The 106,193-nt window shown below is 38.7% G+C and overlaps 4 protein-coding genes across 14 annotated transcripts; 1 reads left to right on the forward strand and 3 right to left on the reverse strand.

The window, feature by feature from the left end:
• Positions 1-467: 467 nt before the first annotated feature.
• On the reverse strand, positions 468-9,199 carry LOC114146420 (specifically androgen-regulated gene protein). 5 transcript variants are annotated; one of them, XM_028020455.1, is made up of 5 exons: positions 8,996-9,199; positions 3,957-4,163; positions 2,702-2,864; positions 2,144-2,580; positions 468-2,089 (listed from the first exon to the last, which is right to left on the reverse strand). In XM_028020455.1, exons 2-5 carry the CDS (start codon positions 4,071-4,073, stop codon positions 728-730), a joined length of 2,079 nt encoding a protein of 692 aa, XP_027876256.1. In that variant the 5' UTR covers positions 4,074-4,163; positions 8,996-9,199; the 3' UTR covers positions 468-727. The 5 variants fall into 5 exon arrangements, with proteins under 5 accessions (XP_027876256.1, XP_027876264.1, XP_027876248.1 ...); XM_028020463.1 differs by having other exon boundaries at positions 468-1,981; positions 2,105-2,580; XM_028020447.1 differs by having other exon boundaries at positions 468-1,993; positions 2,036-2,580.
• A 2,958-nt stretch (positions 9,200-12,157) lies between these two features.
• anks1aa (ankyrin repeat and sterile alpha motif domain containing 1Aa) lies at positions 12,158-80,433 on the reverse strand. Of its 6 annotated transcripts, XM_028006513.1 has the most exons (28): positions 79,848-80,432; positions 64,524-64,604; positions 62,846-63,002; positions 61,951-62,013; positions 49,411-49,707; positions 48,734-48,809; positions 47,522-47,623; positions 47,354-47,440; positions 47,096-47,265; positions 46,791-46,853; positions 45,732-45,864; positions 45,012-45,055; positions 43,807-43,903; positions 39,685-40,178; positions 32,346-32,411; positions 30,268-30,337; positions 27,420-27,535; positions 21,599-21,697; positions 20,770-20,916; positions 20,283-20,390; positions 19,317-19,487; positions 19,095-19,229; positions 18,935-19,006; positions 18,736-18,822; positions 18,500-18,637; positions 17,490-17,672; positions 16,089-16,183; positions 12,158-14,479 (listed from the first exon to the last, which is right to left on the reverse strand). In XM_028006513.1, the coding sequence occupies exons 1-28, from the start codon at positions 80,021-80,023 to the stop codon at positions 14,476-14,478; spliced, it is 3,531 nt and encodes a 1,176-aa protein (XP_027862314.1). In that variant the 5' UTR covers positions 80,024-80,432; the 3' UTR covers positions 12,158-14,475. The 6 variants fall into 6 exon arrangements, with proteins under 6 accessions (XP_027862314.1, XP_027862162.1, XP_027862236.1 ...); XM_028006361.1 differs by having other exon boundaries at positions 12,162-16,183; positions 79,848-80,433; XM_028006435.1 differs by having other exon boundaries at positions 12,162-16,183; positions 27,420-27,532.
• A 1,510-nt stretch (positions 80,434-81,943) lies between these two features.
• On the forward strand, positions 81,944-85,612 carry taf11 (TAF11 RNA polymerase II, TATA box binding protein (TBP)-associated factor). Its single transcript, XM_028017253.1, has 5 exons — positions 81,944-82,502; positions 84,484-84,623; positions 84,718-84,805; positions 84,892-84,988; positions 85,085-85,612. The coding sequence occupies exons 1-5, from the start codon at positions 82,332-82,334 to the stop codon at positions 85,213-85,215; spliced, it is 627 nt and encodes a 208-aa protein (XP_027873054.1). The 5' UTR covers positions 81,944-82,331; the 3' UTR covers positions 85,216-85,612.
• A 326-nt stretch (positions 85,613-85,938) lies between these two features.
• bltp3a (bridge-like lipid transfer protein family member 3A) lies at positions 85,939-105,376 on the reverse strand. Of its 2 annotated transcripts, none has more exons than XM_028017243.1 (21): positions 105,146-105,376; positions 102,243-102,405; positions 100,808-100,846; positions 100,513-100,604; positions 100,249-100,438; positions 99,210-99,350; positions 98,947-99,117; positions 98,438-98,618; positions 98,187-98,273; positions 96,773-96,937; positions 96,355-96,500; positions 95,339-95,480; positions 94,293-94,486; positions 92,486-93,687; positions 91,460-91,632; positions 91,237-91,376; positions 90,637-90,787; positions 89,834-90,099; positions 89,615-89,723; positions 89,399-89,490; positions 85,939-88,742 (listed from the first exon to the last, which is right to left on the reverse strand). In XM_028017243.1, the coding sequence occupies exons 1-21, from the start codon at positions 105,187-105,189 to the stop codon at positions 88,626-88,628; spliced, it is 4,005 nt and encodes a 1,334-aa protein (XP_027873044.1). In that variant the 5' UTR covers positions 105,190-105,376; the 3' UTR covers positions 85,939-88,625. The 2 variants fall into 2 exon arrangements, with proteins under 2 accessions (XP_027873044.1, XP_027873034.1); XM_028017233.1 differs by having other exon boundaries at positions 89,597-89,723.
• Between the last annotated feature and the right edge of the window lie 817 nt (positions 105,377-106,193).

The raw sequence follows: 106,193 nt of genomic DNA on the forward strand, positions 1-106,193 counted from the left end.
AACATCCCTTAGGTGAGAACAAATTCACAAATGGTCTGTGAGAAAAAACTGGTGGGAGATGACTCCTATTAGCACCCAAAAACGTTAGGCACAAAATGACCAAAACTGCAAAAGTATGAAATGGTGAAGGGTCGAAACAGTCAGCAGCACCCAGTGGAATTAAGTCAAACAATTCAGCAGACAAAAAACAAAAAAACATATGTTGTTACAGACTCTAAAAGGTAAATAATATCAAAGACATTATAGCTACCATGAGTCTGATGTAAGAGAAGTGAAACACAAGCTTCGTTTCCATTATAAATGTGTGTAAAACTTTATTGACATTCAGAATGTCAAAAAAACAATTACACAATTACGGTGTTTCCGTTAAATAAGATAAGCAATTAAAATCACATGTGAATAATCTTTTTCCACGCAATAAATCATTTTTAAAAAATGCAGTGCCATTATCCTCCTACAACTTCCTGTTTTAATCTTTTCTACAAGTAGTAACATTCAGTTGTTGATCACATGACTTGTGTGATGCAAAAAAAAATTTCATTGCAGTTTTGTGAAATACACTAATTTTGACATTTCGATGGTCAAAGGAAACACGGATACCGTCAACCACATGGTATTCACTGGAAAACAGACGCATAAGAATGTGGTTAAGGCACTCCTTCAGCATTTTAAACCCAGATATAGTCTGCATCAGTCCTTTTACAATATATAAAGGTACATTTGGAAGTTAGTCTCTGAGCAGTCCCAGCTTCTTCAAGGCCTGGCGCCGGTCCTCTTCATTCTCTGCGCGAGGGCAGATCATCACGCTGATGCCTTGAGATCGAGGCAGCTTAGAAGACTCTCTGCGGTGGAATGCCTGTGTAGGTTGGGACTTCTGGGATTCTGACGTTCCGCTTGCCACCAAACCCTCACCTTTAGTGTGAGAAAAGTCTTTCCTAGTCCCCAGAGAGGCAGGTCTTGGTCGAGTGTTGCGCAGGTGCTTTGGATCTTGCTCGTCATCGGTTATCTCCAATAAGCTCCGATTGAACATCTGGCTGCTCAGACCCAAACCAGATCTCTCCAAGGTTGCCGATTTCATACTGATCCCCTTCGGTGGCGATGTGTTAGGCAGGGTACTGAAAGGGGCCTCTGTGACAGCAGGAAGTTCATCACCTGAAGGCCCAAATCCATCGCTGAAAGCTGCAGGTGCTGGGAGGATATCAGCATCCTCAATGGGAGGAGATGCTGAAGAAGCTGATGGTGGCACAATAGGAGCCTGCACAGACTGTTGGGGTACAATGGCTTGTAGGGGACTAATGACTGGGGTAAGAGATGGTGTTACAGGGGGTGTGAGAAGAGCAGCAGGACTGACTGGAGGAGAGGGGCTCGCTGGTGACCATTTGTATGAAGCAGATTTCAGAGAAATCTTAGGGCTTACAGCACGACTTGCTTCCTCCTTGTTCTCTTTAAGCAGTCCAAGCTTTTTGAGGGCCTCCATGTGAACCTTCTGAGGGTCCAACAACATCCGGTCACTGTGGGAGGGTACCGAATGCCCTGGGTTTCCATGAGAGACAAGTGTTGGTGTCTTCGGTGACTTTAAAATAATGCTTGAAGGTAGCTTCTTAGGTTTTGGGGCCACAGCAGGTGGGTTTCTGGGCTCTAAAGGCTCAGTAGGGGGATTCATTTGAGGTAAAAGTGAAGCAACTTCTGAGGCTTTGCTAGAAGAATCCTCAGCAGCAGAAGAGTCTACAACAGATCTCTTCACAGAGGCTCTCATGCGCATCTGCTCCACATCAACAGTTTGTTTTTGCTTTGTGAAGCCATTTGATGGTGGGGGTGAGGCTGTGGCCTCCGGTGGCAGGACCACGGACGTGGCCTCCACGGTCATGGCTGCTGGTGGCGGGACCACGGTCATGGTCTCCGGTGGTGGGACCACGGTCATGGCCTCCACAGTTATGGTCTCTGGTGGCAGGACCACGGTCATGGCCTCCGGTGGTGGGACCACGGTCATGGACTCCACGGTTATGGCCTCCGGTGGCGGGACCACGGTCATGGCCTCCGGTGGCGGGACCACGGTCATGGTCTCCGGTGGCGGGACCACGGTCATGGTCTCCGGTGGCGGGACCACGGTCATGGTCTCCGGTGGTGGGACCATGGTCATGGCCTCCACGGTCATGGCTGCTGGTGGCGGGACCACCGTCATGGCTTCCGGTAACAAGTCCGGTTCTGGTTCATCTCTGAAGTCTGTTGGTGGAGGGATTATATCCAGATCATTCTCTGAGGCATCTCCAGAATTTGTGACATTCTCAAGCACAAGATCTCCATCCAACTTTGAAACGTCAACTGTTTTATCTGATGATGAGGTTGTGTAGCCAGAGTTAGACACCAAAGGATCAGTTTCAACTCCCAGGTCCTCTGTTTTAACATCTTTCATGCTGACTGCAGACGTGGAAGCAGATTGTGGGTTGGAGTTTTGATTTGCAGCGTGATGCTCAGTTCCATACTCTGTGGTTAATCCAGCAGATGGAGAAACTGCTGTTGTGTGGGGACTTAGGGTGGATATCCTGAGACTTCCTGATTTGAGCATTTCAGTGGGAACATCTAAGAAAAAACAAAACAAAAGTATTGTTAACAGTTTATTCACTGTCATTCATACAGACAATGCATGTCACATTCAACTATTGTAGAAATCATCACCCAAGAAGTATTTGGCAAAGCATACCATTACTTCTTATCTGATCTTGTGGTTCGGTCTTTGACCACATGTCTGGCTCGTCATTTGATAAGCCACTGTCTTCCTGCACTTCCAGTGCTTCGATTGTTTCCTCCAGAAACATCAGACATGCCTTCTCTTCAGCAGATAGGTACTCCATACTATCCTCGCTCTGCAAAACAATAAAAAAGCCTAAGTATCGTGAAGTCATTTCAAAGTTCAAAGTCAAAAAAAAAATAAAATGCCATTGTTCTTTCACCTGATCTTACACATTTCTAACACTTGGCTTTTTGAGTAAGATCTAAAACAGTAAGACCAGACAATGATAATGACGTGTCCTCCATCTTGAAGCCTGTCATGCTCTGTGGCAATACACACAAAACAGAACAGGAATGTATTGTTTTAATGGATGTGTGGCTACAGCAGTTTTTGCTGGAAAAACTATCTATGCAGGAAATGAGGGTGAGCTCCATAGAAAGTAGAGAGGGCAGATTTCTCCTCATCCTCCAACAATAGGCCTTCCATTGCAAATAACTTAAGAAACAACTAGAATTTTGGATCTAAGGGAACCAATAAGCCAAAGCTGAGGGACGAGCACAATGTATGGTATGACTGGAATGCAGAATGTAGATGGCGTCAACAGCCAGATCACTGAGGTTAGTGCTCGTGTTGAGCAAAACATTGTTCAGGTAAAAATATGTTCCTTTACTGGTAACTTGCTTCAGTGGCATTTTTTCCTGGGTCTTAGCCAAAGAGGAAAATTTAAATACAAATGTCAGTTTTCCTACTTCTGTTAAATCCACAACATGTGTAACGTAAACTTGAAGTGACATTTTTGGGTCGAAGGGCATGTTGCTGCGAGAATACTGCAGACAGACTAATGGCATTTGAATAGTGTGACAGATGAAATGTGATCATGCTTTGGTACCTTTTGGTTGTGTTCTTGGCTGTCTTGTGCTTGTTTTTTTCCTTTCAATGTTTTTTAATAAGAACAACTATTATAAGCTAAATGTCTAAACTCAATTAAATTGGAAAACCTGTAAAACTAATGACTCATGCCCTTTAGTGTTTCCTCCTGGTTCATTTTAAAGGACACACTTTATACAACTACTTATACTGAGACTTTTTCATTAGGTCTGGAAATTTGCTGAAATATGTCATTACAACCAATCACAAATCTTTGTTCTTCTCTTTATTTTGCCAATCGACCTTAAAGAATGGGATAATCTCACAAAAATCTGATGAAAGACATAAGGAGACTTACAACGCCACTCACCCAGGCAGAGTTTGTGCTGATTACACTGTCATAGCTCCCTGCACTGTCCATGTTACTCAATGACTCCATGGCAACGTTGCCTGGCCATGTGCCACTCTTCGACATTGCATGAAGACGTGCGTTAGTGCTGGACCTATGCGTCACTATCCAGTCTTGCTTGTGTAAATCTCACTTGAAGCCTCTCTGGGAGAGAATCTGTAAAGTGAAAAAGAGAACGTATGAAGAAGACAAACAAATAAGTGTTTAAGAAACATCCAGGTCACCACAAGTTTCTCTGATTGCTGAACATTTAGTTCTGCTTCTTTGTGTTACATCAAGAGAAAACTGAAGAATATTGTGCACGCCGTTAAGTCTACTTCGTCTTTGATTAAAATATTCAACTATAAACACACAACAAACTGATTAACTTTAGTGTAAAATGTCCGTTTCAACCCAATAACAAAAGCACAAGACCCTATGAACACACTTGCTGGCAAGAGATTGTTACTGATTGCTGAGTCCTACACTGGCTTGGGGTAACATGCCATTCAGACAGGATAAAGCCATTGAAGCTTGCCATCCCAACTGTGAAATGAGGCAATAGTAGCAGCATCTTCTATTGGTATTTTGCTACAAGAGAGACTGGGTGAAGAAAATAAATGGAAGCATGTGGAATAAAACTTAAGTGAACATGCTAAAGAAAGATCTCAAGACATCAATATTGTGAATATCGGTTTAAACTGCATCTCTTAAATAATAATAAACATGGGGTGGGAGGCTAAATATAGCCAGCAAATTAGTACATTTAAAGGCACGTTTTCATCAAAGTGATAAATGCCACAACAATACTACTGACAGCTCAACAATCTTCATAATGTAACAACTGTCTTGAACTGCATCTTCTTATGCTAATGAGATCATTAAATAAAAATAATAGCTGAAGTAGAAAACATTTGCATGGAAAGCAGTGTTTGCATTTAAATAAAAGATTAACAAGATAGTTAGTTACCATGAAATGCAAACACTTCGAGTAATGAGTAAATAATTCTCTTCAATTGATTTTATCATAAAGTGAAAAGCAATTTTTGGTCAAACTTTAAACTTCTACGGTCTGTTAGACATGAAACATCTAATTTACAAGTCAAAATAACTAAATGTTTTCTGTGAAAAATGGAGAACCTTGCAAAAGTGTTCATAGAAGAACCTCAATGCAACTTACTGACATTTGATTTAATAAAGGAAACAACATTCTAAATATTTTCTAGGCAGATCAAATTGTAATTATGACATCAGAAGGCAAGAAGTGGATTTTATTTACAGGTATTAGAGTAAATGGGGCTGAATACAAAAGTGCATCAAACTTCTTTAACTTTGAATTTCTAAAATATATATATATATATATTTAAATCCTACAGGTGAATACATATGAAACCCATGAATAAAGTGGGTTTCTACCATAAAATGTTCACATTCATAAGTGACAATTTAACCCTTTCATGCATAGTGGTCACTACAGTGGACAGCTTTCTAAAAGCCATTTTCTTGTGCTTCCTGTGGATTTTTATGTTATAAATGCACACAGACCACTGACGTGAACACTAATGCATCATAAAATATACCATCAACTACTGGCCATCAGCTGCAAATGCAAGAAATTATTTTTGTTAAATACAATATGGCCGACAGACAAAAAAGCATGAGAACCGACCCGGTCCCTCCTTCTACTGTAGAGGACTCTTGCAAGTAAAAAAAATATTGTGACATCAGATAACCCCTAAGGAACAATACTACTGATGTATTTTTCAAATAACAACTTTGTATTTGGACAAAATTACAATTGATCACATAAAAATAAAAAAAAAAATAAAAAAATATTTTTACAAAAAAATTTTCCTACCTTTTTTTTATGCCTTAAGAAAAAATTTTTTTAAAAATGGAAAAAAAATTCTGACACAAAGGATCATAATTCATGCATGAAAGGGTTAAGTGAACCACATTTACATTTTTCATGTGGTATATACTTCTTACATGCGATTTTCACATGTGAAATTTATTTTTTTGTAAAGTACATGAATATAATTGTGCATTTAGATCACAAACTTGGCCTCGAGTGAAATTCTTAAACCCTACTCTTGAACTTTTTTCCCCCTCTTTTCAAGAAAACTTGAAATTCTGTCTTAAAATTGGACATGCAGAAGAGGACATAATTGAACACAATCATAATTCTAATATTGTTTGACTTAGTACTATAACAGAAGAGATTAAGAATAATGAAAAGCTCTATGGTGAGACGTGGAATAGTGGACTGTGCACCATGTATAATTTATGCAAAGACAACTGATGTGCTGTGTAGTGCTACGGAATGTTTCTCTGCTTCCTTGATGTCATTTCAAGTAACTACTTGGTGTTGACAGACCAGTCATGAGGAAGGCATGCATGACAAAAACAATACACCCAGTCGTGATTTACTAAAAGGCTACCAGGATGTAAAAAAACCTTTGACCTGAAAAAGAAGCTAAAAGATATGCACTTACAGATTTACTTGAGTTTTCACTTTGACTGCATCAGTAAAAACAACAGTATAGTCATCAAATAAATAGAATATAATGTACTGTAAATGACAATGTTGCACCTGCACACAGGTTTCAGGTGGCGCTTGCCAAAGTACAGCAAGAATGCCTTTTATTGTTGTCTTATCTCAGAATATTTGAGTAACTACTTCGAAACAGCAAAAATAAAGATTGCACACATGCTTTGTTTTCCACAAGTTCGCCTGGCATGGATGCAAGAAAATATCATTTATTCGTCTCTCATAGGAGAAATTTGTCTTGGAAGCAGGGACAAGAGTACAGTACAACAATAGACAATAACCATAAATACATAAAAGTAAAAATACATTAAATCACAATTGTCAGATCCCCAGTATATCCCCATAACTATCTCAATTCCATTCACATGCAGTGTATCCTTTTCATGCTTTTCTTGATCACCGCCTGGGCCTATTATAACTTCAAAATGTCATAGTACAGCCCAGATGTAAAGTGATTTACAACAAAACACATCAATCTATCAAATGGCTCAAAATGTTGTTTTGAGTAAAATAAAATCTTTATAAAAAAAAACCCAAAACTGTTCAGCTGAAAAAATGCAGTCAATGGGCTTCAGATACAAGTATGTTCGCACAACTCAAGTCTGTAGAAACAATCATGCACTAAAAGCAATTTTATTTACTTATTTAGGACCAACTTTTATTTCAGTCTATTTCTTCACTTTTATGAGATTGTATTCATTCCTTTGAAATATAAAATTTAAAAGTCCTGCTTTCTGAAACAAAAATGTAGGAAACATGCATCTTTGAGTGCTGAAGTCATTCCTATCAATAGGAAGTTGGGCGGAGAAGATGCACCAAGTACAGGGATAACAGCAGTCTTGTGAGAATTCTAGTGAAAATCTGCTAACATTTTTTAGAAGAGATTCACAAGGTGGATCAAGTCCTTCCAGACCCACCAAGGACATATACAGCACATGGGATACACCTGTCAATGAGATAAGGTATTTCTGAACCAAAGACAACAACAGAGGCATCTGAAGGCTGCTTTCAAAGCAACCTGGGCTTCCTCTACACCTCAGCAGGCCCACAGGCTAATTCCTTCCATGCCATACTGCATTGCTGAAGTAATTCATGCAAAAGGAGGTCCACCCAAATACTGAGTGCATAGCAATGGAGATACTTTTTAGAAGTCTGACATTTTTGTTTAAAATAGTACTTTCTAAATTTTTTGAGACCCTGGATTGAGTTTTTATAATCTGTAATCCATAATCATCAAAATTTACAAGGAATACAAGCTAGAAAACCAAAGTTCACTCTATGTGGACAAATTCTAACAAAGATCATATTGTTTACTGAAAGGATAGGAAGTGCTTGATCCACAGGGAAATACCTTATTTTATGAGATACTAGAAACTAATTTGCAAATCATGCCATTTTACTTGCAAATTCAACTAAAACATTGCAGGACACCAGAATGGCTTCTCATATTCTGGAAGTGCTGGCATAAACAGCCAGCTAATAGGCAGCTGGGGAAAAACCTGATCTTCAAAAAAAAAACACCCACATTAAGAAATGTTTTCTGAAAACATGAGGGGGTTGACTAAACACATATTGGTCTCCGTGTGAAAGCTTCAATAGCTGCTAATTACTGTCCCTCCCATTAGGACATTCAGATCAGAAAATGCAGGACAGAGCCAACTGGGACAACACCTTCCAGTGCAGAACAGGACAAGAAACCTGCAGTGCAACAGTGGCACCCACAGCTGAGTCAGACCTAATGGTGTCAGGAATGTCACTTTACTTGCTTCCTTGGCTCCGAGACTAATCTGATTCAGCCAAGGGACTGGTTATCACAGTTCACCTGCAGTAAAAACACCTACAACTATTTGACTAAAATGGGATAATCAGCAGTTTCCATCAGTACATTCTGTGAGCCAGGCTTGTTAAAACCCCCAGTACCATAAATTACAGGCTCCAAAAATCAAAACTGCGAGCGTGGTAGTACACGAAAGGTCCAAAAAATGTTAAGTATGTTTTCAATGGCAGAAGGTCTGCTTGAACTGGTTAATGGTTTACTGTAGCCCATACAAAAGGTCAGGGGCAGCGCCACAGTGAGGAGCTTAAGCCTGCAGGAGTGAATAGAAATAGTTCATTAATGTTTAGCTTGGCAGCCATCCGTGCTGAAGAGCTTTTATTTACTTTAAAAGGCAAATATTAGCACTTGTTCCTCAATCAATATTCACTAAAGCACAAAAAACTATAATAAAACGAAGTGATATCGACGCAACATAACGACAGATACACGAAAAGCAGAGAAAATGAGATACAAGCCTCATCTGTAACGAGAGAAAATTCGATTAAAACAGCTCCCACACAGAAGTCTATTTTTATTAACTCATGCGTAAGTACTAGTGGGTTTTAACAGCGTTCTTTTCCTTCATGCACATTCGGAAATAAAAGAAACGCGTCACATCAGGAAAATTTCCCAATAACTTACCTGAGGGCGCACAGAAAGTTTTGTATTCCGCAGCAACGTCGGTACTCTTTGTCCTCACAAACACACACAAGGCGGTTGTCCACTCTCAGTCCATAGCAGACATAAAACCTCGCACAGCTGGGGGCTGTTCCTGGAAACAAAACTGCGCAAGGTGCTGACCGTACAGGTGTCAACCCACCTTCAGGAGTACAGGCAGGTAAGGCATCAACTTCCGGATATGGCGGGGAGGGACCAATCAGGACACGGCGCCAATGAGCCGTTTCCAAGGCGACAGCAGCGGCAGTCAAACGAGCACAACCCAAAATTGGCCAAATGTATTTACGTGGAATCAGATGTATGTATATTTTCATTTATGTTAATAAACACAGAAGGTAAATTTTACGAACATAACTTACATTACATATATATAATGCAATAAAAATGTGACACACTGAATGTTATTAACTTTTTGTTGTTGTTGATCACAGCTAGGACGGTTTACAGAGATCATTTATAGAATTATTATTTTGATATTTATCTTTGTACCAAATTGGTAAATTCACTGGTGCCAACTATACCAGCTGTAAAAAATAAAAATAAAAATAAAATAAATCTGTGTTCATCAATGGAGTAAAGGCAAAAACCAAAAACAAATTCCAAATGAAACACATGTTTCTAGATGTGGCTAACATGCTTTGTAGAAATGTTGCACTTTATTTGGTAGAAAATTTGTCACTGATGCACCATCAAAACATAAACTCACTGGCCACTTTGTGGACGAGTGTTGGACCCCCTTGTGCTATCAGATCTGCCTTAATTCCTCTTGACAGAGATTTAACAAGGTATCAGAGACATTTTTTAGATGTTTAGGATTTTTGGTCCTTTCTGACATTGTAGTATCGAACAGTTACTATTGTGTTGTCAGATGAACATCCATGATGCAAATCTCCATTTCCATCTTATTCCAGAGATGCTTTATTGAACATGGATCTGTTAACTGTGGAACCCATATAGGAATACAGTGAACTCGATGTCATGTTCAAGAAACCAGTTTGACATGATTTAAGCTTTGTGCCATTGTGCATAATCCTGATGGAGGTAGTAATAAGAGACTGGGTACACTCTGGTCATAAAGGGACAGATATGGTCAGTGAAAACTCTCAGAATGTCTCTGGCATTTAACCCTCGTGCGATCCTAACATTTTGTTTATTCCCAGTGTCCTACTGGTCAAAAATGACCCGCCCTAACAAAAGCCCCAAAATAAAGCAAATTAATTGAATTTTAAATCCAAAATCTTATTCTGCATGATGAAACAATCTGATATTTATCAATTCAACTCAATTTAATTAATTTTTTTTATCATGTATTTTTGTTGCACAATACAAAAAGACAATCAACAGTATTCCACTTTTTTTTTTACTTTTTACCACAAACCAAGTTTGTAGCAGCTTTCTTTTACACAGTAAAGGTTTATTATTGTAATTATATAAATGTGAAGTTATTACTTCTGAATTAATTATACTGAAACGGAACAAAAAGTCAACAGTTTGGAACTTTTTAGTCAACGGTTCATTCCTTTATATTTTTTTAAGCAGTGAATTACAAAAATACCTCTCGTAACACAACAAAACAAAGTGTAGCTTGATTTTGTGAACAATTTAACATCAGCTCTTATCTCATAATTATATGAGATGTTTAACACAAAGAACATCTTCTGCTCAACATAAGGTGTTGAACATAAGATGAAGAAAATCTTCACGAGACGATGTTCATCTCATGAAGATGTTTTCATGCTGAACATCCTCAACACAAGATGAACATCTTCTGTTCAACATAAGATGTTGAACTTATAAGATGTTCTTATGTTGAACATCTTCAGCATAAGCCGAAGAACCTCCTATCCTTCCTAACCTACATTGAACATAAGATGAATAACATCTTATCTTACAGGTGGAGATGCTCTTTATCTTATAAAGATGCTCTTATGATAAACTTATGATAAACATCTTCAACATAAGACAAAAACATCCTATGCTTAACTCCCCACGTTGAACATAAGATGAAGAACATCCCATGTTGAACACAAATGTTCAACACAAGAGTTTCAAGAAAATCTTGAAGATCTTGAAGGTGTTCTTCACCATATGAAGACGCTCCTAAGTTGAACATCTTCAGCACAAGAAATTGTTCAACATAAGATGGTCAACGGCTTATGCTGAAGATCCCATGTAGGACAGTATATCCAAAAATACAACGTAGCACCTGTTGGGCAGTGAAACGTCTACTCATGGCGTCAGCAAGAAACCAACTAGCAGTACTCAGTTTCAGCATACCTTCATATCCTCTGTACCTAATTTGTTTTTATTATGTATGAGATTGTTTTCTGTTGTGTTGGGAACTTGTGTGATGTGGGGAGTTAGCTGCAGAATGAGAGTGCAGGTGCAGGTAAAATGCAAGTTCAATTCATACATCAATCCAGTTTCTATGATATGTATGTATGGGTGGGCGTGTGCGTGTGTGAGTGGGGGGGCAGGTGTGCAGGTGTGTGTGTGGGGTGGTGTGTATGTGTACTAAAGAGAGTTTGTGTGTGGCCTTTGAACTCTTTTTCTGGTGTTTAAATGCTTTTATAATGCACGGGTCCAAAATGACCCACAAGACAATCCTTGTACCCCAGCGGTGTTCAGCCCACATGGAAATATAAACAAAAACAAAGTATCACTTTTTCTAATGACAGGGTCAATTTAGGAAAAGTCATAAAATTTCAAGTTGGGAAAAAGGTAGTTTAGGATATTTTTTCTACAGCTAAAAATAGCTGTAGAAAAATACAACACAAGGGTTAAAAAAGCTCAATTGATAAAGTGTTCCACATTACACAGTCATTAACATGAAGCACTGAAACATGACATGATATCTATATTTTCATCAAAGCTACATTTTGACCCTGTTAGCTAAATGTTGCAGCCAAAACAGTCTCACCAGGCCAGGTATCATTTTTGCTAGGCTTAGCTTACACTACACTTCAAATGTCATCATGTTATTACCAGTCAGTTTTAGCTGGTTGAGTGTCACAGGGTATGTGTAAGACCTTATTCCAAAAGCAGAAGTACCTGTCAGTGAGTTTATTTTTCCAGGAATAGCACCACATGTTTGTGACTATGTAAATTGAAATCACCACCGTCCTCTGACTTTTTCCCCTCAAGTTTTTTATTGCAGGCCAATGGCACTACATTTTACTTTTCAGAATAAAGAAGCATTGTTAACATCATTTGACAGAATTATCAGGTCCTTTACCTGCCAAGTTCACAGCTACATAACTTCACAAGCAGAATTAAACTAGTAGGCCATATTAGATGAGATGGATATAAACTGGTCACTGTTAAGCAAAACGTGACAGAAACTTTAGCAATCAATGATGCTTCTGCTCTCAAGCAGTTACACTTCATTTAAACAAAAATAATTGTAGGAAGGCTTCATAGCTCTCAGCTGAAGTAAATTCTTTGCTGCAGTAATTTTCTCCTGTTGACTCATTACTTTAACAAAGATTGGAATGACAGCTTGAATATTTGAAATTATTTACAGCTGACAAAAATAAACATGTAGGGTAAGTAAACAGAAATGCTTTCAGCTTGAGCATATTCATAACACATTAAAGTAATTAGAACCAAAATGGAAAATAATGTATAATAAACCTTGTAATAGTGCTTTGGTTGTTTGTTGTTAAATCACAGCAGGCTTTGTTTGCTTCAGGAATGACAGAAAAGGCTGTAATGTAAGTTGTTTGGAGGCAGACTTACCCAATTCAACCTGAACACATTCATTTGGCCAAACTATGTATACACAGAAAAACTAGTTGGGTTATGTGTTTAAATAATATGCTGGATATATGCTGATGAGAAAGAAGGTAGGTAGTTTTAACCAAACAGTGGGTCAAAACATGATCAGTCTAAGCTGATATCTGTACTCAGGATGAAAAAAAGCTATTGTAAAAATTTCTATAATAAAGTAAAATTACAAAAAATACAGGCTTATAATATATCATTATGTATAATGAGATTACAGAAAGCTGGCATTTTGTGTAGACTTTTTAAATTCCACTGTATTTATGAATCTCTACAGCATTAGTGTGCACAGATGATAGCAGTATGAGAGCTTACAAAAACATAAAATAAAATAAAAAAGATTCAACAAAGTGATTCTAATCCCAACATTTATTAGTTTTACAATTATGAAAAATAACTATAAAAAAGACTGGAAGCCCAAGATTATTTACAATCTTTTTTTATGAATTGAGGTCCCTCTGAGTCAATTCCTCAGCCTTTTTTTCTTTTTAAATCACAGGATATTTATTCACGATATGTTTTAGTTTATAAGACATAGTCCTTTGCTTTGACAAAAACACCAAAAATTATATACGTACATACATACATATACACATACATACACATTTATATAGATAACTATAAAAGCCAAAATTATTCAAGTATCAAAATACAGACTGCTCTAGAATCATGTACATTTCCATTCTCAACATATCAGATTAGTTCCAAAAAATGTCTCCTGATCCTTGGCAATGTGCAAAAGCAGCACTGGATCAGGCTGATGGATAAAGGTGCCCACACCGGGATGCTAAAGAGGGCGCGCACCAGTGTGTCGTCACACATACAACAGTTAAACCGTTAAGTACCCAGACTCACACTGACTCACAACCAATAGTACCATTAACAGTCAACGTACAGGGAGTTACCTGGACAAACATGTTGTACCCTATTGTTCTGTTCTGCAGCTTAAAAAATAAAGTCGTAATAGCCTGCATGGCAGGTTTTGGTGAATAATCTTGGTAGGATTAAATTAAACAATGGGGGAAGGAAAAAGGAGAGGGCACCAGTCATGATCCAGTTCCAGCATTAGGACACCAGCAGTTCCATAAAATGAATAAAACCAACAAAATAAAAATCAAATCAAACAAAAGTGGGATTTCATTGAGAGATAGTCTTTGTAGTGTTGGTTAAAAATGTTTCTCCCATGCAGGAATATGGTTGATGGTTATGGGGAGAAGCTCCAATATCTGAACACAAAGGGTAGTCTGTGTTTACAGTGTGAGGTCTCACTCTCTCTCTCTCAAAAAAAAAAAAATCAATAATCTCACTCCTGCCACTTCTTTTGCTACAGATTTCTGCATTGGAGCGCGCAGGTATGCTTTCTCAAACAGTGAACACCAAGTCTCTGCGAGGGAGGCTACCGCTTGTGAATGCATGGAGAGTAGAGACGCTGCCACACTCTGATGGGCAGGAAGATGTGTGGAGAGGTCAGATGAAAAGGAGTGGAGCCTCATCTTTGTCTCCGGGTCCGCATGTGTGCTGCGAGCATGATCGGACTGATGATATCATGAGCTGCTGCTCATCACTTTTTGATCAAAAACACAAAAAACTGCCAGCTCATCCCCATCATGCGACAGGGTCCATTCCCGTCCCGGCTCGCTTAATGGGAGGAGCAGCAACATTCAGCTAAGAGAGGAGGGAGGGACACGCAGACACATGCACACAATGTAAGATGATTAAAATGGAGTGAAAACAGAAAACACATGTTCACACAAACAGTTCCTCCCTTTATGTAATGCTCAACTCTTTTTTTCCAGCAGCAATTATGTATTTAACAAGTATCATTGGCAATATTACAGAAAGGCAATGCAGACAGGATGAATACTGAAGGCATTTGTTGTGAAAAGAAGGGAGAAGAGAGCTACAGAGGAAATGCTGTTATTCTTATACAAAAACATGGTAAAAGTGCTTAATTACTATCAGTTCATTGGAGAAAAATCATCTGGCTGCACCCTTTTGCTCTGATTGGACAAATTAGAGCATAACAGTCCAAATATACAGTACCTTGCAAAAGTATTCACACAAGTTTAAAATGTTATTTTAAAACCTCAACGTCCAACGCCTTTTTATAGACTTTTACTCGACTATCATCATGTCATGGAGAAGCTTTTATTTAGGAAGTACAGGAAAGCTTGTTAAAGCTGACCTGAAGTGACAGGAAGCCAGTTGTAACTCTGGAGGAGTTGGAGAGGTACACAGCTCAAGTTGGAAGATAATGTTAAAAAGACAACTTTTACACATAAAGTCCTACTTAAAAGCAATATAGGGGACACGGCAAATGGCATATCAAAGAAAAGTTCATAGATGGAGTTCATCTAATCTGAGCTTGAGCTACAATATAAAATACAAACACATGCAACTCTTTTCAGATTTTATTTAGGAAAAAAGTAAGAACATGCTACCTCTTTGATCAGTTATGCACAGCTCTATATTTGTTTTTAACAAATAAATGCACAATAAAAAAAACATTGAATTTTGTTTTTGCAACTTAAACTGTGAAAAAAAAATTGCATGGAGATCAACACTTCTGCAAGGCACGTTAATTTGGACTTTTTGCTGTGTCATGTCCTCTTTCTAAGAACAAATCCCCCCTAAGCAAGTTCCTCACAGTGCTAGAAGACCTCAGCGTGGCTTTAAGCAAGAGGCTAATAGTAATAAACCTCCCAACCACTTGCACTCCCACTAAAGAGAAGCAGCCTGCTAAAGCCTGATGGATGCATAGAGTTAGGAGAGCAGATCCACAGTTTTCTTCTGGAAACATCCATCCAGGAATGGGATGAGCGCAGCGGGTGAGTTCTCAGAATTTTCTCAGCACTCAGTGAAGTCAAGAGATGAAAGATCAGAGTGAAAAAGCTTCAGAGCGGCCGTCGCCTGATGTAGCGGAAAAGAAAGAGCTCATCACCGAGAGGAAAACAGTACATTTGCAGTCGATGGGAAAAGAAAGGGAAGAGGTGAGTTACAGGAAAATATGTTAGTGGCAGACTTGTTGAGTGATTGCGTTAACAATCAATGCAGAGTGTAGAAGTGGTGAAGGTTCAACTTGGAGAAGGAGCAACAGAGGTTGGTTAGCTGTCACAGGCTGTGTTGTCAGGAGGTGAGGGGAAGTGGACGTCCAGCGCAAAGGAAAGGGTTGAGTCACAGTGAAAGGCACACAGGAGGAGGGAAGTAGGAACAACCAGGCCCAGGAGGAGGAGGAGGAGAACAGGGATCCGTTTAGAAAATGGTGGTCTCATACTTAGTGCTGATTGAACGTTTAGATTCCTTTGGATCCACGAGCCATGTGGAACCAGTGTGAGGCTGTGACTCCCCTTCTTGGTCCAGTATGTCTCCCTGTGAGCACAGAGGAGAGAAAACATTACAATCTTCACTTTACAACTGAATCTATATGTATTAAAGTGTGTTAACATGTTGAAGTGAGTGATCACATAATCTGCTGTGGATTTCTATTGAAGGAATATAAATTTTTCCTCCTATTGAAAATGGTGCTGTATGTTTAGAATAAATGTCCTGTTGGTAGAGAAACAAACACCTCTTAACTTTCCAACATGTTTTCTTTCATCGTGAAGCTTTTCTGTCTTGGCTAAAGAAAAGCATTCCCTCTGCATGATGCTGCCACCACCATGTTTCAATGTGGGGATGGTGAATTCAGGGTTATGGGCAGTGTTAACATTTTTCACCACAGATGACACTATAACTCATCTCTTATTTTATTTAATTTTCATTTGGGAACAAAGCCTTTTTGAATAGAATCTGGCGAAAGTATCACACATGGAAAACTGAAAACCGCAAATTATTCTCTGTTCACTTCACAATCAAGTAGTACTTTGTGTTGGTCAGTCAAATGCAATCTCATTGAAATAAGTTTCTTAGTCATCACCTAAATCGACTTATTTAACTTGTTTTGACTAATTCAGATCCGCCTTTATTTTCAATTGGCAACAGTTGCTCATCTTAAACCCTGGATGAGTATGCTGAAACTTCAGATCAACTACAATCAAACAGTCAGTAATGCGTCGTTATGCAACATGGCTTCTCTCTGAGAGACTCCACCCTATGAATGATTATGACTGGCTCTTTTGAATTATTTAGTTCTCAATCGTGGCTGTTGTTATGCTGCCGTTCCCAAATCTGCAGGAACCTTTGAGCTCAATTTAAAATGTTGTAATATTAAGTCTTCTGCACATATAAAAGCATCTAATAACAAAAGTATACATGTGACTTTGTTGGGTAATGTGTTTAGTATAATCCAGATAGATTGTCTTACTGTTAGATGTTCACTAGGGGGCAGTAAAGATAAATAGAAAGAAATACTGAGAGATGGAACAAGATGGACAGGCTGGATGCAGCGACAGGAGAGACCTGTAGGTGGTGCCTGTGTAACAGTTATAGAAACTTGAGAGAGGGAGATTTTTCTGAGTTAAACAGAAAGTAGAGTGTGAGAGAGAGTTAAAGGACGGATTTGAACAGCATAAGACAGGCAAAGTCTGAAGAGCTGAAACACTACACTGAGGGGAAACTCTGTAAACTGATCAGAGTGTTTGATGCACAAAATATTTATGATTGCATATGTATCTGAAAAGGATGGAACACCTCTTCAGTGTATGTGCAATTGGAATCATTTTTTTGTCCCAGTCACCCCTGACTTCCGAACACTCCCTCGCGGTCTGGGCACAGGTCGACTGGACTTGGATTCATTGACGTCTGAGCTGCTTCCCGCAGGGAGACCCTGATGCTGTTTGGTCCTCTGGGCCTGCAGAGCCAGCTGATAGGCCACCTCAAACGCCTGGCCCAGCGTCAGGATAATCTCATAAGTCAGGCTCTAAGCAGAGACAAAAGCAAAGAAATTGATTGTAAAATTTCTATTTTACAAACTGAATCCTTTTTGTTTTTGTACAGTAGTGTACTGTAGCTCAAAAAGTAACAATAAAACCCAATAAATTAGGAGTAACATTTCAAGCTAAAAGTATACAACTGGTTTCATATTCATTACCATTTTGAGCTTATTAGTGCGCAACATCTACTACTAAACTGTAACTAAATACAAAGACGTTTTATTGTTTTCAACATCAAACAAAATTAATAATATCCACTGAGTTTGATATTATTACTGTTACTCCCCAACAAATACAAATTAGATAATTTTTTCCACAATGGTGAAATAAAATGTTGTAGCCTATAACAGGATCAACAATTATTTAAATCTGACCTAGAGTGTATAAAACATACAAAAAGAATTACATAATTTCAGTATTTATCTAATAAAGATGAAGAACTTTTTCTATAGGACTGGGGAGGGAAAGCAGCTGTCAAATGGAACCAATCAATACACCTACTTACTCGATCACGTGTATAAAAGCTGGGGGTATTGGCAGCTATTAGATGTGTTAACACAAATGCCAAAGAAGAAAGACATCAACAATTACCTTAGAGAAACAACTATTGCTGACATTCGCTTCCCTGAAATTGGGTTTTGCAGTCAATGCAGTAATTACTCCACAAACATGAGAGAAGCTGATTAGGTCGCATCCAGAAAATGACCTAATTATTCAGGTTCTATTTTCCTTCAGTCGTGTTTAATTAAAAGAACAGTCTATATGCATTAACCTTCAGAAATGGATCAGGATGCAAATCGGTGTGTTAACGTACCACATCTATTGTGCTGAAGACATGGCAGTAATGGTGGCTGGTCTGCAGGTCTTTAGTGATGTAGGCAAACGTACACAGGTCCTCTGGATCCTGGGCTGCACATGATATGTTACGGATCTCGTGCTCTGCGATGATGTTCTACAGCAAAAGGAATATATATTCATGATATTCATGAAAAAAATACAAGCAGTACGAGATCTAAAATGCTTCAAATGGTGAGTGTGAATCTTAGCTACCTTGTTCGCTGCATCTATAAACTTCACGCCCTTGTAAGTGATCGACAGAACAATAGTTGGGATTTTTCTCATTTGTTCTGTGGATCTCTGGAGAAAAGGCAAGCACAGGCATATAAACATACAAAGCTGATTTACTATTGGCTGATAGTGCATATACATTTCTTTATTGCCTCCCGATGTTGGAAAGACTATTACACACCCGCATTTTGGCACAAGCATCCTGCGTGGATTCAATACCCCTCAGATCTTTAATCAGCATAGAACCAAGATACTACAAATGAGCAGGAGATACAATGTTACTGATCATTTATAACAAAAGCAGCAATTGAGAAGTCAGAATGAGAAAGTTATTAGCGTACACTAGCTTCATAGGCGCAAAATTCAAATATGAGTTTCTCAGGCTGGTGGTGCCAGTTCTGGACGGGGGCATATGCTGCTAGACTCGGAGGTCGTAAGGTCAGTCGAGGCTCCTGATGAATTTCTTCGTATCGCTCCTGAGATGACAAAAAATAAAAATATCAACTCAGAAGCCTGAAAGATAGCAACCATACCCACCACATCCCAGAGACGTCAGCTCATACCTGAGGCTTTTGCCTTCCACTTTGATGTCTTTGGGCGACGTCATAATCTGTTTCTGGTGCTTTTTTCCTGCCCGGTTCTGCTGCAGGCAGCAGCGGGTCCATGGAGCGGCCGCTGTACGGCTCCACGTGACTGAGAGGAGACGAGGTCTGGGATCCTGGCAGGTCCTGACACTGCAGAGAAAAGGTCACACAAAGTTTATCACTTAGCACTTCGTTAAATAAGATAAAGACTTTCATTTCTTTGCAACATGCATACTGATGCAGATAACTTTGTTTTCACAACTTGTAAAGTTGCTTAAAAAGCCCAAAAATACTTCTGTTTTTTTTTTTTTTTATCTCAGTAGCATAATATCACTTTGAAAAACTTTAATTTGGGTGCATAAAGTCAGTGGGGGAAAAAAAATTAAGCTTGCAAAGGCTACAAAATATTAGCATCCCAGCTGTTGGTACTGTACAATTTCTTTAAATCCAGCGTCATCTAAAGAAATCCAGGGATCTGTCTTATTGTCTCATTTCTTAGCTCTCCCTACAGTTTTTCTACAGGATTTAGTTTGCGAGAGTGAGGAAGAATGTTGATTTTGGCTCTTGTGAACCATTTTTGTGTTGATGTGGCCATGTGTTTTGGAACATTATCACGCTGAAAGAACCAAAGCCAATTGATTAAAAAAAAAAATTCTGTTACATTTGACGAGACTTTAATTGAAAATCTCCCAATATCTCAACATGTTCATGTTATACACTAGTGAAACAAAAAGTAACAGATTACTAATTAAAAGTACATAGACACTGTAATCAAAAGTAATACTTGGAAAAATTCCAACAATGATTAAGTTGCATGATTATGCTGGTACAACAGAGTGATTTAATAAGTTACGTATTGTATTGGAGTTGTCAAGGTATTTTCCATATCTGTACATTAAAACATTCACATCAGACCACAGAGTGTGTAAGTTTGCATGTTCTCACCCTGATTTGAGACAACCGAGGAGGTTTGACAGGAGGCTCCTCATAAGGCCTTTCAGCTAAGGAGGCTATGATGCGTTTCCTGTGACCAAGCAAAGTAATCTTAAGCACCTGTGGAGAAAAAAAAGTGGGACATTATCTACTGAAGACACAAAAGAATATAGGAAAACATCACTCGTTTAACTGTGGAGTCATCCAAGTACTAACTATGAAACAGTTTGTTGGAAGTCTACAGGAATAATCCACATATATTGCTGCAAAAACAAAGACATGACTGCTTCTCTCAGAAGTTGTACCTACAAGTGTCCCCCCTCTCCTCCAAAAGAAAATCTCGTCACCTCCTAGAAATGAAACGCTAAAAACATCCTCTCTACAGCCGAGTGTTCACCTTCAGAGTTTAAACTGACAACCCGACTTCTGTGTGACACTCTTGGAAACTAATTTCACCGTCTGATACTCCGCACATTCTACATGCGTCAATGTGACTCACATTGACGATCTCCAGCTCCCAAAGGTTTTTCACACAGTCCAGACTGCGGTAGCCGCTGGCTAGGAAGTTGGGCAGGTACTCGTGCAGACCCAGATTCTCCAGCCAGGCGGAGAGGGAGCTGCTACCGTCACATCCCAGGGCTTTCACCTGTGGAAGGAGGATTCAGGAGCATGATGATGCCAGTGAACTGAAGAAATAATTAGTTATTGTCTCCAATTACTACCAACTGATGTCACTACTTTAATGTGGAATACCTAATAATTTTGCACAAGTGTAAATGGCACTCTGTAATAGAATAACAAACATTTAGGAAAAAAACTAATAAAATGCTACAGCAGTATGAAAATTAGTTCATTCAGAGTCAACAGTGATGGAACATCAGTGGCAACTGGAAACTAACAATTGAAAGCTAAACATTCTCTTTTTTAAAAAGGTGTTGGCATCTAAATTCATGTCAGCAGGTGCTCTGCATAATAAACTCATTAAGAAATTAAATGGAAAACATTTGAGATAAAAAGCTGATGTAAAATACCCTTTGGCTTCCAAAGACTTCAATGTTATATGCAGAAATTTTAGATTCAAATAAAAAAGGTACCTGTATTTGTATTTTGATTGATTGAGACAGTGCTATTGCACATGTATAGGAGTTACAGAAAATATAAATATTACTAAAAATGCACATGTGAGTCTAATTAAAGTGCATAGCTATAATAAATATTTCTCAAATCTGCTAGGTGCTTTAGTGTCAAGGAAAAATGTGCATCTTCCATTAGCATGGAGTCTCATTATGCTAAAATAACAAATGAAGTCGGGATGAGGATTTCGTCACCTTTGGTAAGGAGCGTGCTGCATGCAGGATCTTCTTCCTGTGGCTCGGATCTGTGATTCCAATCTCCCTCAAGTCTTGGTCCTCCATCACGTTGCTCCCCTGTAGAACAGAACACAAGTATAGCTGTTACTGCCAATAAAGGGAATAGTGACCATCAAAAAGCTCTTAGGAGGACTTTGAGGAAAACCATGCGACCTCTCAAAGAATAATCCAGTTTAGAAATATATAACCTAATCATCTGTTTTTAATCCCAAACAGACTGCTTTTATCGAAGGTTAAATGTAGCCAAGACTAATATTCCCTGAGAAACGACTTTGCTGGTGAGTTAGTATCGATTCCAGATACGCAGCATTGCAAGAAAAGGTTGGCCATCACCGAGTGATATTCTCCTTAGAGTGTTGAAAGGGGAGCACTTAAATGAGACCCAACCATACTTGAGGACTGGACTGATTAGGATGTAATGAGTTATGGTCAAGCTGGTCTTTGGTTACATGAAATATCACCTTGGAGACAGTGTGGTAGATAATGCAGAAAAGATCCATGAATCAATGTCTGTGATGCAGTGAGGTCAGCAATATGAGACGGAGGAGCAAAGCAGCCAACTCCTGGTAGCCAGAGCTAACACTCAGATCAAAACGCACGCCAACAAGGACCGGACCTCATTTGTTTTCCTGCCCTGTTTGCTAATTTCACGGACCTGCAGTCCAACAAATAAGTCTTTATGGAGTAATCTCACGCAAACTGGCCAGTAAGTAGTCAGCAAGAACTGCAAGTACACCTTGCAGGCTGCACATCGACAAGGTCAGCAACTAAATCTCATCTGTTAAAAGAATCAAAACGTTCGCTTTAGCTGCTGTATCAGAGACAAATTGCGACGCCTCAGTATCCACGAGGCTGACTCTTCAATATGTGCCTCAGGTTAATCCTTTCGTGCTCAGACTTGCTCAGCACTAAAAGGACGGAGGAGAGGTCAAACCTGAGGACTTGTTTTCCATGCAGAGGCTGTAGATGTAAACAAGGCATGTGACTGTCCAATCCGTCAGTGTAAAAACTGTAGACACAGGTGTCAAACTCCAGTCCTCACAGCCGATGTCCCTGCAACAAGCTGTGTCTCTGTCAGCACACCTTATTGACATAATTAGGTCATTTCAGTCCTTGATTCAGGTGTGTTGGTCTTGGGACACATCAAAAAGTGGCAAAAACACTGACCCTGGAGGACTGGAGTTGGACAACCCTGCTGTAGAGCATTAGTGTCAGGATACATGTGGAATCACAACTTTAAGCAGCAATATGTCCTGTTTAATTTATATTATAACGATTAATGAAATTTTAGATGGAAAAAAGGAGGAGTGTTAAATAAATAAAACGGAACTATTTGAAAATAGCTATAGCACTCCAGCTCACATCAGGATGCGATATCTTTGTTCTATTAATACCCGACACTCCGCTGACGTCATAACGATCATCTCCTAGCAGCCTCTGAGCGCAGCCTTTCCTGCTCAGCATTGTGGGAAGCTCAGTGGATAGTAGCACTTTTACAGAGTACGGATGACTGCATTACAGCCTCTGGAGATGAACTGCTAAACAGCTCCATGGAGAGAGAGATACTTTACATATTTCCTGGGGAGCATTCAGATTTTTATTTTCTACTGGGCAGTTGCTGCATTTAGATAGATATATCTTTTTAATTTTGGGTACTGTGGAGAGAGCTTACACAAACAATTTTTCTTGTGTTGTGGATTTTAAAAAGAAGATATATGGTTTATGACACTGGGGCTTAAAGAAACACCTCAATGCATGCATGAATGTCTTTCCATCAGATGTGCTAATTTCCATAAAGGATGGTCTCCATGTTTCTATTTAAAATACAATTTTCTTCAAGGTGCTGCTGGACAGAAATAAGATTTAGCAGTGCTACCAGTGATGGAGAACCAGAGAAAAAGAGTTTTTGGACTGATATTAACATAAAAATGTTTCTTTTTTCCGTAAGATAAAGAGATTTGATAAAGTGGGTGATGCAGTGGGGATAACTCTGTGGTATCAACTGGGTAGAATAACCAAACAAAAATTGAAAATCAGAACATAATTTAAGATATTCACTCCATACTTGTGTAAACTAGGTTGTTTTGTGCAAATTGCACAGTTAATTGTGGCTCTAGGTCTAGTCACCTCTTTGCCAACTCATATTGTGTATGGCTGGTACAAAATGTGCATGAAGATGTTTGGTTTGAAAAGACCCCCAAAAAATTCCCCCCCCAAAAAATGCGAAAAATCACTAGAAACCTGACCATTCTTCTATCACTACACTACTTTCTCTCAAATGCTTCTCTTTCCCTCCTTCGCTTATCCAGAGAAAAGCCACAGACTCCCCCACTGGACAAAAAGTGCTCTAAATTCAATCAGGACTACAGATTATTCAGACTGTCTAAAGGACATCCAGCCAGTAATAATGATGATCTCAGTGTGTCCTGCTAACCTGGCTGTGAACAAACTATTCAGACCTGAAGAAAGAAGCTGAGGAAGACGTGACTGGTCGTACAAAACAGCAATTGTTTTCTCCAAAAGAAGATTTGCTTAAATATATATTAAAATATCATAACTAACAGACAACAGAAGGATCAATCAATAGACATTCATCTTCTAGTGTTAAATGCTAATATAAGGAACCATTACTCTAATTTTTCTGCAGGGTTTCTTGGCATTGATAAAATTCTATGAAAACAATTGGGATGTTGTTCATGCCAGTACAAATACTGAAAGATGGCAAAGATAGAAAAACTGTTGAATTGGAGATTAGAGAAAAGCACCATGAAAAAATTAACCAATGTCGTGGGATTTGATGCTTGTGGTAGCCTCTGAGCAACGGTCAGATGAAAACAGGCTTCCCTTAAGGAAGATTCTGCTACTAAATTTCATGTTCAAAGATTTCCTCTCTTCTATTTGACCGCAAAAAAAAAAAAAAAATCTTTGGACACAAAAGAAACTTGGCTCAAGTACATAATCCACCAGAAATTAAGATTTCCTACATATTTTGTTAAATATTCCACAGTTTCACAGACTCAACTTTACAGAATTCACAGTTATTTATGTTCATTTATATTGATATTATAATACAAAAGTTCACTATGAACTTCTGACAAATTTTTGTACAACCAGAAAATTTTAAATGAAGGGAGGAAGGAGGGGAGCGAAGAAAGCAAGCATGGATGCCAGAAGGAAAGATCATTTGGAAAGAACAAGATCTTTCTGTTTCGCAGAGCACTGCTTGCACCCAGGCTGTTAGGGGAGCCGTTTTTGGGCAGGACATTGCTCCAGGAGTCGATAAAAAACATCTAATATGTTTCAGGAGCAGAACACAACACAATCAGTGCTCCTATTGATCCAAATCTTGAGCCTGGAGAGTAGGCCTGACATCACAGTGGACCAAGGGGAGGAGTAAAGACTATTTAATTAGACACCAGATACAGCAGACATGAATTAACCAAGAAACATTTATTTTCCACTTGATTTGAACAGCACATTAAGGTTGGAGTTTTCCTTTAAACATGGAAGAAATTTTAGGAAAACTGGTGGTCTCCAAAGCTCATCATAAACAGAATTATCTTTTTTTTTTAGCTCTCTGCTCTGAAAAGGAGGGGATTCAAGGCTGAGGAAGATGAGTGTGAGCTACTTAAACCAGCAGTATGATTAAACCCAGGCAGAAACGTCAGAGGCTTCAACACAGACTTAAACATGAACATTAAAAAGGATAAAAAAAAATACTTAAAGCTGCACTCTCGTGTTACGTAAAACACAAAGATGGCTGAGGCATATATCAGTGAGCACTGCACACCTCTGTGTATAAATAACAGCAGAAAATTCTCAATTAGCAAATATTTATTTGTTAGATGTATAGTGTTTCCAGCTCTCCAGTGCGTATTGAATTAAAGATTTATAGTACATGTTTGCCAAACTCGATTAAGCTGTCTCTATATGATGATTTCTTGCTGAGCAGGATGAAACAGATCCCTGCTGGTGCTAAAGCGAATGTGTTTTTACTGCATTTATTTCAGAGTTCACCATGTTTGTTTTGTTTCTAACTCTTCGTCACCAGCTGGGTCTCTCGTCCTCTCCTCCGTCAGTCCTTGTTACTCCCAACAGCACCTGACCTAACTCACAATGGCATCGCACCCCACAGGCTGGAGAAGTGTGTCGGCAAAGCAACAGCAACCCGTTGATCACTCAGGTGTTTCTCCAATCTGTGACTGACTACAAACTGCTTTTTTCTTTTTTACAGCCAACTCTGAGTCAGAGCACATGACATCAGCCTCTTGAGCTCCGGACAGACTGACTGAATGTGCTGGATATACCCAAGTCAAGGCCAAACAAAGGCAAAAAATCTGACAGAAGCAAAGTTTCTAACTGCTTACTGTGAAATTGGCTCACAACCTTCAAAAGTTTGCCATGTCCCTAAACGACTTGTGGTAAATCCATATTTCTTTCAACAATGGCTTTCTTCTTGCCCACCTTGCATAAATGCCAGACTTGACAAATAGTTGTTCTGTTAACAAATTCTTCAATCTGTTTTATTGATCTCTGAAGCTCATTTTGCAGGTGCACCATGCTCTGTTCTCAGGTGATGAAAATTGTCCCTTGAGGTGTTAAGATAACGCTGTCTTAAACTTGACCACTTGAACCATGAACTGTTTTCAGTGCTTATTGGTCTTCAAGTCTAACAAACCTCTGAGGCCTTTTGAGAGCAGCTGTATTTACACTAAGCTACACAGGTTGACAAATTACTACATAAACTACATTTTCTTATGGGTGAAAGACAAACAAAAGCTGCACCTTTTAAACTTCTTACCTAAAGCAAAAACATGTATATTTTTATTTCTGTTTCACAATGATGCACTGTTTTGTTTCTCTGTTGCACAAAATCCTGGTAAAATTAATACAACTTGGTGGAAATGTGTAAAGTTCAACACAGTTGTGGCCACACTTTCAATAATCTGCTAATAGCAGAGCTAGTTTTTCATCTCGTGCTTTAGCATTTTTACTAAATTTGAAAACATTTAGCACACTTAGATAAATTTACTTTTCCATATTATCTATATAGCGTTAATTTACGTGGCTGTTTTGTAAACTTTCAGTGAAATAAAGATTACAATACAATACTCAAATGTTACTACACTGAATCACTGAAGAACAACAGTACAGATGGGTGTACCGTAACAAATTTTAACCTTGTTGAGGGCAATATGTTGTAACACATGTTATATCATTGACACAAGATTAGCATCTACATGGATAAAGTTAACACTTTAACATCTACTTCCACAATATACCAATTTAGGACTTTAGGGTTAGTGCAACTAATGTTTATCATTAGTGTTTTACGGTTAGCGCAACTAACCTTTTAGTTAGGAGTATGTACCACTGGTTCAAGGTACATTACATTTTTTGTAAGCACTGCTCACTTAAGACACTTGTGGATAATCAGCTAATAGCACAAAAAAGGGGATAATCTGACATTTAAGTCAAACTGCAGCCATAAGATAAATTTCATAATAGATCGCGTAATTGCAAAAATGAATTATGGACAAAACCCATCATTAAAAACAAATAACCCGCTGTTGCTCCAACAAACACACACAAAAAGAAGTAATCACATTTCTGATCAAGTTAATTGGACCTTGTTCCATCTAATGCAAGCTTCAGTAAGATTAATGCACAATTTGGAGTTTTACTGAAAAACTAAAAGGTAGTAGAAATGTTAAAAATAAATAAATTTTAAAAAAAAAACACAAAATGTACCAGTGTCACTTAGAAAATAAAGACTCACCATGTAGTGGAGGTCATCAAAGCCGTTCAGCAGCAGTTTGCTCTCGTACTGCGGCAGCCCCACGTGCTCCAGCCAGTCCCCCACGGGCTGGTCCAGCAGCCGGCTTGCAGCACCTGCTGACAGTGGAAAGCGCTTCAGCAGAGAGAAACCTTTCAGCCGGTAGCAGCGGCACTCTGAGGAAGAGACGTGGCATTGCCACATAATTCTTGGCCAGCAGAGCCGAGCGCACAAGCAGCAAGAGGCCGGCGGAGACAGCGTCCTACGAGGAGAGGGTGTCATCCCCCGCCGGACAGCGGGGGCCGAACCACAGTTAGCCAAGATGGATTAAAATGCCCCCTACAAGGGGTGAAGGAGAAAATAAAAATAGTACGGAGTCCTAGCAGACCGACACAAGGTTCCCGGCTGTGGTTTTGTTGAGAACAGCTTAAAATATTTCTAAAGCGAAATCCTGAAGCACCAGACTTGCTTTGAGTTCATAAGTTGAGTGAATGCAAATCCAGTGAAGGTGTTTTGTTTCAGGAAAGTGGAAAGTTGCTTATTAGGTAGTTTAATTAAAGGTCCATTCTTTGTTCACATCTTTAGCCTACCAAAGAGATAATCCGTGAATTTCCATGGGTGAATGCATAAAACAAAAGAGAATAGAAGTAGTAACAAGAGAAACCTGCGACATGCCTGCAATGAGCTGAGATTGATCACAAAGTAGCGCCACAATGACAGCTGTCAGCAGCCTGAACTGGGAGCAGCCACCCAGTGCAAAGGCAGAGGACTGTCTCTTATCCTGCCAATATAATAATGTGCTCTACTTCATCACAATAAATATCCCAATCAAAGGAGATCTGGTTTCCCAACACTTAAAATGCATATAAGACATAAGTCTCACCTTTCACAGGACAAAAAACGGACAACATAACAAATAAGTAACATAGGCTATAACAACAATTCTGCATATGATGCACAGTCAAATGTCTATTTTCCACTCCTCAGATCTGCAACAAATCCAACGCTCCACCAGATGGGATTCCCACATCAAAACATTTGATCCTCATTTGGTTCCTCCAGAAGTTTGTCGAAGAACAGAAAACAGGTTGCTCGCAATAAAATAACTCTTTTACGGACAATAGGGCTAAAGAAGAAAGTCCAAGAGGGAAACAGACGTATTTTAAACTCCTCTGTACTGCAGAGCACACTGTTCAATCCTTGATGCCGAAGTGTAGTCTGTCCGTTGTCCTGCCCGTGATTCCCCCTCTTCTCCCTTTCTCTCTCTCTCCCTTCTTCCATGCACTCTCATCCTCCTCTCTCTCTTTGAAATACTGCAGGTGGATTATTTTTGTCATTTAACGCTACTGTTTCAGAACCCCTTTTAACTGCATTTGGTTTTATGTTCCTGGAGCATCTTTATCTCTGTCTTTTCCTTTCTTGCACATGTTAGGTTTTCCTCTTCTGCTATATCTTTCACTCATGAGTTAATCAGTAAAAAGCTGGAGATACGAGACCGCCGGCACGGAGCCAATCGAGTCCAAGCACCGTTGTCAAACAGAGGAGTAATGGGGGGGAGTGACGCGGTTTCCCCCGTGTGTATTAGCCAGGGAGACATTTCTCCAGCAAGTCTCCCCAGTGGTTTTCCTGACAGCAGCAGCAACTGAGGCTCATAAGCACACAACTCTGGATCCAGACTCCACATCAGATCATCACACAGATGCAGTCTGTGATGGAGCACTAACCACATTACCACTGAAGTGTCAGCTTTCCCTCAGAACTACAGAGTAAAATGCACTCACTCCACTGACATACGTAGTGGTTAATATTTTAAGAGTCCTCTCCAGTGCGAAAAACAAGCAGAGGGTTAGAATAAGAAGTCTGCACAGAGGCACAGAGGAGGTGCTGCATTGATGAAATATATTGAAAAGTAGCTAATGCAGAGTCAAGGTGAATGTTGAGCGATGTGAGAGGGGAATGCTAAAGGGAAGAAGTCGATTGCTCGGGTTACCGCTACAGTTCCCATGGGCCATTCATCACCCCTGATGACAGGCTTCAGAAAAGCCAGAACAGTAATAGAAGAGCAGCGTCAGGGTACTTAAAACCCAACACCAAATGTAATTAGGTCCCTGATCTTCCAATTAGGGATCAAAGTAACTTTAACTTTAGAAATGGCCTTAAGATGATGAATATAGCTCAAAACAACATCAAGCAACTTATGGAGTACAGTCATGGGAAAAGTCCAATTAGAAGCCTGGATTTATAACCATCTTTAGCACCAATAACTTCAAGTGTTTTTGTTCCCTTACTTCAGCAGTTTATTGTGGAAATGTTCTGGCTTCCTCTTCTTTACAACACTGTTTTGGTTCTTTGAAAGTTGCACATTTCCATCTCTGAAAGGTTCTCTTAACTTTTATCATCAAGAGCTGGTTTCCCTCATGTTTTGCAGTCATATTCAGTAAATAAAATTAAAATATGCATTCCCATGAAGATCATTGGCTATTGGCCTAATGTAATATGTCATACTTGCACTAACCGTAAACATAAAATCATGATGATCAGCAGAAATAAAGGCTTTTAAACATCCATCTGTGTGTAATGAATCTATATAATGTGTTTAACTTAGTGATAATATTCCTAAAATAAATGGACTATTCAATAATAATCTAATTTATAGATATTAAGATGATCCAACACACCAGAACCATGGCTGAGTATCACACCTTACCCATTGTTGATGTGGCACTTTAATGTATTTGATTATCAGCACCTAGCAGGGACTTTTGTTTTAATTCAATAAAAGAAGCAACATTGTTAACATTACAGGAGAAATGACAGTGAGCACATGAAAACAACTGTAGTCATACTCTACCTGGACTATCATAATGCTGATCTCTGGAGAAATCAATGCCCGCTCCAATAAGAGTCATGATCTTCTCAATCTAGAGACAGAAGCACATAGGCAAGAGTTAGGAATATTTAAGAGTCAATCAGTTCAACATCCACTTTCAGCTTTAATAGATCAGAAAATATCTTCCTGCTGTAAACAGTAGGGTCACTGCACCCCAAAAGACACAAACCATTTTAGTTCAAAACCTTCACTGGGCTTTATTTCCAATTAGTTTAAGGTTCCTTCAAAGGTTTATAGTTAGTCTACAATGTCCCTGTATGTAAGATTTAAGATTTGTTGGGAGCCTTACCAACTATTTGTTTTTAATAACGGCATTTGTTGGAATTTTATTTCCATAATTTGGGAAAGTTTTGGCAGCATGCATGCAACAATTGTAACAAGAAATGTTCTGGAGAGACGTTTACTCCGTCTCAACTGAGTAGTAACCCAGTATGATTTAAATCAGCACAACAGCAAGACATTAAATCAGAACAGAAAGAGAAGCATTTGATTTATTCACTGGTAAATTAACTTTTGGCAAACATTGACAAAATGGAGCTCTAGTAAAACATTCTGAATGGCTGGAAGAACTGTTGAAGCTGTTATGTGCAAGTTCAAATTTTTTATGCAAAATGTGAATTGCATAAAAAAAGTTCACTGCAGAAAATGATATCTAAACTAAGAAGAAGAGCTTGAGCACTTCTTCACGTAGCTTTTCAGGTAGCTTCAAGCTTTCAAGGTTTTTTTTTTTTTTTTTTACACAGAAATAAGAAAAAAGTAGGTTAGGTGCATGGAGTGACCCAAAATTGAACAAAGAAAAGAAAAAAAAAAATCCTGCTACAAAATATAATACAATTGTTTTCCCAGTGAGGAGGGTGAGGCAGTTGTGGTTCCATCCATCTGACCATGCAGTACAACAGCCTCATCCTGCAGAAAATCCTGAGGGAGCCGGAGCCTATTGCAGCTGAAATTGGACCAGCAGAGGGATCCACCCTTGGGAGGTCGCCACTCCATCACACATTTAATACAAAGGGACAGAAACCCACAAACACTCGCTCCAAAATGGCCCAACATGCAAGGACTGTACTGGGAGGAAACAGTGAGCAGATGGAAAACCCCACATAAACATCTGAGATCATGCAAATAAACACTGCGAAGGGCAGCCTAAGGACGCATAAAATGGCAGACCGCTCGTCTTCATCTGTTTGTTTAAATCTTCTGTGAAATTGGAGGTAGGTAGGTTTCTGCAGCCCAAACCAGCTTTAACACTTCCTTTGATTTATTATTATTATTATTGTGGTGATAATAATCACCACATAATGCATATCAACATCACTAATGTTCCATCTCCAAACATTAGCATAGATTTTTAAACACATGCATACAATTTAGAGAGGAAACTTGCTTCACTGAGCAATGGTTGACCAAGCAGCTTAATTATTACCCCCGTCACAGCACAGAAACATGGGATCCATTCTAACCAGCCCAGAGCTGATTATGCATGGACATCAGGATTGAGTCAAATAAAAGGGAAGATACAGAAAGGGCTGTTGTCACCGCTGTCAGATACTGTCAATCTGGATCCTACAGAGTAAAGTCGCACAGAAGCTTTTTTCATCCGTGTCTTGCTGAGGATATTTCAATCAGAATCTGTGATGCTCTTAGAGCCCAAGAACTGAGATTTGCTTAAAAAGCTCCCAGACAGCCTCCAGTTAGTGTAATTAAATATGCAACGAGTTGCCGCAAGTGTACAGTTGCAAGTCATCACTCATTGTGTGGAAGTTTAATGATCGAATGGCGCACAAATAAAATATCTCTCACTGCGTCAGAGGAAGAAGTGTAACTTTAAAACTTGCACAGCTATACAAGCATGCTGCTGTCAGGCTAGGTCAAAGCATCTGGGCTTGAAGAGAGAAATAAATTGACAGCAACCAAGACTTTTTTCCACTTTAAAAAAAGTCATGAAGCCTGAAAGGATCCCCTCTACGTTGATGAAGAAAGCGCACAGAGCCAAACCCCCAACAGACCAGCAGGTGTTCACATGAAAACAGGCATCTTACGCTCTCAGTGGAGTCAGATCCTCCTTGTTTTGGGGAAGAAGAAGAAGAAGAAGAAGACATCTGAGTCTGCCAACAGAGAATTCAGTTTTTTGTTTTTTAGTTTGACTTTTATGCACATGCCTTGCAAAAATATTCACCACAGCCCTATTAATTTAAACTCATGAACATAATGTAAAGTTACAATAACATACTTAAAGGTATTTCAATGATACTAAATGGGATAAACCCCTACAACCAAGAGCACAAATTTGAGAAGAAAGTTACCTGTAAAGCTGTGAACAAGGAAATCCTTGAAATATTCTTCAGAAATTAAAATAACCAAAAATTATAATGTCAAAGCATGTTTACACCATAAATATTACCAAAAACTAAAAGAATAACTTAAAACTAAATATACATTATATTGGTTGTTTGTGTTATTACACAGCTGTTTAAGTGCAGAAATGCTTAAATACTTAACTGATAGTGGGGACATGACAATAATCATCCTCTGTTATTTTGTGTTTTGTGGGTTGTAAACTAAGAGGTTTGGGAACCATTGTGTTAGAGAATATTATAGGCTGCGATGTTGAAACAAGAACAAACAATAAAAGTAACGCACCCAACCAGAACATGCTTGAAAAGAGACTGGCAAAGAACTAAGAGCCAAAAAATGAAATACTAGCTAAAAAATATAAGACTGTACTCATCCTTCTAGTGTTATCTCATGGAGTTTAATTTTACATCAAGTCTTAGAGCCTTTTGGACCATGAAGTACTCTCATTAGAAGGAGGTTACTAATGGAACCTACTGTCGTAGTGTTTATAAAACATGAAAAAATTTTACCATATTTTGAACAGTCTAATCTTCAGACATGTAATTTAAACAGCTAAAAGCCAAACTTGAGGATACAATTTCCTCCTAAAACTACAGAAAACAGGGAAGCAACAATCTAAACCTGAGGCAAGAGGACTATTATTTATACCACAGCTAGCCTGAGCAGGGAATTTATAAAACATAAAGTTTGTCAGGTAAGAAAAATGTGTATTTTTATGTCCTCTCGGTTAGTACCAGACATCTGAAGGCCATTTGCAAAATAATAAATAGTGCAACTGAAAGAGAAAAGCTGCAAAATGATGGTACTGGCTCTTTAAAATGTGAAAATACCTGTCTCCAGCTAGAGAAAAGTAAGATTTTGAGACCGACAGTTTTAAATAACAAGACCTCAAGTGATTTGAAAAGCTAAAGATAAAAAGTAGCATTAATTAGCGCTCCTGGTCTGTAGAACCTCGCTGCTGCAGAGCAGTTGTAGCTCCTGCTTTACTAGTGACAAGCCAGGGCTCTGGTCTCGTAAAGTGGCAGAGGTTTGCACATGAGGGAGGCCAAGATTCCTGTTGGAGGCATCACTCTGCAGCAACAATCAAAAAGGGACACTGCATAACACTCTGAATAATAATAAAGTGTTTTAATTTCACCCGTGAGAAAATCACATCACTGAAGTAGATGTTGTAATTCTGCTGCATGTACAACAGTCTCAGGATGAGTTTTAAATCACAAACAGTGACACAAATCTACATGTAGATGCAAAAACAAAAAACACACACACACACACACACACCCAAGTGTTTCTGTCTCGCTGAATCACTTTTACTTGCATTTTATAATGGGAAAAGGAGTACCAGCCGGTCCGGTGAGAATCAGAGGCAGCTAGCGTGAAAGACAGGTGTGATATAGTGTTGGAACTGGGCAAATATATCCTTATCAGGGGATATGAGGCAGTAATGTCTTCAAGGTAAATTATATCTCCAGCAAGAGAAAAAAAATATGGTTCAGGACTAAAAAAGAGCTGAGAGGCATGAGAAATAACACAGGAGAATGTATTTTTTTACACATGAGGCCCAAATCAATACACCGGGAAGAAATGGAGGGGCTCATTGTTGGAGAAACTCCCAATGAACAGAGAAACACAAAGAGAAAGGTCAGACGTCACCGGCAAGGTGGAGGTCAACAGCTGAAGAGCCGGCGATGATGAGAGACGGTCCTGGTGTGAGTCAACCTATTTATCATTCTGCTCACAGTGGGCCTGCTGCTTGGGGATGACTGAGCACAATGAATTCACTGAACTGAGACTTCAAAATATCTTTTCATCCGCAGCCTTCTTAAAAAAAAACAGGCGAATAAAGTTAGATGAGGTGATTATGGGAGACAATAAAGGACACCTGGCACAGAGAAAGGCAACGACAGTTCACCCACACAAGGGGGACTAAAATTGACAAACTGGCAACAAAGTGAGAGTTGGCTGCAAACTACAGAAGCATCACAGGGAACACCAACACCCCACTTTCAATAGAAGGTGCCAACACCCCAATGCCACAGCAGGACAAAGCACAGTCAGCAGTTGCACCAGCCTCCTCCTGAAATAGCCCAATGTCATGGTTGCATTTTTAGAAAAAGCAGTGTAACGGCCAGAAAAACTGTTTTATTTTTCATCCAACAACTTTTTCTCTCCTTTGCATAAAGTGTAGGCAGTAAATGGTCTCCATCTGTCTCATTCTCGGCACTGTGTGGGACACTCCCAGCAAGCTGGAGAGCAACAGAAAATACATGTACACCTAGAAGTGAGTCGATTACAAAAGAATCAGTCAGATTGAAATTGGCAAATTATTCCCTTCATCGCATGTCAAACATTAGAAAATCTGACATTCTTCTCTCAAGAAATTTGTTGTCAAAGAAGCTGATGGACAATTTATTTTTCTCTTTTATATATCATGGTCTGAATCAGAACACGAGATCAGAAAATCATAAGTTGGTACTGGACTGAAAAACTCTAGTCAGAGCATCATTAAACATCATCAGTAAACTTTTATCAAAAAATTTCAAAAGCAAACCATTGATTTGCCCCATTACACGGATTAACTAATGAAGAATCAAACTTTAATCTGCAGATGTAATGCAAACATGTTAACAGAGCTGTTGTCTCTAAGGGAATCAATACTCACAAAAGCTGGTTTCATAGTGGCTAGTGGGTCTGAGGCGTGCAAATCAAAAGTGAAGTTAAAAAGTGCAGTGTGGTAGCAGATAGTGACCCTCTCCTTCCGTCTCTGTCTGCAGCGCTACGTCTTCTTTTCTCTAAGCGCCGGCCCACACAATGTGCCCCCTTTGGATTGTCATCACTCCAACCTGCATTAGCATGCGCTTTACGCACCCACCGTGCAAAACACACACGGCACAGTCACACTCTGAGCTTCTTAAATGGAGAAATGCATAGGCCAGGACCTCATGCAAGTCTAATCTCCTTGTCTTGAAACCAGAGGCAGAGCATCCACAGATGTGTGTGTGTGTGCGGGAAGGGTGTGTGTGTGTGTGTGTGTGTGTGTGTGTGTGTGTGTGTGTGTGTGTGTGTGTGTGACATAAAAAAAAGGAAAAGAGGGAGGTGGACAGATACAGAAAAGAAAAGAGCTGGAATATTTAGCAAAGCAGATTAAAAGGAGAGAAAGATGTTTTATAAAGGGCTATGTAAATGCACCAGGGGGTGGGTTTGGCAGCGTCCTGTGAGACCCCCAGACCTAAAGCTGCCAAATAGCTCTATAGAGAGTTGGGGAGCAGCCAGTCGTGACCAGAGACGGCTGTCACAGCAGCTCGAGCGCTCGCTGGTAGATGCGGTGATAAGGGCTGAAGAGAAGGCAAACAGAGCAAATAGAGAAGGGACTTCTCAACTTTTCGACGACTTGGCCAGCGTCATTAAAGAGAGTGCAGGCATGGCTATATACAATCAAACTTTTACAACTTCCCTCACAAATTCCTCAGCACTAAATATAAATAATAAAAGGATTCCATCTTGAGCACATGAGGGCTTTTACTCTTTGATTTAAAAAAAAAAAAAAACAGAAAACGTTAGAGGATTTTGAGCACAGACCTCAAATGTACCTGAATCAATGTTCATGTGAGAAGAAACTTTCTTCTTACCAAAGTCGTACCCAATCCATAATTCACTCATCTCATTTAAAATTGTATTAAAAACAGAGGGTGAGAGAGAGAAAAACATCATGGTATCTTTTTCCAGCAGAAAAGACAGAGTTGAACGCTGTGGCTTGCTTCTTCAAAGCCTCCTTTCACAGGCAGCAGGCTTAAATTTTGTACGTTGCAGCTTAGAGCTTGTACATTTCAAAGTCACTCTTGCTGCCATATGCATGCAGTTGTAAAGCTGTTGGCATGGCTGACAGGCTGTTTCACGCAAACACAATCTGTAGATTGCAACAGAGAAGCGTAGCAAGGAGCCTTGACATGCATGACATCAATGGGGGCATTTTTTTCCCCCTACAGGAACAAACTAACATTTTACGTTTACATTCTACTTCACTGCTACTATAATGGTAAAACAATTCAGTTGTGCTGCCAATTTCTTGGAGTACAAAAAACACTCATGTGGGATGAATAAATAATTAGGGCAGAAATGTTCAAAGACTTCTGTTCTATGCAACTTTTACAAGTCCACTAGTTCCTGTGCTTGGTGGGCTGGCTTCATGTTTGCACAACCATCACTATAAAAGCAACAAGATGGCTTCAGGAATGTTATTAGCTGCAGAGGATATCTGGGAGGAGCAGCGGCATCCAATAACCGAGTAATGACACGGATGCCTTAATTATGTCACGCTCTCCGAAAGAGTACATCCCCTCTGGCAATAGGAGAAGTGTTTGTGAAACTATATAGTTGTGCTTTACAGTGAACTATCAGAAAGCAAGCCATAAAAGGTGGATGAAATAATAATACAAAAAAATGATCCCGAAAAGCCCAAAATCTTGAGTTTGTTACTCTCCTGAAATGCAATAATTAGCTATATTTTTGAAAAAGTGTCAATTTTATAAGTTATTTTACAAAATTTCCAGCTAAGAACTAAATATACTGAAATATATTTAAACAGAAAAGCTTGTGAGTTGACCAGAGACACAGCTGTGTTTTATGATTCCACAGAGGCCTGTCACACAAGAATAAAATAACAAAAGTCACTTTTCTATTTTAAATCTTTAACATAGCCAGTACTCAGATCAAGAGAAAATGTCCTTTGAAATACATACCAATATAAAATGCAATGCACAAGGTTACCTTGACAGTGCAACAAGTCGGAATGAGCCACCCTGCCAAGATTTTACAATTCACCTCCAGAACATTGAAGTGTTTCCTGTAAAAAGCCTTCTACTGGCCAGAGTTCATCCCAGAGTAACTAAAGTTGGAAGTGTTGACATGAGTATTTCCAGACAGCGCAAACACAGGGTCGAATTGCTGTCGTGCATAAATGCCCCTCAAAGACCACCTTCTCCTCTTCAGCGACAGCCTGCTGCACTGCGGCTGGCGTGCAGCTCTGAAATCCCTCAGCCCGCAGGGAACTGCAGCTACAGTAAGGTAGCTTCTGGAAATCTATCACTGACAAATAATAAACTCACACTCACATCCAAGTGAGAAGTAAATAAGATATTTATATGTAATGTCTAAAGTGGGGGGACATTAACAATTTATGTCAGTGCAAACAAAAATGATGCTGCAGCAACAGTGACTCCAACAGCTGGACTGTCTCAACATACCACCATTAGAAAGCTCTATTGGTGATTACAGTTTGCACTGTAGTCCAGCAACCTGGATACAAACTTGTCCGCAGCAGCAAAAACATTGCAACATAAAGTATTTTTTCAGCTGTGTGTATGAGTGTGTGTGTTACTGTTCCTGATCTAGCTCCACGTACACAATGAACTTTTTTTTTTTAGTAAAAAAACAACGCAGCTATGCAAAATCCTTAAAACCAAATGCCATCAGAAGTCACTTATTTAGAAAACATTGCTATTTTATTGTTGAATATGTTGCCATGACGTAACTGATTATGTAAAATAGTTTAAAAAAAGAATTGCTCCAAAACAATTAAAGGTAACCAAATGTTACATGCAAACAGCCCTTTTTGTGTGTGATACTGTGCACATTGGTGTTACTAATGACTATTGTGATTTGATACACTATGCAGCTTTGCCACAGATGCTTGTTAGATAATCTCTGAACAAACAGCATCGCAAAGACCAGGAAACACAACAAGTCAGGGATAATGTTTAACACAGTTAGGTTACAAAATATCATCCCAAATTTTGAAAATCTCACAAAACTATTCCACAATCTCCCGAAAATGAAGAACACGGCTTATTTGCAAACATAGTAAAACGTCACAATCTGTTTATACTTAGAAATGTGATAGGAAAATGGAGGTGAGTAAATATAGGGCAATCCTGTAGAAAAGACTTGTTAAGAAGTCACATAAATCACCACTGGAACATACAGTATATTAGGTCAAGATGCATGACTATTTCTGCTAGTCATGTTCTCCAAAGCCTGGCCATGTAGAGAATTCAGGAGTGACTACTGGGAAACAACTCGCAGATTATGCAGATTATGTGAAATTGTTCTAGCACAATAACTAAAAGAAGCCAAAGAGAAAAATGGTCAAATCTTAAGATAACGACCGTGCATTAGCGCCCAGAAACTTGACATTTTTAAATCCCAATTTATTGCTTAACCATCTGTAATAGCATAGCTATTAACTCTAAATCTTTGATAAACCATAAATAAAACTCTTGACGAAAAATCTTTCCTCAAAGAATGTTTAGTTTGTATGGTTAATGTTTTTCTTGTGAACTTTCTACTTTACGGTTTCCATGTCTCTACAAGGACTAGACTCTTTTTTCTTTACACGGAAAGAACTGAAGCGCTGATGTGAGTCTTTGATATTCTTAGTCTCATGTTCCAAATCTCTGTCTTATGTCTTTGCCTTTCAGCTTCTTGTTCATTTCATCCCCATCTTCTTGCCTTGCCTTCTCTAATCTTCTTTCACAGAAGCTCTCTTTAGCTCTTTAACCACATCCAGACAAAAGGCATTAAAGTGCAGAATGGATAGAAGGGGGGATATATTTAGTTAGGAAAATCCACACAAGTCAGGACTGAGAAAGTACAATCAAATTGTAGCTCGAGAAAATGTTTCGCTTCAGAACTTGGAAAATATTAAATGTTTTATCATTTACATGAGCAAACAGATTTTGCATTAGCTGCTGTGTTTGCAGAAGGTTTGAGCTCAAGATGTTTGAGCTCCCCTCGCAGCACGACAGGTGGCTAATCAAGCTGCTGTTTAAATACATCTGTACAGCAGAATAAAAAAAGCTAAACTCTGTATAACTTTACAAAGCAGAGACAGACAAGGAAATACAGACACAAGTAGAATAATTATTCATTTAAATCAAGTTCCAAATTAAGAAGATTCTTCATGTCAACAAACAACGCGTAGCCATAATATACATTAAAAAGTCTTTCCTGAGAGCAGATGCTTACCTCGTCCCATTCTGAGGTGAAGGAGGGAGACTTCTCCAGCCTCTTTTTGCCGGTGCTACAGTTAGAAACAGACTCGCTCCGGTATCCCAGCCCCCCTTCCTCCTCAACGGGAGGCGACAAGAGCAAGTCAGAGTCGGATTTGGAGAGGCTGCGGGCCAGCTTCAGGTCGCCCGGAGGGCGCATCCTGACGCCAGATCCTGCTCCCGCCATGGCGTCCCTGGGCTCCTTGTTCACAGTGGCATAAATCGCTTTCGGATCGCAGTCCGTCAGGATAGCGGCCATGCTGGGTCGGCAAGGGGAACGCGAAGCAGCCGGTGGCTCCTCTTTACCTTTGGCGGGTTTCCTCGTTTCCGACTGGCCTTGGTTGGGCGGCAGAACACCTGGAAGACTGAAGGCGTCCTCACGGCTGTCGACGACGGGAGAGGATCCGTGCAAGAGGCCAGTGAACTGCTCTGGGACACCTGCTGCCTGATCCTGGCTTGGCTGGGAGTTATCTGAACACAGAGAGGAGAAAAAAAAAGGAAGAAAGGCAGCTTGAGAGACCTAGAAAGTGGACTTCACTCTGAAGAACAGATCCAGAGAGGAAGGCTAATAAGAAACCACCCACACAAACCCTGAAACAGATCTGCAATTGTTTCCTATCACAAGTGACGGAGGGAAGAAGAGGGAGAGAGAAGAGACGGAGCAAGGAAAGGGCGTTTGTTGGCAGGAGAAACGAGTGAATTCCAGAGCCAGCTTGCAGCCGTCTGACGGCAATCACAGGCTGCCTGCGTTTTGTAACAGAGAGTTGAAGCAAGTCATCACAGTGAGCTGCTTCAAGTCAACCAGGATGTTAGGTCAGTTTCCTCTGCTAGGAATCCCTCCAAGCCACTAAATCATCTCCTTGTGCAAACCTACACACATTTAATGCTGCAATAAAATGAAGAGAAAAACTTACAGTGGCAGTCCTTAGCAGAAAAACAAACTCTCAAAGAGATTGAAAGCGAAGACAATAAGATTTTCCCCCCTCCCTCTCCTGAAGGAATTACTGCTTCCTAAGCTTCTTTTCCCACAATCAAATCTACCACAACTCAACTGTGCCTTCTTGAGAAACAAACAAACCCCAAGAGGACAAATCCCACTGTTCTGGACCTGGTTCTACAGTCGTCCTCTTCTCTAACGTAGCGATGCGTGCCGCCGTCTGCTGGCTTCACCAGCCGTCCTCTGCGTCTTCTGGCTTCTAATTCTAAACCCTCAGGGTGGCTCAGGAATGGAAATTTGAATCACCCTATCCTCTAGCAGCCAGACTCCTGATAATTAGTGCTGTGACACATGCTGTGGGAGTGCGTATGTGCGTGGGTGTGTGTGTGTGTGTGTGTGGGCTCTGCTGGGGTGGCAGGGTTGGGGTGTTTGGTGACAGCGAATCTGGGGCAGCAGAACCGCAGGAAAGAAACAACCCAGTACAGTCGGCGTGCTTCGGACCAACACAAAACTTGCAAGCTCAATAAAACTAAACAGAATCCAACTGAGCTCACCAATGTTCGTCTGTACGGTTTCAGGGACTATTTGCAGTGAGGGAGGGAACTAAATAATGCCCTGACACACAGAAAAAGAGTGTGTGGGGGAGTTTTTGCGTGTGCCCGTTGTAAGGGGTGAGCGAATGTTCCGTACACATGTCGAGATCACAACCAAACACCCACGCTCTCCTTGGCAGCTGGAGGAGTGTGAACGCCCAATGAGCACATCAGTGTGAACCCAGCGGGCCCACTTGGTGTTAGCCCTGGCAGGGAGTTAAACACACACACACAATCAGATGATAAAGCAGTGTTTAGCACAGGGGTGAGGTCACCGCAGAGGTGGGACGTGTGTTTTACTTGGCAACATTGACCCCGCTAATATCTGACTAATGATGTCATGTTTGGAGGCAGCGCTGACCGTCATTCCTCCGTCTGTATCGTTCCAAAGTGGAAAAACGTGCTCTGTTTTTAGTTTAAATTCAAAGACATTCATTCATTTGAGTTAGTCACTGTGACACTTCAGACATGTGGACATTATTAAAGCTACTAAAGACTATTCACAATTCCTGCAAGAAATAAAAACAACAATTAGCCCTTTCCTTAAAGTCTAATGAAATAAGACTTATTTCTTCAAAGAGTGCCTTTTATCCTGCAGTTAAATCTGGTGGTGTTACACCCAGACCAATCCTGAACTTATGACTGGGGAAAAGATTCACCTTCCACTTACAGAAAAACCCTAAACATGCAACTAGAGCTGTAAAAGCACAGTTCACATCTTAGGAAAATGTGTTAGAATGGCCCAGTCAAAGTACAGGTCTAAATCCATTTAAGATTTTAAAAATCATGTTCTCAGCGCCTCTCCATCAAATGTGACAGATCTTAGGCTGTTTGGCACAAATAACCACACTTGTGTTTCTTTTTTTATATGTAAACAACCCCCCCCCAAAAACATGACTGATTTTATTTTTTGTGTTGTTCTATCACATAAAATCTCACGGTGAAAAGCTGTAAAAATGTCCAACTGGTATAAATACTTCTACCAGGAACTGTAGGTTGGAGTGATATGGCAACAAGTGACCAAAAGCTGCAAATCAACAAAAAAAATCCATATAGACCAAACTGTTTGTTTCTGTGTACAACAGTACAGTACAAGTCCAGGTTAATGAATCACTATCTGTGCAGCACATCCTCTGGGAGCACCAAAAACAAAACGTGTATCACTGGAAATCTATTCGGAACCACAACATTCCTGCTGAGAACAGCAATCTGTTTTTGACAGAAGATAAACTTGGTCACATTGCTGACCCTGCAAATGTCTGTACCTGCCACACCAAGAGCTGAGATTTGTTCCTTGAAGTCATACACATGAACCTTACCAGCAGCTACACATCCAGGTGAGAAGAGGAACTAAGGCTCATCTTATAAAATATATAAAAAAAGAAGCAAACACTTGCATAAAAGGCAACAAAGGAAGAAAAATCACATACAGGACCGTTGTAATAGTAAGTTAATTTGTGTTTTTTGTGGTTTTAATACCAGAAACAGAAGGAGGAAAGATACATCTATACCTCGTTATAACCTGGATTCCCTTTGCTTCCTCTTCTAGTATAAAAAAAAGGTTCAAGAATTCTAACAGAACATGATAAGACATCTGGGAAGTTAGGAGTGTTTGCAAATGTGTTTTAACTGAAAGCAATTATGTAGAAGATTAAATTAACAAATGTATCCCCCACAAATTACATTGAATTTTAAATGGTTATGTCTAAATGCAGAACGAACATTCAATGATGAGTCTGAAGCACAAAAACTATTTAAAGATGAAAATAACGATGCCAGCTGCCAATCTGGATTATTAATCTTGGAAATTATGGAAGAATTAACTTCTTTTACTAACTGATAACAAACACCATCTACATTCAATTTCAGAAAAATCTAATGTTCATAAAAACCAAGAATTCAATCATCAACTTTACATTTCCAAATATTATTTCTATTATACATTCTTTCATTCTTTCAACACTAAATCCATGTTAACCTTGTAATAACTGAGAAAACCATGTGTCCATTATACTTTCTAAAACCTACACTCTGCTACTTTGTGTTTCTATAAAATCCAAAAGGAATACATTAAAGTTTGATGAGGTAATATGTCAAAAAGTAAAGCAAAACGTTTGAAGGATATGAAGATTTTTGCAAGGCTGCGTATGTATCCAACATTCATCATCCTCATCCCTGCTCCACGCTCGCCCAGATAAAGCGGTACATCCAGTTTTAAGGCGAGACGTGGATCTAAGATCGGAATGCCACGATCTGATCAAGAATTCAGTTTCATATTGGCAGTGAAAGGACCCTTGCCCATTTGCCAGAGCATATCAGTCAGCTCACTCCCAATGGGGAAAATCCGCTCTGCTACCCGAGAATGCCAATTGTGCATTCCGTCGGTGAGCCTAATGCAAGCCAGCCCATTTCGGATGCATCAAACTCAAATGCATCTCTCCGGTTTCATCGACGTGCTTGGCTGGTGGCTTTCGGGTCCAGCGGGTCGGGAGGATCTTTTCTTACCCTTGCAGCAGTAAACAGCCAGCGCTGTTGCGCCTTATTTGGTAATTACAATCAGAGGACTCACCTCCTGGTGCTCGTGGAGCGATCCGGGCAGGAGGGTGTAGGCTGTCTGCCGTCTTAGTTGGGGGTCTGAGGTCATTGGGGGGCACAGAGGATTTGCGCTAAAAGAAGATACAATCCAAAGTTTAGTCACGGCTGCTAACTTTCAAAGAATTCCTGTGCAGAGGGCAATCAATCATATAAGCTGTAACAGACTAATCCTCGCCCTGTCCTAACATTAAATACATCATCGTAATATAATGATGAGCTTACAGGACCGATTTAAGAACCGATGACACTAGACAGCTGAAGACACATCTATATAATGAGGAGCAGGTGGGGCTGTAGCTGGGTGGCAACAACAAGCAGAACATGTTACCTGAATGATTAAAACTGCGATTAATACTATCAATGTAATAAATCAAAGGGTCTCACATACTGAGTTCAATTCTTCTCCATTTGAGGACATGACTTGGTCTTTTAACAAGAGGTTAGCAATTATCTTGACATAAAAATGTTACATTTAAATTGTATGGCCCTTTTAGTGGAAAAAGGTCTGGTCTCAGCTCTGCTGATAAAAGTTTAATTTTTAATTTTAAGACAGATTAAAGCTTACTCCTGTTCTGTAACGTTTTAGAGTGGCAAAAAGGTATAACGTTTTTGCACCAAGAGATATTTTCAAAACTTCTTATGGCTTTAACGCTCACTGAAACAATGCATCGTTGTTGGACTGCAATAAGCTTTAGCTAATTATGTAAGTAGAATGCATTCAGGTTTTCGTGCCATAATAAGATTTTTTAAAAAGTTGTTCTGTGCAGCACAAAAGTTGTACAAGATAAAGCAGTATGGTGGTAAAGTTCCTTAAAAACTAAAACCAAGTGGTCATACATCCTTTACAAGAAGAAAATAATTTGCCAAAGAAGTGTAATCTTGGAAAAATAACATTTATTTTATCATTTGCCATGCCTATCTAACAAATTAGGAAACATTGCACCAGTGTAGCTGCTGTAGCAAGGAAACTTTTGTATTTTTCCAGTACAGCCTGCTGCTATATAGTTGTAATCTAGAAGCTGTTAATATCCAAGTCTTAATATATTTGTTTTTCAAGACTTTTTCCAGACATGACATTAAGTAAGACAGGCCCCATTTCATTAAAGCAAAATTGAGCACATTTTGTATGCAGAGGGAAAACATTAAACACGGAAAAATTATGGTAGGCAAAATCATTACCTGAGGTAGGATACTGTTGGAAGACTGTGGAGAGGCATTCTCATCTGAGAAGACAGAAAACAGAGTAAGGAAGGAGGATTTATTCTAAAATAGAAAGTACCTGTAACTGGTTCTGACTGTCAGCAGAAACTTTATGCAGAGCATAATGGAAGTGAAATATGTTTTATGCATAGTGACATTATCTGCATGTCAGTCTGTGTTTACATTGATTGACCTGCCAGCTGAGCAGCGTGCATAGATGATGAAATGGTTCTAAAGCAGATAGAAAAACTACTTACTCAACTGTTCAGCTCAAAAATTGTGTTCCTTTTCTTTTTAAACACCATTATAGCAGAAACACGATTCCACTCAAATCAGGGACATTGTACAAATAGTTAGGTGCAGGTGAAGCCCGCTAAGTCAGAAGGTTCTCAAGGGAGCTGTTTTAAAACATTTACATCAACAGCTACGGATCACATGGCTCTTTATTTAATTCTGTTTCACACTTTGTGCAGATTCAAAAGGTTACATATATTGTCGCTGCTTATCTGAATAAAGATCCATCCTGGCTCACACAATTGCAAGAGATCTTGAATTAAACAGAGTAAACAAACTTCTGAAATGTTCCCCAAAAAAACTGAGCACAAACATGCCACTTAAAACATCAACAAACTAATGGGGAAAGTACATTTAATCTTCCAATCTTCCTCCCTCTGGATTAGACTAAAAGCTCACAATTACCTTTATTGGACTGGGACTCCAGATTGGGCGGTGGGACTTTGGTTTCTGCAGTCACCAGCAACTCGTACGTGTGATCCTCCTGTACCTCTGCCGGCTCTCTCCTCTGATCCGTGCTGCTACCTAAATAAAGAACCTACAGAAAAAAGAAAACAGAACTCTTGAGAAGGTGTGATGTGTTGTATCTAAATGATGCAAATATTGGGGAAAATTACCAGCTGATCGTGAAGCGAACAGAAAAATAAATTGTCCTGAAGTTTATTCCATTTGCCAAACATATTAATATATTTCTCTTCATATTGTTCTTGGAGTCACCCAGTGGTCAGTATTGGATCCAAGTATATTTACTATGTATCAGTAAATAGCAGTGGTATATTAGTTATTCAACAGCATGCAGAATAAAGGTTTGTTCTGCATCCTGATGATACTGATTATTTATCTTAAGGGACAATATTAATTAGCTACTTAATTAAAAAAAAAACAGAAAACCTGGTTTAACAAAAATAAATTATTATTTGGAAATAAATAAAACCAAAAAACAAACATTCAAAAACAGCTATGAAGAGATGGGATAAATTTTGAGAAAGCAGCTGAAAACAAATCCTTTGGGGTTTCATTAGACAAAAAACTCAACTGAAAGCCTGACACAAACATGTGGAAAAGCATATCAGTTTTCACTAAAGAATAAAACCAGAATAAAATTCACATTTTCTCCAAATGTTATTTTCAAAATAGTGCATTGCGGAAGTTTAAATTATGGTAGAAAAACATGATGCTCATGAAGTGAAGGATTTAGGGATTTGTGACAGCCTCTGATTTTTGTTGAAAATGTTTATTCATTTTATGCAGACAAGACAATAGCTAGGAGGTGGGATTTCAGACATGTACACTTGATAACACTTTGAAATATGTAAAAGAATCAAAGATTTCCTCTTAATCATTGTCTTTAATTCTGATTATGTTTACTATAACTTGTTAAAACATATTTTTATGATTATTATGCACATATGCAAACATGGATCATATAAAAAAGTTAAGGTGTTAAACTACAATTCACCATACCTCTGAGCTCATCTCTTCTTCATGACCTGGGGCAACATGTGATGAGTGGGCAACACGATCTTTCTGTAAAAAAATAAATGGTCTTGTAATATTTGGAAGCTATCATTTTTATTCAAGATAATTGCTAAGGAGTATACAATTAAAATAGTGATGTTAACAGGACCATTGACAGGATTTTCATAAGCTCAGTTAGACACAAAGTGAAGAACCATCTCCCTCTAGTGGAGGTTTTGGATTTATAAACTTGTGTGTGCCGTTTTATTTTGTGTTTGTGTGACGGTGGGATCAGCAGCAATAATGCCAACCTTGCCAACTTCACTGTCTGGCCGTCCTGAGTCCCTGTCGGAGGACTTGCCACTAGTGAGGCTGTCTAAAGAGTGGCATGATGTGGCTTCAAACAGAGCTTCATAGGGGCTCTCCTCCTCGGGCCCCAGGGCCAGCCCTGATATTAGCTCCGTCACTTTGTCCAGGTTACCTGGAGAACAGGTTGGAATGATTTTAAACTGCTATGCTACTAAAACAGAAGCACCATGTTTTCTGAGAGCATTTTGGTAAAATCTCACCTTTCTTCCTTGGGCTGGGGCTCTCCTGAGGTGGAGGAATGGGAGGAGGAGGAAGTTCAATGTCTGGGGGTTTTCCAGTCTTGTGCCCTGTAGCAAACAGAAGATTATATCACAGAGAACTCAAACGGTACTTTCCCTGCATCTCTCTGTTGCACATTTGGACTTTACCCAGGATGAGTGCAGCTATTTCTCTGCTTTTCTGGGATGGCATGTCTTTGACAGTGTCCAGCGCTGTCAGTCCCTTTTGGTCAAAAATATGTACATCGATACCTGTAAAAACAATAAATTCACTCCTTTAGCTTGTTCACATTTTGTTATCTTAGTATGCTGCAAACTTTCATGTGGTTTGGATTTTGTTTGACGGAGAAACTCCAAGTAATCCATAATTGCAAGTGGAAATCAATTTTCAGATTTTAATTGGACTTTAGGTTGGAACTTTAACTTGACATATTTATATCTTGACTGAAACAATCAGCTGATTGTTTAGGGTTGTGGTTTTGGTTTTCTTCCTGAAGTGCCTTGTGTTTAGTTCCATTCATCTTCTCTTCACTTCCAACCAGATTTTCTGTCCATGCTAAAGGACAGGATCCCCACAGCATGGTCCTGCCACCACCAGGGTAATGTGAACTGTTAGTTTTGAATGTAGGTCAGCAAGTCAAATATTCTTCCAAACGTTGGTATTTCCCATACATGCCTTGCGGAAAACTGCATGGCTTGAGTTTTCCGCAAGGCAAGAGTTTCTTCTGCAAATGGCTTTCTTCTTGCTACTCTTCAGTAAAGGCAAGATTAGTGAAATGAATAAATGAGAGTTGGTTTGTCAACAGAATCCTCCACAGAGATTGTATATTTCTACTAGAGTTACTGTAAGCCCTTTAGCTTCTTTGATTGATGCTCTACTTGTCTGTCAGTTTATGTGGATGGGCATTTTTCTGAAGGTTTAAAAAAACTTTAAAGTTTAGATTAAAGCTTGGATACAGTTTTATAACTAAACCCAGCTTTACATCTCTTCAAAACTTTATGACTGATCCATCTGCTGTGTTCTTTGGTCTTGAGGATTTTCTCTCTTCTCTAAAAAAACATTTCAGTCCTTTACAGAACATCTGGTTTTATACTGAACTTGAATAAAACATATGTGAACACTGTTTTATTGTTTTATTGCTAATTAATTTGTTTTGAGTGATGTGTACTGGATACAAATGCACAACAAAGCTCAGTATTTATTTGTAAATGGTCTGAAAAATTATCACCATTTTCCTTCCACTTCTTTGAATTGTCGTTTCACATAAAATAAACTGAATTTTGTTAGAACAAGACAATAAATGAAAAGGTAATTAGGGTAATAATGCATTTTTATGAACTGTATTGATTATGAACACCAACCTGCACTGAGTAGTTTCTGTACCACATCTCTCTTCCCAAACAAGGCGGCTTCGTGGAGGGCACTGCCTTTCTCCGTCTGTATGGTGGGGAAAAAAAGCTCATAAGAGGAAGAAAAAAAGGACGAAATTCAACCATCAAATCTGACATTCAAATGTAATATGAAAAATAAAGAGTTTGTTCATTCCCCAGTTGAGTCAACCAGCCTCGTTACAGCAACAAGAGTTGAATAATACAAACCATGTTTGGCAACAACAAGATTTTACTGTCAACCAACCAGTTTGAAGTTTAAAGACAATTATGTGGTTGAGAAGTAAAAGTGGATCATTTTCCAGCTCACAGGGCTTTGCTAATTGAAACCTGCAGGGTGCTAGAGCCCGGAGGATTCTGAACAGATCCAAAATCCTTGACTTTAAAAGGAAAGGAGGGGGAAGTCAATCCAGGCAGATGGGAGTCACAGTGTGATCCTGAGACGCAGCCTGAGGCTCCACCACCAGCAGAAAGACTGGCTCTGAATTCATATTATGGTTCATATGCAAACTGAGAGATCAGGAGTTTTATTTTTAATCTAAGAGCTTTAGAGGGAGAAGTTACACAACATGATTTGATTTATTAAGAAACATTTGAAAAGAGAAGCTGCCACACATGTAGTGGTAAAAAAAGAAAAATGCAGAACGCACCTCATAGTTGATGTCCATGCCAGCATCCAGCAGCACCTCCACCACAGACAGGTGTCCGTTCCGAGAGGCCAGGTGCAGAGGTGTGTGTTTCTTTGTGTTGCAGCTGAGCAAGTTGGGGTGGGCGCTGAGCAGCAGCTTGACCACCTCCAGACGACCGTACAGCGCGGCCAGATCCAATGGGGTCTCGAACTTGTAGTTCCTCATGGTGGGGTCCGTCAGTTCGTCTAGCAGCAGGTGCACCACCTGGGTGTGGCCGTACTGAGCGGCACAGTGCAGCGGCGTCTCGTTGTCGTTGTTCTGTTGGGACGTCAAGCAGAACGGTGAGACTTTGAGGGAAAAGTAACACACACAATGGAAGATGAAAAGCCCTCCACAGTAGCAGAATAAAAAGGTTGTTAAAAAGGTGATAACCCTAAGGAAACCCACAGAAAAGCCGGAGGTGCGTCTCCTGGTAGAGTCGGGAGAAGCTTCACTCAGACTACATGCATGGACTAATGAAGGAAGGTACTGGGGACGACTGCCTGGGCAGCAGGGTGCGAACAGATAGGTTGGAATAAAAAGAGACAGGCCGCTGTGACGAGAGATCAGAACACACTAAGGAATGAGGCACTTAGATGGTCTTGCTGTTCAGGTTAATGAATTTCGGTGTCTTTTAAGCAGTACAGTGGCTGGACCATTTATCGGCACATTCCCTGGATCATCCTGGGTCCTCCCTTCTTTACTATCCTATTCTGCTCAGCCTTCAGAGGTTTGTTTAAGCAGTGGTGTCCAGAGTTTGGTAGTAACTAGTTATACAGATTTACTTGAGTAAGTTTTGATGGAAAAATGCTTACTTTGCCTGAATTCGTTCATTTGTAATTATGTCATTAATATAAATTGTTTTTATTTTGACTCTTTAAAATTTCAACATTTACACATAACATTATGTTTTGGTCCATCTGATGAGGCAACTTTTAAATATTAAATAAGTACCTGAATAGACTTTTTACAAAATACTTTTTACTATTACTGGAGTAATTTCTTGGATGGCTACATATTTAAAAAATGTTTAAGTATTTCTACCCTTTTTTGAGTACAATTTTTGGGTACTTTATACACCTACGGTGGTGTCTAGACTTTGTCACAAAGGTTTTTGGGGGGTTTTCTCGCTTTCTCACACCTTTGACAGGAGAGAAAAATAAAATAAACCTTTAAACTGTCTTCTTAAGGAACCTCAACAATTCTACATATTACATAATGCAGCTGATTCATTGGCTGAGAGAGTAAACAGCCAGAGGATTCCTCCTTAAGACCAACAAAAGAAATCTGTCCACATAGTCATAGTTCATTTTGTCTAAAAGCAAAAGATTATTTATGACTTTAAATTATCTGTGAAGTAAACAGGCGAGCGGACTGAGTAGCAATTAAAAGCACTGATTACAACATTAGCTCACTAAATGGTGTAGATTGGATCTAATGACTTGCATGTAGCGGTAAGATCGATGCCCATTAGACATGAGAACCTCCAGGCCTGCTGGTGATCCTTAACATGAGCAGCCAGCAGGGGGCAACACAATTCAATCAACAATCCCAGCAGTGAGAGAATAGATAGACAGAGAGGTTTGAATTAAAGAGGTTGTCTTTGTTTGTTTATTTGATTTTTGGCAAAACAAAGAAAAAAACTAAAGTGAAGCATTGCAATCCCTCTGCCCAGTTGCTAGAGGTGTGAAAATGTTTCATGATTATCTGGAAAATGATCTCTACGGCCCTACTGTTCTTATTGCAATCTCTTGTCAACATGTTGGGCGTGGCAAAAAATTCCTGCCGTTGTGGAGCCACATGCTTTGAGTGGCAGTCATTCCAGACATACAGAGCTACCTTCAAAGGCCAGACAGCTGGTGTGAGAAATCCCCACATGGACATGTACGATGCCAGTTTGGGTGACTCTCAGAGGAGCGGGCCAGCTGTGCCACTGTAAGCAGGCCACGAAGGGGAGCAGAGGGGAACTAACAGGACGCGTTTTATAGGACAGGTGTTACCAACTCATTGAATGATACTTTGACAAAACCGTGGCATAAAATGGACCCAGTAGGGGTGTTCTTATGCAGGTAAAGAGAAAGGAAGAGTACTGGTCAAGGCAGGTCAGATGGATCTAAAGAAAAAGAGGCATGTCTTTGAGAAACTTATCAACACCTGCCTATCAAAGGAGAACACCACAAAAACACACACACAAATAATACTAGTTCACTTACAATAGGAAAAATGTCTTGTTACAAGTGAAATAATCTGCCAGTAGAACAAGAACTTTTTAATTAGTATTATGGAATTATTAACTTAAGACAAGTTCCTATATCTTGCTGAAAAGTTTTGTCTTATTTAAAATACTTGCTTTAGAAACTGGACCAAAAAATACCTGGTTAGACTTTGTGTTTTTGCAGTGGAGACAGAGGAAAATGAGACAGACTGTGATTTTCTCAGCCTGAGTGGGTCCCCCCAGCTGGAGTTACAATTTATATGATTTTATACTCAAATCAAATGGTGAAGAGTACACTGGGTTTCATCTGTGACACACCACTGAGCATTTGTCACAGCTTTTTGAAGAGATTTACTCTGAGCTTTTAGATGACTTGGATGCTTTGATTACATCAGCATGAATCACTTCCTCCTATACGAACATCCTCTGCCTGAGTAGTAATCTAAGTCAATCTAGCATGGAAGGCTTTTTTTAAAGGTTTTTTTTTTTCAGGCTTTTTATGGCTTCAATGAAGATAAATACAAAATGTTGAGGGAATTGGAGTTTAATCCAATGTGGACACGTTTAGCCTCTAGTGATTTCTACAGAACATCCCAAGACCTGAATTACATTTCCTTACTAAGTCATACAGCGACACGAAACTCCAAAAACGACATGAACTGAACTTGCGCCCTGATCTCAGAGCTTTGGATCATGTCTCCCTGCCAATGTGATAGTCAAGGCAGAGCGGCGATGTGTCGGCCAGCAGCTGATCACATTAAACATGGCTGACTGGTCGTGTGACTCACTGATGGGAAACATGGAATACTGAGCCAGGCCTTCTTTGATGTAAGAGATGCGCAACATGTTATTCACACAACTGCCTTTTTCCCCCCATTCAGAGCTGAGTTAGTCCCAAATACCTGCGACGCTCAGGTATGAACATTGCATCACTGACAGTAAATGCGATCCTGTGACTTACAGGGTGCAAAATAGTAGGCTGCAAAACAAGTTTTGGTAATGACTCAATTTACTGAGTCATTAACTTAAGTGAAACACATCCATATTGAGAATCTCCCGTGAAACATATTCATTTGCAGTTATTTATATAGTACTGTTGAATTTGCATTTGTAAAATTTTCAGTTCGTAATATTTACGTTTATAAACCTCTATTACTGTTAAAATATGATCACGATTTCAGAATGAATAGAAAATTACATGAATAAATGAAGCCTAAGATACTACACTTGGTTCCTTATTTAGAAAGCAGAAAAGATCCTCAAGTATGTGAAGGAAAATGAAGGCTGTCGCAATCTGATATTTGACAATAGAAGCTCCCTCCAACAGATCACTTATATTTCTTTTACAACTTTTTGACTAATGAGGGTTAAGGCTAAGGCTGCACAATATATGGAAAATGTATCATCATTCAAATGTCAGATTGTAAAGTGCATGGAAAGAAATTTAGATTAATTATTTAGAATCCATACATGTACTCTGTGTATGCCGTTGTTATATTTAGTGATGTTTGTTGCAGATGAAGCAGCAAAAAAAATCTCAAGATTGTTGAAATGAAAAAAAATAATGTATTAATCACTGCAGAGGGGTCATATTAATATATATAAGTAACATAAACAGAACACAAAACACTACTATCAAAAGCACAACAAACAATAGTATAGGAGAGAAACCTCCTGTGTCCCTTAGTGGGGAAAATCAGCTGCACCAGCAGCAGGGTGACAGATAAATAGAAGCATGCGGATTCACACAAAGGTATAAATATGAAAAATCAAAACAAAAAAAAAAGTATTCCATTTAAAATTCAGTAAGCTGCAACTACACTGATTTGAATTCTGCAGCATGAACCCATAACATTGAATATTTTTGTACAACACATACATTGTTATTCATTGTTGGATTCAGAGGCTTCCAGCATAATACCATAGGGTATAGTTCCAAGATTGCTCAATAAGACCAGGATGAGCCTCATTTACTCCATGCTGTCATAAACCATGTGAGACATCAAACTATCATGCTCTAACAAGACTGAGCTCCGAAGGCCATTAAAGTGGCACCTCTGACTAACAGCCTTGCTGGGAAAGAGATTGGAGTTATATGGTGTCGCTAAAGCTTCCTGGACAGTAGCAGATCCTTATGAAAATTATCTCTCTGCTGTCATGCAGCAGCAAGTAGAAAATCTGATTTAGACCTCAGTGCATATCAGACAAGTGGAGATTACCATCTCCACTGATAATGATTGATGAACCCACCCCTCACCTACTATGGAGCATTTGGAGATTAAACTCCATTGTGTTAACTCTGCAGAGTGTTGTACAGAGGGAGGGGAGGCAGGCGGAGAGGCAGAGAGGGAGGAGGCTGATACACACATCCCCAGGCTGCAAGATGGCAACATGGTTTGACTGGCGACCCCAGTCACGTGACGCGCAGGCTGGCAGCGGTTACATCAGCCTGGCCCCTGGTGGTTGTAGTAGTAGTGCTGGGTGGAGGGTGGGGTGAGCAGCTGTTACAGCTAGTATGCCAAAGGGCTGATAAAACTCAACGCATGTCCTTTTCCTGCTTTCTCTAACCCTGCTAGCTTCGCTTACATCTTACAAATCTGGTAAACATGATGGTTTCCTCAAACCTTTAGAAAGGGTGTCTTTTTTTTTTTAAATTTATTTCCATCTTTTAATTATGTACTCATGTCTTAAAACATTTATGGCAAACTCTCAATGACCACTCCTCTTTAGCCTTTAAAAGCACAGAATAAAAAATTTCTCATGTTTATAACCTGAAGTGTTTGATATAATGGCGAGGAATATTTGTTCTATTTCAACACTGGTTATGAACCACTCTCTTAAGAAAAACAAGTGTCATCAAATCACCTTGCACTTTGGATAATTACATTGGAAATTTCTGGACTCTTCTAATGGATCTTTATTTAAACGCAGTCACGCATTCCTGAGTAAACAGGCCTGTAATGAGATGTATGATTATCTATGGCTCCTTGCCATAGATTGTAATTCTGTTAGTAGGTGACATTTTTCTTCCAATTTTTACCATACAGCTAATTGATTCTTTCATAGTCATTCGCTGTTGATTTAATTAAGAGACGCCGCATAGTTCAGAAGCTTTTAGGTTGTTACAGTAGATTGAATTCGTGGCTGAATCTTTTTTCCTTGGGTTGCAAATTAAACAAACTGACATTGAAGAGAGCCCCTAAAATCTGCGGTGGGAAAATGATGATTGTAGCAAAATAAGAGGTTTCCCTCTTCGACCCCTCTTCGCTGCAACATAAATGAGGGCAGACTCTGGAGATGGGGCAGGCAGCAGACGTCAAAGGAGAAGCATGATGTGTTCATGAGGGCAGAGATGGACACTGAAGTGACAGCATAAAAGAAAGCGCCGTCAGGCTGCAAACACACTTCAGCCGGAGGAAAGAAGGGAAACGCTGCTGTTCTTGATAATGGGGTGAACAAGAATTAACAACTGACTTCAGCAACTAACTTCCCTCTGTCAGTTAAAAAAAAAAACATTGTGAGAGCATTTCTGACATGGTCAGAGATATTTCACCCCTTACTTTCACTCCGAAGGCTAGAATTCTGGTCACGTGAACCACTAGCAGGATGGAAATCACCAACATAAACTGTGTTAAATGCATGACCTACATAGCAGATAGGAGTTCAGCCAACGCAAACAGTAGATTTAAGTATGATAGGAAATATAGAAAATTATAATTTTTTTAAAAGACAAAGAAGATAAAATGAAAAAAATAATAAAATGCATTTTATTTTTAATTTCGGTTTTTTTTTTTTTTTTTACAGAATTACTGTTTTATGTTGCCTTAATTATTATTAATCATCATTTATAACAAAACAATGTAATGTTTTCATGTATCAAGATTTTTGTGGTGGTTTTATTTAATCTTACATATTTCCTCACTGTTTGAGTGGTATCCCTTTTTTAACCATCAAGCCCTCCTCAAAAATTTAAATGTACTACCATATGTGTTATTACCATATGGCATAATGGGTCAGTTACAATTTTTAAGTGTCCATATATCTTAAATATGTCTTTCAGTCTTCTACTTTTGAGCATATGTTTTGATGTTTGTGGTAAATGGAGAGGATCTCAGAGTGAAAAGGTGCTTTTTTTTAAACAGCTGATCTTTCTTTATCTAATACTAATGCTAGGCTAATGCAATAAAATAGAAAATTGTGCTTTTGTGAGGAATAAGTAAGTTGGGATGTCAACATTGCACAGTTGAAGTTTAAATCTTGAAATCTATACAACCCTGCAGATTTTCTTCGAAAATATAGTCAGATTGGAATAAAAAAAAAAAATACATAGTTATATCAAAAAACGTTCCAAAATTTTCTAACGTTCTGAACTGTAAATAAATTTTATTTTTTCCAGATGCAAGTAGTTTAGGAACAAAAACAAAGAAAATATAAAATTAAAAATAATAACCAAGATATGGTTTCTTTAAGTTGAGGCTTAAAAATAGCTAAGGAATACATTTTATCTCTAAAGTTTCTACAAATACACAAGTATTTGCTCATATTAGATTCAGGTTAGTGTTTTCCTGCCGGGACATTTTCAACCTTTAACAGAGCGCCCAACCCACAAAATGAACAATAAACAGGAAACAGCAGCTCAGATTAATGAATAAACATCAGACTAACAGGTTCCAGGACCAGAGCAACAGCTAAATTGACCCACTGCAAGCAGATTTCTCAAGGACCAGTGACCCGTCACGTACCCGTCTTCATTTTCAGCAGAAACACACCATAATGCCACCAGGTCACTCACCACTACTGTAGAACCAATATACCATACCACGGTTACTATGACAACATTCTATCTCTCCTTCTCCTCAGCAGATGCAGCTCAAAACACTGAGTGGTGGGAGGAGAAAGGAGGCATATACCCCCTATACATACAAACACACACACGCACACACCGACACCTCATACACTTACAGACAGGCACTGCATGGCAATTTCTCCTTGATGCTGATGTAAAGAGACTGCTACCCTGGAAATCTCCCATCCTCTTCCTCCACATGAGATGTTGCTCTGATCCTGCAGCGTGATGCTCCATCCAATTGGTCACATGATGCCATCAACCACAACAGGCCAGAGAATTTATTTAAAATTCAACCTCTAATACCCTAACCATCCTAATGACACTAAAAACTGAAACAGAATTTTAGTTTCAATTACTGGTGAATCCAATAGTTTGACTACGTGCAGAAAAATAAAACAAGCAGGAGTATTCCCACCCTGTCAAACAGTGCAGCAGCATTAAATTGAGCCAGCATTCCCAGTCAAAAGCTAAGAAGATTAGTTGGGGGGATGTGGATGTGACAACATATAAAAATAGCTTTCTCTACATGCCTGACCGAGTCCCTAGCTAGCTCTACCTGCAGGAAAAAAAAAGAAGAAAAAAAAACATGGACCAAACACACACACATACACACCCCCACGCACCGTTAGCTGTCCTGACTGTGAGGGCGAGTGTCAGACAGAAGCAGTTTACCTGGGGCTTCCCTCAGCATCAACATGTAATCTGAGATTATTATATTAAGAACCAGAACTCTGTCCCAACAAAACAACTCATTCACATGCCTACATGTTCAAAAATGGCAAGGCCAATGACGGACATACTTAACATGCTAAATAGAAAAGTGTCTAAAAATGAACCACAGGTGAAGTGAGGAATAATAAGAAATTTCAGTCTGTGAGAGAGTCCATCTTAATAAAAGGTTAGAAGATGGGTCTCCAATGTTGGCGTTTAGGCCATTCAGTTGAATTTAACACTAAAGTTAAACTTAACTGAAAAATAAGGAATTACAATATTATCCTCAATTACATCTTTATTGCCCCCCAAAGATTTGTCAGATTTCTTTTTGTAAATCGAAGGTAGTTAGCTGGTTGAGAGAAAATGGTGTAATTTCTACAATTTTATACATCTAATGTCTGCAGGGAGAACAAAATAATTCTGATTTTTCATTATTTGACCTACCAATTGTCATTAAGAACTGATCTCTGGACAATTCAGTGCATCTCTAATGCAAAGGTTTTTTTGTGTGACAGAAAGCCTGTCAAAGTTAAATGTACAAAGAATCATTTGACCAGTCATCTCTCTTTGAAACCATGTTACAATCTTTGTGCTTTCCCCCCTTAATTTTCAACATGCATAAAATTTTCTATTTGATAAAATGTATTAATTTTTTTTCTTGAAAAGGTTGGTGTTTTTTTTTTTCTCTCTATGAACTAAAACACATGCAAAACTGATTGTTTTAATCACAAAACAAGCAGGTTGTATAAGACAGATATTTGTCCTTTAGGATTGCAAAGGTTGCAGACTCCTAGATTTGGAGAAATTCAGACCATGAAAAGAAGATTTGTTGACAAAAATAGAATCACCCAGCGTCAATGGTAGAAAATTCCCCCAGTGATGACAATATTTTTGAAAATGAACATATTAGAAGCAGTTTTAACTTCCTCATTTGTTGTAATGATGCTTTCTTTTAGATGTTACTGTATGCAGAACCATGGAATGGGAAGAATCTAAATTTCAACTCCGCTATCTGGCACGAAATGGCCAATAAAGCTGCTTTTAACATTTTTTTCAGTTTTCATCTAGTCTGCATGTAAAAGTTGGCAATTCTATTCCTACTCCTTCCAACGCAAACAATGAATGGCTCCTTTACTCTCTGACATGCTAATCTAACATTTCAGCCATTTCCTCTGTTACTCATTAGAACTTTTAACAGAGAAACATTTTTCAAATAGCTGGACTCTGGATGATTAGGCACGCATAAAGCACACCAGTGTAAAACTGAATAAATCTATGTCTACTACAATAGTTTTTATGACCAGAAAAGCAAGATCGCTTTATGAGAATTTAAGGTCAGGAAAAATAACTGAAATAAAAGTGCTACAGCACAATCCAGTCTTGAAAAATAACAACAGGGGGAAAAAAGTCACAAAAGTATATTCCACCCTTCCAAACAGGCAATTTTTGAAACAGAGGTAAAAACAAAAATGCCTCAAACAAGTGCATAAGCTTTTGAGTCGTAATGGAGTTTTTATTTATTTATTTTTTCATTATTACTGTTTTCAGTAAACTTAGTTGTCATCAAAAGAACCACTGATCATTGCTAAGCATGATTGGAAAGAACTTTTTTCAAAATCACTTGAAATATTGCAAGGAATTTATACATCTTTTTTGTGTGCTTATTTCACACAAAAAAGATGTAAATGAAAGAATGCAAACATATACTAATAAGTAATAAGAAATTGATGACACAAACTACAGGAAGCCATGAAATATTAATATTTTAGTCAGTCAACAAAGGATTTCTAATCATTTATTTTCCCAAACTTATAAATAACAGCTACATCTGTTTTCCTTCAAACCACCAAGAGTGTGTATGTATACGTGTGTGTGTGTGTGCGAGTGTGTTTATCTATGCATGGAACCACACTGTGTATGTCAGGTTTGTTCAGCGCCAGTCATGCATTGGTTTGGTCAAAACAATATTTGTAACACAAGCATGCTAGATAAAGAGTCTACTTTACATAAACGACCAACGTTTTTCAGCGTGGTCTAACATACTGAAGCATTTGAAAATAGGCACCAATAAAGTGGAGGTTTGGACGCTGTGAAAGGTTCGGTTGGGAACCACAGCAGGACAGGCGTTACGCATGATGAGAAGCTGCAGATAAGAGGCAGTGGCTGCTGATGAGCTGACAAAAAAGACAAAACCATGATGATTGTTGTGAAGATGCTAAATACTGTGTGTTTAGTTAAATATGTTGTCTGTACGCGTTTATGGAAATGATTGATGAAAGCTGTGCCTGCAGGTGTTGAAGTCCAGACTCTTTATCTAGCTGACCAAGTTAGTTTAACGTTTTCCTCTTTGAATCACATTTAGCTGCGTAATTTTATATATAAATTAATCCAATTTAGACCAAATTCATAAATACAGCAAATAGACAGTAGGTAAAATTCATTAGTAAGTTCCTTCCTTTCTTATTAGATTATAAACAGAGGGTACAATAGAAACATGGTCTTTTTTATTAAGAGGTACTCTCAAGACTTGAGTTTATTTCCAGTTTATTCACATATTATTTTGCACTTGGGGATTAAAAAAATAAATACATTTTGTCATACTAGAAATGGGATGTCTATCATATTTTAAAAGACCACTCTTTGTTGACATGTCATTTTGTTGTATGCATTTAATGCTGCATATTGTAATGCATAAATAAAAAGACAAAACAGAAACTAATCCTAATGATTGGTTTCATAGAGGAAAATAAGTCAATTAGATTATTCAAGTCAAATAAGTCAATTAAATTATTCAAAAAATTGGCTGCCAGATTGATAATGTTACAAAATATTGTCAATTTGCTTAGTTGATTAGTATCACTCCGACTAAAAAAAAAAAAGACAAATTGCGCAGTTTGTAAAATTTCTGGTTATGAAATATTTAAGAATAATGTGTCAACTGAAGGAGCTCCAACCATCATTCATATTGGGGAAAGGCTGCGTTCACAAACTACACCTCTATAACGCAGCTGATTGCAGGTTCTCCTGGAGCAGATAGCCCAACTCGTCAGACAGTTCATACCAAATTGTTAGACTCCCATTCTTAAGGAGCAAAATGCAAGAAGGTATAATATTTTGCACAATAAGCACATGAAAATCACAACTACCACATTTCACATGTTTATTCTATAGTTTTCTAAGGTATATGAATGAAAATGTAGAGACATTATTGCTACTGAGAACATTTTACTGCAATGACCCATTTATCATTTTCAGAGTAGCAGCAACAACGGTTCCTTTTTTCTTTTGAATGAAAAGCAGTTAGATCATGTTACCCATTTTAGTTTTAAAGTTGTGTGAATACCAAGATACTGTGAAATCATGGTAATTTTACCAAGTAGTCGCATATTGTGAGAATCTCATACAAAGTGTCATATTTAACAGAATATATCCTAATGAATGTTTTTGTTGTAAACAGAGGTGTGATTAACTTTTTATTTCCCCCCAAACAACACATTGTTTACTGACAATAAGAGCTGAGTCAGGAACTCCAGGTTTTAAATCAGGTTTGCAACAGTTTTAGTGCCAAGCAGAGAAGGAAAATCAGCAATGATCAGAAATGGCTGTACAAAAGCAATACCCTTCTCTGCTATTTTGTTGTAAGCACTTACAGTAAAACAGGACACAATAAAATATATTGCTATCCATCTGAAAAATATCACAGATAGTGTCCTGGAAGAGTTTTCATGCCAAAGACTCATTTTATGTGATAAACCAACAGAAACATATTGCATGTTGTTTTTAAGTACAAGAAAAAAATATATAGTTTCTTTCTTTGTCTTTTACAAATAACCTGAAAAGCAAATGATGCCTTCTTCAGTCCGCCTGACTGAAAACATTGTAGAACCACCTTCTGTACTGTAGATCTGACAGGCTTTCTTACTGGATTGCCATTCATTTGGCTATCTCCTCTGGCCAAGAATGCCCACAGCATGATACTGCAACCAACATGCACTGCAGTGAAGATGGTGTGTTGTGTATATTTTATTTATTTATGACTGAATTTTGGTCTTCCACCTGTTTGTATATGGGGAAAAAAGTACATATGGAGGTGGGGTTCCTTACATTTTTGAAGGATATATGTATCAGCACTGATCAACTCCCAAAAATCCAAAATGAAAATAAAACTGAAAACAAAGACACTTAAACTTGCTGGACTGTTAAGAAAGTTGATCTCTAAACACCAACTGTTGCTGGCGTCCTAACGTAACACCGCAAATATTGAAAACCATTTAAAAGATTTTCTTACACTTAACAAGTATGAGTCTATCAGACAAAATCTCTATAAAATACACATTGAACCAGCAGCCAACTGACCAGTAATAAAGAAATACGTACTTGTTCACTTTGGTCTATTAGCGTGACCTACAGCTCTAAAGACATTCAGTTTTCTTTTTTTAAATATGACGCAATAGTTTGAATGCGATTGCGAAACAATTTCGCAATAAATGTAAATGTAAAATAAAACATGCCAACTTTGAACATAACATTCCAAAAAGGGAAATTGATTTAAGACATGGGGAGAAAAGCCAGAGATAGCAGAAATCAACATGTACTGACTGAGCATAAAAGCACCTGATAGCTGAGGAGCAGAGGACCCCTGACCCCATACAGCAGCAGCAACAAGCACAGCAGGTCAGCACAGCAGTAAAGCAAGGAAACACTTCAGGAGGAAATGTTGTTTTCGACAGCACTGTGTACACACCTTGGCATTAATATAGGGGTCAAAGGGCCCACAGCGTTTGAACTCTTTATGGTCTACAGAGCTCTGCAAGGGAGGAAGAGAAGATAGGTCGATGGTTTCGGTTCAAACAAGCAATGAATGAATGAGGAATCATCACATAGATGAGTCAAACTAAACAAAAAGGAGAAAAAAAATTGGGTTAAGTTAATGAATAATTGGATGTCATGAACAGGCAGGAAGAAATGGCACAAAATGAGTCCATGAGAGTTTCTCATCAGGCCATAGTGACAGCGAATCAAATTTGATTAAAATGACAAATTTCCTTTTTTCAAAATGTTCATGATGTGCCATTTTTTTCTTATGTTTCAAAACAGGACAGCCCAAAAGGATGATCTCTGTGCATAAAGCAACCACAAAATATCAAAGGCAAGTGTTAAAACAGTTAAAGGAAATGAGCACTTCTCACTCTTGGCACAGCATTGAAGCACTTCAAGTATCACATTATCAAAGGAGAAGTCAGTATCATAATGCACTGAGGTTAATGCACTGTGGTCACATTCTTTTTTAACATTAATCTCGTTTGGGTTCAGGCCATGCCATGCTCAACTGTTCCAAGTCTGAACGAGGTGACTTTTTCACAGCTTTCTGTGACTGCTTAATGAAACTTTACATCTCCCATTCTGGTACCATCGCAGTTTCATCTTTTCAAAAACAAACTGCTCAGAAGCTGACTCATTTCAAAATGTCCTCAGAATATCCTGAAAGGATGAAAATTCAAAGTAAAGAGAAACTTTGTTGATCACCGAAAGAATTTCATTTCTATTTCCAACCAGACAAGTCGAAGATATCTGTAGTCAAAAAACAGAACCGCAAATGTGGTCGTAACTAAAAGAACAAGCACACAGTAATGGCAGACCTGCTCGTTGATTTGGGGGTTTGAACGTCCTTGGTGGATGAGAAGTTTTACGATGCGCTCGTCTCCCTTCCACGCAGCCAGATGGAGCGGGTAGCAGCCCTTGTTGTCGGCGATGTTGGTCAAGGCCTCATTCCGTAGCAGCGCCTCCACCACAGCACTACGAAGAAAAGACACAGGACAGGTCAGAACTTTTATGGAAGGCACTAATGAATGAGCAAAGACAATCAATACCTTAATCCCCCTTGTGGGACTACTATCTGCAAATCCAGACCTCAGTGTACAAACACTGAAGCAAAAGTACGGTGTTCCCCTACACCCTGGAGGTGTTTAGTTTTGTTTTCTTTGTACATCAACACTGCTACAATATAAACTGTTTAAATAAAACTATGAAAATGGATGTGCTATGAAAATTTTGGAATATGTGTGATTATCTGTTGGGTTTTTTTCTAACATAATCATTCTCAGAAGTTAAGACAAAAACAACTACATTTTCTGGCATTTTTAGACATTCTTAGCCATTATCAGCATCTAAGGATTTTCAAAAGGTTGCCAACACTTTCCAATCCAATGTGTTTCACAACAGAGAATTTGAAAACTGAAAAGGATAAAACAAAGCAACTTCTTCAAGTATTAATCTTAATGAAAAGGCAGAGTGCCTACAAAGAAAATGCAGTTGGCTTCAAGTAGTATATTCTTCACTTCATTTTCCTCTGCCGCCACATTGGTGGCAGAGAAAAATGCAGAAAATTTTCTAAGTCTCTTTACCATGGTAACACCATCTACACCAGGGGTCTCAAACTCCAGTCCTCGAGGGCCGCTGTCCTGCAGTTTTTAGATGTGCCACAGGTACAAAACACTGGAATGAAATAGCTTAATTACCTCCTCCTTGTGTAGATAAGTTCTCCAGAGCCTTGCTAATGACCTAATTATTCTATTCAGGTGTGGTGCAGCAGCAGAGGCACATCTGAAAGTTGCAGGACAGCGGCCCTCGAGGACTGGTGTTTGAGACCCCTGATCTACACCAAAGGCTGCTGTTGGAAGCGCCAAACTGGTGTGCCCCCTTCCTTGACCCAAAAAAATAAATAAAATCTGATTTTCTAGTGTCCAACCAGTTGGCCAGGTGTCAGTGGCAATTGAACAAATCAGAATCCAAAACTTTTATTAAACATGCAATATAAATGTGTGCTTCCATTAAGATTATGCTCATTGTTACATATAGAAAGAAAAGATCAACACAGCAAAATAAGAGATTAAAACAAGCCATCACACAAAACTGCACTTAGGAAGTCAGTTTCTCAGAGGGTCTCAGTTTAGTTTGTGCTTTTCCAAGTTTACAAGTTTGAATGCCGATGGAGAATATAAAAGCTATAGGAGGATGTACATGTTTACATAAGAGGAATCTGCAACATATATGGGAGTAGCAGCTTCTTAATGAGGTATTTCTCCTGAATAAAATATTCAATACGTGTTCTTTATTTGACAAGTACTGAATATTTTATTCAGTACTTGTCAAATAAAGGATCAAATATTCTTAAATATAGGAATGTAGGTCACACTAATATATATTAAACCTAAATACACAAATTGAACATATTTGTGCAAGAAATATTTTGTGATTTTAATACATTTGGAACAAAATACAAATTTGCTGTGTTCCTCTTATTCATCTCTGATGTACCTGTGTCCATTGAGGGCAGCATGGTGCAAAGGCGTGTATCCAGTGCTGTCCACACAGTTCACATTGGGGCCTCTCCAGATGCTGTGAAAAACAGAGATGATTGTTAGACTTCTGTGTTTGACACATCAGGTGAAAATATATGCAGAAATGCAACGGCAACAAACAGCTCCCACTCGTTTGACAGGATGACCACCATCTCATTCTCACTATTGCCCCGCAACTAAATTGCATCACCACCACCACCCATCTTTGCTTGCATACAGCTGCAGGGTTTCAACAACTAAAGATTAAGACTTTTAAAGATCACTATGAATGAAATTCAAGACCTAAAATTAACAAAAGAAACAGTCTTGACTCCTGTGGTGCGAAAACATTTTTTTTCTACACAGAATGAATGTAGCATTATATGGGTTTGCAACAAAAGTGATCCAAAGGTGAAGACAGACATTGTAAAAACAACTGGTGATAAATTTGTGCTTAAACCATGTTAAATACCAAAAAAGCAGATTAGCTAGATAGCTTTTCTCCTCCATCCGTTTCCCCAGGAGGAATCTGAAACAATGGTTCGTGCTAATGCAGCTGCTAATACACTCTGCTATATAAGAAGGGTGTACAGTCACCAGTACCCTTAACCGTCTGAGTCAAAATGAAAACGGGACTCAAACACAAATCAAACATTTGCCTGACAAAAAAATCCCACGAGAAAAAGAAAGCCTAAATAGGATATACAAGATTAAATAGTCTTGCCACCACAAAATTTAAAACCTCTGATTCATGTATTTAAGACATTTTAAGGCTTTGATTTTAGATACATTCATTTAAGACTTCATAAGGATGACGGTGGGAAACCACCTTCAAATAATTTTTTTTTAAATGAGAAAGAATGAAACAGAACGGAACTGCCAGCACCAGAAAACAGGAAAATCAGGAAGAGATAATAAAAAAAATAAACACCTCCTGAGCAAGTGCTGAGATGACCTAGGACCTGGAGAAAAACAAGCTGGGATATGCAAAGGCAGTGGGGAAAAAAGCAGGGAAAGACCTTAAAGCTATTCATGGGGTGAAGTGTGAGGTTGCCTACCATTAGCCCTGCACTCTCATTCATTTGCACTGAACTCGGCTGTCAATTTTGATGGGCTTCTTTTTTTTTTTTTCTTTCATTTGCAAAGAGCACTGCGGTGAGGAAAGAAAGAACTATGATGCAAGGAAGAGGGGAGGGAAGCAGCAGAGGAGGACAGAGAGTGTAATTTAAGAAGCCAAAGGATGTCTGGCGAGACATAGTGCCAAGACGGGATGTAGAGCTCCCTGAAAGACTTCAACAAATCCTAAATAAATCATGTGACTTAGAAATCCCAGCACGAGTGAACCAAATATCTGAGAGCGGAGTCAGAAAAGAAAATGGAGCAAACAGAGATGGACTTCACAGAGAATCAAACATATGTAATGTTTTTTTTTATTTATACTGTTTCAATCATATATGTAACAGAAACTATCTGAAAGGAAAACAGAAAGAGTGATGTGGTATTTGGACAGTCAAACACAAACTGAATTAGATCTAAATCCTTCCAAGCCATTGAATATTAAGCATTCCCCAAGTCCTTTCAGGGCAGAAAAACCCCTTCAAAATCAGCTTGATAATTTTGCAGACAAAATGTGACTTAATCCCTAAAATAATCAGTGAGTAAATGAAGTGACAAAAGTTTTCTTGGTGTCCTCACATCACTGTGTGACTTTACTCCCCAAAGAGACACACACACAGCTCTTTTCTGTCGCAGTAATGGCCGTTTTGCCCCCTTAAAATACATCTCCCACAATAGCTCAGCGAAGCAGCCTGCAATTACACAGTCAGAGCCGTCTCATTAAATAAGTGTCTTGTGTAGGTCTCTGTAGCCTGCAGAACAATGGGTCTGAGAAGAGCGCAGACACACGGGGAAAGCTCAGCTCCGCCATCCAAAACATAAGCTGTTTATTTGTTAGAGCAGGCCTTCTGGGTAACGTCTCAGAAAGTCACGGGACATCAATAGCACTGCTCAGAGGAAACACTCAACTGGGAAAATGTGATGATAGGAAATGTTGGAGACTGAGAAACCTCTGTTAAATGTGCAACAGAGGTTTCTATGGGAGTACTCAAGGCGCTGATGCATACAGTCTTCATAACATCTGGATTTCTGCCTGTCACAGTTGTTGCAGGGAGAACAGTCCTGCCTTAAATGTGGGTATGGATCTCATCAGAAGGGAAAAGAGGAGACAAACAAACCTCCGGTAGCTGTCCTACATAGAAGAGTTATGTAACTACTAGGAGTAAAATCCCCCACAAATGAAAATTACCATGAACAGGAACTAAGAAGCATCCATAAAGGGAAAATATGCCATACGTCAGACATAGGGTGGAAGCAAAAATGAGGTCAACAGAAAGTTATTTGCTACATAAACACTGAGTGAGGTGTGCCATTATGATTACTAGTATTTTTTAGCATTTCACTTTGAACCACACAAATAATGTCTTCAGGTTTACTCTTTGTCCAAAGTTTTACTAAACCAATTTCTGAATTTACAAAACCTGCATATAACATGCATATCTTACATAATATGATGTAAGATTACTTTTTTTTTTTTTTTTTTAGTTCAGAGCATGGTTTATGTGCTTATGGCCTGAAAGATTAAAGGAAGTAGTGTTTCAGCTGTATTTATGACACTTGTACAAGAGCTTTGAGCAAAAAGCCTTGCATTATTATTTGAACTGTTCTTCAGCTACAGTTCAGTTAGTTTAAGAAATCCAAGTTAAACAGATAAACCACATAACTCTGGATCGGAAACATGCAGATGAGAGTCAACTTACTGAGTCGCTAGATTTATGGGAAACTACTTGTGTCGTTTCAAAGTGGATGCAGTGAGGACAGAAATTTTTCAAAACTGAGTGGGCTGATTTCTACCTTCATGGGAACTGATGACAGACTGGTCGGAAACTATCATTAAACTGATTTACTTGTATGTTCTCAACATGCCTGTGTACAACATGATGCAGTGAGGTGGTAAAACTGAAGTCAGAGTAAGGACAGAGATGTAAGAAGCCATTGAACAATTCTCTGCAAAATGTTTGTTGTAAATTCATGGAGTTTCTGTTTCACTGTTTTTATAAAACGTTTGATGGACAGCACAAAACAAAACCCTGATTTGCTTTCAGTTCTTAATATGGTAAAAAGCTTAAAAGGTACACCCCGATAACTATTATAACCCCAAATCTTTTCATCCATTATTTTGTTTAATATTTGGTAGATTCAAGTTTAGACTTTTGATCAGCTTTCTAGGCTAAAATAAGCTTCCTCTCCTACTGTAGGAGGTGTAACATAGAACAGATTGCAAAACAAACACTCAGCAATGGGCAAAGATCATCTAGGTCAAATATTTATGATGCATTTGCTAATTGGTCATCATCATCAAAGCTAAAAAGAAGAGAATTTTAAAAAGAAAGTTTACTCAATGTTAGAAACATTGAGTCACATCTGCCTCATGACCAAAAAGGAGCACAGCACATCACGAGGCACGTTATGATGCCGGCAACATATCACATTTCTAATCAGGACCAAGGCTGTTCATTAATCCCATCTGAACTGCTGCCATGCAGAGCAAGTGAACATTTCATTACATTTCCTTACAGTCAAAGTCTTCCTGCTTGCTATTAAGACAGCTGCCAGCAGCAGCGGCTTTTAAAGCTGCATAAGTGTTTCGTCCTTCGAGCATTTTGGCAGCATGGCACTCAAGGGCATGAGTCAGACTGGTGCTCCACAATCCACTTCATCCTCTTACTATGGCTCAAAACCAACCTCACCGAGAGATGGAGCTTAGGCCCACAGCGGAGGTAATGGGCAAAACAGAGTTGATTTGGTTTGAGAGGGAGGCGGGGGGCACATTCATGGGAACTGGCTGAGGAATTCCTGTTTGAAAAGCTGAGCTAATCCTTAATTTGCCTGTGGGGATATCAGTGGGATGAAGCTGGAGTTTGCAAGACATTCATGGGGGTTAAAATCGAAGTTTTACTAATCCTGATCGCTGTAGCTGGAGGAATAAAAAAAAACATAAGTGCACCTCAATTAATTGGAATATAATTAATTAATGTCAATTTAATATTTCAACTGCTTGAGTCCGAGTTCAAGTTACATTCCCTGCACTCTGTAAGTGTTCAAGTAAATCAGCATGATACAGTCAATACAGGTGTACATAGTAAAATAAAAATATGAATGAAAAATATATTTATTTTAACAATTCTCTTCAAAAACTAAAAGACATATCATAGCTTTGCTACACAGAGTGCTATCAGTTAATTTTAGATAATTGTGGCTTAATAAAATTTAAATCAATTAGAAAAAAATAGGATATTGCATTAGATCAACTGAACAACCTTTGTCATCCATGGTGCTTTTGTCCCTCCAGACAACTTTCCACTCATATGCCTGGAAATAGAAATCTGAAGAGTCAGCTTCTTAAAAAACGGTTTTTATGGCTTAACTTCCTTACGGAGGCCGTCAATGAGCGTCTAGTAGACAACTGGCAAGTCAGCAAACTTGTCTATGACTGTGTACGTCATAATCAGGTCATACCATAACATTTCTGCATTAAAAATTTCATTTTTTTAATCTTTTGTCCAGTGTACTATAAAAATGCTATATGAAACAAATTTTATTTTCATTTACTGTAGGCCACAATCATCAACCTTAACCAAATTAAACACTTGAAATGTGTGAATGTGTGCATAATGAATCTATATCTGAATTTAATTACTGTGACATTTCAATTTATTGAGATACACCTGGATGTCCTGCCTATTTCAGTTTACATGTTGGCTACAAAGGCTACAAATTAGCAACATTCAGAAATGATACTGGTGTTTGTGAGCTGAGTTCAATATTAAAGTAACACTAAACTTAAAAATGCAGTACGTTCATTTGTGCTGCAATACATAAAATGTAGGTCATACATAACCAGTCGGTCATGCATATTTATTGAGTTTGCTTAGATGAAAAAGTAAACAGAAAATAAAGAGAAAATTCAGTCAGCTAATTAATAATGCAAAAAAAAGAATCCACATCAGCCAAAAGCTAAAACAAACAACTAAATGTTGATTTATGGACTCATAGGAATGAAGGAAAGGCCAAATCCATTCAGCAGTCCCTTAAAGCACAGAAGAACCCAGGTGAGAGCGGACCCCACGTCATAAACAGCTTTATCTGTCAGTCTATTAGCAGTGTGACCACACTGCCAGGAACCGGTCCGCTTCGGGGCAGCGAGCCCAGCAGAGACTGGCTCATGTCAGCCACCGTTGGGGAAATTGGCTTAATTATGCATAGTGCTGGCAGCTGCTGGAACCAGATGCCCTGCTGCCAAGCAGTCAACCTGAGCATCTTCATCTCAGCTCAGACTGAAGCACCTGCCAGAAGTCTCCATTTCTGATGAGTGCAGGACAAAATACTGCAGCAAAGAGCAACACACTGCAGACCAATACACATATCTGCATCACAGGTGAGAGTTCTGAACATGTTTAAACGGGAAAAATTGAACAGAAGTCAGAGAAATAAAGAAGTGAAATTTGACTAACAGCAACAACAACAACAAAAAATCAGATCAGTGCAATAACAAACAGATTTTTTTTTTCACAAACTGAAGACCCATGACTGTATTTTACAATTTAAATTTATGACAGCCTGCACTGAACATATACCAAAAAGGGCTTGTAATGAGATTATTTTCATCATGTGGTTAATGACCATGCATCTCCCTGGGAGAAACTGGGAGAGCTCTTAATTATTACAATAAAGCAAGAGAAAGACGACAGTCTTTTTTGTGTCTGTTAGTAGGACTGATAAAAACATTATAAAGGTTTTAGGTAAATTAGGTAAATAGGTCAATTTAAGCAGTCGTAACTTTGCCCTGTTTAAATTGATAGAAAATAGTAAAAGTGACAAAAAAAATTTACTTTTTAGATTTGTTTAAGTTGGACAATTTTCCCTTGATCCACTCTGACTGGTAATCAATAAGTACAACCCTGAAAAAGTTATCTTTTTTCTGGTCATAAAATGAGTCAAACCGGAAATGCACACGTTATTGTGAATACTCATAAACAGCTGTTCTTTGATGTACTTTGCTGTGAGTTTAGTAACAATCAGATAAAGGTTAGGGGCATGTGTTTTGATGCATAAATAGAGATAATCTTATAATCTCTTCATCGCTTGTTGATTTCAAAGTTACTTCCTCCATCAATGAACTTCAACCACATTTTTTTCTCTTTTTATGTGTTATGAGAGCCATTTAAAAGAAAATATGTGTACCAAGAAAAGCTTAATGGGTGCATTTCTACTGAAATCTAGCAACAAATCACAATCTACATAGTTTGTTTCAAGTTAAGTCTTGGAGAATATAATCTTCAAGATATTTCTGTTTCCACTTTCTATTACTGTTTCTATTACTTAATTAGGTAAGTGTATTTAATAATGGCTTAATTTTAAGTTCTAACCAGTAGAACTGATTTTAAACTGCTAAGAGATTAACAATATGAAAAACAGTTCCATGCAGTTTTAATAAGGGGTCATTCCTAGAATGTATTTGAATATCATTAGCTCTTTCTGTTTTTCTTTTAGGCTTTAAAATTATAAAGCAACTTTTTGACAAGGTAGAAAATCTCGACAAGGTGACATCAATCATCAAAATGCTTGAGTGACAGACTCAGCTTCCACTGAATCTACTTTACACCTACTGGTCAATTTGGCAAAATCTCCTAGATGATTTTGGTGATAAATTTTAACCAACCGGCCTACTGCGGGAAGCCAAAAGCTCCCCTACTAATCAAATCTGTTCCATTATGGTTACAAAGGGCAAAGCAAAACAAAAATAAGCATCAGCAACTCAGTTCAAAACCTGATTGAGTCCTCACAACTCATAACTTCACAATGAGTATTTCACAGGGCATCTGTTTTGCAGCAGGAGGTGTGAAAGAACTGCATATGCCTTGGACACGGCACGCAGCAGTCGAACAGTGTTTAACAGAATCAACATGATTTCCAGGATGGAAAAAAGCTGGAGAAAACTCATAAAAATGGATTACAAGGAAGGAAAGAAGAAAACAGCCAACAAGGACTAAAATACAATTAAAGGATATGAAAACACTGTCCTTAAGCAATTGTACGGTTATCTTAGCTGCTTCAAAGCAATTAAGTCCAGCTTCAATAGGGAATCTCATTTTCGTTTTGACAGAAACCCTCTTTTCTGTCAAACCTTTCTTTTCAGCTCAACTCTTGCAAGTAGAGGTGAATCAGCAGCTTTTTTTTAAGTTATGTTGACAACTCTGTTTTAAAACCAGAACTTCTGTGAGATGCACTCTGCATAGCTTGACTATTTTTGTTAAAAGCTCAGCTAGTTTATCATTATTCATCAGCAAAATCAATCTTTAAAGAAGCCTTCTAAAAAGCTATTTTTGTGGCTATGAAACTGATCCTCCACAGACTGAATGTGCCCTTCAATGTTGAAATTAAAGCGAGGGTTATTCCTTTTTTTTCTCCCACCTGGTCAACAGCAAAGAAAAGCAGGGCTATAATAAGAAAAACATGCAACATTTGCTTTCTGGGTGGACAGCTCCATGTGTAACATGTTCAAAGTCTGAAGGTAGAGCAGAGGTTGGCTTCGACTCAGCAGGCGGGCAAGACGACTGCTGAGAGAAGCAGGGTGGGAAAGACGTAGACGCCAGATGGATGAGAAAACATCTAAGCTGCTGGATGTAAATAGTCAGAAGACGCATGTGATGTGCGCAGGTCAGAAATGAGCTGCAAGACACTTCTCACTGCGGATTGTTGTGTTACCTTTTGCTTTTGTTATCTAATGCATAAAAGACTAGAGAAATCTACTCGATAGTCAGAATAAGGCATGTTCTGCAATACTTCCCTTAGTTTTCAGCTTTAAAACAGGAACCATAGAAAGCTAGAAATATAAAACAGCACTTTCTGCTGACAGAACTGACTGTTTTCGTGCTAAGATTAAACTTGTGCCGAAGCCCCCACCTCCCCTTTTTTTTTTTAAACCAACAATCCTTCGAGGCACCGTCACAAGATTATTTTCTTCTCTTCCATTAAACTTCAAAGGAGCTTCCTCTCCACTACTAACTAATCTTCCAAACTCTGACCCACTTGGATGAAAGCTATTTTTAGTCCACCACCATGAAGAGGGCTTGAGACTGAATTAAGAGGACACTGTATTTGTCACACACAAAAAAAAACACATCTGTGGAATCCATCACTGCTAGGCGCCATTCTGCATAGCTTCTGTGACTAAACAAACACAACACTCAGAGGAGAGCATCCCAAACTCAGATGCTCTTGGAATGCTAACATTGTGGTGTTACATTTCCCAGCACTGCTCCCTCCTACTAATGTCTGTTTCAGTTCAGAGGTCAACAAATGATGTGCTATGACCACTGTGGGTGCATCTGCCCAGACAGCAGGAGATGATCTGATGGGGCTTTTCCTGGAATGCAAGTGGTACAAACTGCCTTGTCAACACTTAAGGTTCCAGTGCAAGAAAGTTTTCCCAGGAAGCAGGGAGGTTTTCCAGGGTTATTCTTTAACCCGCATTGTTTTTACTGAAGGATCCAAATCAGGGAGAATTTTACCCCAGAAATAAAACCTTTTAGGATGCACAATAAGTGGTCAGTTTTTTGAGTGTTTTTTTTCTTTCTGGTTTAAGTTGTTTTAATGTAATTTGTTGTGGTACTGTAAACAAACAACACACTCATAGTGGTTGCTTGCCTTAGTGTGGTGGAAATTACTTGATCTACAAAAGGGGAAAGAGGAATAACTAAATAACATCTACACATACAAGTATAGAGATATATTACTATTTCTTAGCTGTTCCATGCTTGATTGTGTCTGCATATCTGATGTGCATGTGTGCATAATATATACACGCAAACAGCACACATACCAGGGGTAACAATAAATCGCCCAGATTTCCTAGTTTTCGGGTGATCGGTAATCACCCAATATTTGCATATTAGACTGATCTTATCTACCTCAACAAAGGCCTGAAAATTAGTTACTGTCCCCTTTTGTTTTACCATGATAGAGGGCTGTCTGACCCACCCGCTCACCTGGTCTCGTCTGCACAGTTAGCAAAAGTCCCCCCATTGTTGCCAATTAATGACATTACCACTGTATTTAGCGACTTTTCACACAAAGAAATAAATAGATAAATTGGTATCTGCCAAAATCAGTCGGGTTTTTTAAAGATCGGCAATCAGCCAGAAAACTGGAATCTGTCCGCGCCTAAGACATACAAGTCAGCATACTTGAATATGTGCACAAAAGTGGAGGAAGGAATGTTGTGCATCTCCTCAGCAAGCCTATCCTCTCAACACGCATCAGTCCCACACTACAATATCACATGCAACCAAACATCTTCAAAAACAGAATCCTGTGGGATAGTTTCTTATTGGAGATAAAAGGACAGCAGTGAATATTCTCATAGTTGATAGAGCGGCTCTTCCTGGTGTGAGCAGGAAACTGAGGATGAAATAGGATGCTCTGGAGGCGTGCGCCCAAAGCCCAAAAAATGCGAACCACTCCTCAATACAGTCACTTTTTTTAAAGCAGAATGTCAAAAGCAACTGCAGCAACAAATTATTTAACAGCTCTTTCACAAAATCTCTAAAAGGGCTGTAAAAGCAAATCAAAAAAAGCTCTTCCTTTTTTACTCAAAGATTCCCTCTCCCAAATAACTAGCTACGCTCCTCTTAATAGGTGGTCCAGTTCTGATCAACTGACAGGTCAATTTTCATTTCCCTTAAACTAGAAAGTATACAAAAGTCTCAGAATGGTTTTCTGGGCCTGATATGAATATTAAAAGCACCATCCTGTGGCTTGTCAGTAGGACAAAGACCACGGCTGTGAAGCGGAGAGGAAAGTTCTCATCTGACTATGCTCTTGGAGTGTCCGTCCAGGACTCCATGCATTCCTCTGTTAATGTCTCCTCAGTGGGCAGCCGTTCTCCCTGCCAGGGACTTGTCTCACCTCCGGTGTAACAGCAGCAGCTGTCCGAGTTAGGACAATCCGGGCCAGGAAGTGCAAGTGGAAAAAGAAAATCTTAACAAAAGACATCTAAAATACAGGATTATATAACAGAAAATGAAGTAAATAAGGGGTTTTACAAAATAATTTTTCATTGTATTTTGTTACAAGTATACTTTACTGGGATACTTTTTGTAAGAGACTAACAGAAAGAAATGCCTGATAGACAAGTGGAAGGAAAATAACTTTGGATAGACATGAATAAAACCCAGTGCATCCACTTAATGAAGACAGCTCACCCAGGTGTAACTTAATGTCAGTAAACAGAATGAAAAACGCACCAAGACCTGGAAGTCCAGACCAAACTGAACCTTTTTGTTGTACATGAAAGATGCTACGTGTGGTGAAACGCTAACACTGCAGCATCATGCCGTGGGGATGATGAATGGAGCTAAATACAGGACAATCTTGGGAGACAGTTGAAACCTAAATTCATTTGTGAATCTTTAGAAAGACTTGAAAATAAATATTCACAGACATTCTCCCTTCAATATGACTGAGTTTGAGCTATTCTGCACAGAACGGACACATTTCTCAGTCTTTCCATGTGCAGCTTTGGTATAAACACAACCCAAAAGACATGCAGCTGCCATTGCAGCTAAAGACCATTCTGCAACGACTCAAGAGGGCTGAATGCAAATGGATTTCACACAGCATTTAAAAACCATGTATCATTTTCTTTCCGCTTCACAACTATGCACTGCTTTGTTTAGGTCTTTCACAAGCGATACCAGCACAGTACATTCACGTGTGTTGCTGCAATGTGAACAAATGTGGATAAGTTTACGGGATATTGATACCGCACATTTGAGAACACGTCCTAGCTTCCCTAATTGATGAAGACCTGCTTAGGAGTCGGTGTGAAAAATGCCAAAGGTCAGTGTCTATCTCATGGCAACGCCTGGGACAACCTCTCCTGGGAAAGCAGGCATTCCGCAGAGCAGAGCTGCACAACGGCCTGGTTACAAAAACACTGCAAGCCCCAACATGTGGCCCATTCCATGCGAAGAACGCCAGAGATCTAGTGGAAACACACACGCACACACCCTGGAAGAGCAGCGCTGAAGTCGAGTGGATCGTGCAGCAAAACTCGAGGAAAGCTCTGCCCAGTAAACATGCCACGGCTGCTGACTAACATCTCTGCACACAGGTTCTCAGAACCAGAAACTAGATCATTTAAACAATGCAACTTGCAACTTTAAACACATTGGGAAGCTTCAGTGTGCATCACAGCAACATAAGTGTCAACAGTACATCTGTTTTTTGCATGAGGGCATTAAAGCAAGCGTGACCCGAGATTGACCAAAAACAGCAGCCTTGGACTGAGATGAAATCAGCTCCGACAAGATTACCGGCCTACATTTCCCCAACAAAGGATGAGGAATAGGTCACAAATACATTCTGAAGAATGAAACAACAAATGCGCAAAGCCACAACCTGGACTACAAGGCAATTTACTCGCAGACGACAGTATTGACATTTTCATCGTGCAAACCAAATCAAATGTCATCCACGGCAGCAACAATCCCACAGGCTCCCCTGTGGTCAGTACTCCTCACATGTCCAATAAGCTCAGGTGTCCAGAGGCAACAAGCTCTCTACCAGGGGTTTATTCGCTTCCTGCATAGCCTCGCCAATTATGACCCACAGTTCCCATTGCCAAACATTGATTGCTCAAGACAGAGTAGATGACACAATGGACTCTCCGGTCCGCCCACAGATCAGAGAGTGAAAGATGGAGCCAGCCTTGACTGCATGACATTTCTGAAATGGATTTCTGATTAAAAGAGTTTAATGCAATTACCCTAAGTATGCTGCGCAGTCTGCGCTGAGTAACACATTGATGCAGCATGAGGAAGTTCACTTCAACACTTCAGCCTTAGACAAAAGGTGCCTGTCATTCAGACCCCAAACAACTGTTTATGTTTTCAGTGACAAACATTCAGGACAGGAAAGGCATGGCCACGTCACTGTGCAAAGGTGTTTTCCTTCACATTTTGTCACATAATAACCACAAATTTAAGTGTATTTTATATGAATTATAAGTGATCACTAAGAGAGTAGTGGATAAGTGAATTTCAGGAAAATTGTATGAGATTTTCAAAATGATTTTTAAAATGAAAATTTGAAAATATGACAAACTCCAGTAGGGCTGAAGCGGTTAATCGGATTAATTGTGATGAATCGATCATTGAAATAATTCTAAACTAATTCAGTAATCAACTCATCATCAACTGGGGTACAGACTCCAAAACAAGACCATTTGCTAAAAGAACATAGAGACCAGTAATTAAGCCAAAAATGTACAAAGAAATACATATATTTTGCATTTAAGATAAAAATAAATAAATGTGTAAACTGTTCTATCCAAAACTCCTCAAGTGGCATACTTTTAGTTTAACCCAGTTTAAATTCTGTAAAATAAAAAACCAAAACCGTATTAAGTACATATCTAACTATTAATCAGTTAATCAGAAAAAATAGCTAAAATCAGCCCTGCTCTACATTAATGTTAAGTCAAGCAGAAAGGGTTGAGCTTTTCACATGTTGATGTTAAAAGTATTTTCATAACTGCAGATGCAACCTTTCCTGCAAATGATCAAGTGTTCCCTATGTTATAGCATTTTAGGCAATAAAATATTTATTTTCTTATTTAAAAATTTAATTATTTATTTAGTTACATATTTTCATGTACTTTTAATATTGCATAAAATGTGCAGAATGTGCAGATCTGTTATCAGATTAACTGATTAATCATCAGAATAATTGTTTACTAAAGTAATCATTACTATAGTTGTGGCCCTAAACTCCAGTGCAATTAATTTCCATAGGAAACTATCTAATCAGTGAATAGAGTCCACCTGTGCGAACATTAGTGAACATGTGGCATTAAGTCAGGGATAAAGCAGTAGAAATGCTTAAAGATTGGGTTAGAAAACAATATTCTTTATCCAGCCATTAGCAAAAAATGGAAAGGCAATGGCACAAAAATGAAAAGCTCCCAGGACATGGCAGTGCACCCAAACTGACAGTCCAGACTAGAGAGTCTTTGTTGAGTTGATGGGAAAAGAAAAGATGCTAACACAGAGCAAACTTGGACGGAAATCCGTTAAGACGCAGAAGTCTTGTTTCTGGGGTAAAGGTTGACAACAATCCTAAACATACAAACAAAGCTACACTGAAATGACTTCAGTCAAAACATATAGATGGATTTCAGTGCCTCACACAAAGTCCAGAATGGAATCAAACTAGGGATGTGTGGCAAAAGACTAAAAGTTGCTACCTACAGACATCGTCTAACCAAGGGGCTTTAGCTATTTTGCAAAGAAGGCGGCACAAAAATGTCAGTTCTGAAGCTGGTAGAGACATGCTGATGTGCCAACAAGGTGACTTCATAAGGCATTGACTGCAAATACGCATCTCAGTTTTTGATCAATATGTAATTTTTCAAAAAAAAAAATATTGCATCATTTTCTTGCCACTTGACAATTACGCACTGCTTTGCGCTAATCTGTAAGATTTTATCTTACAGATTTTGCTAGATGTTAGGTAGCATTTTCCTACATGCTCGTTAAGTTATTCATGCTTAAAGCAGGTATAAATAATTATGAAGAGACTTCAAGCAATTGTTCACCAAGCTGGTTCTTATGAGTTTATTTTTAAGGGAACATCTGCAGGAAAATGAAACTGCCTCCATCACATCTGCTGCTAATCCCTTTGTTGTTGTTTATCTTGTTCTTTAACACAAACATGTGCCAAAGTAATACATTAAATATGGCTGCAATTTTTTAGGTTAAATCCTCTCCTCCCCTGTCCAAATCCACACAGCAGGGTGTGCACAGGCAGCATGTGGACTAATGGAAGATAAATGACTCAACAGTTAAGGTAAACCTCTCTTACCACGCATAGCAAGTCTTTGGGATGTGAAAACCCACATTAAACGTAGAAATTTCGCTGGAGACTTCACACTCTGCCCACAGCTAAACAAAGAAATTTCAGAGCTTACACCCACAAGCTTGAGAATAAAAGTTTCCAGAAGGTTGACTAAATCTGATATAACTATATTTGTATTCCACCCTCACTAAAACCGGTTCAAGTCTAGACTGTGTGTAAGCAATTAATTACACATCAATGCCAAAGAGATTAGATTGTTTTCTAGTTGATTACTTTTTTTTGATAAGTCGCAAAAAAACTATGCAATTGGTTTTTTGTATGAATGTAAAGTATTCATAATACTTTTTGTCACGTTACAAACATCAAAGTATTTTGAGGGGATCTCAGGGTGATAGACCAACAAAAAGAACATGAAGAGAAAATAAGCCTCGTTTTTCTATATTTTTATCAATTTAGCCTGCTGTCTTGAAGTCTTTAACAGGTTTTCTTGCAGAACATCCCTGTACTATGTCTTCCCCTCAACTCTGATTAGTTTCCTTGTCTCTGCTGAAGTAAACCTCCCCAAATCTGCTTATTGCACACAAGAGCGCAAGCAAGAAATTTGACTTTGGTTTTCAATGTGTCCAGAATGTGTGGGGTGTGCAGAGATGTCAGCTGCCCTTTTCCTGACCCTAACCTGTACAGGTCCTGAACGGAATGAAGGTCAGCCTTGATTATCCTCCCTACAGACCTAATCAGACTTATTAGGACCCAATAGAAATTCTCATGCTGCTCTTTTTCTTCCCGCAACTTGACCTTTTGACATAACCCCCCCCCCTCCCCACCTGAGCTACAGATATGCGCAGTTCTTCCGGTGTTACTAGTAATTAACTTGAAAACAAAGGTAGTCTGTGTGTGAAGAAATTAGCTACACTTGGTTGATTTATAACAGTAAAAAAGGCTGAATACAAACAGAATGTTCATTTGGAAAACATTTCTGAAAACCATGTAACATTTTTCTTCCACTTCATATGTATGTGCTACTATTCAAAGGCTTATTTCGAGCCAATAAACTAAACTTAAGTATGCGGTTGTAACGCGACAAAATGTTTACTTTTGCAATGCACTGTATGCAAACAACAGTAGACGGACAAAAGCAATGCTCTAACAAAGAGGCATGCCACAGCTTCGTTCCAGCACAGTTTCAGGTTGGGTTTGCTTTGACGAAAAGATCACTGATTAACTAAGCAAGCATATCTAAAGTGCTAACAGTGGAATGATAAGACAGTATTTTGACAGGACCAGTGCCGGTGGCTGCCTCCTCTTCAGTCATCCCGCAGCCTACCTGAGCAGACTGGAGAGCGGATGGGAGGAAGCTCCGTGGCTGCTCCCGCTGCTGTTGCCGCTTCCTGCGCTCCCAGACGATCCGCCTGCGGATTGTCGCTTCCCGGGTAAAAGCTTCTCCACCGCGGCCAGATTCCCCGTGCGCGCCGCGTCCAGAAGCTCCTGCTCCTTCCCCATCGCTAATCCCGGGGAAAAAAACAAAACAGGAGGCGCTGGGGAAAGAACGGGGAAGACAGAGGGAGAGGGAAAGGGGGGTTGGTTGTAGGGAATGAAATTTCTCTGCGACCCTCTCTTTCTTTCTCCCAGCCCTCAAGTTATTCCTCAGAGCTGCAAATGTGGCCAGGAAACAAAAGCTTCCCCCCGGCCGCCCTGCTGGATCCTTCCGTCCCGATCCACGACTCCGCTGGCGCTCAAGAGGGGGAAAAGTTTCGTTCAGCCGCACGGCACCATTATCGAGCAAACTTCCTCTGACCAGTCTTCCGAGCGTCGTCCGTCACTTCCTCGAAACTACCCTTTCTTTCTTAATCTCCAATGAAACCCTTCAGACGCTCACAAATGCCGCACCAGCCACCGCCGCCCCTCGCTGCTTTATATACAATAGGGATAATAAAAGAAAGATGGCGCCCGCTGTGACTCTGGGCCAGGAAACGTTAGGTCCCTTAAGACTTACTGGATGGGATTGTTCCCATCCAGTAAGTTGTAGATCTGCCTTTTCATGTGACCCGTTGTGGCAGGAGCAAATTTCCAAACCCAACAATGAGCTTTATCGGTCCTATCGTTATTGTTAGGAGACGTATCATCACATAAAACAAAATGTAAATAATTTAAATAACAATTGAAATTTGTGTTTTTTTTAAATAACAATAAAGTTACCAAAACAACAGTAGTCATAGAAATAAGAAGAAAATCGTTTATGTATTGTTAAATTCCTATTCGGTCAACTAATTTAAGCTGTAGTATAATATCAGCATATTTACTAGTAGTATCAGTAATCATGCTCTGACAGTGAGCACGATGGTGCTTCCTGGTATCATATGAAAGGAAATAAGATTTTCCCTACAATGAAAACCTATGTAAATAAGCATGATAGCTAGTCTTAAATAGATAGAAAACTTTTATAGAACATAGGTATATCATTTAATATCTAATTAATAAATTACAATGTCCATTTTCAAACTTCTCAGTCAGGTTTTGGATCATATTTTATGTAAACAAATTCTTGCAATGTGCTCATCGTGTCTTTCAAAAACATTAAAAACAACTTATTCTATTCAGAGATAATAGAATGACCCATGTATATGCCCATGCTCTTAGTCATAGCTGTTGAGACTTTGTATTTACCCACATTATATTAAATGTTGTACAAATTAGCATTAGTACAATGAAGTTTGAGAACAAACAAGAAGTCACACTTAAACGGTATGTGTGTGTTTGTGTCTCATACATTTTTGGTTAAAATGTATCTGTTCTTCGTTCAAAGTATGTAGATTATTCAGAAGTAAGAGTAGTGGTACTTCATAAAATGATTACTCAAGTAAAAGAAAAGTGCAGTAAAACTATTGCTAAGTGTTTTGTTGTTTATTTTTTCAAAAAGTTACTCAAGTTAATGTAACTGAGTAAATGTAACTAGATACTACCCAGCGTTGTCTACGTGCATTTTATTTTCTTTTGTGGTAAGTTTGCCCTTACTGTACAGTCTGTTATGCGTCTCTTGCAGTCTGTTATTCTCTTACATTTTATACCTCAGTTTGAATACATTCTGCCATTTACCTGTAAATTGCTCCTGGTACTTCTAAATTTCCCCACCGTGGGACAATAAATAATATTTCTATTGTATTCTAATAACACAGAGAAATGTCATTTTCACGATGAAGAGATTCATGAAAATGTTATGCTGGTTTTGTATGAAGTATACCTACTGAGAGGGGAAAAAAGGGTGTTTATTTAAGTTTTGGTGGGAGCTTTTGAAATCCAAAAGCAAAACGTGTTTCTACACACAAATACTCCCTATATTTATTTTTGTTCATTAATGGAGAAAGAAAAAGTGACACTCCAATCCGCGTGGTGGCGGTAATGCACCCAGTGCGTAGTTCTTAAACACTATTTCACTGAAAATAAAGCTAAGAGGAAGAGCTAACAGGAGGTAGCTGAGAACTTGTACAATCTTGCTACAGTTTGTTACTTTTAATGCGGTCGTTATTTCACAACTGATTTAACAAATAGTGGGTTTTTTTGCATCAAAGTAGCGTTTTTCTTTAGTCAAGTGTTAGCATCAACTATCTAACGACACCGTGTGTTCGACAGCTAACGGTTAGCTCATTTACTAGCCTTTAAGCAAATGTTTCCCAGATCAAGTTCTGTTTGAGCGTTTTTACCTTAAATACAACAAGCTACCGGTTCAGTTTTCCTGAACCTTTACCTCCTCTGTATCAGTGTAGACTGTTAGACGGTAAAGAGCAGCTGTGTTGGAAGAATCTGAGGAGTTATGGCGGACCCTGCTCGGATAAAAACAGAAGGTTCATTTAAAAAAGAGAGCTTTATCAAAGAGGAGAATCCGAAGACAGAACATGAACCTGTTCCGGAGACTTCTGCAGAAATCTCTGCAGATGACAGCAAAGAGCCGTCTACGCAGGATCATCTCAAAGGTTTGAAGACTGTAAGTTAATTCGCTTTTAAATAAGGTTTCTAAAACGTCAACAAGTCAAGTAGCAGTAAAACATACTTTACATAGTGATGAACCAAAGTGATTTTAATTAGATCCCTGACAGAAAAGGTGCGGAGATAAATTGAGAGGTTTAGGTCGAATCCCACATAAAAGAGGCAAATATAAAAACAGATCAATATATATCTGCCATTTATATCTGAGAATCGTATGAGATTTACGCCTACCACATTTAGTGCCAATAATTGTTTTAAAACAAATCTCAAGTTTTATCCTCAGCAAACATATTTTTGAAAAGATACGGGATGGTATGAACAAAGGAGATTTCTTGCATCAAAATAGAAGGGCCTGTATTCTCAAAGGTTCTCAGAGTTCTGTCCGAAAGCTCCTTGCTTATTCTAAAATTTTCTACTAAGAAATCCTAGCATAAGAGTGATTTAGCTAGCTGCTGAGAGCGACTCTGAGCAAGGAGATGACAGAAATTCTGTGTTAGTGAGGAGCTGTGGTTGACCCCGTTGCTAGGTGTGACCCCATCTGTGATTAAATGCTCCCACTAACTAATTAAGTAAAAATTAACTGATACTTGAACCTTGATTGGATTAAAAGGTATCAGTGATGAAACTAAGCAAAAGTAAATAGTCACTCAGCTTTAACATGTTCAAATGTACCAAAGTACATGTTCGTTGTTTATGTTTTGTCACATTTTCTCGCCATGCGTGTGGTGATATTAATGTGGCCATTGAGATGTCAACAACTTACTGACTGTCTGCTTGTACACCTACAGCCTAAGGTGCTTTGTGAATAACTCTGAAATTATTGAGGTAAAATTCTGAGACAAATCTTAGAATCCAAGAAATTCTAAGAATTTTCCTAAAATGATAAGAAGCTATTTTTAGTTTCAGGATTAATTTCTCAGTTCTCTAACATAGCACTCCTCTTATCTGAAAAATTCTTGCCAAAGAGTGATTTGGTCAACTGCTGAGGAGACTACAGACATTGATATGTGGTGGACTCAGTCGCTATGGTGTCGCTGTCTTCCAAGGATTCTGATTGGTTCTTCTTCTACTTATTGGTTAATCGTGGTTGGCAAACAACTTAATGGAGCATTACTGCCACCAAATGGTGAGGAGTATGAACCAAACGTTGCCAAAAAAATAAATAAAATCACATATTATACAATGACACTTTTAAAAAATAAAATATCACCTGTTGGCTTTTACTTCTTGAAGTAGATCAACAAGCTCTAATTTTGACTGTGATTGGTTGATACATGAAACAAAAAAAGAACAAATACTCCCCCAGTAATTATTTGATAGAAATTTACCAACCATAAAATCTAGACTGGATTAAGAAAAGTGTCATGATGATGTACTTATGCAAAATTGAACGACTCACCACACAATATCAACATGTTCAATATTGGTATGATGTTCCTACAGAACAGGGGGGTCAATATGTATTTTTTCTGTAAGTGGATTCACTACTGCATGTTTAGTAAAAGCATCTACCGTATATGATGATGAAAACTTGATGGTCTGAAACTTCTTTAAAAAGACATGCAGGGCTCCTCATCAGGAGGGGAAACTGAGGGTTTCATATGATGTGTTCACTTCTGTAAACATGTTAAGTGAGACAGGCTCAGACTGGTTGAGGACAGCCGAGCAGTCATATGGATAGGGTGAAATAAATGATCTGACCGAGTTAACTTTATAAAAAAGGAAGTTGTTACAAATATCACTGGAGATTAAACCCAAAGGTTATAGAAGTTCACGTAGATGACTTTGGAGAAATCGACTGCATGACAACACAAAACTACAAAATATGTTCTGTTTTGAATATTTTTGAGTTAACCATAAATAAGAGTCAAGTGCCTGCATTGCAGTGGAAATTGGTTTTAAAAGTAAAGTGCAGAAATTTGGATTACAATATACAGAAAATATTATTTAATACCTTTGTAATATTGTATACTCTGAAGGAAACTGAAACGGCGGCAGCAGCAGACGATGAGGAAGAGGGAACCTCCGGTCAGCCTTCCTCTAAGCGACTCAAGGTGGAGCCAGAAAAGAAAAAAGAGAAGCGCCACAAGGTCGACGAGGATGAAATACAAAAGATGCAGTAAGGCTGTCACAGAAGATCACTTCTCTCTTTACAAACTTCACCAAAAGTGTCCTTTTTGATCCATCTTTGCCCTCTTTCCTGCATTATTTAGGGTTTTGGTGTCATCATTTTCTGAAGAGCAGCTCAATCGCTATGAGATGTACAGACGTTCCGCCTTCCCAAAGGCTGCCATTAAGAGGGTGAGTTGGTTATTAAAACTGACACTTTTATTTCAAAACTACAAACCGGAGTTTCTTATGGCTGCTTTATGATTTCCATATTTCAGCTAATCCAGTCTATAACCGGGTCATCAGTTTCCCAGAATGTGGTTATTGCCATGTCTGGTATAGCCAAGGTTTTTGTCGGGGAGATTGTTGAGGAAGGTGAGAGGATGGTTTACCAAACAATCCTAAAGCACACACTAGTTTTTTTTTTAAACAGACTATTATGTAGTTATCAATATTATTTTTCTTTTCCAGCTCTGGATGTTTGTGAGAAATGGGGAGACACGCCACCACTTCAGCCTAAACACCTGAGGGAAGCAGTTAGGAGGCTGAAGAGTCGAGATCAGATTCCCAACTCCAAATACAAGCACATCTTGTTTCACTGAGCCACTCCAGCTGCGGGATGAACGAGGACGTTGGTGATATTTAAAACCGCTGTGGGAAAATCTCTGACTCATCCAGAGGCTGCACACAATTATTGATGGAGCTCGGTATCTGTAAATGTACATTGCTGGAAGGCTCTATGTATTAATACTCGTTGTATTAATACTCGTTGAAACATGTAAATATAAGTTTTATATCTTTTTCTTTTTACTACTCTTTGGTTAATATGTGGGTGGTAAGTTCAGCCGCCGGGAAATCTATTTGCAGCCCTTTAACTTTTTCGCATTGTCATGTTACAAGCGCAAACTGAAATTGAGTTATATTTCTAATTTTATTAATTTGTGATTAACACTTAGGAGGTAATTGTCAAATGAAAATAAAATTTTTTTTTTTAACAAAGTTGGATGTGTGCATACATTTGAAGTATGGACTTTGACTAGGCCATTCTTAAACAAGAATATGCTTTGATCGAAACCGAGAGCATCAAACTCCAGTCCTCCTGTCTTTACATTTTTAGATGAGGGCTTGGTGCAAGTGTGCCCATAGCATGATACTGCCATCCCCATGTTTCACAGTGAGGATTGTGAGTTCAGGATGATGTACAGTGTTAATTGTCCTCCATGTTTTTGCTTATGGTTTTATTTTGGCTGCAACAAAACAAACTGCCTTTTATAAAGCTGAATTGAAACACACCTGTACATGAGAGCAGCAGGTACTGTGAGAAAAGTAATTTATTTAGTCTCATTCTCTCATTGGTTCACAGAACCAGTTTTACATTAGTCTTAATGGAGTGATGAGTACCATAAAGCCATTATACTTGTACACAAATGACAAAAACCATACTGTCCAGTTTTTCTGCACCACTTTAAACATTTCCACAATGACTCGTATGCATTCTTTTTGAAGTGACTCGCATCAAAAGGAGTGTGAGTTCCTGTGAATTGACTTCACCAGTGCAAGTAATTCACAAGGCATAAATTTCACACACAAAAAATAAAAAAATCACTTCAGCACATGCATCCTGGGTTGAGAAAACGCCTGTAACTCTACTTTTCTGCTTCTCTTTGCATGGCACAGTGAGTGAGTTACATTGTCATAAAAACCACTGGCCTGCTGTGGACTGCAAAGGAAGTCTAGTGTAACAGTTTTAGTGGGAATTTGACTTAAAAGCTCCAGTTTTTCATTAAAACAGAGATGCTACTTAATACTAAGGTTTCACAGAGGAACTACAGGAAACTTCAAAGCTACATGTTGCATCCAGCATGGAACATATTTGTCCATTAAGGCCATGCAGAAACTAAAACGGCAAACGGTAATAAAAAGATCACATGTATTGAGGTAAATGGGCAGTATATCTGCTTTAGTACACCAATATATTGAGGATTATTCTGGAGTCTGCATGCAGCTGAGTGTAGAATACAAATTTCTGATACATAGCCTTCTCAAAAAATGTACACTGAAAAATATGTAGCATTTCCTTTCTTCGACAGGGTTCATGTAAAATTAGTGTCTTCCTATTGTTTAGATGGACAACAGTGGTCTTTAGAGAAGCAGATCTGTCTGCTGTACAGCTGAATCTTAAAATATCATTGAAAAGTTCCTTTATTTCAGTAACTCAGTTCAAAAACTGAAAGTCGCATAGATATATCAAGAGAAAGATATATCAAGAGTATGTTTATGTTGATGATACAGAAATAATATCGTACGACTGATCCAAGGCCATTTTTTCAGATGAAAATGCTTTTTTCCATTTAATTTGAAATCCAAGCTGCTTAAAGTTCAATTTTGTCAGTCTTACTTTGGGTTTTTATTAAACCCAAAGTCAGAGCAGCTGTCTATTATGACATTTTGGAGTGTTTTGGTCTTCTCTCTTTTTAGATATTCTTTTCACTTTCTAAAGTGGATTGCTGAAATAAAGTTTTAAATAATATTCTACTGTGTTGAGAGATGCAATTTCCAGTGTAATTTGGCTAAAATACTTTAAACAGAAACTAGAGTGACACGTTTCTGCCACCAGAGGTCTCCCAGGTACCTCTACACAGCTACAAATTGGAGCCAAAAGATAAAAAATAGGACTTTTACTTAAACAAAGTCCCTGATTCAACAAAACAACAAATGTTGGCTTCTTTTTCCTAAATCTATCCACTTTCAGATTCATTCCTGAACAAGATATTCTGCAGGACATAATATTGGCAACAAATCCAGATCAAAAGAGTGACTATTCCAGTTATTTAATCTTTCAAGCCATCAGTACCACTTTTTAAAATATTGTTCTAAAATAAGAAATAAAAAAACACTGAAAAATGACAAATAAATATAGTCAAGTAAAATAACACAAAGACATCTAAGTCCACCAACGTAGCACATGTTTCGTCAGTTGTTTCTTGGCAAGCTACAAAGTTATGTTAAGGAGACACAATCACAAACCTCTCCAGAACAGATGATTAAACTCTGAACAGTTTTCTCCAAATGTGAGGAAGGGACAGACTGTAAGGCATGCTGTCTTCAGTAGATCTTCACCCTCAGAGGACATTAGTCATCACAGTATAAAAGAAATACTTCAAATAAAATAAAATAACACTGGGGAATAATCCAACCTGCTCCGTGAGAAGAAAGAGAGCTTGATATGAGTGTGTACTCTACCCACTGGTGATACTCTGAGAAAAAGGTGGAAACTGAGATGCTTTAAGCTTTCCATGAAAGAAGTGGAAGCTTGCTGTTATAAATAAAGTGCATTTTTTTTCACCTACCTTTCACAAAACTGTTTAAATTGACACTTCAAAATAAAATTAAACGTGTTTTTTTTTGTGCTATTTTACACCAAACAAAAGTTAACGACACAAATCCAGCACTAAAACTGTCAAAAAAAAATGTGCTACATTTTTTTTCTATTGAATTAGCACTGCTAATTGAGCATGCAGTGTAAAAGAAGGGACTGATGGACTAGCAGCTGTCTGGCAGTGTCTGTGCAACAATTCCATAATGCACAATAATAAGTGGAAAAATTTAAAGCTTGATCATGTTGCATGCTTTGTTTTACACTAAAACCACACATTGACTTCCCACCACCCTGATTTGTTTGAGATAAAAACCAGAGTAAATCTATTAAGCGTATCAGGAATGAATATCTAAACTGCCAGAAATAAAAAAGAACCATTGTGTACCTAAAAATTAACTCAACAGGCTCTGGCTTTCTAGTAACAGCTACAGGGGGTTTGTTTGTAATCTCCCGGACTGTGTGAGCCAGTTGGAGGTGATATGAAGCCACGGTTTGGATCCACCGCCCGTTTTCCTGGATTTATCTTTAGAGATGATTTAATTGAGCTCTGCTCTATTCTCAGCATCAAGTCTGAGACATCCAGTCGCCGTTCTTCAGCAGCCCCAGAGGTTAGAGATCAGCGTCTAAAGAGGATTAGAGCGTAAAGGTGGGGTCGTACTTCCTTACTTCCTGGAGGAGGCGCTCTCTTTCAGTCAGGGCCTGTGTGAGGGCAGCCTGAGTGTCCCAGAGTTGGCTCTCCAGTGTTCGACTCTGCAAAAGCAACATTATGCTAGTTAAATAATAGCTGGTATTTTGACACAAAGTTGGACAGTATGTGGATTTAAATGTAACAGGTGTGATAATAAAACCATTAATGACTTCCACATGAGCACACAAACTTTTTCAAATGTAAAAAAGGACAGAGTAGAAGTAGAAGAAAAGTTTGAATGTATTTGAACATTTTTCCATTGTGTGGAAAAAATCTAAAAGTCGTTACGCCCTGTGAAATGCCCACATATTTTAATTTAATTCAGAATTCCCTTTGAAGCATTGATTTTATTTTAATTTGCATCACTATAAAATAGGATAAACCTGTGTCATAGGCTGGCTGATAGGCTTGTCTAACACCAGTAAAACAAAATGACAGATCAAACACTGGCCATGTGCTCAATGTTTTGGTGAATATTTCTGCAAGGGATGAGAAATCTATCTTTTAATAATCAGCTCTTCTATAGGAAACAGCTTCTTCAACAGAATTTCAGTCAATTTTACAGAGCGTGTAAACATAATCCAAATCAGTTTGTAAGTAGCATTACCTAAATACAGAAATGTAAAGCTACTTCTATTTTATTGAGATAAAATCAATAAGAGCTATTTTCTCCAATTTTTCTCTAGTAAACCATTAAAAATTATTTTTTCCTCCTTACCTTACTTTGCTGTTGGACCGAGTCGGCGCCATTAAAAGTGTCAAACCCGGCAGCAGGAACACCTGCTAAGGGTTTAGTGTTTGCACCCTCAGCTGAAATTAGAAAAAGATAATGAGTTTTCTATTCTTCTTTCTGTGAAGGTGTGACTGCAGATGCATATTGTGTTCTTTGTGCTTTTCAGATTATTATTTAATAAACCTTTGCTGTTTTCTCCACCTTTGATTCTCATAATCCCATCATCGCTTCGCTGGAGCAGCAGCTGATCTATAATGAATTTGGCAGGGACAGGTTGGGGAGCAGTGGGGTAGATTCTGGGACCATCGTCCTAAAGAAAACATATCGTAAATCATTAACCTATATACTAACGCTGGATACAAAAAGTTGTGATGTTTCTTTTGAGGAATAAAAATTTGTAGATTAGGATAATTGACTTACCTTTAAAATTACAGTGACGTTGGACAAGTGTAATCTTATTGGCTGACCATCTACACTGAACTCATCTTCAAGGAAAGGGCCGATGTTGGTTACTGTTGAGGCTAAAAACTCTGCCTGGCAGTCCTGAAGTCTCACATCCAGAAAACCCAGTGACTCATCCAGAGCAGAGCGCAGAGCTGCAGACGGGCCCATTTCCGCCCGCAACAAGAGCGCCGGAGAGTTTCTGCAACCCTGCCTGTCCTGCATCTGAGGCGGTTCACCTGCAGCTGCACAAACAAAGATGAGGATAATTTATCTGTACCCTGTTTATACAAGAAAACATGAGCAACTTTCTAGTTTATTCAAGGTTAACTGCATCCTCTTCACCATATCTCTGCATGAGATCATGAACTTTTTTTTTGACAAGAATAAAAATGCTAAAATAGAAGAAAATCCAAATGTCTTATCAGTTATCTTTAACACTCATAGCATAATTTAAATCCAAATGTGGGCTGATATTAAGTGTTGTGACACACATATCAATTAATCTTTGAAGAAAGACACACAAACTATTCAAATTACTTATAGAATATTAGCAAACAGAGAAATAATAATAATAATAATAATAATAATAATAATAATAATAATAATAATAAAAAAACGCATAAGAATAAGGTTGATCTTTTCACTGGGTTTTTGTTTCTGTGTTCAAAAATAAAGGATATTAGGAGGCAACTTAAAAGAAAATTTTAATGAAAGTCTTTAACATTTAAATGACAAATCTTATGCATCATTTTGAGGAAAGATATGATAATTCAGGTTACCTTGTACAAGACCAGCCAGGATGTCTGATTGTCGGACGTTTCCCAGCTGCACTGGGGTTAAATTCTGCGCTTGAACAGCAACTATTTGGTCTTCTCCCTGTACCTCCATGGTACACGCTGTCCCACTCAGGATCAGAAGCAACACTGAAGACTATAATTCACCTCATTAGAAGTCATATTATACTCTTAAACATTTAGATTTGCTTATTCTTTTTTCAGAATTTTGAAGTACAGTGTCTGTGAAAACTTCACATAACAACTCAGCCTGAGCATTGATGTCATAAATGTTGCAATTTACTGTTCGTTTTTCCAGTATGCAAAGATAATACCACAACTTCAGCAGTTCTTACAAACTGGACACACAAACTGGATTTCCTTTTGAGGATTTTTCACAAAGTCAAAATTTTGTAGAAAAGCTCAAACGCACTATATTGCCAAAACCATTAAATCAACCTTGTGGAAGGCCTTAATATCACCAGTTCATATGTGAGTGAAGGAAGACCGAGTATACACACACACAGCTCAAGTGGCAAGTTATATGTTAGCCACGAGTTCTTTCTGGAACAATCAATATGTTTCTAAGTGGTGACAGTAACTCACCAAATCCTGAGAGACGTCATCAGTGCTTTGAGAGAGAGAACTGCTGAGATCAGCTGACGATCCCCCCTCTGTCCCTGGGGCGGGGCTTCCACGGCTGCCTGCAGGTGTGTTGTTCAGACGCAAAGACTCCACACCTGATTCTGGAAACATAATGCAATCGTAAACTAGACGTCCTGTGTATCACTCAGGTAAAATGGTCAGGAAACTTGGCAGTATTAGATACCCGAGTCCATGAGAACAACAAAATTGTCACTGAAATCACTATCGATAGACAGGTTTTCATCAGGGAGGCTGCCGTCCAAGATGGCACTATCAAAGGACTGCTGGGAGTGCGAATGCTTCAAGGATTGGTGATGCAGATTAGGGGAGGACTCTTCTGAACGCGGATTCAGTTCCCTGAGAACACACGCATGTTAAATTAAACTGAGATCAAAAATTTCCATTCCATTGCTAAATATCTTTTGAAGAACAATTTTGTTTACAGAGACATAATCCATTTTATTTGTGCTTTCAGTGATGTGTTTTTTTTTATTTCCATTTTATTTACCGTTTTGTTTGTTGTATCTTTTGGATATTTAAAATATGTTCCTGTTCCAGTGTTACGTATTGTTTACAATGTTTATTGGTCTTTGAGAGGGTGAACTTGCATTATTATGCCATTACCAATATTTTACTTGAAATATTGTTTTCAAAACAACAATATTAATTTTTATTGCAATAATTACTGGGACAATTTATCACCCAGCAAAATTTGTTATCGTGTCAGGTAGGTGAACAACGACAACGCAGAGCTAGAGCTACAATTGAATAATTCAGATAAATTTATTCATGCATCAGTACAGGCCAATCAATCTGCAGACCAAAATCCAACTGAGAATCCAAAAATGCAGATTCACAGAAGCTCTCCATCAAATCTGACTGAACTTAAGATATTTTAAAAGAGGAATGGGCCAACATTTCCCTGTACATACAGATAAACACAGATAAACCCTTAGAGACCACAAGGGTTTGCACAGCTGGCAAGTCTGAAGACAAAATGCACAATATACTTCCAAGAATTTGATTTGTGAAAAAAATTATTTGAAAGCCTTGAACATTCCTTTGGCTTCATATTTATTGCAAAATTTCTAACAAAATCAAATAAAATACATTAAAGTTAGCGGTTATGACTATCCATGTGAAATATTCAAGGGGTATAAATACTCGAGGAAGATGCTGTGGGTTTCAATAACATAAACTGAGGACTCACCTGGGCTGAGCACTGAACAGTTTACTCATGCCTGAGCCTCGGCTCAGCATGCTGAAGGCATCTTTCGTTATGGAGAAAGCCCCTTTGGTTAGATCCAGTGAGGCACTGATGGCGTCTTTGGTGGCATCCTTGGTGACGCTGATTGCACTCGTCAGCTCCCCCTCCAGGCTGAAGGTGGACGATTCGCGAGAAATCACTGGAGAGGGTCCGAGTGAGAGAGGAGGTGAGAGACCGGGCGTCTCCTCCTCCGTTCCCAGTCCGTTCTCCTTCACCTCCTCCTGCTCCTCCTCTACGGCCTCGTAAGCCTGCTCCACCATGCCATCTTGGTCCTCCTGATCGGCCGCGGCCGTGTTGACGGAGGAGACGCCGTTTTCCAAACCACTGTCCTCCAGGATGTCGTTGTCAGAGTGATGAGTCGGAGAAATGTCGGAGTCTGTCATGCTGGGGCTGTCTGTTTCCGGAGTCTGGGGAAGCTCTTCCTCTGGGGCAGCGGTGGCAGGGGGCAACAGCAGACCCACTTCCACTGCGTCCACCAGAAGAGCAAGACAAACCGTAGGTGGTTTGGATTTCCGGCCAGCAGTTTGTTTATTACCTTGCAGATCCCGGCTCAGCTCTGCCCCCAGTCGAACCATGGCATCCTTCATCCTCAGCAGGGCAACGTACTGGTAGTGATTGAGCCACACCTTTAGTGGGGTGATGGTGTGTGCCAGGAAGTGGATAGAAGCAAAGGAGGCGTCATCCTGCTGAGGACCGGAGGGGGAAGACCACGAATCACTCTTAAAGGCAGACGGCTGGCACATCCACACCGACATGGCGAACGGCTCAACAAACGGTTGAGTTTTGCCTTTGGGGAATCGCCGAGCTCCATCGAAACCAAGTGTAATGCGGGACAAACTGAGAGACCAGATATCCTGGGATCGCAGCTGCTTCCTGTCCAGAGGCTGCGGCTCGGTTTCTTGAGCGTGCCGAAGGAAAGTGGAAGGAACGGGGTGGAAGACACTCGGTTCTCTGGGGTAAGGACAAGGTGGCGTCGACTGGAAGAAAGGGCAGCTGGTAAATTTTTCACACATGCTGCTGAGGTCAGCGGTGGAGCCATGAGGGCAGTTGTGAGTGTTGCTGAAAACCATTTGGGGGACAATAACAGAGAGTGACTGTGGGCGTTCGGGATGGTCCAGTATTGAGGAATCCAGAGGTATAATCAGCTATGAAAAGACAAAAAACATTCACAGCTTTAAATACTTATACAGACTGAAACAAGTCAAGTGACAGAGAAAGCAAAACCCTATAGAAAGCAGAAAAATAAAAGGATTTTTATTCACTATTTTTCACAGAAAAATTCAAGCATTTTTAAGGTAAGTTTTCAAACATTTCCAGCACCACACTTTGGAGAAAAAACAATACAAATGAACCAAAGAAGGCAGTTTCAATTCACCATTTTATGATATTATTTTTTAATGTTATTAGTATTGTACTAAATTCTACATCCTACACCAGGGAAAAGATAAACTGAAATATAACAGAAAGCTATGTTTTGAAAAATGTTCCTGCAAAGTTTTCTGGCATTTAGCAAATAGAAATAATTTTGGCAATTCTAATTAACCTAAAACAAGGAAGGCGTGGTCTGATTTAACTCCAGACAGTGAGAAAAAAAATGTGTATGTGTCTTTTTAAATATGTGGTTTCAACTGTAAATAACACTTTACAAATCAAACATTGGATTGAACTTTATTACAAAACTACGCTGTTTGAATATCAAGCACGTTCAACGAGAGCATCCGTACAAATCCTGAAAATGTTAAGTGTCTACCTTGAGGTGAGCTGCATCCACGCGGATGTCTACATGCTCGTCAGCCTTTTTACTGTCTTGCAAATGGTAGAATGCTTTGACCTGGTCCAGGGTCTGCAGAAGACCCCTGGAGAACAGATTGATCCACAGCAAGCTGGCTGCATCCACACACAGCTGCAGGCTGTTCAACTGGACATACAGATTTGAAGTGGGGACTGGGAGAAAAATAAAAATTATGAACATTCTGGTAAGAGACAAAGTAAGAACATACTGGCTGGCAAAGGTTTACACATCTCTATTAAAACGCCAGGTTTTTATGACTTTTCCCACCTCCAATACAATTTTTTAAAAAACATACATAGTGACAAAAACAAAACATTCTTTAAAAATAGCTGCGATAAGCTACAATTTCACTCACTGTGACTAAAACCCTTGTTCCATCAGATGAAAGCAAAACCAGATCATGATGCTCTGACCACTATGTTTCACCACCACCATGGAGTTGCTAAATTTTGGAATTGTGGCAAAAAATTTCATTCAGTTTCACCAGACCAGGACACATTCTCCCCTGAGGTTTTGAAATAAAATTACGAATGGATGTTTTGTTTTTCGATTTTTTCCCAAGTTTACTTCTTAATCAGTGGATACACATATCAAAGCCGATTATTATCACATGTGCAACACAACCTGCACTTGACAAAAACTGCAACTTCTTCAGTGTTTGTGGTTGAGTCTTCAAAAACAAGTTTTCATCTTTTTTTTTTAATGAGTTGTTGAGAATATGTAATTTAATAGTAATATAATTGTATTGAAGTCTACTGAGGCCTAAAATGAGACTAAGCTTTTTAATGATCTTCAGAAACCTTAAAATGATAGGGTCAGAACTTACCTGATGATAAAAAAAAACTATTGAGATTACAAATCAAAAGGTTTATCAAAATGCAAATCAAATAACAAAAGAACACAAATAATTTTCACCAAATTTTACTGAAATCAGTTAAACAATCATTTTAATCAGTAAATGCAGTAAAATATCAATGTAAAGTGAAAAGGGGCCATGTAGGTACCTGGTAAATTGGAGTTGTCAGGGAAGTAATACTCTGTGAACTGCAGATGAACTGCTGGGACGTTATCTGGCAGACGCTGAGCTTTCCGGTTGCAAGATATTAAAGAATGAGTCTTCTTGTTGTGACGGCCCCTTGTAGACACCTAAGTGAACGACGATTAAGTCGTTAACTGAGATATTGTTAAACCTGAAATTTATTTGCTCATAGATCAGAGAGCAGAAATGAGAAATCATTCAATTGGCGAATAAAAGCAGAAAACAGAGTAAAGATCAAAGAGTTCCTTTTAGAAACTAAAAAAAAGGTGGGAACCAGGCGTTCCCCCCGGGTATCGCTTGCTTTTATCAGATGGGGAACCAAAACTTTCTTGCAACTAAAATTACCTTTGACATTCTCATTAGTGATGGAGTCACGGCTGAAAATGCAGAAGCGGGCAGACTGCGTCATTTATTGTGGTGGTCAGGGGTTTTGTCATTTACAGGTGCCTCGGCAACCCAATGAGGGTATTTTTCAGAGTCACTTTCTAGTGATGCCGTTAATAATAAAGGAAATGAAAACAATTGCCATGCTGTCCTTTAAGCTCCCCTGAGTGTTTTCACTGATTTTCCATTGAATTGCAAAGTTCACCAGTAAGACAGTGTGATGCTGCTCTATAGGGAGTTTTGCTCTCTGTGTGCACACTGTCAGTTAAAAAGCCTTGAAAGCTGCTGATTGAGCAAAGCTTATATTCTGCAAGTGATGAGCACACCGCTGGTAGGAGACAGACTGGAAAGGCAATGATTAGTACAACTTTTTTCCCTTGAAAAAAAAAAAGAAGCAACTTTTTAACTCATCTCAGTCATTTGAAGAGAAAACAATGTTGAAGCACAAATGTTACTCTAGCATTGATTCAGTCATTTTATGAAGCTGGTATGAACATCAGCGTGTGTCAAACTGTTTTACTCCATCTACAGAGATTTCTGACTCCATTAAATGTCTGCATGCAGTGTACATGGAGTCAGTTTGAGATAAAAACTTGCCTGGTGAATGTCCACATCATCCATCCTGATCACCACGCAGCTAGATCGCAACCTCTTCAGGATTGAATTTAAAGAAGCGGTTATTGAGTTCCTGCTGGCTGCCTGCTGTTTGTCAGACGGGTTCGTCTTGGGGCTAGTCTGTCCATCTAAGATTTGCAGATGAGAAGGAGAGACGTATTTGGGGATATGGATGAGTTGAAATTAGCTTAAAAGCTGTTATAATACCAACTTCAGTTGAAATGAGGAAATTAAATCAGATTATTTGATGAAATGATGTAAAATAGTCAAACCCTACCAAAAATATGTCCTGAAAGACACATTTCCTGAAAAACCTTTTGCCACTCGTCCATTCCTCAAATTTTTTTGCATTTATTACATATAAAAAGAAAATATATTTGGAATCATTTTGAGGTTTTACCCTTGGCAGTCTTTGCAGGAGAATCTTTGGCCGGCCCCTCAGAGTACAGCCCTGGAAAACCACAGGCCTCGGCTCTTCTATGGTATTCCTGCAGCAGTTTTCCCGCCCACTGAGCCTGCGCCTCCATGGCTCCGCTGTAGCGTTCCCAGTGTCGGCACCCGTCAGCTGAGCAAAAAATCAACAGCCAGGAGCAGCTGTGATTCAGCCATCATTCGAAACTCAAACAGACAGTTGTGCCTGCTTGGACACAAATATCCTATGGAGCTTAGATAAATACCAAGGGTTACGAGGGGGTAAAGGATGGATGGATTTGGGAGATGACTGGTGCCTGTCTCCAGCAGTCACTCGGTGGAGGAGCGCTACACCCTGAACAGGTTGCCAGGCCTCCCTAAGCTTTATCGTTAATGTTTCCAGTTCACACTGTCTTCCAGCGATCAGAGAGAGGGTCTCTGATTTGACTTAAGAATCATTTTTGTAGACTTATCTTGAAGTCAGTTAGTGCAAGGTGTACCAGATGGTTTTTAATTTGTACAGACAAGTCAAGCACGATCATTCTTTTTCTACTTACAGTCTTAAATATAAACATTTATCCATATGACTGAGGAGATCAGAGCTTAGGGTAGAGCTGTGTTTTGGAAGTTTCCCTAACACTGTTTAAGTTGTTTTACATGTTTTCATGGGACAAAGAAACTTTCTTTTTGTAGAATGGTAAGCTTCGAACGGTCTTGAAACTCTCCTCAGATCAAACATTATGGAATAGGTTTTAGACTGGAAATGGTGCAAACTGTTGATATAAACAGTCATGACACTAGCTGACTTGCAGCAAGTGACCTTCACTTTTGAAACAAAAAGGATGTAAAGTTTATCTTTCATTTAAAAAAAAATATTTTTTGTCATGTTACGACCAACAACACTGAGTTAGCATGCCATAGATTTTTCTTAGTGAACGTTTCAAGAGATACAAATACTTTATACGTACTTGTTTTCTAACTCTGTTTTTCTTTACCTGGCATTAGTTTGTAATTTTGTGAATACTGGAAATATCTAATGCATATCTCTTTGTTACTTTTGGGAATGTACAATTGTCACAATGTGGTTATTTTTTTTTGTCCATCTAAAACATTTAAAAATGAAAGAGCAAATGCTTTTGGCTTTAACTGTAGCAATTAGAACTTTGTTTAACTCAACCTAATAAGATTGGAGAGCAGCTCTACTGTTTATTGCATCAAATATTCCACTGAGGATTATAACACTGGGCACATTTTCTGACGCCATTAGTCTGCATGAACAGTGAAGCTCCCAGCAGCCAGTCTTGTGTAACTAGTCTTGTGGTTACACAGAGGGCATCACACAGCCTCAGGGGGGTGGCAGCAGTTAAAACGCAGTCAGAAAAAGAACCAGTCATTCCTCTCACCAGGTCTGTGAATGGGATAGTAGTCAAAGCCCAGCTTCCGAAAGGTTAGCTGCATTGCACCCTGCAGGCCCGGCGGGGGAGGCTCATCTGTGTGGCATCACATAAGAGTTGTTTAAAACAAGCTTGACATAAATTACCCACCAAATAATTAACGAAGTGTAATATCTTTAGTAATGACATTAAACACAACCTGCATTTTCCAGAGAAATAAAGCGACATGAATAGTATATGCAAATGTACTGCCTTCTAACCTTCATCCACTGAAGAACTGTCATTGCATATGTGTAAGTCCAAGCGTGATATGAAGGTGTGGTAGGACGACTCCTTGACATCATAAAGATCAAAGTACTGACTGATGGTGTTGGGGGTGCTGGTGGAGGAAGGCGGGTGTTCAGTCCAAAGGCTGTGGATCACAGGCGAGGGAGGAGCCATCTAAAAACAACAGGATTTGTCAGAAAATTCAGGATTTGTCAGAATAAATAAAATTGTGCAAATAAATAAATATCATTCCTGGAGAACATGTATCTTTAATAATTCTTGACTTCCTTTTGATCTACAATGACATACTCTGATAATAATGTCACCAGATTTTGAGGAATTGAATAAGGAGTCAGAAGTGGGCAATGCCTAGGTTTAAATGACTCAGAAAATATTTGTCTAGAGTCTGATAGGTTTCTTATAGTAGGTATTTTCTGTCATACTGACCAAATTGTAAAAACACACACAAAAAATCAAATTAAAATAAAAAAAACAGGTAAACCTGTAAGGATTCAGCAGTCATGCTCTTCCTCTGCTGGGCTGACTTCTCCATGGCCTCACTCAGAGATTTGGCATAATGAATGATGGCTTTGAGCTGAGAGTCTGTCAGTACCCACAACAGGTCATCCAGATGAAAAAGCAGCTTGGACGCCAGCACGTTACAGTCCTTTATCTAGAAATAAATATGTCAAAGCAACGGGTATTTATCTCAAATCCTTCCACGTGTGACAAGCAAGTGCATGTGCATTAAAAATCCAGCCCTACTCTGCGTTTTAGAGCAATGCGAATGCGTCCCTGGTTGGTGATGAGACGTAATGGAGTGCTGCCGAGGTCCTGGTCGTCACTCTCAATGGCGTCTGCCTCAATTCGCAGTGTTTGCCAGTTAATTTCTTTAAATGTCAACACCTGAAAAAAATAATTAAATCAAATTTCACGTTATGATCAGGACAGCAAAAGATCACAAAATGGGCAATAAATGACTCACTGCCCAGGGAGGTACAGCCTACAGGATGTTATAAACACATCTCTCACTTGCCAAACAAGTTTTTGATTGCTTGTTTGCAGCTGCATTGTATACAATATAAACACTGTCAGTAATCCGTATTGCTGACCACAGCAGCAGGTTAATTATGCTAAAACTGGCATAATTAACCTGGTCTTCTTTAGCCTTCAGTTTGGTGCTATATTAAATTTACTTTGTTGCAGTCGATCATGTCTAATTCGAAGTCTAAAATATGTGAACTAGTCAGCAGATTGTTTTATCAAACAGGGATTCTTTAGAACATCATTTCAGATTCTGGAAATCTTTATTGCATTTGTGGCAACAAATACCATAAACAGAGCTACTTTTAGCAGTAGGGCCACCTTAAATTGAGACAATGATGAAAAGCAAAATATAAAGAGTAAGTAATGACAGATTTTTTGAAACAGTATGCAATTTGTGAAAACATGCAAACAATGAAAAGAGATTCTTAGTTTTCTCAGCTATTGCTAAACTCTTCATCAATCCAATAACAAAAACAAAAATAACAGATTAATATATTTTAAGTATTCAAACATCACAGTTTTTTTGTTTATCAAAATGGGCCTATAAGAACCCTACAGTAGGAAAGAAGGAACACATACAGTGATTTACAAGGGTTCACTGTTCATCCGGCAGCTAACAAAATCATGTGACCTGGTTAAATGATTTACTGCAGATTTAATAAGAACATGTGGCTTCAGTGACAGAAATTTAGTTGGCTGTGGTATGGCCGTCAGTGTAGAGAGCAGAAAGAGGAAGGCCTGCAGCATAGCAATCTACCTCTCCTCTCTTGGGGTCAGTGATGCGGGTGTAGCGAAGGTCACTGCGCTGCCACTTGGGGTTGAGGCTGTTGCCCTGCAGCTGCCACAGCTCAAAGGAGGCGTGGAAGGCACGAGCCTGAACCTTGATGGTAATGGAGTTGATCCGGACAGACATGCCCTCTACCACTTTCTCCGCAAAGCCGTACTCGCTGAAAATGCATACATGACAGGTAAAATAGTTCTCAATTTGAGACACTTCAGCTCAGGATTTTAGACGGCTTACCTCTGTCCTGCTGTTATGGCAATAGGAGAAGGGCCGTTAGGTGGACGGGGCTCCTCACATGTCCTCATCTCAACCTCAACTTTGTCCAAGAACTACACAAAACATTGAGACAGCACACAATTTGTGCTAGTCCAGAAGTAATCTAACATTTTTAATGATGTCACAATAATGAAATTTGCAGCAGTAAAGTGCAGAAACAAATGCTACAGTCATAACAGAGTTAAGTTATATTTTAACGTAAGAAAAAAAAAAAAGGCAGCTTCACTCCAAATAAGGATTTCATCGTCATCCTTACCAGGCAGATGGGACTTGTTTTCAACTTTGTCCATTGTATCTGAAAAGACAATAGTGTGTCACTCAAGAAGACGTCACACAGTGATGTGCACAACTGGACACAAAGGCTTAGTGAGCAGAGAGGTACAAAACAGTCCAAATTTACCACAGAAAATCTGAAGCGTAAAACATTTTTACTCTCCTATCCTGCTCTGATCTGAGTAACTAGTACTACACTTAGTATGATGGACCACTAGGTGAATGACAGAAACTTTACTTTGATTGGTTCAGACGGATTATCAAAAGGTCATATATAGATTTTTGTTTAAACTGTTCATTAAATGCATCAAAACTTTAAATTATCACCATTTCTGTCTATAAACCCTACAAACAGTATAACCTCACTTTGTTTTGAGTTTATCCCAAATCTAATGAAGGCTATAAACTTTTACGGTTATGCATTGAAGGAGAAATGTAATGTTTTCAATTTCTTTTGAATTTGAAACTATGAAAATTATCAAGAAATCTGCAGAACATGCATTAGAAATTAACAGATTAAACATGTAATAAAAATCTCACAAAAGAGAATCTCTAAGTAGAACACAAAAAAAATGCAATTTTAAATCATTCATTTGAAATTATAAGCCTGTCCTGAGCTCATAATATTTATGCACTGCATTTACCTAAATGTGTATCTTGAAAAGGGTTTATTATAGATTCCAGGCTTTAACAAAAATAATTTCCCCCCCAACCAGATAATTAAAATTATTTTAAATAATACTAAGGAACACATTTATCTTGTAAGAGTATTCCACAGCTAAGGTGCTACATTCTAAAGCATAATGTCAACAGCAGAGAAAATAACAATCAAAACTGCAGTAGTCCATTTCAATTTTTTGCTTTTTAAATATAGTAAATAAATATGGCATCAGTAAACAACTCTAAAACTAAAAGGTTAAAGTAAAACAAAACTCTACAGAGATAATTGTTTGTGTCCAACATTAAGGATAAATCTTTGCTCAACTTTAGGAGTATAGAATCTTGACATACAGGATTACTGAAATGGTTTTTGAAACATAAAGCAGTCGGCCTGTCAGCTATGCGAACACCAGCCACTATATCTCAGAATCACAGTAGCCTCTAGCCTTTAGTGTGCCTGTGAATCACAACTGGCCTGTCCATTATCAGCAACCAGTCCAAATCTCAGGGGCCAGAACATTCAAAGCAGAGTCGCTAGTAGTTTTAATCTTTATGAATCTGCCACTACTCATTTCATCAAGTGCATAGAGTAAAAAAAGAAAAGGATCTGCATTATTAGTGAAGAGAATTGTTGTTTTTGCTTTGAAACTGAACTGTGGCACAGTAACAAAGTGATGCACTTTTTAAAAAAAAAAGGAATCTGACCACCATGTTAGATAAGCTTCACAACCAGGCTGGATGAGTCAATAAGGACGTACCCTAATGGCGGCCTTATTGCAGTAGACCCGTGTGACGGCCAACCAGGTCGGCAGGTCCAGCATGTTCTGAAGAACCTCTTCATCTAGCTCCAGGTTGGACAAGTGTCCCTCCCCCTTCAGTGTGCTCAGGTTGATCTTGTCCGGGGACAGGTTCTTGGTGAACCTTGGTGGAAACAAAAACATGTAAGACAACATTTTGGCCTATATAGGAAGGATGTTGCCAAACTATTCAGCAAGAGAACAATGTGAAAATTTCATATCAGATGCAAAATCCGAAAAGTCAGCAAACCTTTCAGTCACTATGTTCGCAAAGCTGATAGACATTCCCCAAGGACTTGCAGGTCTTATTGCAGCAAAATGTGGTTTGTGGTAAACGCTGACTTAGGGGGGAAGAATACAGTATGTCTCCACAAAACACTTTTCAGATTTTATTTTTGTATTTTGTGTTAGTGTATCACAGGCATCTTCAACTCCAGTTTTCAGTTTTTATGTGTACCTGGTCAAACACTGCTGATTCAAATAGCTGAAATACCTCCTCAAAAAGTTGTCAATTTGTCATACAAGGGACATTCCTAAAACATGCTGATTACCTGCGTTTGAAGACTGACTGATTTTGTCACATAAAAACCAAAGACAATACATTTAAGTTTTAGAGTAAAACACAAACAAATGTAGAGACGTGCTATGAATACTTTAAGGCATTGTAAAATACATGACTACACAAAGCTATCTCAAATATCTGTAAAATTCCTAAAATAAAGATAACAGACAGGAAATACAGGAAAGCTATGGTTTCAACTTTAAATTCTGAATATTTAAATGGCAAGACTCGTGTTTTGGCATTTTTCTTGACTGAAACATAGCTCTTGGTACAGACTTCAATGCAAGATCATTTTAGCTTGCTTAAATTGTCCTTTTGTGTGGAATAGTAAAAAAAAACAACTATTATTAATTGCATACAAACTCTGTTTAGTTCCCATGGAACATTCCAAGGGATGTTGATTTTTCACAAGCCTTAAATGATGACATGAACTGACATAACAATGTAGTTTTTTTTACATCATAAGCACTTGGATTAGCAGTTTGGTAGTAAGCTTTTTTTTTTTTTTTTTAACTCAGATTAGATCACAGGTCATAATGAAGCTATTATTTATTGACTAAGTAATGCCTTCTGCTAGACGAGATTACAAAAGATTAATGGCTGGAAACGTTCAGGAAGTCAAAAGGGAGAAAGGAGTCTTTGTATATACTTTGCCAAAAAAGAGCAACGATTGAATTAAACTAAGACCAATACAGCTCATAAAAAAAGAAAAAAAAAACAGAACTAGGTAAATATGAAAAACAAATAAAAAACAAACAAACTTTGTTTGACAATATAAATATATTTGCTTTTCTTCCTTCTGCTATATATGTTCTTTATCTTTCACAGAGTAACCTGCTTAAATTGAACACCGACTGAAACAAAAAGCTGGAACAGAATAACAGTTAAATACAAAAGCCTCTGTCCTCCCTCTACTGTGGCCTTTTACATGTGAAAGAACCATGACAAATTGATTAATTACCACCGGCTGGTAAAATATGCAAAAACTAGAGCTAAAAGGGGAACACTATCACACCATGGTAACACTTTTTTTCTCCTGAAAGTCAGGTGGAGAAAAAAATCTGCTCCTGAACGCAAAAACTCAGAAGAGATTAATTTTAAAACCCTTGTTCATGAGTTAAACTAACCTGCATGATTTGGTTGTTCCCTTCTTTACTCACATCTGATTTTAATTGGCAGGTGATTAGCACGCTTCAGCAGGGTTTAAAGACAAGCTGTTGGACTTCTCATTCTTATGAACCTGGAATGTTTGGGTCTGATACATCTTTCATATTTCTAAATGCCATTTTTCACTTAATCTTGAGAGTAATCATTCTTTTTAGAAATAAACCATGTATTTATGGCACATATTTTTTTACAACAATCAGGCATAAAATATGCCACAAAAATACAACATGATGGAAAAATTAGACCCCGACATTGTAGAGTAGAAAATAATTCTATCAATTTGTACACTGTACATAATGCAGAATTCAAAACTCCCTACTGAATACTCATGCCACTACACAACAGGTAACTAATATGGGGTGCAACTGACATCTTTGTTTTCCTGAGCACTGGTGCTGCTCCCAATACAAAAACACCCTGGATGAAGAGCCACACCAACTCTGAAACCAGTTGTGCCTGCATGTGACAGCATGAACACATCTATAACGTGCAGTAGGGTGAGTAATGGAGGACCATGATTGGGGAAACATTGCATTGGAGTACAAACTAAAGAAAATGTTGATGGCTAATACTTCTAATCAGATTTAATCTTATTTGGACCAGAAATCACAAAATAAAAGCTGATGTAAGTCAGTGCTCTGACACGTTTCTATGGTATGAATTTGAAGTAATTTTAGCAAACCACCTAACTAGAAACTATCTTTAGAGTTGCATGAATAATTTTTTTGAAGCAGATTATTCCTAGGAAATTACTCCCCAGTGTAACTGGCATGTACTACATATAGGTCGATTTATCACAAGCAGCTGAGATGATAAAACCAATTATTTTAGACATTTTTAGGTTACGAAATTAAAGGTCGATACATAAAACATGGCAACATAAAGCTGACGAGAATAAATAGATATGTGTGGGAAAGTGCTGCTCTCCTGCAGGTTGAGGCGTCTGCTGCGTGACCCCGTTAAGTCGTGCCACTGTTTTTTCTTTAATGCTGCTGTTTATTAAATGGGTATTGTGAGCTAAAAAGGTAACCAGCCTAGCTGGTTAGTTCGGTGTTTTATAAGCACAACGGCAATGACGATTCAATCATTCATCGCCCAGATGGGCTAACTGGCTAACAGAAAACCAAACACTTACCTTGACAAATGTTTCAGAATCTGCTTTTTAATAATCCCCGCCATTTCTGCTGCTAGTGTCTATGACGAACAACGTCTGTGGCTTTTCTAACCGGACAGGCATACATTAGCTGTCAGTTACTTCCATAATGAACATGGCGATAACTGTGCATCTTGTTAGCGGCTGTTACCTCTTCGCTAAACACTGGACTGTAGCTAAACCCCAGTCTCACGCGCACGCGAGTCCACGTACACGTAGCTCAAGTGATGAAAAAACAAAACAAAAACAAAAACATCAACAGTTACGACACGATGCTGCCACCTCCCGGTTGCGCATTGTAGATGCATTTACCATTCATAAAATGAAACTTGCTTGTGCTGTACACAGGTTTTGTTGTTTAAATATTATTTTCTGTCTGCTGAGTCTGTTGTGTCATTTTGACGTCAAATGAATACACAGTGAACACCATTGTTCCTTTTCTAACATGTATATTATCTATTCTCAGTCTCATTTTCATAACTATTATATTGAAAAATATAAATAGGTTTGTTTTGCCTAAAATATGCTATTGTTTTTGCTTGTATTTTTCATTTTAATATTTTCAGTACCAGAGTTTTATATCTTTACATTGTTGTCCATCTTACCACATGATTTGAAATATTAAATCAAGCATCACTTACAGTTACAGTTCTCAGCCTTGTTTAATCAATGCTGCTAATCTTATTTTAATACAATATTTTGGTACTCTACCTAACCTTGCCAACATGTCATCCAAATATGTTAGAATTTCATCTAAAAGTTAAATTACTTAAATTATTCAAGTCAAAATACAGTTGACATTAGTTATATATTTTAAACTTGTACTTCTGTTACTTTTAATGCTGATGGCTTCTCATCATTTCATTTTTTGCTAAATCAGGATGCTAAACAGATCAGCTAATAAAGAATTGCCATTTAATGATTTTAATTAAAAAACAAATGTTCCACACAATGAACTGTTTTATGCGTTCTCTTTCAGACTATTAAAGACACCTAACTTTGTCAGTTTCCTGGAGGAACCACTTCTTTA

Source organism: Xiphophorus couchianus, chromosome 1, assembly GCF_001444195.1.
Source record: "Xiphophorus couchianus chromosome 1, X_couchianus-1.0, whole genome shotgun sequence".
Taxonomy (NCBI): Eukaryota; Metazoa; Chordata; class Actinopteri; order Cyprinodontiformes; family Poeciliidae; genus Xiphophorus; species Xiphophorus couchianus.

What these genes read in the sequence shown, in the direction of transcription:
- taf11 (XM_028017253.1), top strand. Translation starts at nt 82,332, where the DNA reads ATGGCGGACCCTGCTCGGATAAAAACAGAAGGTTCATTTAAAAAAGAG. An exon ending in ATCTCAAAGGTTTGAAGACT is followed by an intron (nt 82,503 to 84,483) that starts GTAAGTTAATTC and finishes TATACTCTGAAG; the next exon opens with GAAACTGAAACGGCGGCAGC. An exon ending in GATGAAATACAAAAGATGCA is followed by an intron (nt 84,624 to 84,717) that starts GTAAGGCTGTCA and finishes TGCATTATTTAG; the next exon opens with GGTTTTGGTGTCATCATTTT.
- anks1aa (XM_028006361.1), bottom strand. Translation starts at nt 80,023, where the DNA reads ATGGGGAAGGAGCAGGAGCTTCTGGACGCGGCGCGCACGGGGAATCTG. An exon ending in ACCCCCAAATCAACGAGCAG is followed by an intron (nt 62,014 to 62,845) that starts GTCTGCCATTAC and finishes CCTCCCTTGCAG; the next exon opens with AGCTCTGTAGACCATAAAGA. An exon ending in CTCGGTTGTCTCAAATCAGG is followed by an intron (nt 19,488 to 20,282) that starts GTGAGAACATGC and finishes TTTTCTCTGCAG; the next exon opens with TGTCAGGACCTGCCAGGATC.
- LOC114146420 (XM_028020433.1), bottom strand. Translation starts at nt 4,073, where the DNA reads ATGTCGAAGAGTGGCACATGGCCAGGCAACGTTGCCATGGAGTCATTG. An exon ending in CTGCCTGGGTGAGTGGCGTT is followed by an intron (nt 2,865 to 3,956) that starts GTAAGTCTCCTT and finishes ATTGTTTTGCAG; the next exon opens with AGCGAGGATAGTATGGAGTA. An exon ending in AGATCAGATAAGAAGTAATG is followed by an intron (nt 2,581 to 2,701) that starts GTATGCTTTGCC and finishes GTTTTTTCTTAG; the next exon opens with ATGTTCCCACTGAAATGCTC.
- bltp3a (XM_028017233.1), bottom strand. Translation starts at nt 105,189, where the DNA reads ATGGCGGGGATTATTAAAAAGCAGATTCTGAAACATTTGTCAAG. An exon ending in TCCTGCAAAGACTGCCAAGG is followed by an intron (nt 96,501 to 96,772) that starts GTAAAACCTCAA and finishes TGCAAATCTTAG; the next exon opens with ATGGACAGACTAGCCCCAAG. An exon ending in ATGACGTCTCTCAGGATTTG is followed by an intron (nt 90,788 to 91,236) that starts GTGAGTTACTGT and finishes GGTGAATTATAG; the next exon opens with TCTTCAGTGTTGCTTCTGAT.